We start from the raw sequence: 144,179 nt of genomic DNA, 5'->3' as shown, positions 1-144,179 counted from the left end.
TAAATGTCGATTTGTCCCTAAGATAGTTAGACAATCTACTCTATCTTGATTGATTGCCTGAAATGGCTTAGTAGCTAGTCATGAAGTCGTGAGATTGGGAACCTATCTAGCTGGCTAGCTAAAGCCAAATTCATAAAATGTCTGGGTGGCTAGAATTACAGAGAAACAACAATAAGAAAGAATCAATAGGCTACATAGCTTGATCAAATTCATTTACAAACATACCTCCTGCGAGTCCTGGCCATTACCGGCAGCATGTATTCATGTATGCCAAGCGAAGCCAGGCTTCCCTCAAAAATGTATCAATAAAAAAATATATATAATAATAATTTATCTTTTGTCTCTCTGTGTTTCATAATTTCCCTTCAATTTGCAAGAGGCTGAATGTATCTCTCTGGAGAAAGCATCCGAGCGTGCAAAACAGCGCCACCCTGTCTCTGTATGTGTAGGCCATCTATCTGATGCTGTCTGATCCAAAAGAGATATTCTTGCCGCCAGTAGCATTGAATGCAAGGAAAGCCAGCAAGCATTTGGCCTCCCTTGATAAAAACAATATAAAATAATAGCCAATCAGCATTGAGCGAGACTGAGTGAGCTCAATTGTGAATGGTCCTGACGCACAAAAAAAAAGTGTCAAGGGAAACCAGTTTGGATTTGGCATCACTCATATCAAATCACATTGAGAGCATACGTCATTGACAGAAAGAACTTGAATTGTTACATCTTGTTACGTTGTTGTCCTCCAGTGGCTAGCCAGCTAAAATGGTCCCTTTCCCATATTAGCCATGGATGGAGATTTGGACTTGGGGTTTTACTTAATTGTCTGTACTGGCCAATGATTATAACGGCAATCCTGATCCAATCATTACTGATCCATTCACACATTGTGCCCCTGGCCTGAAAGGATGGAAGTTCAATACATAGCTAGACGTAGAAGGCTAATTAATGTTAACTAGCTAACATTGCCCATGAAAAAGGCAAGCACTTTAGCCAGGTAGCATAAGACAACAACAAAAATAAAAGCATGTAGAGTATAACTGTTTCGTTAACATGAAAGAGAGGAGGATGGCATTGGCTTGAGTCAACATGTTTTTTCTACTTGCACGAACGCACACGCAAACACGCACACAAAGCATATTGCATGAGTTACTACTCGCCGTGGTTCTAAATCAATAGTTGTTTAGTGGTCCGAAAATGTCGTAAACATGAACTTGTTTGACCATGCTGTAGGTCATATAACTGTTACATGCAATATGCTTAGTGGACTTCACAGGACAGAAGTTGCTCTCCGGTTAGGGTTAGGGTACTCTTATCCAGAGTGCACACATTTTCATACTTTATTTCGTACTGGTCCCCTGCGGGAACCGCATCCACACCCCTGGCGTTGCAAGCACCATGCTCTACCAACTGAGCTAAACGGGACCACATGTAATTCACTGTTCACTTGCTGTTTTCACAGCTTGTCAGGCAAGACCTCAGAATAAAAGTGCATCATGCGACACACATACCCTTGTGACACCTCCTCAGTTGTTGCCAGAATCTCCATTGACTCCTAGCAAAAGGATACGTCATCATGAGGCCTCTCATAGTGACCCGAGTTACTGCCCTAATGACACAGACGTCTTCATAGAAAACGGTAATGTGGGTTATGTGAAAAGTTGTACAAAAAAGTTTGCCAGTTTGATGAACTAGTAGGTTAGCCTGATTGCTGTGTTTATCATTCTATTTCACTTCACATATCATGATATTTAAAGTGAAATAGAAAGGTGAATGCAGCCATCAGGTTGGAGCAGGGAACTCCTGTTGTAGACGGGACACCACGCTGGAAGTGTCACGCCCTGATCTGTTTCACCTGTGGTTGTCTCCACCCCCCTCCAGGTGTCGCCCATCTTCCTCACTTATCCCCTGGGTATTTATACCTGTGTTTTCTGTCTGTGCCACTTTGTCTTGTTTGTTCAAGCCTACCAGTGGTTTGTGTCTCAGTGCCTGCTTTTTCCATTCTCTCTTTTATTGCCCTCCTGGTTTTGACCCTTGCACGTCCTGACTCCGAGCCTGCCTGTCTGACCACTCTGCCTGCCTGCCGTCCTGTACCTTTGCCCAACTACTCTGGATTATCAACCCCTGCCTGCCTTGACCTGTCGTTTGCCTGCCCCTGTTGTTACAATAAATATTGTTACTTCTACACAGTCTGCACTTGGGTCTTACCTGAACCCTGATAGGAAGGAATGACCACTTTGACATGTTTGCCTAAGTAACCCCATTACCACCAGACAAATTGTCGATAGGCAGAGTATCTGTATCAACTGGAGATGAAAGGTGCACATTGTTATATTAGCAGAACAATGCTTCTGTGGTATTATGTAAAAAAAAAAATATTCTACTTAGACCTGTTACTACACTGAACAAAAATATGAACACAACATGCAACAAGATTTCACTGAGTTACAATTCATATAAGGAAATCTGTCAATTACAATAAATTAATTAGGCCCATATCTATATATTTTACATGGACGTGGATCAGAAAACCAGTCAGTATCTGGTGTGACCACCATTTGATTCATGCAGCACGACACATCTCCTTCACATAGAGTTGATCAGGCTGTTGATTGTGGCCTGTGGAATGTCCCACTCCTCTTCAATGGCTATGCTTAGTTGCTGGATATTGGCGGGAATTGGAACACGCTGTCGTGCACGGCAATCCAGAGCATCCCAAACATGCTCAATGGGTGACATGTCTGAGTATGCATTGTCCGAAGTTTCTGCCTGCCCATACCATAACCATGGGGCACTCTGTTCACAATGTTGACGTCAGCGAACTGCTTGCCCATACAACACTGTCTGACATCTGCCCGGTACAGTTGAAACCAGGATTAATCTGTGAAGAGCACACTTCTCCAGTGTGCCAATGGCCATCGAAGGTGAGCACTTGCCCACTGAAGCTGGTTATGATGAGAAACTGCAGTCAGGTCAAGAACCTGGGTGAGGACGACGAGCATGCAGATGAGCTTTCCTGAGACGAAATATGACGCAATTGCTGAATTTATGTAGATTTTCTAAACTAAGTGTTTAGATAACTTTAAAATGTACACTGAACAAAAATATTTACGCAACATGTAAGGTGTTGGTCCCATGTTTCATGAGCTGAAATAAAAGAGCCCAGGAATTTTCCATACGCACAAAAAGCTTATTTCTCAAAAAATTAATTGCATACATTTGTTTACATCCCTGTTAGTGAGCATTTCTCCTCGGCAAGATAATCCATCCACCAGACAGTGTGGCATATCAAGAACATGATTAAACAGCATGATCATTACACAGGTGCATCTTGTGCTGGCGGACAATAAAAGGACACTCTAAAATGTGCCTTTTTGTCACACAGCACAATGCCACAGATGTCTCAAGTTTTGAGGAAGTGTGCAATTGGCATGTTGACTGCAGGAATGTCCACCAGAGCTGTTGCCAGAGAATTTAATGTTAATTTCTTTACCATATCCGCCTCCTTTTAGGTGGATGGATTATCTTGGCAAAGGAGAAATGCTCAATAACAGGGATGTAAACAAATTTGTGCACAAAATTACAGAGAAATAAGCTTTTTGTGATTCTTGTTAATATTTTATTTTAGCTCATGAAACAAGGGACCAACACTTTACATGTTGCGTTCATATTTTTGTTCAGTATATGTAGATATCTTTGTTAGAATGAAAATTATTCTTCTCTTGACGGAATTATGCTGAATGTAAATGTCTCAATTTACTCCACTCCCCTACAGGTTAACTTTTGAATTCCCCCAACTGTACGTTAGGACTACAAAAGAAGAAAGCCTGGCAATGTAATGCGTATAAAGGATTACATCTGTTATGCTATTTGAGAAAATGCAATAACATCAGTAACATTTCTTGCTGGGTATAGATAGTCTTTCCTGTTACAAAATCATTCCAAAAAGTACATCTATCTGAAACTAGTTTTGTTAATTAATAGCATAGCTAATCCACATCTCCATTTTGCACTTGTCCTTAGATATATGCAAACATCTCATTAAGATATTGAGATTATTAAAACAAAGGGGTTATTCATAACACCTGGGCTGTGTTCATTTGGCCCCAACTGGAAGAAAACTGACTGAAACAAGGAGGAACTTTCTGGACTTGTCCAATAAGAAACACTTGTTTTTGTGTTCCCGTTGCAAAACATTTTTTGCTCCTTGTGTGCCCTAATGAATAAGACCTGTTGTGTTCAATTAAAAAAAAAATCTGTTGCGTGCTGTAATGATCACAACCCTTGACTGCCATGGTCAATTTGTCATTTGCATTTCTGCACCCAATTCTGAATAAGAAGCATCTATTTACTCCCCTGTATGAATTGTGGATTATCCCGTAAACATTCTGAAGGTGATATGCCAAATTAACTTTACATTTGAGAAACAATTTTCATTAACATACATTTTTTTTTTTATGATGTTTATTGTCAGATACACCAGAATGATGATGATAGTACATACATTTATGGTGGCGGTTATATTATGACTCATATTCTTGGTGTCCTCCACATTATTCACGTCCTTTATAACAAATTATTATTTACACTGACTTGCCAAAGCTTAGCATTTGTTCCTCCCACTAAGTACTTTCAATACAAATGTATACATTTCTACTGTGCCAATTATGGCCAGATAGTTATATTGTTAATACCTCAAAATGAAAAAAAGAATGCGTCATCATTTTTCTGATTGCGAAAGCATACCCGATACTTACTGCGACTTCTTATTTAAGTATAGTTGGATATTTGGTGGACCGTTTTGTTTACACAGTACACAAATTACATAATCTAAATGAATGACTAGAACTGAAAATACCAAAACTTAACATTGATCTAAACTGTACATCTCTTGTACCTGCTCTCTTCCCATTTACAATCCGCCAAGTCATTTGAGCCTGAGTAAAAAATAAAATAAAATAAAAAATGAAATATTCTATGGTATCCAGGATGCCAATTTCCATTGTCAGTAGTAACGATCTCATTCGGAAAAATGTAACATTTCTGCAACCCGTTCTTAACCTCCTCGGATGATCGTTCTTTGGCTGCTATGGGGCATAAGGTCCCAGAACTCGTGACAGAGGCACTGGCAGAAGCCGTAAACCATGATCATGACGAGGCTTGCCGGGACCAGGCTTACCAGAAGGACCCCCAGGGTGGTCTTCTGCATGATGAGCAGGTAGACCCCCATGGGCAAGGAGCTGAAGTAGAGGAGCCCCAACACCCACACCAATGCCCGGGCAGCACAGTTCCACACCGCCCACCTCTGGGTGATGGAGGCCATGGAGTCCAGACTGGAGGAGTGGTAATCCCTACCCTGGATGGTGGCCACTCCAGGGGGGTGGGAGTGAAGTTGGTAGGGGTGGTGGTCCTGAGGGGATGGAGGCGGTTCCATGATGGTGATGACCATGTAGTTGGGTGAGCCGCGGATGGAGGAGTAGGTGGTGGTGGTGGTAGTAGTGGTAGTGGAGGAGGATGGGGAGCCGCTGGGAGGGTTGCCCATGAGCGAGCTTAGGTGCCTGGGGCTGAGCAGTAGCTCGGTGGGGCCCTCAGTGTGGTAGTGCAAGTTCCTCTGGTTCCGGGTCTGGAGGGCCAGCGCTGCCACCAAGTTGCAGTCATCTGGCAGGTTGCCCACCGCCTCGCCCGGGAAACTAGTGACGAACCGGCAAAACGGACACACCACAGCATTGGGTGGCGACTCGCCCAGGTCTAAGATCTTGGCCAGGCACTTGGCACACAGGCGGTGACAGCACTCGAGGACCTTAGGGCGCCGGCTGCCCAGGCTATATGGGCAGTAACAGATCATGCACTCCAGCTCCTCCGTGCTGAAGCCCTCCACTATCCCCTCTTCCTCCATATTCCGTAACTTCCCCATCATCCTAATTTCTTTTTCTTTCTTTCTTTTCTTTCTTTCTTTCTTTCTTTCTTTCTTTCTTTCTTTCTTTCTTTCTTTCTTTCTTTCTTTCTTTCTTTCTTTCTTTCTCAACTCTGTCTGTCTCAGCTCCCCACAGGATCAACGGAGGAAGATGACAGTCCAAAGCTTTTGGTGAAATTCAGCGTTGGAAGACATGGCGAGAGGCAGCAGCAGCCTTCCTATGGCGACGACAGTAGCAACGCTCCGCTCCGGAGGAGATTTCAGGGTCATCCTGGTTGTCTGTGCAGCTCCTGGGGTGTGTGTATGTGTGGGTGTGGGTGTGTGTATGGGAAGCCTAGCGCGTTCTAGCCTCCGTGGTACTCGCCTCGGTGCAGTTTGGGGTAGGCCTAACTACGCGTCATGCAGGGCCAAAAGCCTTTCATGCACCACAGAGAGAGAGAAAGAGAGCGAGAGAGAGATGGAGGGGAGAGGCCATCATTGAAAAAAAAAGATTTGTGTTAACACAGCATTAGAACAGAAAAAACAGGGGCAATGAACAACAAAGCAGGGCCTGTACAAACCAGGGCTGGAATTTTCGAGGCCAGCCTTTTGTTGCCAGTTTAAATTCAATCCAATTAGTGGTGGGTTCCCTTTCGTTTTCTGGTACTCTGTCTGTTAATGGTGTCTGTGTGTGTGTGTGTGTGTGTGTGTGTGTGTGTGTGTGTGTGTGTGTGTGTGTGTGTGTGTGTGTGTGTGCATGAAGAATCTTCCAAAGAGTTTTCGGTCTGAAGGAGATGACAGGATGTACTGATCAACTCAATGTTGATGATAATTTTTCTGGAAGTGAAGATAACATGGAGGAGGTGAAGACTTATGGGCCAGTAAAGACTTCTGTGATTGGGAGTGAAAATGGAGCATGTCATTGTTGGGGATAGTGATTTGGCAGTAAACTGTGCTCTATTTGAAAGAACTTCTATGCCTAATCACAACGATGTTGGTCTGGATGCTGAAAGGGGAAACTTGCTGAATGATAAGAGAAAAGATAGTCAAAGAATTTCTTTTAGGTTATTTACAGAAAAATAAGTCCTGGATGCTTTTCTAGCAGTAGACAACAAGACATCCACAGGGGCTGACCAATTGGATCCCAGTATGCTTAAGTGTGCAACACCTAGCATTGTTGGCTCAATAACCCACATTTTTTATCTAACATTGTTATCAGGAAATATTCTACAAATATGGAAATCAGCTCTTGTGCTGCCACTCCATAAGAGCAGGGATAGTAGGGATCTTAGTAAGTATTGCCCCCTTTCAAGGCTTTTTTTGTCTATCTCAGAGTTTTGAATCCTTGGTAAATGTACAACTTTTTTATCTGAGAAATGCATTTTGAATGTAAACCCATTAGGGTTTAGACCTGGGCATAGTACTATTACTGTCACGTCCTGGCCAATAATAGGGGTTATTTGTTATTGTAGTTTGGTCAGGACGTGGCAGGGGGTATTTGTTTTATGTGGTTCGGGCTGGTGGTGTTAGTTGTAGGGTGTTTCATTTAGTATTCCGGGTTTTGGGCACTGTTCTATGTTTATGTATTTCTATGTTCAGTCTAGTTATTTGTATTTCTATGTTTAGGTAATTGGGGGTTGAACCCTCAATTGGAGTCAGGTGTTTTCTAGTTGCTTCTGAATGAGAGTCCTATATATAGGTATGTGTTTGTTTTAGTTTTTTTGTGGGAGATTGTGCTGTGTATAGCTTTGTGCCTTACCGGCCTGTTATTAGTCGTTGTGTTTTTTTTGTGTACGTGTTGTTTTGGTTCACCTTCTTGTCCATTTAATAAAAAGATGAGTGCACATTTCCCCGCTGCGTATTGGTCCGACAATGATTTCTCGTTATCAGACGAAGAAGAATGTGACAATTACAGCAACCACTTTAGTTGTTAATGATCTTGTCAATGCTTTAGGTTTGTGAACCTGTCAAAAGCTTTTGATACTGTTGATCATGCTATTGTATTGGGTGTTGCTATGGTGACATAGCAACACCCACCCGTAGCACACGCTCCAGCAGGTATATCTCACTGGTCATCCCTAAAGCCAACACCTCTTGGCCGCCTTTCCTTCCAGTTCTCTGCTGCCAATGACTGGAACGAATTGCAAAAATCACTGAAGTTGTATATCTTATATCTCCCTCACTAACTTCAAGCATCAGCTGTCAGAGCAGCTTACCGATCGCTGCAGCTGTACACAGCCCGTCTGTAAATACCCCATCCAACTACCTACCTCATCCCCATTTTTGTTTTTTCTGCTCTTTTACACACCAGTATTTCTACTTGCACATCCTCATCTGCACATCTATCACTCCAGCGTCAATTGCTAAATTGTAATTACTTCGCCACTATGGCCTATTTATTGCTTTACCTCCGTACTTCATTTGCACACACTGTATACAGACTTTCTATTGTGTTATTGACTGTATGTTTGTTTATCCCATGTGTAACTCTGTGTTTTTGTCGCACTGCTTTGCTTTATCTTGGCCAGGTCGCAGTTGTAAATGAGAACTGGTTCTCAACTGGCCTACCTGGTTAAATAAAGGTGAAATAAAAAAATATATTTTTTGAATAAGTTGTCCTTGATAGGTGTGAGCTCTGACGCCTGTTCATGGTTATCTTAGTGACAGAACTCAGGCCATAGTGATTGATGGGGTTAAGTCCGCATTTCTTGAAGTACATAAAGGTGTTCTGCAGGGGTCGATACTCGGACATGTTCTTTTCAATATGTATACATTTACATTTTTACATTTTAGTCATTTAGCAGACGCTCTTATCCAGAGCGACTTACAGTAGTGAATGCATACATTTCATTAAAAAAAATTCTCCGTACTGGTCCCCCGTGGGAATCGAACCCATAACCCTGGCGTTGCAAACACCGTGCTCTACCAAGTGCAGACTGTTGAAGTAGCAATGTGTATTGCAACATCTGGGGCAGGCAAACGACAGGTCAAGGCAGGCAGGGGTCGATAATCCAGAGTAGTGGGACCAAGGTACAGGACATCAGGCAGGCCCAGGGTCAGGCAGAGGTCGGTAATTCAGAGTAGAGGCAAAGGCACAGGACGGCAGGCAGGCTCAGGGTCAAGACAGACAAGGGTCAAAACCAAGAGGACGAGAAAAAGAGACTGGAGAAAAGCAGGAGCTGAGACAAAACGCTGGTTGACTTGAACAAACAAGACGAACTGGCAATACATTTACATTTAAGTCATTTAGCAGACGCTCTTATCCAGAGCGACTTACAAATTGGTGCATTCACCTTATGATATCCAGTGGAACAACCACTTTACAATAGTGCATCTAAATCTTTTAAGGGGGGGTTAGAAGGATTACTTTATCCTATCCTAGGTATTCCTTAAAGAGGTGGGGTTTCAGGTGTCTCCGGAAGGTGGTGATTGACTCCGCTGTCCTGGCGTCGTGAGGGAGCTTGTTCCACCATTGGGGTGCCAGAGCAGCGAACAGTTTTGACTGGGCTGAGCGGGAACTGTGCTTCCTCAGAGGTAGGGGGGCCAGCAGGCCAGAGGTGGATGAACGCAGTGCCCTTGTTTGGGTGTGGGGCCTGATCAGAGCCTGAAGGTATGGAGGTGCCGTTCCCTTCACAGCTCCGTAGGCAATCACCATGGTCTTGTAGCGCATGCGAGCTTCAACTGGAAGCCAGTGAAGAGAGCGGAGGAGCGGGGTGACGTGAGAGAACTTGGGAAGGTTGAACACCAGACGGGCTGCGGCGTTCTGGATGAGTTGTAGGGGTTTAATGGCACAGGCAGGGAGCCCAGCCAACAGCGAGTTGCAGTAATCCAGACGGGATTGACACCAGTGGTGAGAGCGCATGGTGCAGAGACAGATTCTCGCCACGCCACCTGGTAGGAGCGACCTGTCAGGTAGGATGCAATCCAAGCGTGGGCCGCGCCGGAGATGCCCAACTCGGAGAGGGTGGAGAGGAGGATCTGATGGTTCACAGTATCAAAGGCAGCAGATAGGTCTAGAAGGATGAGAGCAGAGGAGAGAGAGTTAGCTTTAGCACTGCGGAGAGCCTCCGTGACACAGAGAAGAGCAGTCTCAGTTGAATGCCCAGTCTTGAAACCTGACTGATTAGGATCAAGAAGGTCATTCTGAGAGAGATAGCAGGAGAGCTGGCCAAGGACGGCACGTTCAAGAGTTTTGGAGAGAAAAGAAAGAAGGGATACTGGTCTGTAGTTGTTGACATCGGAGGGATCGAGTGTAGGTTTTTTCAGAAGGGGTGCAACTCTCGCTCTCTTGAAGACGGAAGGGACGTAGCCAGCGGTCAAGGATGAGTTAATGAGCGAGGTGAGGTAGGGGAGAAGGTCTACGGAAATGGTCTGGAGAAGAGAGGAGGGGATAGGGTCAAGTGGGCAGGTTGTTGGGCGGCCGGCCGTCACAAGACGCGAGATTTCATCTGGAGAGAGAGGGGAGAAAGAGGTCAAAGCACAGGGTAGGGCATTGTGAGCAGGACCAGCGGTGTCGTTTGACTTAGCAAACGAGGATCGGATATCGTCAACCTTCTTTTCAAAATGGTTGACGAAGTCATCCGCAGAGAGGGAGGGGGGAGGGGGAGGAGGATTCAGGAGGGAGGAGAAGGTAGCAAAGAGCTTCCTAGGGTTAGAGGCAGATGCTTGGAATTTAGAGTGGTAGAAAGTGGCTTTAGCAGCAGAGACAGAAGAGGAGAATGTAGAGAGGAGGGAGTGAAAGGATGCCAGGTCCGCAGGGAGGCGAGTTTTCCTCCATTTCCGCTCGGCTGCCCGGAGCCCTGTTCTGTGAGCTCGTAGTGTGTCGTCGAGCCACGGAGCAGGAGGGGAGGACCGAGCCGGCCTGGAGGATAGGGGACAGAGAAAATCAAAGGATGCAGAAAGGGAGGAGAGGAGGATTGAGGAGGCAGAATCAGGAGATAGGTTGGAGAAGGTTTGAGCAGAGGGAAGAGATGATAGGATGGAAGAGGAGAGAGTAGCGGGAGAGAGAGAGCGAAGGTTGGGACGGCGCAATACCATCCGAGTAGGGGCAGAGTGATAAGTGTTGGATGAGAGCAAGAGGGAAAAGGATACAAGGTAGTGGTCGGAGATTTGGAGGGGAGTTGCAATGAGATTAGTGGAAGAACAGCATCTAGTAAAGATGAGGTCAAGCGTATTGCCTGCCTTGTGAGTAGGGGGGGAAGGTGAGAGGGTGAGGTCAAAAGAGGAGAGGAGTGGAAAGAAGGAGGCAGAGAGGAATGAGTCAAAGGTAGACGTGGGGAGGTTAAAGTCACCCAGAACTGTGAGAGGTGAGCCATCATGCAATAGACAGAGAACACAGGTATAAGTACCCAGGGGATAATGGGGAAGATGGGCGACACCTGGAGGGGGTGGAGACAAGCACAAGGACAGAGTGTGACAATATAAATGCTATAGGTCAATCTGTTCATATGTTTACATTTCATCTATATGTGGATGATACTATTATGCACGCAATTGCCCCCACCGCTGACCCTGGCTGTGACAAGGCTACATTCCGATTTTGCAGTTGTGCCGGAAGCCCTTACTGATTTAAAACTCATACTTAATATGGGAAAAATACATGTTGTATTCAAGTTCTCGTAAGATTGTCTCAGATGGATTACATCTTACCTTATTGGATGGTTCTTGCATAAAAATGCCTAGGTATTTGGATTGACAATGATTTTTTGTTTAAAAAACATATGACTGAGCTTTTACTTTTTACGAAAACATATCTTGTCTCTCTCTAGTCAGCAGGAAGCAAATTGTGCAGTCAACCTTTCTACCTGTTCTTGATTATGGTGATACAATTTTTCAAAGTGCAGCTGTCTCTACTCTTAAACCCTTAGATGCTGTTTCTCATAGCGCCCTTCGGTTTATCACAGAGACAGTTTTATTACTCGTCACTGATTGGTTGGACCTCTTTGAAGTCAAGTAGATCACATCATGTCAAGTAAATCCTGCTCCGCAAACTCCTGACTTACTGACTACACTGTTAAGATTTTAAATAAAAAGTTATCAAACCCCTAATCAGCCTGTATTGTCCTTGCACCTTTAACAGTGGAATGATCTACAACACACTTTAAAATTGGAGGAAGTGGTGCCTCTAAGCGATTTCAGGCGGTTGTTAGGGGACCTTTTTACTGGAGAATTGTCTGTTTTTTATGATTGTGTTTTGCTTTTTGTGTCTTGTAGTGCACAATAATGTGTATTTTAATGTGTATATGAATGTGCAGTTGAATGTGTTTGTTGTATTTTGATTTTGTATTGTGGTGCTATACAGGTCTCATCTGGAAAAGAGACCTTTGTCTCAGCATTTGCTCCCTGTCAAAAAAAAAGGTTAAATAAAATGTAAAAAATACAAATCAAATCAAATTGTATTTGTCACATGCGCCGAATACAACAGGTGTAGACCTTACCATGAAATGCTTACTTACAAGCCCTTAACCAACAATGCAGTTCAAGAAATAGAGTTAAGAAAATATTTAATAAATAAACTAAAGTAAAAAATTAAATTAAAAGTAACACAACTTATTGTGGGAAGGTTGTGGAAGGCTACCCGAAACGTTTGACCCAAGTTAAACAATTTAAAGGCAATGCTACCAAATACTAATTGAGTGTTTGTAAACTTCTGACCCACTGGGAATGTGATGAAAGAAATAAAAGCTGAAATAAATCACTCTCTACTATTATTCAGACATTTCACATTCTTAAAATAAAGTGGTGATCCTAACTGTCCTATATCAGGGAATTTTTACTTGGATTAAATGTCAGGAATTGTGAAAAACTGAGTTTATATGTATTTGGCTAAGGTGTATGTAAACTTCCGACTTCAACTGTATATATTTACACATATATACACATTACCATTCAAAAGTTTGGGGTCACTTAGAAATGTCCTTGTTTTTTAAAGAAAAGCACAATTTTTGTCCATCAAATAACATCAAATTGATCAGAAATACAGTATAGACATTGTTAATGTTGTAAATGACTATTGTAGCTGGAAATGGCTGATTTTGTATGGAATGTCTACATAGGTGTACAGAGGCCCATTATCAGCAACTATCACTCCTGTGTTCCAATGCCACGTTGGGTTAGCTAATCCAAGTTTATCATTTCAAAGGCTAATTGATCATTAGAAAACCCTTTTGCAAATATGTTAGCACAGCTGAAAACTGTTGTAAAACAACCTGTGACACTTGGTTAACACGCTATGAACAGTACCAATAGCCCAGCCCCAGACAATTGTCACAGTTCATAGTGTTAGTCTCTGTGGCCCCCTATTACTCAATATTTGCTGCAATGGTGTCGGAATTTAGATACTGTGCATTACCATGAGTGAGACATAACCAGAGGTGCAGATTGAGGTGCAATCGTGTTTGTTAGAAGTTGAGAAACAGGACTCACTTTCCCTGTTCACCCCTCCCTTTTGGAACAAATTCACTGCATTATCCTCACTCTAGAAGTACATCCTTGTACTTCTACTTTCTTTCAAGCTCCTCCACTCATCCACCAACGCAAAATAGTGACATAACACTTCTAATACCAATGCAGCAAATTTGGGGTGATACGGGGCCACAAAATCTTGAACCGCTTTAAAAAATGTATTTTGTCCCAAATAACGGATGATCTTCTAAAAGACTTTCAAATACATTAAATACTGCCTATCTCTGCACACACACACACACGTCCATGGCATGATTTCTAATGTATCGCAACCGGCGACAGGTGTACATAAATATTGACTAATTTAAGTAGGTTTTAATAATGTACATAAATTGCTTAAAATAGGTCTGTTTGCTTAGGACTCACAACACTGTTAAGAACAAGAGTTGTCTAACACCAAATTTACCCATAGTCCCTCCCTAGACCCTACCAACACGTCCCATGTGTAATGTTAGATTTTTTAAAAATTGGATAGGTATAAGCAATATGTCTGGGAAATGTGGAGCTAATACAATATTGCTTCTTCCTATCAAATACTTTTCAATCTAAAAGAAGTGCTGTGGAGTAGGGGCTGATTTGTCTGATTTTAGAATTGGACAAAATAAAAGGATTGGGGCTTCAATACTGTAGTGAGAAAGTCATATTGTGCAGCTTCAGCGCCACCCTGTGGTAAGTCTTCACCCTGTCCCAGTAAAATATTAAATGACCCACCACAGTTTGACGACTGGTCTCTTTTCGTGTACTTAATCTTTCATTTCATCAACAATGAATTGTGAATAATCTCTTCTTATCAAAACATACTCTTTTCAAATAGAGTTCTAGATATTGCCATCAGAACTGAGACACAGGGGTCTACCCGTACAGATCCTATTAAATTACTATTATTCTAATTCCTAGATCTACAGGTCTACCTCGCAAGATCAAGAGAGCCTTTTTTTTACCGGCATCAGTACCGATTTAAATCAAACGGGAATCTTGTGACTTTGTGTTTATTGTGTATAATGTATTGTAAAGCCTACAACCTTATTTTGGACAAAATGACCTGGAAGGATTACTACTACAAAGGATTCCTTTTTCCAAATCAAATCAAAGTTTATTTGTCACGTGCGCCGAATACAACAACCTTACTGTGAAATGCTTACTTACAGGCTCTAACCAATAGTGTAAAAAAGGTATTAGGTGAACAATAGGTAGGTAAAGAAATAAAACAACAGCAAAAAAACAGGCTATATACAGTAGCGAGGCTATAAAAGTAGCGAGGCTACATACAGACACCGGTTAGTCAGGCTGATTGAGGTAGTATGTACATGTAGATATGGTTAAAGTGACTATGCATATATGATGAACAGAGAGTAGCAGTAGCGTAAAAGAGGGGTTGGGGGTGATGGGTGGGACACAATGCAGATAGCCCGGTTAGCCAATGTGCGGGAGCACTGGTTGGTCGGCCCAATTGAGGTAGTATGTACATAGATGTATAGTTAAAGTGACTATGCATATATGATAAACAGAGAGTAGCAGCAGCGCAAAAAGAGGGGTTGGGGGGGGGGGGCACACCATGCAAATAGTCCGGGTAGCCATTTTATTACCTGTTCAGGAATCTTATGGCTTGGGGGTAAAAACGGTTGAGAAGCGTTTTTGTCATAGACTTGGCACTCCGGCACCGCTTGCTGTAGTAGAGAGAACAGTCTATGACAGGGGTGGCTGGGGTCTTTGACAATTTCTTAGGGCCTTCCTCTGACACCGCCTGGTGTAGAGGTCCTGGATGGCAGGCAGCTTAGCCCCAGTGATGTACTGGGCTGTACGCACTACCCTCTGTAGTGCCTTGCGGTCAGAGGCCGAGAAATTGCAGTACCAGGCAGTGATGCAACCAGTCAGGATGCTCTCGATGTTGCAGCTGTAGAACCTTTTGAGGATCTCAGGACCCATGCTAAATCTTTTTAGTTTCCTGAGGGGGAATAGGCTTTGTCATGCCCTCTTCACGACTGTCTTGGTGTGTTTGGACCATTCTAGTTTGTTGTTGATGTGGACACCAAGGAACTTGAAGCTCTCAACCTACTCCACTACAGCCCCGTCAATGAGAATGGGGGCATGCTCGGTCCTCCTTTTCCTGTAGTCCACAATCATCTCCTTAGTCTTGGTTACGTTGAGGGATAGGTTGTTATTCTGGCACCACCCGGCCAGGTCTCTGACTTCCTCCCTCTAGGCTGTCTTGTCTGCAAACTTAATGATGGTGTTGGAGTCGTTCCTGGCCATGCAGTCGTGGGTGAACAGGGAGTACAGGAGGGGACTGAGCACGCACCCCTGGGGCGCTCCAGTGTTGAGGATCAGCGTGGCAGATGTGTTGCTACCTACCCTCACCACCTGGGGGCGGCAGGAAGTCCAGGATCCAGTTGCAGAGGGAGGTGTTTAGTCCCAGGATCCTTAGCTTAGTGATGAGCTTTGAGGGTACTATGGTGTTGAACGCTGAGCTGTAGTCAATGAATAGCATTCTCACATAAGTGTTCCTTTTGTCCAGGTGGGAAAGGGCAGTGTGGAGTGCAATAGAGATTGCATCATCTGTGGATCTGTTCGGGCGGTATGCAAATTGGAGTGGGTCTAGCATTTCTGGGATAATGGTGTTGATGTGAGCCATTACCAAACTTTCAAAGCACTTCATGGCTATGGACGTGAGTGCTACGGGTCTGTAGTCATTTAGGCAGGTTGCCTTTGTGTTCTTGGGCACAGGGACTATGGTGGTCTGCTTGAAACATGTTGGTATTACAGACTTGGTCAGGGACATGTTGAAAATGTCAGTAAAGACACCTGCCAGTTGGTCAGCACATGCCCGGAGCACACGTGCTAGTAATCCGTTTGGCCCAGCAACCTTGTGTATGTTGACCTGTTTAAAGGTCTTACTCACTTCAGCTACGGAGAGCGTGATCACACAGTTGTCCGGAACAGCTCTCTCATGCATGCCTCAGTGTTGCTTGCCTCGAAGCGAGCATAGAAGTGATTTAGCTCGTCTGGTAGGCTCATGTCATTGGGCAGCTCGCGGCTGTGCTTCCCTTTGTAGTCTGTAATAGTTTGCAAGCCATGCCACATAAGACGAGCGTCAGAGCCGGTGTAGTATGATTCAATCTTAGCCCTATATTGACGCTTTTCCTGTTTGATGGTTCATCGGAGGGCATAGCAGGATTTCTTGTAAGCTTCCGGGTTAGAGTCCTGCACCTTGAAAGCAGCAGCTCTACCCTTTAGATCAGTGCGAATGTTGCTTGTAATCCATGGCTTCTGGTTGGGGTATGTACGTACAGTCACTGTGGGGGCGACGTCCTCGATGCACTTATTGATAAAGCCAGTGACTGATGTGGTGTACTCCTCAATGCCATCGGAAGAATCCCGGAACATGTTCCAGTCTGTGATAGCAAAACAGTCCTGTTGTTTAGCATCTGCTTCATCTGATCACTTTTTTATAGACCGAGTCACTGGTGCTTCCTGCTTTAATTTTTGCTTGTAAGCAGGAATCAGGAGGATAGAGTTGTGGTCGGATTTAGCAAATGGAGGGCGAGGGAAAGCTTTGTATGCGTCTCTGTGTGTGGAGTACAGGTGATCTAGAATTTTTTTCCCTCTGGTTGCACATTTAACATGTTGATGGAAATTTGGTAGAACTGATTTAAGTTTCCCTGCATTAAAGTCTCTGGCCACTAGGAGCGCGACCTCTGGGTGAGTGGTTTCCTGTTTGCTTATATCCTTATACAGCTGACTGAGTGAGGTCTTAGTGCCAGCATCTGTCTGTGGTGGTAAATAAACAGCCACAAAAAGTATAGCTGAAAACTCTCTAGGCAATTACTGTAGCCTGCAATTTATCACAATATACTCTACTTCAGGCAAGCAAAATCAGGTTACCTTAGATTTCGTGCATCAGCTGTTGTTTACAAATATGCACAGACCGCCCCCCCTCGTCTTACCGGAGTGTGCTGTTCTATCTTGCCGGTGCAGCGTGTATTCCGCTAGCTGAATATCCATGTCGTCATTCAGCCATGATTCCGTGAAACATAGGATATTAGAGTTTTTGATGTCCCGTTGGTCGGATATTCGTGATCGTACCTCGTCTAGTTTATTGTCTAATGATTGCACGTTGGTGAGTAGTATTGACGGTAAAGGTAGCTTTCCCACTCGCCTTTTCAGGGTCCTGACCAGGCATCCGGCTCTTTGTCCTCTGTACCTGCTTCGCTTCATCTTGCAAATAACAGGGATGTTGGCCCTGTTGGGTGTTTGGAGAATGTCTTGTGTGTCTTGCTTGTTGAAGAAAAAACCTTTGTCTAATCCGAGGGGAGTGATCGCTGTCCTGATATCCAGAAGCTCTTTTTTGCCGTAAGATACGGTTGCAGAAACATTATGTACAAAATAAGTAAAAATAACGCGAAAAAAACACATAATAGCACAATTGTTTGGGCGCCCGTAAAACTGCTGCCATTTCTTCCGGCGCCATTTTGTAAGATCATCCACAAGCTATACAGAGCTATACAGAGCGTGCCAAACAAACAGCAGAGACCTGAGGACACCGTCCAACCTGGAACTGAGACAGACCAGATACAACTTCAATTAGTACGGAGGTGTGAAGTGAAAGGTGTCGAAGCCTTTGAGCCCAACAAATGGCAAGAGTCTCTCACAGTCTACCCCAACCAAATCCAGAGGCCTTTGAAGCCCTCTCCCGCTGTTCAAAGATCATCCACTGGCATTTTTTACAATAAATCTGCCTCCAGAAATAAACGCTTCTCCCAAGTGGGTGTGACACCTACTCCCGATGCCTGCTGCACTGCTGCTTGGATTCCACCTGGCGATCTGTTCACCATCTGCCCTGGTCTGTCTCCCCCTGTCTGGTACAGGTACCCCCTCCACACTCCCCCCTTTCTCCCAAGCTTTCGCTCGCCTCCAGCACACACGCATTGTTGGGGCGAGTGACTCTGAACTTACAATGGCTAGCCGCAAGTCGTTATATATTTTTTGTTGTGCATTTTGCTATTTGTGATCGACCGGCTCAAATCGGTCTTATGTAGCAAAATTTGAAAATGTGTTTTTTACATTGGATAAAAGTAAAGACTCAGAGCTACAAAATTGTCTATCATACTCTGCATTTTTGAGGAACAATGGGAAAGTAACTCTGCTTTGAAAGTTGATATGCTTGTAAACTCACTTTTGAGAAAGGGCCTTGTTTTGGCCACTGCAGTTATCACAATTCAGGCCCACACGTGTTTCCCCAACTCCGTAGTTGGTAAAGAAATGGTGCATGTAGTTGATGACTGTGCTGCTGCCTTTGCTGGATGACATGCCTTCATCAATCAAGTAGACTTGTTGTGGTATTCCTTAACAGCAGACACCAAACAAGCCACACTTGCGAGGAGTTAAAAAGTAGATGAGACATTGCTGCATAGGGTCAGAAGGATAGTGCACCTGCAAACAACAAAAGAACATTAAGATAAATTACAATTAACTGTCTCACCGCTGTCAGTCTTTACACAGCTCAGTGAAAGGTATTTACCTGCCTTCCATATAAACTCAGCAAAAAAAGAAACGTCCCTTTTTCAGGACCCTGTCTTTCAAAGATCATTCGTAAAAATACAAATAACTTCACAGATCTTCATTGTAAAGGGTTTAAACACTGTTTCCCATGCTTGTTCAATGAACCATAAACAATTAATGAACATGCGTGTCACGGTCGTCGTTGGTTAAGGAGGACCAAAATGCCGCAGGTATATGTATGCTAATCTTGACTTTTAATAAATTCCAAAATGAACACCAAAAATAACAAAAAAAGAGAACGAACGATCAACAAACAGTCTGGCAAGGCACAAGGCTAAAGCACACAGACAAACACACCCAACTCATATAGGACTTCCAATCAAAGGCAACACCACATAGCTGCCTTCAATTGGAAGTCCACCCCAATTAACTCAACATAGAAACAGACTACCTAGACTAAACATAGAATGCATGAATCTCAAACAGTGCCCAAAAAACCCCGGAATACTAAATCAAATGCCCTTACTACAAAAACACCACCCTGAACCACATAAAACAAATACCCTCTGCCACGTCCTGACCAAACTACAATAACAATTAACCCTTATACTGGCCAGGACGTGACAGTACCCCCCCCTAAAGGTGCTAACCCCGGAAGCACCTCAAAAATAACAAAAACCCCAAACAACAACAAAAAATCCCCCTAACTAAAGGGAGGGAAGGGAGGGTGGCTGCCGTCAACTGTGCTACACCCCCCCTCCCCAACCCACCTATATCTGGAGGTGGCTCTGGTTCTGGCAGTTCCGGGCAGACGACCCACCCCGGCAGCTCCGGGTAGACGGGCCACTCGGGCTGGGCCGGAGGACAGTCGGGCCACTCCGGCAGACCCGGAAGGCAGTCGGGCCACTCCGGCAGACCCGGAAGGCAGTCGGGCCACTCCGGCAGACCCGGAAGGCAGTCTGGCCACTCCGGCATCTCCGGGCAGTCTGGCCACTCCGGCATCTCCTGACTAGTGGGTGGCTCTGGCGGCTCCTGACTGACGGGCGGCTCTGGCGACTCCTGACTGACGGGCAGCTCTGGCGACTCCTGACTGACGGGCAGCTCTGGCGACTCCTGACTGACGGGCAGCTCTGGCGACTCCTGACTGACGGGCAGCTCTGGCGACTCCTGACTGACGGGCAGCTCTGGCGACTCCTGACTGACGGGCAGCTCTGGCGACTCCTGACTGACGGGCAGCTCTGGCGACTCCTGACTGACGGGCAGCTCTGGCGACTCCTGACTGACGGGCAGCTCTGGCGACTCCTGACTGACGGGCAGCTCTGGCGACTCCTGACTGACGGGCAGCTCTGGCGACTCCTGACTGACGGGCAGCTCTGGCGACTCCTGACTGACGGGCAGCTCTGGCGACTCCTGACTGACGGGCAGCTCTGGCGACTCCTGACTGACGGGCAGCTCTGGCGACTCCTGACTGACGGGCAGCTCTGGCGACTCCTGACTGACGGGCAGCTCTGGCGACTCCTGACTGACGGGCAGCTCTGGCGACGTCGGACTGGGATGACGCACTTGAAGCCTGGTGCGTGGTGCTGGTACTGGACGTACCAGACTGGGAACACGTACCTCCAGGCTAGTGCGGGGAGCTGGCCTGGGGCTCCATTCTTGCCCCGCAAAACTGCCCTTGTGCCCCCCCCAAAAAAATTATTGGGGCTGCCTCTCGAATTTCCTAAACTCTTCCATCGCCCTGGAAACGCTCCTTCTTAACTCGGCCCATGTCCATCCTTCCTCCTCGTTCCTCTGCTGCTTGGTCCTGGTTTGGTGGGAGATTTTGTCACGGTCGTCGTTGGTTAAGGAGGACCAAAATGCCGCAGGTATATGTATGCTCATCTTGACTTTTAATAAATTCCAAAATGAACACCAAAAATAACAAAAAAAGAGAACGAACGATCAACAAACAGTCTGGCAAGGCACAAGGCTAAACTCAGAACAATCTCCCACAAACACACAGACAAACACACCCAACTAATATAGGACTTCCAATCAAAGGCAACACCACACAGCTGCCTTCAATTGGAACTCCACCCCAATTAACTCAACATAGAAACAGACTACCTAGACTAAACATAGAATGCATGAATCTCAAACAGTGCCCTCTGCCACGTCCGGCCAAACTACAATAACAATTAACCCTTATACTGGCCAGGACGTGACAATGCGCCTGTGGAACGATCGTTAAGACACTAACAGCTTACAGGCGGTAAGCAATTAAGGTCACAGTAATGAAAACTTAGGACACTAAAAAGGCCTTTCTACTGACAATGAAAAACGTCAAAAGAAAGACACCCATGGTCCCTGCTCATCTGCGTGAATGTGCCTTAGGCACGCTGCAAGGAGGCATGAGGACTGCAGATGTGGCCAGGGCAATAAATTGCAATGGCCGTACTGTGAGATGCCTAAGACAGCACTACAGGGAGACAGTACGGACAGCTGATTGTCCTCGCAGTGGCAGACCACGTGTAACAACGCCTGCACAGGATTGGTACATCCGAACATCACACTTTCGGGACAGGTACAGGATGGCAACAACAACTGCCCGAGTTACACCAGGAACGCACAATCCCTCCATCAGTGATCAGACTGTCCTCAATAGGCTGAGAGATGCTGGACTGAGGGCTTGTAGGCCTGTTGTAAGGCAGGTCCTCACCAGACATCACTGGCAACAAGTCGCCTATGGGCACAATCCCACCGTTGCTGGATCAGACAGGACTGTCAAAAAGTGATCTTCACTGACGAGTCGCGGTTTTGTCTCACCAGGGATGATGGTTGGATTTGTGTTTATCGTTGAAGGAATGAGCGCTACACCATGGCCTGTACTCTGGAGTGGGATCGATTTGGAGGTGGAGGGTCCGTCATGGTCTGGGGCGGTGTGTCATAGCATCATCGGACTGAGCTTGTTGTCATTGCTGGCATTCTCAATGCTGTGCGTTACAGGAAGACATCCTCCTCCCACATGTGGTACCCTTCCTGTAGGCTTATCCTGACATGACCTTCCAGCATGACAATGCCACCAGCTATACTGCTTGTTCTGTGCGCAATTTCCTGCAAGACAGGAATGTCAGTGTCCTGCCATAGCAAGTGAAGAGCCCAGATCTCAATCCCATTGAGCACATCTGGGACCTGTTGGATCGGAGGGTGAGGGCAAGGGCCATTCCCCCCAGAAATGTCCAGGAACTTGCAGGTGCCTTTGTGGAAGAGTGGGGTAACATCTCACAGCAATAACTGGATAATTTGGTGCAGTCCATGAGGAGGAGATGCACTGCAGTACTTAATGCAGCTGGTGGCCACACCAGATACTGACTGTTACTTTTGATTTTGACCCCCCATTTGTTCAGGGACACATTATTCAATTTCTGTTAGTCACATGTCTGTGGAACTTGTTCAGTTTATGTCTCAGTTGTTGAATCTTGTTATGTTCATATAAATATTTACCCATGTTCAGTTTGCTGAAAATAAACGCAGTTAACAATGAAAGGACATTTCTTTTTTTGCTGAGTTATATATATATATATATATATATTTATATTTGAGTGTATATCTATCTATCCATCTATGTCCTTAATCAGTGTAAAGGAGGAAATGTTGCTTACTTGTTGAGCAAAATCAAAGCTGTAATGCATCCTGATGTCTTTGCTTGCTGGTTCAGTAGGGGCCCCCAGAGACAACTGCAGGTCTTGACAGGTGGTCTTGCAGTCAGCAACCATCTTCTGGTAGACAGACAGCTCACTCTGAACACGCAGGAGATTCTGTTCTTGCTTCTTCAACTTGGCTGATTTAACAACTTCTGTCAGATTGGCAGATCTGAAGACCTGATAGTTGTTCCTCTGGCACTGCCAGCACAGGTCTGTCCTGAGCTTAGTGCTTGAGATGTGGGGCAGCAATTTTCTCTACAAATTCCTGAAGGAAGACAGCCCGACTACACATACCTCTGGAAAATACAGAAAAATGTGAGATCAACAAAAGTAGTGCCAATCATGTTAGAGGTCAATTAAATAATCAAAACATATTAATGCTTTACATACCAAGTGTTGTCATCGATTCCTTGTAGAAACACCTCACTGCTGCTTTTGTCACATGGGATGGCAGCAGCTTTCCACTAAAGTGTTTTTTTTCCTGGGTGGCATCCTGGTAATACTATTGCATTATCCTCTGCGTAGTTATTGATGAAGTTCACCACTCGCTGCAAGTCCTCATGCTTCAGGTGTAACCTGTGCTTGCTTGGGCCACCTCTCTTTTTGATGGGAGGCATTAGACCATTCTCTTTGTATGACTGGTGGAGGAGAGTCAGGTGTGCTGTACTGATGCTGAAAGACAAATTCCAAATACACATGTTTTAGCATTATTATACAATAAATGCGAAATGGCATTCTGAGATAACATCACTACACACAGTTCATACAAGTAATGTTAGCTAGCTAGCCAGCCATCTAATGTCAGCTAACATTAGCTAGCTAACAGCAAGCTTTAACTTGGGGTCTTTTGTTTAGACATGTAGCTAGCTAGCTAACCAGCTAAACCATGAATTATAATCCCAATCCATAGATTACTAGCAATACAAAGCGATTGTCATAGCTAGCTAAAGTTAACCAAATAGGTTTAATGTTAGCTAGTTAGCTAGCCAACATTAGGCTATAACTAGCAAGGTGAAATGGCATTCTGAGAAAACATCACTAACATTACACACTGTTCATACATGTAAATTAGTGTTAGCTAGCAAGCCAGCAATCTAGCCTCAGCTAACGGTAGCTAGCTAACAGCAAGCTTTAACCTGGGGTCTTTTGTTTGGACATGTAACGTTAACGTTAGCTGGCTAGCTAAACCATGAATTATAATCCCAATCCATAGACTACTAGCAAGACATACCGATTGTCATAGCTAGCTAAAGTTAACCAAATAGGTTCAATGTTAGCAAGCAAGCCAGCCATGTCATAAGAATCATCACATCTTTCTCCCTCTCTGTCACGGATGCCATGGTTGCCCTTAGTTTGAAGATGTAATCCGGAGATGTGTTTTATGCAACAGCCTTCTGTGTTCTCTTTTCGACTCCATATGCATTTACAATCATACGCCAGAATTCTATTCATCTCCTTATCATACTCTGCTTCTACCAGACATTCCACTGATTTCAAAATGTAGTCAACTTCTTCCGTGACAGCAACACTGTTGATCACAGTTTCTTCCCCATCACTGTCATCACAAGACTCTACAATGTCTTCTTCAATGAAGAAGTCAGGGATTTCCTCATAGTCTGATTCATTTTCAGAGTCAGAGTCAGCATGCCATGATCGTCCTCTAGAAAGTAGTCCATCACAACTTTTTCCCACTGACCTTTATCGATAGCGCCTGATAAATTCATGGCAGCAATGTTATTGAGAGCAGTCGCAACATATTTGCAGTTCTCCATGACTAATGTTATATCTTTCGAACAAACTGCAGTAGAAAGGATTATCAACACATAACGAGCAGCTCACTTTATAGACAAAAGATGCAACATGGCAGACCAATCTGAAACTCATCTCTCGGCATGTCCAGACCACTCATTATCTCAGCCAATCATGGCTAGCGGGAAGGTTCCTGACTTTTTCCTTGGCTAAACCAACTAAGCTGGTAATTTAACAACTTTATTCATATTTACAGATGGCATAAAAGTTTGTTATTAAAGCACCTGAAAGTTCACATCTCCGAGAAGGCATTTCTGCCAAAAAACGCATTTTGATTTAAAAAAAAGTTTTACGTTCAAATGGCTCTCCTGTGAAGTCGTGACTTGCAACATATGCCTAGTTACCTGAAACAGGTCACATTTGGCTATTTGCCTCATGACTCCTGCATGCTTTGTGGACTATGAACTTTCTTGTTTACCCAACCGTGGGACAGACCATGTAAGTCCCCACACTCGGGACTCTGACTCTCTATTGGTTACTCGGACTCTTGGCCTCCCATCCAATTCTAACCACCTCTCGCCGGCTTTGTATTCATGTTAGCTGATGAAATTGCTGTACAATATGATCTTGTTGCCATCTAATGCACATTCAAATGTCATAAATCAACACTGCAGAGCTTTCCCTTTCCTCTGCCTTACCTTGATTGTATTACTGCTGATGATATCTAGTAATGTGCATGTACACCCTGGCCCATCTACTGTTACTAGCCCCAATTCTGACTTGTGCTTTTATATCTGCTTCACTGATTTCTGCTCTTGTAAAAGCCTGGGTTTTCTGCCCGTTAACACTAGAAGCTGATTACCTAAAATGGATCAATTGAAAGTGTGGGTTCACAGCTCCAATTCAGATGTGTTGGTCATTACTGAGATGTGGTTAAGGAAGAGTGTTTTGAATAATGATGTTAACCTTTCTGGTTATAAACTTTTTCGGCAAGACAGATCTTCCAAAGGTTGGAGAGTGGCAATCTTTACCAAGGATCACCTTCAGTGCTCCTTCAGTGCTCCACCAAGTCTGTCCCCAAGCAATTTGATTTGCTGGTTTTAAGCATGAAACGTTCAAATAGCTCTTTGTTGACTGTTGCTGGGTGTTATCGTCCTCCATCAGCACCGGCCTGTACCCTACCTGCCCTAAGCTCTCTCCTGGCCCCTTACACTACGTCTGAATTTGTCCTGCTAGGTGACCTAAACTGGGACAAGTCCTAAGCAATGGGACTCCCTAAATCGTTCTTAGAATATTACCAAGGTATGACTCCAAACACCGAGAAAAGGCTACTCTCCTCGATGTTATCCTCACAAATAATCCTGATAGGTATCAGTCTGGTGTTTTCTGTAATGACCTTAGTGATCACTGTTTTACAGCCTGTAATAACCAGATTAAATCGGGTACGTTTTTTATCTGGCCGTGAAAATACTGCCCCCTATCCTAAACAGGTTAAAGGTCCTCAGTGATGTCACCATTGCCCTTGATTCTTTGACTAGGCCAAAGCTTTTGATACGGTAGACCATTCCATTCTTGTGGGCCAGCTAAGGAGTATTGGTGTCTCTGAGGGGTCTTTGGCCTGGTTTGCTAACTACCTCTCTCAAAGAGTGCAGTGTATAAAGTCAGAACATCTGCTGTCTCAGCCTCTGCCTGTCACCAAGGGTGTACCCCAAGGCTCGATCCTAAGCCCCACACTCTTCTCAATTTACATCAACAACATAGCTCAGGTAGTAGGAAGCTCTCTCATTCATTTATATGCAGATGATACAGTCTTATACTCAACTGGCCTGTCCCCAGATTTTGTGTTAAACGCTCTACAACAAAGCTTTCTTAGTGTCCAACAAGCTTTCTCTGTCCTTAACCTTGTTCTGAACACCAAAACAAAGGTAATGTGGTTTGGTAAGAAGAATGCCCCTCTCCCCACAGGTGTGATTACTACTTCTGAGGGTTTAGAGCTTGAGGTAGTCACCTCATACAAGTACTTGGGAGTATGGCTAGACGGTACACTGTCCTTCTCTCAGCACATATCAAAGCTGCAGGCTAAAGTTACATCTAGACTTGGTTTCCTCTATCGCAACCGCTCCTCTTTCACCCCAGCTGCCAAACTAACCCTGATTCAGATGACCATCCTACCCATGCTAGATTACAGAGACAGAATTTATAGATCGGCAGGTAAGGGTGCTGTCATGACGTTGCCCTCTTTGGGTACAGCGAGCACCATCCCCCTGTCCCTCTCTATACTCCTTACACCAGGCTCTGTAAGAGAGGTCGTAAATTCCTGGAGGAGACCCTCTCCTCATGGCCAGAGTATAAGAGAGAGTGAGTTTTCATAGAGAGAACAAAGGAATTTCTTCCACCTCACAGAACTTGACAACCAAACAATATTCAGGTTCTGGAGAAGGTATAAAAGATCGGTGAAGAATCCAGCTACGAACTGGTCCATTTGGTAAAAAAAATTGAAACTCATGAGAGACAATACCGCCACATTACCATAACCATGTTAATAGAAGAGTCTCAGTTATGAGGCTTACATCTAATGGTTGTATAAAATGAATGAATAAGGATGAAGATATTTGTGAGATGATGGGATGCTATGTAATGATGTTAATGTGAGAGAGTTGTATTTCTGTTTAAAGTTTCACTAAGTCATTGGCACGCCCCCAGGGGCACAGACAGGACCTGGCGTCATGAGACAGCCTTTTTCTATGTCCCGAATAAAACCCCCACCTAGGTTTTCTATCACCAGACCAGCTTACCTCGATAACGAGAGGGCCAAGGTTTGAGAGGAGACCGAGCATACCTCAATTACGAGATGGCTAAAGGTTGCAGACCAGTTTACCACGAGAGGGCCAAGGTTTGAGTAGAGACCATAAACCTGACTATAAGCTAACGTCTCTAGGCTAGGCGGGACGAATTCGTCCCACCTACGTAACAGCCACTGCCAGCCTGTGGCGCGATTTTCAAAACCTTAAAAATCCTATTACTTCAATTTCTCAAACATATGACTATTTTACAGCCATTTAAAGACAAGACTCTCGTTAATCTAACCACACTGTCCGATTTCAAAAAGGCTTTACAACGAAAGCAAAACATTAGATTATGTCAGCAGAGTACCAAGCCAGAAATAATCAGACACCCATTTTTCAAGCCAGCATATAATGTCACCAAAACCCAGAAGACAGCTAAATGCAGCACTCACCTTTGATGATCTTCATCAGATGACAACCCTAGGACATTATGTTATACAATACATGCATATTTTGTTCAATCAAGTTCATATTTATATCAAAAACCAGCTTTTTACATTAGCATGTGACGTTCAGAACTAGCATACGCCCCGCAAACTTCCGGGGAATTCGCTAACATTTTACTAAATTACTCACAATAAACGTTCACAAAAAGCATAACAATTATTTTAAGAATTATAGATACAGACCTCCTCTATGCACTCGATATGTCCGATTTTAAAATAGCTTTTTGGTGAAAGCACATTTTGCAATATTCTAAGTACATAGCCCAGGCATCACGGGCTCGCTATTTAGACACCCGGCAAGTTTAGCACTCACCATAATCATATTTACTATTATAAAAGTTTGATTACCTTTTGTTGTCTTCGTCAGAATGCACACCCAGGACTGCTACTTCAATAACAAATGTTGGTTTGGTCCAAAATAATCCATCGTTATATCCGAATAGCGGCGTTTTGTTCGTGCGTTCCAGACACTATCCGAAATAGTAAAGAAGTGTCACGCGCATGGCGCAATTCGTGACAATAAAATTCTAAGTATTCCATTACCGTACTTCGAAGCATGTCAACCGCTGTTTAAAATCAATTTTTATGACATTTTTCTCGTAGAAAAGCGATAATATTCCGACAGGGAATCTCCTTTTCGGCAAACAGAGGAAAAAATCCCAAAGACGGGGGCGGTCGGGGTCACGCGCATAAGCCCAGTGTCCCTTGATCGGCCACTTGAGAAAGGCGATAATGTGTTTCAGCCTGGGGCTGGAATGACGACATTCTGTTTTTTCCCGGGCTCTGAGCGCCTATGGACGACGTGGGAAGTGTCACGTTAGAGCAGAGATCCTTAGTAAATGATAGAGATGGAAAAGAAGTTCAAGAAATGGTCAGACAGGCCACTTCCTGTAAAGGAATCTCTCAGGTTTTGACCTGCCATTTGAGTTCTGTTATACTCACAGACACCATTCAAACAGTTTTAGAAAATTTAGGGTGTTTTCTATCCATATGTAATAAGTATATGCATATTCTAGTTACTGGGTAGGAGTGGTAACCAGATTAAATCGGGTATGTTTTTTATCCAGCCGTGTCAATACTGCCCCCTATCCTAAACAGGCTAAGGTTTGAGTAGATGGCTGAATCTTTTAACCATACCACGTGGTTAAACTCTTAGACTATTGATACCGACAGAATAAGAACAAGTCTTTGATATTAATTACTAGTCTGCAGCTAGGAATTCGGTATCATTGAACGCGAAGTCCGACAACCGCCGAAACATCTATTCTATAACGACATCAATGAATGTCACTCTGAACTATCCATCTAACTATGACAGAGAGAGAGCGCGGACAAACTCTCCAACAGAAATTAACTTTTCAACAGAGATCCCCACGACACACTGAGCGTAAATATATATATTGATTGCAATTATTCCCGAATGAGTGAGCGGTCATGTGCAAAGGATTAGCATTTCAATTGTTATAATTATCAACTCTGTAGTGCCTTCTCAGCTGACCCCACTCCCCTTTTGTCTAACAAGCCGCCATATCGGTTTAGCCCACTAGAGCACATTCTCCTATCATTTCCTTGTAACCATATCTACTGTTTGTTATGCATTTCTGTGAATTACCTAGTTAGTAAATAAATGATTTTAAGACAATTGATGTATGGATGACTCATAGTGAAGACTGGGTTCGTGCAGATAACCAACAATTTACGACGTTTGGAATGAGACTAACGTGAGGTAAATAATAATTCATTAATTCGAAGACTAATTGATCAGATATTAAAATATCTGAAAGTTATATTAGGAAAATTATAACTTTAATCTGAATATTTTCCTTGTTTCCCCCGACTTCCTAGTTAATTACAGTTACATGATTAATCAGTTTAATCGCGTAATAATAATTACAGAGTTATTTGATAAATAAGTCTTCAGTTTTAATGATGCCAAAGACACGACAGTGCTCTCGAGCGGCTAGATGTTCTTTACCATTCGGCCATCAGATTTGCCACCAATGCTCCTTATAGGACACATCAATGCACTCTATACTCCTCTGTAAACTGGCCATCTTTGTATACCCATTGCAAGACCCACTGGTTGATGCTTATTTAAAAAACCGCGCCCCCTCAAGCCAATGTCTCCACACCTTCAGGGTTCTGACCACAGCCAACAACTCCCTGTCCCCCACATCATAGTTACGCTCCGCCGGACTCAACTTCCTAGAGAAGAAGGCGCAGGGGCGGAGCTTGGGGGGGGCGCCCGAGCGATGGGACAGCACGGCTCCTACCCCAGCCTCGGACGCGTCCACCTCCACTATGAAGGGCAAAGAGGGGTCCGGGTGCGCCAGCACCGGAGCGTCGGTGAACAAAACCTTCAGACGACTAAAGGCCCTGTCCGCCTCCGCGGACCACCACAACCGCACCGGGCCCCCCTTCATCAGTGAGGTAATGGGAGCCGCTACCTGCCCAAAGCCCCGGATAAACCTCCGGTAGTAATGGGCAAATCCCAAAAACCGCTGCACCTTCTTCACCGTGGTGGGAGTCGGCCAATTACGCACGGCTGAGATGCGGTCACATTCCATCACTACCCCTGATGTGGAAATGCGATACCCCAACAAAGAGACGGCTGGTTTGGAAAACTCACATTTCTCAGCCTTGACGTATAGGTCATGCTCCACCAGTCGCCCAAGCACTTTACGCACCAGAGACACATGCTCGGCGCGTGTAGCGGAGTAGACCAGAATATCATCGATGTACACCACTACACCCTGACCGAGCAGGTCCCGGAGAATCTCGTCCACAAAGGATTGGAAGACTGCGGGAGCATTCTTTAACCCATACGGCATGACGAGGTACTCATAATGGCCAGATGTGGTACTAAATGCAGTTTTCCACTCGTCCCCTCCTCGGATACGCACCAGATTATATGCACTCCTGAGATCCAATTTCGTGAAGAAGCGCGCCCCGTGAAATGACTCTATCGCCGAGGCGATGAGAGGTAGTGGGTAACTGAAACCCACTGTGATGGCATTTAGACCTCTATAGTCAATGCACGGGCGCAGACCTCCCTCCTTCTTCTTCACAAAAAAGAAGCTCGAGGAGACGGGTGAGTTAGATGGCCGAATGTATCCCTGCCTCAAAGACTCAGTGACGTATGTTTCCATAGCCGCTGTTTCCTCCTGAGACAGGGGATAAACGTGACTACGAGGAAGTGCAGCGCCCACCTGGAGGTTTATCGCACAGTCTCCTCGTCGATGAGGTGGTAATTGGGTCGCCTTCGTTTTACTGAAGGCGATAGCCAAATCGGCATACTCTGAGGGAATGTGCACGGTGGAGACTTGGTCTGGACTCTCCACCGTAGTCGCACCGATGGAAACTCCTATGCACCTTCCCGAGCACTCATTTGACCACCCCTTAAGAGCCCTCTGTACCCACGAAATCTTAGGGTTGTGAGTGGCTAGCCAGGGAATCCTAGAACCACTGGAAACGCTGGGGAATCAATGAGGAAAAGACTAATCCGCTCCTCATGACCCCCCCGCATTACCATGACCAGTGGCACAGTGAACTCCCTGACCAGCCCTGACCCTAGTGGTCGACTGTCTAGGGCGTGCACGGGGAAGGGTTGGTCCAACTGGACCAGGGGAATCCCTAACTTAGCCGCGACCCCACGGTCCATAAAACTCCCCGCCGCGCCTGAATCGACTAGCGCCTTAAACCGGGAGTGAGGGGAGAAACAAGGAAAAGACACTGACACATACATGTGACGGACAGGGGGCTCTGGGTGAGGCTGGTGCCGACTCACCTGATGTGTCAAAGGAGCGCTCTGCCTGCCTTCTGGACTCCCAGGTGAGTCTCTCCAGCACCGGTCCACAGTGTGCCCTCTGCGACCACATGAGGTGCAGGAGCGAACTCCCCCTCCAGTCTTCCTGGCTGCTGCCCCCCCTATCTCCATAGGCGTGGGAGCAGGAGGGCTGGAGGGTGGAATGAGCAGGCACGGGTCGGACGTCCGCGGGCGGCCAGCAGATTGTCCAGTCGGATGGAGAGATCCACCAGTTGGTCCAGGGTGATGGTCGTGTCCCGACAGGCTAATTCCCGGCGGACGTCCTCCCTCAAACTACAATGGTAGTGATCTATAAGGGCCCTCTCATTCCACCCTGCTCCCGCGGCCAGGGTCCGGAACTCGAGAGCAAAATCCTGCGCGCTCCTCGTCTCCTGCCTCAGGTGAAACAGCCGCTCACCCGCCGCTCTCCCCTCCGGGGGATGATCGAATACTGCCCGAAAGCGGCGGGTGAACTCTGGGTAGTTGTCCCTGGCTGAGTCCGGACTGTCCCACACGGCGTTTGCCCATTCCAGGGCCTTACCCGTGAGACAGGAGACGAGGACGCTGACGCTCTCCTCCCCCGAGGGAGAGGGACGAACGGTCGCCAGGTATAACTCCAACTGGAGTAAGAAGCCCTTACACCCAGCGGCCGTCCCATTGTACTCCCTGGGGGGAGCGAGTTTCACCCCACTGGTACTGGGTGCTGTGGGTGCTGGTGGGGGCGCAGGCTGTTGACCTGCCGCGTTCAGGGGGCCGAGAGCGCTTCGGTCCCAGCTCTCCATGCGCGCCAACACCTGATCCATGGCGTTCCCCAGACGGTGGAGCAGGGTGGAGTGTTGGTCAACTCTTTCCTCCATGGACAGGGTTGGCGCTGAAGCTCCTGCTGACTCCATCAAGTTTGGTGCATGATTTCTGTCACGATCTGGCTCAAAAAGCAGGAGAGGTAGAGTCAGGCGCAGGAGACAGAGAATTCTTGACCACACTTCTTTATTCAAGAAAAATGGATGTGGTCGCCAAAAATATAGGGATGCAGCCCTTAAATGCTTCTGCGGTGGTGTACACAACGAAACCAACCACAGGCAGAGGAAAACCAGCACACGTTCCTCAAGCACATAAACCGGACAAGAAACACAATCACGCACAAACACAGACATCCTACGCTAAACTAAATAACCCCCCCCCCCCTACTAATGACTAACCCAAAACAGGTGCGTGCCTACCTAGACCTAACCAACAGAAAGTGAAACAAAAAAGGATCGATGGCAGCTAGTAGGCCGGCGACGACGACCGCCGAGCTCCGCCCGGCCGAGGAGGGGCGCTACCATCCGTCGGTGTCGTGACAGGCATAAGGTTTCACACGTTTGTTAAAATCCATTCAATCAGTTTTATTTAGAAATTCTTTAGTAAGTAATACTTAAAAGCTAAATCTAGTTGTCTTATTTTAATAAAATATGGGTAATAATGGTATTGCACATGTCACCATTAATATCTGCACTATGAGGAGATTTGATGTTAACTCCCTCTTTTTAAATCATCTGCACATTAATTTTCTTTTTTGTTCCTTTTTCATTATGTACAACTGCACTAAATATTATTTGAATAATGCAAGATTTTAAATTCCAGCAGTCTTTAAATGACATTCAGGAGCAAAAGGTTTTCATTAGTTGTTTTTAATTCATTAAAAAATATATTCATTAGAATATAATATAACTAATAACATTGGAATATAACATTTAATAACAATAACTTAACTAACTAGCTCAGTGTAACATTGATGTGGCAACTCTCTTATGCTCTGCCATTACACAATTCTAATTTGAAGATAGGCCACAAATAAAGCTATCCCCAGTAAAATTGGAGGACAAATCATGAGCCCACCTCCAGCACTGCTCATACCTAATCCAGTCCCCACCTGTGACTGAAAACAGGGGGAGAGATGCCAATTGAAAAGCTCCCTCTTACAAACGTAGCTAGCTATCCAGCAGTATGACATAAAATGCTATGTAAAATATCTAAAATGCTATATAGTAACAGTAACTGTAAAGCTATCAGTCAATAGTTGAAACATTTACAACTGCAATTAACTTACATTATCTTTTTAATGTATTTTACCTCAGACGATCTGGTAGTAAGGTTGCTAGCAGCTTATGCTAACTAGCTACTTATTGTCTTAATGACAGGTAGAAACACATTCATAACCATACCAACACACTCCAACATATTACTACTTTACTAAAACAATTATCGACATTTTTCTCTCTAAACAAGTGGATTATTTACCTACTTGTATATTTAAAAAAAACTTCATTGGAATATATCTACAACTTTTTAAAAAGTTCCAAAAATGTAATAGACTTACCACAAAATCGTTTTGTTGAAATATATTCAAACATTGTGATGACACAGAACATTGTTTGTTGAGCAAGAGCTGTGACGTGTGTAATAGTGCCGGATACCAATGGTCGCATAACGCTTGGACTGGAAACGGAGAAGAGAGTGGGTATGAGGTTATGTGCAGGGAGGAGGCAAGGGCCTGGTCAATAAAATCCCCCATGACACTGGAATTCACTAGAGCTGTAGAAACAATAGACGAGGGACAGCCAGCTTGTGAAATCGTTACTAAATAAGGTTTGGCGGAAAGTGATGATGGATTACTCACGCCTAACCCAAGAGGCGGGTGATCACAGGGCCGTTACTCTGCTCTCTTAGATTTCGGGTTGGGACGTACCGAACACCGTTGAAGCTAGTGCACCTCCTGGCCACAAAAGGGACAGAGCTCCAATTGTCTCCAACGGCGTTGCTCAGCCCTGGGGAGGTGTGTGGCCCCTAACTCCATGGGTTCAGGCTCTGACTCAGGAGGGAGAGAGGCGATGGGGCTGCCGACGCTCCCAAGGAAGGTTATCCAGACGGATGGCAATCGCAATTAGTGTGTCCAAGGTTAGATTGTCGTCTCAGCACGCCAACTCCATCTGGACCTCTTCGCAAAATCCTCTTCTGAATAGGATGCAGAGCACCGGCTCATTCCATCCGCTGGATGCTGCTACTGTCCGAAAGGTGAGGGGATACGCCGCAGTGGTCTGGCCATCCTGCCGTAGTTGGAGGAGGCGCTCATCCCCCTCTCTCCCCTCCGGTGGATGGTCAACGGCCCCCCTGAACAGAGCCATGAACCCCTCATAGGAACCCAGCTCCTCCTCTCCTGTCTCCCAGGCAGCCGTAGCCCACTCCAACGCCCGTCTGGCCAGCAGGGAAATAACCGTGGCAACCTTTGGACCTCTTGGTGGTGGAGGCTCCCATCTGATGAGTAAAATAGAGGGGGCACTGGAGTAGGAAGTCATGGCATTTGGATGGAGACCTGCCATATTTGTCCGGGAGGGACAAACGGGCATCGCTGACCTGGGCGGACTATTGGGGGATGGGCTGGAGTGCTGACTCGACTTGTGGTAGAGAATCCTCCACTTGTTGGAGGGGACACCAAACTGGGAATGTCGAGACGTTGAAGAACACGGAGGCTTTCATCAATAGCCATCCCCAGTTGTGCCAGCTGGTCGTGGTGTTGGCGAAGTAGGTGTCTCTGTTCGCTGACCATCTGGGAGATGTCCTATTAACTGCTGCTTCCATTTGTTGAGGTAGAATTCTGTAACATCAATACAGGGAGTCAGGAAGCAGGTTCATTAGTGAGTTTAATAATAGACACAGAACGATACAATACAAGAGAAACATCAGACAAGGAAACATAACCAATACTACCTGATAACTGAAAACAAAAGAGGGCTAAATAAAGGGTAAGTAATCAGGGAGTAATGAAGTCCAGGTGTGACTGATGAGACGCAGGTATGCATAAAGATGGGTTGCCAGGACCAGTTTTAGTAGACCGCCAACGTTGAGTGCCGGAGAGGGGGAGCGGGAGTAGACATGACAGCCCTGTGTTGTTGTGTTGTCGACTTGTGGTGCAAACTCTCCCCATTTAGCAGTGTAGACTATATCACAGTTCCATTACATTACACATAAGAGTCACTGGACAAAGGCATCTCCTTTACAGAAGACAGACGGAAGACATATGGCCCACCTGTGCCAATTAGCTATCTAGCATGCTCCGAACACCTGTGTGTGTGATGTAAGAAGGCCTCCAGAAACCTGTTGTCACTAAAAAATACTGTCGGCTGCAACTGTGATAAAGCTATGTATTCATGGATGGCTTCCCCAAAATAATTGACTAAGAAAAAAAGTAAAAACAAAAAAAAATATTTATCTTTGTCTCTGTGTTTAAACATTGTGACAACAATTTTGGACCCCCTTGTGGCCCCCCTAAATGTGGAGTTTGAAATAATTTTTACATAATTCATTTTTGCTATCGTTCTTTTTTTTTACATCCGTTATTAGACAGTGGCAATGATGATGATTATAAACATGGTGTTTTGCCTGCTAATGCCTGCAATGCAGTGAAGAAAACGATATGACAACAATAACGTCTAATGTAACTGGCCCCTCTAACAGTACAACTGGCCCCAGCTTGGCCCCCCCAGTTGAAATGGTCTAGAACCGCCACTGCGTTGCTCTAGGGTGAGTCAGCATGTTTTTTTTCTATTTGCAACACACACGCACACACACACACACACACACACACACACAAATCAGTACCATGGACAGCCACATCATATTTAGCTTACGTTGACTGGACTAAATTGTTTTGGTTTCTTTTAGTTGTCACTGTATTAGACTAAGCATAGGTAAATTGAAATGACGCTGGAATGGTGGAGGCAGCTCCTGTTTTCTTTGCGACTTGCGCTAACCCCGTGGTTCTAAATCAATAGTTATTTAGTAGTCCGAAAATGTTGAAAACATGAACTTGCTTGACCATGCTGTAGGTCATGTAACTGTTTGTTACACACAAAATGCTTTGTGGACTCCACCAAACAGATGTTGCTCTCCTGTTTTTTTATGAAACAAAGGCGTGGTTGAATTTATTCTGCCACTGTGTCTTCTTATTGTCTCTGCCTTAGTCCTACATGTCAAGGTGGCAAGGCATATGCACTAACAGGATTTATAGAGCAAACAACACAATTATTATAACACATACAGTAGCTTGTAATTTGGCTATTTTTTTCTGGTTTGTCTTCCCCAGTGATTTTACCCACGCACTCCTAATGGGGAAAGTAAGTGTATATTTTGCATATGTGAAATTATTTTGATGTGATTTAGCAATTAAGAATCGATTAAGGTAAAAATTGAGTATTTGGCTGTTTTGGCTGCCAGATCAATCTACCTCTGGAAATAACATGTAAGGTCCTTGGACCTTAGGGAGTAACGTTAGGCTCCTTGTCAGTACATCTTGGGCTAGGTGACATTCAGATGGTTTCTACCAATATTAGAAGTTATGTATCATGTAGGCTACTATCCTACTGGAAATAAAAACCACGTCAGATGGTACAAATTTGAGATGGTGACCAAATCTAATACAGTTACTTCCATCCAAATGAACATCACTTTATTTTAAGTAGCACTGTGCTGATGTTGTTGTCAGCTAACCAGCATAAACTATATGGGAAGGGTTTATCAGAACGACTTGACTGAACCGAATACATTAGTCTCCACACTCGACTCAGATGCGCGACATACGTCATCCCTTTGGGCACCAGGCGTGTCCATGTAGCCTCTCCCACGTCAGAATCGACACGGATTCGAGGATGCTGCCATAGTGGCGGGGCCGGAGGCTGCAGCGGTGAGTCTGGCCAGGGCTAGACACTCAGGTGGGACGATGGCGGCGGCTGGGCACGAGGAAGAGCAGGCTGCTATAGTGGACTGTCGCATTTCAAACGTGATCAACTGGAATAAACCTTTTAGGACCACGACACTCTTTGCTGCCACCACTGCTGTGTACTGGTAAGCATGACGTAGTGGAAATGATGTGTCCTTCGTTGAAAACAACCTATTGAAACCATTGAGTGCTTTTACAATTGTTCTCCTCTATTATTATAGCATATCTATAAAATTCGAATTGTGGTGAAATGTTGTGTATATTATAGCCTACGGTATCATGATTTACAAATAAGATATTTGATTTGGAGTGAGTGCATATTGAATGCAATTGCAATATGATGCAATATCATGACTCTCGAGTGGCGCAGCGGTATAAGGCATTGCATCTCAGTGCTAGACGCGTCACTACAGACCCTGGTTCAATTCCAGGCTGTATCACAACCGGCCGTGATTGGGAGTCGTCCCATTGGGCGTCGCACAATTGGCCCAGCGTCGTCAGGGTTTGGCCGTCGGTAGGACGTCAGTGTAAATAAGATTTTGTTCTTAACTGACTTGAGTAGTTAAATAAAAGGTTAAATAAAAATGTCCTGGCTGTGTATAATGACAAATTCATCATTTGTGTTGGATAGGGAGTGGGAACAACAACAGGATCCACTCTGTGTGTGTGCGCGTGCACGTGCGTGCCTATAGTTAAGAATTTAATAAGCAACTGTCCTTTCCCACTTATAAATTATTCTGACATTAATTATGTCTGCAGGACATTTTATGCAATAATGCAAATGCTCAAGTCCTGTTTTGTTTTCTTCCTCACAGTAGGCTGTTGCCTGGATTATGAACGTGTAAAGATTATAGCTGTGCTATTACCTTGGCCAAGCAAGTTTAACTCAATGTCAACAACACAACAACAAGGCATGTTATGACTAGAAAATGGGAACAGAAGAGAGAAAGTAAAAGAGAGGTTTCCATAGTCATGGTTTTACAGTGAAGGACATTGAGTGGTATTGAATGCATATTGCCCTTACAAAAAAAGATTGCAGTTTTGAAACTGCTGTAAAAGTGAAATAACTGCAGTCAACTGTGGTATTTTGGATGCAGTAATTGCAGTTACATTCCAAAATTACTGCAGTAAAAAAAACGGTGTTATTTTGGACGCAGTATTTTCCACATAGTGCAGTTATTCTGCCATTTAACTACAGTTATACTGCAGTGTACTGCAGTTATGCTGCACTCTGACTGCAATCTTTTTTCGTAAGGGTGATGATAATGTGTAATGCATTTCTCTCGCTCAGTCCAACATCAGGTTTAGACAATGAATCACTTCTCAATATGTTTGTCTGTTTAATTTTGTGACTTGGTTATTTAGTTAGTTAGCTGCAATCCTTACTGATTTGTTTAATTCTTCTCCATGTACAGTGCAAGCTCACAACATGGCATCAGGATGAGAGATAAAAGACAGATAATGACCCATGATGACATTGTTTATTTCTGATCCTCTAGGTTTGTGGCCCTCAGTTCCTATAGAGCGTACTGTCTTCTTGCCCTTTCCTTGGTTCTGATGGTGACAGTGCTGCTTGTTAAAGATGTGGCTCTCTCCAGATGTGTCTCTTTCTCTAAAGGTATGTAGTGCATCACTCAATATATAAGGGATAAACGCCGATGTTCTGTACATTACCTTGGAAATAATGGACAACGCAGCGCAGAATCCGTTTGCAGAGTTCATTTTTCCAAGGTAATGTACAGAACATCGGCGTTTGTTTGTTTAAATGTTTAGTCATTTATCCAGAGCGACTTACAGGAGAAATTAGGGTTAAGTGCCTTGTTCACGGGCACATTGATAGATTTTTCACCTAGTCGGCTTGGATTCAAACCAGCAACCTTTCAGTTACTGGTCCAATGCTATTAACTGCTAGGTTACCTGCTGGTAATATACAGAATGGAGGCGTTTATCCCGCTTATACCACAGCTGCCCCCAAAAATATATGAAGCACACATTTAGCGATATAAATATTTTTTTTTGGTTTATATTTTCTTTTTTATAAGCAAATTCATGGTTTCCATTCTTTTGGTTGCTAGAGACACGACCCAGTTGTTCGTTCAATTAGTTCGATATTTATGGATGCGACCCAGTCGTTCATCCCTTGCTTGCTAGCTAGCCAGCTAGCTACGGCTAACACAGTCACGACCTCTGCAGCCAAAATAAAAGCAAGTAGCTGTTTTCTATTTACATTTACTTGGATACATCCATAACAATGAGCTGATAATGCCCAATTTTGCCTGGCATAGCTAGAAAAGTTTGCCTTTTCATCAGGACACTCGACACTGTTCATTACGAGGAAATCGCGTTGCATATCAAACACTAGACTAGAAGCTAGGTAAATATTTTTTTGCTAGAAAACCTGCCAATATGACAAGCTAATTAAAAAATATCAGTTGCTGAAAACAGCTGGTCAAACTAGAAACGTGGGAGTATTTGACAGCATAGCGCAACTTGCGTCAGATCCACGCTTCAAGATTGTTTTGATCACGCGGACTAAGATATGTTCCGGGTAGCGTTGACGAATTAACATTGACGAATTCACTGATATGGTGACTGAGTTTATCAGGATGTACCCACTGTGACTATTAAAACCTACCCTAACCAGAAACCGTGGATAGATGGCAGCATTCGCGCAAAACTGAGCGCGAACCACCGCATTTAATCATGGTAAGGTGACTGGGAATATGGCCAAATACAAACAGTGTAGTTATTCCCTCCATAAGGCAATCAAACAGGCAAAATGTCAGTATAGAGACAAAGTGGAGTCGCAATTCAATGGCTCAGACACGAGACGTATGTGGCAGGGTCTACAGACAATCACGGACTACAAAGGGAAAACCAGCCAGGTCGCGGACACCGAGGTCTTGCTGCCAGACAAGCTAAACACCTTCTTTGCCCGCTTTGAGGATAACACAGCTACTAAGGACTGTGGGTTCTCCTTCTCCATGGCTGACGTGAGTAAGACATTAAAGCGTGTTAACCTTCGCTAGCTGCATCCTCAGAGCATGCGTCCTCAGACCAGCTGGCTGGAGTGTTTACAGACATATTCAATCTCTCCCTATCCCCGTCTGCTGTCCCCACATGCTTCAAGATGGCCACCATTGTTCCTGTACCCAAGAAAGCATTGGTAACTGAACTAATTGACTGTCGCCCCATAGCACTCACTTCTGTCATCATGAAGTGCTTTGAGAGACTAGTCAAGGATCATATCACCTCTACCTTACCCGACACCCTAGACCCACTTCAATTTGCTTACCACAGGCGATAAATCCACAGACGATGCAATAGCCATCGCACTGCACACTGCCCTATTCCATCTGGACAAGAGGAATACCTATGTAAGAATGCTGTTCATTGACTATAGCTCAGCACTCAACACCATAGTACCCTCCAAGCTCATCATTAAGCTCGAGGCCATGGGTCTGAACCCTGCCCTGTGCAATTGGGTACTGGACTTCCGGACGGGCCGCCCCCAGGTGGCGAAGGTAGAAAACAACACCTCCACTTCACTGATCCTCAACACTGGGGCCCCCACATTGGTGTGTACTCAGCCCCCTCCTGTACAGACGACACAACAGTAGTAGGCTTGATTACAAACAAGGATGAGACAGCCTACAGGGAGGAGGTGAGGGCTCTGTGAGTGTGGTGCCAGGAAAACAATCTCTCACTCAATGTCAACAAAACAAAGGAGCTGATCGTGGACTTCAGGAAACAGCAGAGGGAGCACCCCCCTATCCACATCGACGGGACCGCAGTGGAGAAAGTGGAAAGCTTCAAGTTCCTCGGCGTACACATCACTGACAAACTGAAATGGTCCACCCACACAAACAGTGTGGTGAAGAAGGCACAACAGCGCCTCTTCAGCCTCAAGAGGCTAAAGAAATTTGGCTTGGCACCTAAAACCCTCACAAACTTTTACAGATGCACAATTGAGAGCATCCTGTCGGGCTGTATCACTGCCTGGTACGGCAACAGCGCCGCCCGCAACCGCAGGGTCTCCAGAGGGTGGTGTGGTCTGCCTAACGCATCACCGGGGGCAAACTACCTGCCCTACAGGACACCTACAGTACCCAATGTCACAGGAAGGCCAAGAAGATAATCAAGGACAACAGACAACAACCACCTGAGCCACTGCCTGTTCACCCCGTTATCATCCAGAAAGCAAGGTCAGTACAGATGCATCAAAGCTGGGACCGAGAGAATGAAAAACAGCTTCTATCTCAATGCCATCACACTGTTAAATAGCCATCACTAGCACATTAGAGGCTGCTGCCTATATACATAAACTTGAAATCACTGCCCACTTTAATAATGGAACACTAGTCACTTTAATAATGTTTACATATTTTGCATTACTCATCTCATATGTATATAGTGTATTATATTCTATTCTACGCTGCTCTGACATTGCTCGTCCATATTTATATATTCTTAATTCCATTCCTTTACTTATATTTGTGTGTATTGTTGTAGAATTGTTAGATATTGTTAGATATTACTGCACTGTTGGTGCTAGAAACACAAGCATTTCGCTACACCGGCAATAACATCTGCTAAACACGTGTATGTGACCAATACAATTTGATTTGATTTGACTGTAGGGACCAGAGAAATTCATGTTCGTCACTCATAACGTTAAGTCATCAGAACCCAAAAAATATCACTGCAAAAACAAATCAATGCTAGCTAGCTAGCTACGTTTCTTCCTCATTGGACCTGCGTTTTCAATGTATCCAATTTCGGTATGCCCCATGGCTTGGTTTTTGCTCTGACATGCACTGTCAACTGTGGGACCTTAAATAGACAGGTGTGTGCCTTTCCAAATCATGTCCAATCAATTGAATTTACCACAAGTGGACTCCAATCAAGTAAAAATATCTCAAGGATGATCAATGGAAACAGGATGCACCTGAGCTCAATTTCGAGTCTCATAGCAAAGGGTCTGAATACTTAAAAAAAATGTAATCCATTTTAGAATAAGGTTGTAACGTACCAAAATGTGGAAAAAGTCAAGGGGTCCGAATACTTTCCTAAGGCATTGTATATACAGTACCAGTCAAAAGTTTGGACACACTCTGTAACGTCTGCTTCTAACTCACACCCTCAAACACGTAGATCTGCCTGATCGCAGTTCACTTTCCAGATCCCTATCACCTGTTCACACACCTGTATGTCATTATCACACACTATTTAGTTCAGTTCTTTGCACCCCATCACTGCGAGGTATTGTTTGTTTTGTGACACGTCTTTCGGAACTCTGTTTTTCCCGTGATTTTCTCCTCCCGTGTATGATAGCTTTTGCCTGCCTCACTAACCACGCCTTTTGCCTATTCCATGCCTGTACTTTAGCCTATCTATTGCCTGATCTCCCGGACTACCTTACTAGCCTTTTTCCTGCCTGTACTGTTTCCCTTTTGGACCCCCTGTGTATGACCTTCTGCCTGCCCATGCACCCAGCTACCTGCCTCCTCCTGTGGTCCTTTTCAATAAACACCTGCTGCACCCTGCGCTTGAAACCAGCACTCTGTCTCCCCTCGTGTTCATTACACAATCAAGGTATTTTTTATTTTATTTTCTACATTGTAGAATAATAGTGAAGACATCAACACTATGAAATATCACATATGGAATCATGTAATAAGCAAAAAAGTTTTAAACAAATCAAAATGTATTTTATATTCTTCAAAGTAGTCATCCTTTGCCTTGACAGCTTTGCACATGCTTGGCATTCTCTCAACCAGCTTCACCTGGAATGCTTTTCAACGGTCTTGAAGGAGTTCCCACACATGCTGAGCACTTGTTGGGTGTTTTTCCTTCACTCTGCGGTCCGACTCATCCCAAACCATCTCAATTGGGTTGAGGTCGGGTTATTTGATGCAGCTCCATCACTCTCCTTGGTCAAATAGCCCTTACACAGCCTGGAGGTGTGTTTTGGGTCAATGTCCTGTTGAAAAACAAATGATAGTCCCACTAAGCGCAAACTAGATGGGATGGCTTATCCCTGCAGAATGCTGTGGTTGCCACATGAAGACATGAAGGCATGATTCACACAGTCTCCTCTGAACAGTTGATGTTGAGATGAGTCTGTTACTTGAACTCTGTAGCATTTATTTGAGCTGCAATCTGAGGTGCAGTTAACTCTAATGAACGTAGCTTCTGCAGCAGACGTAACTCTGGGTCTTACTTTTCATGAGAGGCATTTTCATCATGGCACTTGATGGTTTTTGCGACTGTACTTGAAGAAACTTTCAAAGTTATTGAAATGTTCCGGATTGACTGACCTTCATGTGTAACGGCTGTTGAATGGAGTAGACCAAGGCGCAGTGTGGTTAGTGCTCATCTTTGTAATTTAATGGAAAAAGAAAACACTTTACAAATAAACAAAAGACAACAGCCAAACAGTTCTGTCAGGTAACAAATGACTAAACAGAAAATAACCACCCACACAACCCAAAGGAAAACAGGCTGCCTAAGTATGGCTCCGAATCGGCAACAACGATATACAGCTGTCCCTGATTGAGAGCCATACCCAGTACGGAAAAAAAAAATGTATGAAATGAATTGAAATGTATGCATTCACTACTGTAAGTCGCTCTGGATAAGAGCATCAGCTAAATGACTAAAATGTAAAAATGTAATACCCGGCTGAAACAAAGAAATACCAAACATAGAAAAAAGGACATAGAATGCCCACCCCAACTCACGTGCTGACCAACCAAAATAGAGACATAAAAGGATCTCTAAGGTCAGGGCGTGACATCATGTCTTAATGTGATGACGGACTGTCGTTTCTCTTTGCTTATTTGAGCTGTTCTTGCCATAATGTGGACTTGGTCTTTTACCAAATAGCCCTATCATCTGTCACAACACAACTGATTGGCTCAAAAGCATTAAGAAGGAAAGACATTTTTTTAAATCACTTAAGAAAGCACACATGTTAATTTAAATGTATTCCAAGTGACTATATCATGAAGCTGATTGAGAGAATGCCAAGAGTGTGCAAAGCTGTCATCAAGGCAAAGGGTGGCTACTTTGAAGAATCTCAAATATACAATATACAGTTGAAGTCGTAAGTTTACATACACCTTAGCCAAATACATTTAAACTCAGTTTTCCCTAATTCCTGACATTTAAACCTAGTAAAAATTCCCAGTCTTAGGTCAGTTAGGATCAAAACTTTATTTTAAGAATGTGAAATGTCAGAATAATAGTAGAGAGAATAATTGATTTCTTTCATCACATTCAGAGTTTGGCAGAAGTTTACATATACACTTAATTAGTATTTGGTAGCATTGCCTTTAAATTGTTTAACTTGGGTCAAATGTTTCGGGTAGCCTTCCCACAATAAGTTGGGTGAATTTTGGCCCATTCCTCCTGACAGAGCTGGTGTAACTGAGTCAGGTTTTCTAGGCCTCCTTGCTCGCACACAATTTTTCAATTCTGCCCACAAATGTTCTATAGGATTGAGGTCAGGGCTTTGTGATGGCCACTCCAATACCTTGACTTTGTTGTCCTTAAGCCATTTTGCCACAACATTGGAAGTATGCTTGGGGTCATTGTTTATTTGGAAGACCCATTTGTGACCAAGCTTTAACTTCCCGACTGATGTCTTGATGTTGCTTCAGTATATCCACATAATTTTCCTTCCTCGTGAAGCCATCTATTTTGTGAAGTGCACCAGTCTCTCCTGCAGCAAAGCACCCCCACAACATGATGCTGCCACCCCCGTGCTTCACGGTTGGGATGATGTTCTTCGGCTTGCAAGCTTAACCCTTTTTCCTCCAAACTTAGCGATGGTCATTATGGCTAAACAGTTCTATTTTTGTTTCATCAGACCAGAGGACATTTCTCCAAAAAGTACGATCTTTGTCCCCATGTGCAGTTGCAAACCGTAGTCTTTCTTTTTTTTAATGGCGGTTTTGGAGCAGTGGCTTCTTCCTTGCTGAGTGGCCTTTCAGGTTATGTCGATATAGGACTCGTTTTACTGTGGATATAGATACTTTTGTACCTGTTTCCTCCAGTATCTTCACAAGATCCTTTGCTGTTCTGGGATTGATTTGCACTTTTTGCACCAAAGTATGCTCATCTCTCGGAGACAGAACGCGTCTCCTTCCTGAGCGGTAGGACGGCTGCGTGGTCCCATGGTGTTTATACTTGCGTACAATTGTTTGTACAGATGAATGTGGTACCTTCAGGCGTTTGGAAATTGCTCCCAAGGATGAGGTCTTGGCTGATTTCTTTTGATTTTCCCATGATGTCAAGCAAAGAGGCACTGAGTTTGAAGGTAGGCCTTGAAATACATCCACAGGTACACCTCCAATTGACAAAAAATATGTCAATTAGCCTATCAGAAGCTTCCAAAGCCATGACATTATTTTCTGGAATATTCCAAGCTGTTTAAAGGCACAGTCAACTTCGTGTATGTAAACTTCTGACCCACTGGAATTGTGATACAGTGAATCATAAGTGAAATAATCTGTCTATAAACAACTGTTGGAAAAATTACTTGTGTCATGCACAAAGTAGATGTCCTAACCAACTTGCCAAAACTATAGTTTGTTAACAAGAAATGTGTGGAGTCGTTGAAAATTGAGTATTAATGACTCCAACCTAAGTGTATGTAAACTTCTGACTTCAACTGTATTTTAACCCTTATTTTGTCACTACATGATTCCATATGTGTTATTTCATAGTTTTTATGTCTTCACTATTATTCTACAACGTAGAAAATAGTAAAAATAAAGAAAAACCCTGGAATGAGTAGGTGTGTCTAAACTTTTGACTGTTACTGTATGTATATCAATCCAAATCCAAGTAATGAAATGGTAGTTCTGGGCTATGTTCATTGGTGGAAACCAAAATGTTTTTTTTTGTTGTCCAGGTAGTCTCTGTTTCAGCCAGTTTTTTGCTGTTTGGGTGCATAATGAACATCACCGTGCCTTGTTTCAAGCTGCCTGTTTTTTTAAGTTGCAAAACCCCAGTTCCTGCTGGGAATAATAACAAAAGCAATAAGCTCCTGCTCCGGGGTGAAGTTTCCCCAAGGTACAGATCTAGGATTAGTTTCCTCTACCCCAATCCTAACCTTAATCATTAGTTGGAAAAATGCTAAACTGGCAGAAGATCAGCATCTAGGGGCAACTTCACCCTACACTGTAAGCCCCTTGTCCAAAACAAGCCCCTTGTTACACCATGTGACGTTCTTGAATTATATTTCCCTATTGACTACCTATAAGCCCGGTACAATACATGGTTATAACATCTACAGAAATGACAGAAATGCCCATGGGGGCGGTGTAGCGGTCTATATTCAGAGACACATTCCTGTAAAGCTTAGAGCGGATCTCATTTTAAATACATTTTAAATAGAAATATGGTTGCAGGTTCACCTGCCTCACCTAAAGCCCATTCTTGTGGGAAGCTGCTATAGACCACCAAGTGCTAACAGTCAGTATCTGGATAATATGTGTGAAATGCTTGGTAATGTATGTGATATATTTTCTGGGTGGCCTTAAAATTGACTGGCTTTCATCAAGCTGCCCACTAAAGAGAAAGCTTCAAACAACCAGTGCCTGCAACCTGGTTCATGTTATCAGTCAACCTACCAGGGTATTTACAAACAGTACAGGAATGAAGTCATCAAATTTTTTTGAATGTTTTATTTAACTAGGCAAGTCAGTTAAGAACAAATTCTTATTTGCAATGACAGCCTACTCCTGCCAAACCCTAACCTGGACGACGCTGGGCCAATTGTGCGCCGCCCTATGGGACTCCCAATCACGGCCGGTTGTGATACAGCCTGTAATTGAACCAGGGCCTGTAGTGACGCCTCTATCACTGAGATGTAGTGCCTTAGACCGCTGCGCCACTCATGAATTGATAACATCTTTTCTAATGCTGCAGAAATCTGCTTTAATGCAGTGTCTAAATCCATTGGCTGTAGTCACAATAAAGTAGCTATATCTAGGAAAACCAAAGTTCCAAAAGCTGGGCCTAATATAGTGTATAAGAGGTCATACAATACATTTTGTTGTGATTTCTATGTTGATAATGTAAAGAATATTTGCTTGTCTGTGGTGTGTAATGAGGAGCAACCAGATGCTGCACTTGACACATTTATGAAATTGCTTGTTCCAGTTACTAATAAGCATGCACCCATTAAGGAAATTACTGTAAAAACTGTTAAATCCCTGTGGATTGATGAGGTACTAAAAAACGGTATGGTTTAGAGGGATGAGGCAAAAGGAATGGCAAATATGTCTGGCTGCACAACCTATTGGCAGACGTACTGCAAATTGAGAAATCATGTGACTAAACTGAATAAAAAGAAGAAACTATACTATGAAACAAAGAAATTATATAAAGAATGATAGTAAAAAGCTTTGGAGCACCTTAAATGACATTTTGGGCAAAAAGGCAAACTCCGCTCTATAATTCATTGAATCAGATGGCTCATTTATCACAACCCCCACTGATATTGCCAACTATTTTAATATATTTTTAAATCTGCAAGATTAGCAAATTTAGGCATGACATGCCAGCAACAAATGCCGACACTACACATCCAAGTATAACTGACCAACTTATGAAAGACAAGCATTATAATTTTGAATTCCTGGCTGTAATCCTGAATTCCTTTACTGGCTCAAATAGCTGACCAATCAGCCTATTACCAACCCTTAGTAAACATTTCCAAAAAATGGTGTTTGACCAGATACAATGCTATTTTACAGTAAACAAATTGACAACAGACTTTCAGCACGCTTATAGGGAAGGACATTCAACATGCACGGCACTTACACAAATGACTGATTGACTGAGAGCAATGTATGCTAAAAATATTGTGGGAGCTGTTTTATTGGACTTCATTGTGGCTTTTGACATTATCGATCATAGTCTGCTGCTGGAAAAACATATGTGTTATGGCTTTACACCCCTGCTATATTGTGGATAAAGAGTTACCTGTCTAACAGAACACAGAGGATGTTCTTTAATGGAAGCCTCTCCAACATAATCCAGGTAGAATCAGGAATTCCCCAGGGCAGCTGTCTAGGCCCCTTACTTTGTTCCATTTTTACTAATGACATGCCACTGGCTTTGAGTAAAGTGTCTATGTATGCGGGTGACTCAACACTTTACACGTCAGCTTCTAAAGCCAGTGAAATTACTGCAACACTTAACATGAGCTGCAGTCAGTCTCAGAATGGGTGGAAATAAATAAGTTAGTCCTAAATATTTATACAACTGAAAGCATTGTATTTGCGACAAATCATTCACTAATCCCCAAACCTCAACTTAATATTGTAATGAATAATATGGAAATTGAGCAAGTTGAGGTGACTAATCTGCTTGGAGTAACCCTGGATTGTAAACGGTCATGGTCAAAACATGTTGATGTAACTACTAGCTAAGATGTGGAAAGTCTGTCCATAATAAAGCGTTACTCTGCCTTAACAACACTATCAACAAGGCAGGTCCTAAAGGCTCTAGTTTTGTCGCACTACTGTCCAGTCGTGTGGTCAGGTGCACAAAGAGGGACTTAGGAAAATTACATTTGGCTCAGAACAGGGCAGCACGGGTGGCCCTTAAATGTACACGAAGAGCTAACATTAATAATATGCATGTCAATCTCTCATGGCACAAAGGAGAAGAGAGATTGACTTCATCACTACTTGTTTTTGTAAGAAGTGTTGACATGCTGAATGCACCGAGGTGTCTGTTTTTAAACTACTAGCACACAGCTCGGACACCCATTCCCCACAAAACATGCCACCAGAGGTCTCTTCACAATCCCCAAATCCAGAGCAGAGAATGGGAGGCGCACAGTACTACATAGAGCCATGACTACATGGAGCTCTATTAAACATCAGGTAACTGATGCAAGCAGTAAAATCTGATTTAAAAATATACCTTATGGAAATGCGGGGACTGTGATGAGACACACACACACACAGGCACACATACACATGATAAGACACGCACTCTACACACACATTCACATGGATTTTGTATTGTAGATATGTGGGAGTAGAGTGTTGGCCTGAGGGAACACACTTAATGTGTTGTGAAAAGTGTTATGAAATGTAATGTCATGTAATATTTTAAATGGTATATACCTACCTTAATGTTGCTGGACCCCAGGAAGAGTAGCTGCTGCCTTGGCAGCAGCTGATGGGGATCCTTAATAAATACATATACTGCCACCAAGAAATGGAAGTGACTGTGTCTCACTCTGGGCTGCTTTGCAATCTGAATCCCAAATGGACCCCTTAACCATACTCCCTAGCCAATCCTGTAGTTCTGAAAAGGTCAGGAAAGATAGAAGCAATATGGGTATTAAACCTTTTTCACAGCTGAGCGTTCTACTGTAGGACGGCTCGAACGGGTAGATGATAAACAGTTGTGTCAGCACTAGTAATGTTCTTTTGAGTATCATAAACTAATTACATTATTTTATTCAACTGTGTTTTATCTACAGATCACACTTAAGGATGGTTTTTGTATTGGTTTAAATGGAGCAGTTCACTCCCTACCCTGTTTGAACAGTAAAACATTTACGTTGGTCAGTGAACAATGGCCTTCATTGTGAATAAGATGAATTGTGCTGTAAGGGGTATGGTCTGGGGGTTGATTTTTGATTCAACATGAGCAATCTCTCCCTTGTTGCATCTGCCTTTGTTCTCAAGCTCAACTTTCAACCTCGAGGTCTGAATGGATTGGGTAGGTTATGTTTGTTCGGTTGGTTTTATGAAGCATGTCAGGAGAACATTGGCAGCCTATTGGACAGAAAATGTTGAACAATAAAATGTCTGTTCTCTCACTTATAGGGGCCCACTTATGGCGCAGTATGACTGGAAGGTAGGAGCTCCGTTGTATTATCAACACATTGTTTTTGTGTAATATGTGTATGCGCTTGTATGTGTGTGTGTGAGAGAGAGAGAGCTCACAATATGGCTTGTATTGAATACTCCCCTTAAAGGGATACTTGCTCTACTTCCCCGGAGTCAGATGAACTCATGGATACCATTTTTATGTCTCTGCATGCGGTTTGAAGGAAATTGCTAACCAGCGCTAGCGCAATTGCTGACTAGCGTTAGTGCAATGACTGGAAGTCTATGGGCTTCCATTAAATGTGCTAACGCTAGTTAGCATTGGCTCACAAAACTACTTCCTTCATACTGGACACAGAGACATAAACATGGTATCCACAAGTTCGTTTGACTCTGGGGAAGTAGATGAAGGGCCTCATTGCCAAAATCCTGAAGTATTCCTTTTAATGTTACCTGTGTGTGTCCGCATCCCACTATATTTGCTCAGCTGTGAGACAAAGCACCTGACAGTGTTGCGTTTGAGACCACCTAAAGCTAGTCCAATTCTAGACCATGATTGTAATTGTTTCAAATTGCCACCATAATAAGAGTTCAAAATTCCCAGTATTTCTGTATTCATATTTCAGAAGAACATATAGATTCTTTAGACGTTCAGAATGCAGAAAACGTTATTACTAACCCAAACTGGTCTCTAAATAATAGATAAAAATACAAAATATGTAACAACTACCTCGGTCTATCCTTACTAATTGTGAGCACACAACTTTCCCCACTTTCCTACTAGCTGCATGGAGCAGGTTGACATTTATTGGGATGAAGCTTGTCCTGGAGGCAGAGCTGAGCGATTTCCACTAGATGGGCCAGCGGCAAAGTCAAAATTGGTTATATAGTAAAAATGTATGAAAACAAACATTTGCTTGGTCTTAATTTAAGGTTAGGGTGAGGCATAAGGTTAGCAGTGTGGTCAAGGTTAGGGTTAAGGTCAGGGTTAAGTTTAACATTTTGACTGTGTAGCTGTACCAGCTAGTGAGTACCCTGCAGAGCTGCCTCTTGTACATGAGTCATCCCAATAAATGCCAACCTGCACTAGCTGAGCAAGGAAATTCAGACGAGCGAAACAAGTTTTTTTTGGCTATTTTTAAACTAAAGTAAAGTACAGTAATGTTATGAGTAAAGTAGGAAGCTCAGCTTTTAATAGGCAATAAGATGGTAATGTATCATGAAAGGAGTGTGCATATTTTTCCTGGCAAAGCATTTTTATGCGCTGACAGAATGGGAGCTGATAATTATGAGGCTTCCATGTCTAGCCAAGATTCTCGAATCTTTGGTAAATAAGCAACTTTTCTCTTTTTTTTTTATCTGAGCATGGTATTTTGAATATAAATAAATCTGGGTTTAGGCCAGGGCACAACACTATTACAGCAACCACATTAGTTGTTTATGATATTGTCAATGCTTTAGCATAATTGTGCTACCTTGTTTGTGGACCTGTCAAAAGCATTTGATACTGCTGATCATGCTATTTGGCAGTTGTTGTGTGCAGAGGGTCCCTGGTTTGAGCCCACGTAGGGGCAAGGAGAGGGACAGAAGCTAAACTGTTAATGCTTCGTGGGAGGCAGTTAGTTAGGACCTCTTCTTTTCACTATTTATATAAATGCTATTGGTCAAGCTGTTAAACATTTTAAATGTGACCCGTTTCAGGAAACTAGGCGTATGTCGCAAATCACTACTTCACAGCAGAGCCATTTTAACGTTTATTTGTAATTTTGATAAAATTGCATTTTTTTTGGGCAGAAATGCCTTCTGGAACTTGTGAACTTTCATGTGCCTTAATAACAAACTTGTTTGCCATCTGTAGATATTATTACAATTGTTAAATTACGAGCCTTGTTGGTTAAGCCACAGAAAAAGGCAGCAACCTTCCACTAGCCATGATTGGCTGAGATAATGAGTGGGCTAGACATGCCGAGAGAAGAGTTCGGATTGGTCTGCCATATAGAAGGCTTCTGTCTATTTGAGCTGGTCAGTCTGTGTTGGTAATCCTGTCGAACGTCGCTTTAAAAAAAAATGTATAGTGTAGTGGAGCTGCATAAGTGTTGCTCTCTGCTTTCTGGAGGATCGAGTTATGAAATCAGTGGAATTAGAGTATGATAGCTAAAGAGATGGAGAAAACACCTGTCTCCGGATTACATCTTCAAACTAAGGGAAACTGTGGCATGGCATCCGTGACAGGGAGACGCGTCCATCCTGCATGATGTATACTTGTAAGATAGCTAGCTACATTTTCAGATATTACATGTTTATTATTTTGATTATTATTTATTATTTTAATTTCAAGCTAAAGTGTACTGTTAGCTAGCTAGCTATCAAACGTTAGCTGGCTGGCTCCCTAGCAAACGTTAAGTGTATGACGTTATTTTTCATATCCCAGAACCGTTTACTTTGCTAGTTACAGCCTAATGTTAGCAAGCTAACATTGAACCTGGTTGGTTAGCTCCCAGCAGATTCATGCAGGGTAGTCACAACATGATTTGGCACTATGTTCATTGTTGTTTAACTAGGTAAAGTTAGCTGGCTGGCTCGTTAGCTAACATTACGTGACATGTGTGATCTTACACATTGTTTACCTAGCTAGGTTCATTGTTTACCTAGTTAGCTAGCTACATGTCTTACTCTAAAGTGTACTGTCACTAAACGTTGTCAAAAAAGCGTAATGAAATTGTTGCCAGCAGAGCTGGTTAAGCTGTTTTCATGTTATCCAGAAGTAAACAAATCATTGGTCAAGTGTGCGCTTTGAACGCTCCGAGAGCGAAACAAGATGGGTGGGGCTAAAGCTTAAGAGGGTGTGAACGATGCTGATTGGGTGTAGACAAAGAATAGCTCTTCACTAGATACCAAAACATTCAAAGGCCATTTTCTAAAAAGTGAGTTCACAAGTTTATCAACTTTCAAAGCAGAATTACTTTCCCATTGTCCTTCAAAAATACAGTGTATGATTTACCATTTTGTAGCTCTGAGTCTCTACTTTTATCCACTTCACATTTTGCTACATAAGACCGAATCCAGGTTGTGAGTCCCAAATGTAATCTATACTGATGAAAAATATAAACGCAACATGTAAAGTGTTGGTCCCATGTTTCATGAGCTGAAATAAAAGATCCCAGAAATCTTCCATATGCACAAAAAGCTTATTTCTCTCACATTTTGTGCACACATTTGTTTACATCCCTGTTAGTGAGCATTTCTCCTTTGCCAAGATAATTCCATCCACCTAACATGTGTGGTATATCAAGAAGCCAGTCTCACAATTTGCTTGAGGAACAGGAGGAGCAACTTGGAGATTGAGGTTCTCTGTACTTTTACTCATTTTTGTCTCTCTGAGCTGGTTAGTTGTTACTAACAGTTTTCTCTGTATTAGATTCCTGGCATCCATCATGTGATATCACTATAACATGAAGTTTACTGTCAGCTAATCTGATCAGAGGACTAATATCCAATCACCAGGCCTTGGACATGACATCCAATGCCAATCCAGATATTTGTTTTTTGTCCATTAAAATAACATCAAATTGATCAGAAATACAGTGTAGACATTGTTAATGTTGTAAATGACTATTGTAGCTGGAAACGTCTGATTTTGAATGGAATATTTACATAGGAGTACAGAGGACCATTATGAGCAACCATCACTCCTGTGTTCCAATGGCACATTGTGTTAGCTAATCCAAGTTTATCAGTTTAAAAGGCTAATTGATCATTAGAAAACACTTTTAGAATTGTTAGCACAGCTGAAAACTGTTGTATTGATTAAAGCATCGATAAAACTGGCCTTCTTTAGACTAGTTGTGGTATCTGGAGCATCAACATTTGTGGGTTCGATTACAGGCTCAAAATGGCCAGAAGATCTGGTACAACGCTGTGTACTACTCCCTTCACAGAACAGCGCAAACTGGCTCTAACCAGAATAAAACGACAACAACTGAGCAAGAGGGCAAGTATATTCGAGTGTCTAGTTTGAGAAACAGACGCCTCACAAGTCCTCAACTGGCAGCTTCATTAAATGGTACCCACAAAACACCAGTCTCAGCGTCAACAGTGAAGAGGCAACTCCGGGATGCTGGTCTTCTAGGCAGAGTTCCTCTGTCCAGTGGCTATGTTCTTTTGCCCATCTTAATCTTTTCTTTTTATTGGCCAGTCTGAGATATGGCTTTTTCTTTGCAACAGACAATAAGTCTGGCAACACAGCAGATTGGCAAACAAAATCACATAACTAAAATAAGAAACTATACTATGGAACAAAGATAAATTATATACAGAATGATGGTAAAAAGCTCTGGAGTATCTTAAATTAGCTAATTCAGCTCCATCCTTCATTGAGGCTGATGGCTCATTCAAAACAAACCACTTTGATATTGCCAACCACTTTAAAAACGTTTTTTGTTGACAAGATTAGCAAATTTAGGCATGACATGCAAACAACAAATGCTGAGCCTTCGTATTCATGCATAATGGACCAAATAATGAAAGACAAGCACTGTAGATTTGAATTCTGCAAAGTTAGTTTGGAGAGGTGAAAAATGATTGATATCTATGAATGAGGACAAATCACCCGGAACCGACAACCTGGATGGTAAATTACTGAGGTTGGTAACGGAATACATTGCGACTCCTATTTGCCACATCTTCAATCTAAGCCTAGACGACGGAGTGTGCCCTGAGGCCTGGTGGGAGGCAAAGGTCATTCTGCTGCTCAATAATAGCAAAGCACATTTTAATAATTCAAACAGCAGACCAATCAGCCTGTTAGCAAACTTTTGGAAATTATCACATTAGACCAAATACAAAGTTATTTTACATAAAACAAATTAACATGAGCATGCTTATAGGGAAGGGCATGCAACATGCTCAGACTGATGATTGGCTGAAAGAAATTGATAATAAGAAGTTACGAGCTGTTTTGTTAGACTTCAGTGCAGCCTTTGATATCATTGATCATAACATAAGGCTGAAATTGGGGATCCTTAATAAATACAAATGAATGGACAGTTTTGTCACGCCCTGATCTTTCACCTGTCGTTGTAATTGTCTCCACCTCCCTCTAGGTGTCGCCCATTTTCCACATTATCCCCTGTGGATTTATACTTGTGTTTGTCTGTTGCCAGTTGGTTTTGTTTTGTCAAGCCTTACCAGCATTTTTCCATCTGTTCCTGTCTATTGATTCTTCCTGTTTTGACCTTTTCTACCCACCCTGAGCCTGCCTGACCTTTGCCCCATTACTCTGGATTATCAACCCCTGCCTGCCTTGACCTGTCGTTTGCCTGCCCCTGTTGCAATAAACATTGTTACTTCAACACAGTCTGCATTTGGGTCTTACCTGAAATGTGATATACAGTGGCTTGTGAAAGTATTCACCCCCGTGGCATTTTTCCTATTTTGTTGCCTTACAACCTGGAATTAAAATAGATTTTTGGGGGGTTTGAATCATTTGATTTACACAACATGCCTACCACTCTGAAGATGCAACATATGTTTTACTGTGAAACAAACAAAGTCAATACTTTGTAGAACCACCTTTTGCAGCAATTACAGCTGCAAGTCTCTTGGGGTATGTCTCTATAAGCTTGGCACATCTAGCCACTGGGATTTTTGCCCATTCTTCAAGGCAAACTGCTCCAGCTCCTTCAAATTGGATGGGTTCCGCTGGTGTACAGCAATCTTTAAGTCATACCACAGATTCTCAATTGGATTGAGGTCTGGGCTTTGACTAGGCCATTCCAAGACATTTAAATGTTTCCCCTTAAACCACTTGAGTGTTGCTTTAGCAGTATGCTTAGGGTCATTGTCCTGCTGGAAGGTGAACCTCTGTCCCAGTCTCAAATCTCTGGAGGACTGAAACAGGTTTCCCTCAAGAATTTCCCTGTATTTAGCACCATCCATCATCCCTTCAATTCTGGCCAGTTTCCAAGTCCCTACCGATGAAAAATATTCCCACAGCATGATGCTGCCACCACCATGCTTCACTGTGGGGATGGTGTTCTCGGGGTGATGAGAGGTGTTGGGTTTGCGCCAGACATAGCGTTTTCCTTGATAGCCAAAAAGCTACATTTTAGTCTCATCTGACCAGAGTACCTTCTTCCATATGTTTGGGGAGTCTCCCACATGCCTTTTGGCGAAGACCAAACGTGTTTGCTTATTTTTTTCTTTAAGCAATGGCTTTTTTTCTGGCCACTCTTCCGTAAAGCCCAGCTCTGTGGAGTGTACGGCTTAAAGTGGTCCTATGGACACATTCTCCAATCTCCGCTGTGGAGCAATCTGATATATGCCCTCCTTGCCTGGTCTGTGAGTTTTGGGGTTTCTTTAATGGAAGCCGCAGTAATGCAAATTCAGTTGAGTGTAGTTGGACCATTATTGTTTTCTGTGTTTACTATTGACTGTCCAATGACCTTGACTAAAGCCTGTGTGTGCATGTACTCTGACAACTCAACAGTATACACATTGGCTGCAGCAGTAAATAAATAACTGACACCATTAACATAGAGCTCTAGGTAGTTTTAGAACGGGTAACTAGCAATAGGCTGGTGCTAAATATCGCAAACTAAAAGCATAATTTTTGGGACAAATAACAAGTTGAAGAGACTGAACTGCTGGGTATCACCATAGATGGCAAGCTATCATAGTCAAAACTTATAGACTCAATGGTTACTAAAATGGGAAGAGGTCTGTCCATGATCTCTGCTTTCTTTCTTGATATCTCAGTCAACCATATAGGTCATACAGGATAGAAAGATATACAGTACCAGTCCAAAGTTTGGACACACCTACTCATTCCAGGGTTTTTCTTTATTTTTACTATTTTCTACATTGTAGAATAGTTGTGAAGACATCAACACTATGACATAACACACATGGAATCATGTAGTAACCAAAAATGTGTTAAACAAATAAAAATATATTTTCTATTTGAGATTCTTCAAACTTCCGACTTCAACTGTATATTTGAGATTCTTCAAGGTAGCCACCCTTTGCCTTGATGACAGCTTTGCACACTCTTGGCATTCTCTCAATCAGCTTCATGAGGTAGTCACTTGGATTGCATTTCAACTAACAGGTGTGCCTTGGTTAAAAGTTCATTTGTGGAATTTCTTTCATTAATGCGTTTGAGCCAATCAGTTGTGTTGTGACAAGGTAGGGGTGGTATACAGAATATAGCCCTATTTGGCAAAAGACCAAGTCCATATGGCAAGAACAGCTCAAATAAATAAAGAGAAATGACAATCCATCATTACTTTAAGACATGAAGGTCAGTCAATATGGAAAATGTAAGAACTCTGAAAGTTTCTTCAAGTGCAATCGCAAAAACCATCAAGCGCTATGATGAAACTGGCTCTCATGAGGACTGCCACAGGAAAGACCCAGATTTACCTCTGCTGCAGAGGATAAGTTCATTAGAGTTACCAGCCTCAGAAATTGCAGCCCAAATAATTGCTTCACAGAGTTCAAGTAACAGACACATCTCAACATCAACTGTTCAGAGGAGGCTGCGTGCACCCTGCTATAGGTAGTCTCATATCTTAGTCTTCCCAACCTTGGCAACCCTGTAGGTTGCAGCTTATCAAAAATTCCAACGGTTGGATATCCCCACTCTTGGCTCATCGCGCTCTAGCGACTTCTTGTGGCGGGCCGGGCAATGCAGGATGACTTCGGTGGTCAGTTGAATGGTGTTTCCTCCGACACGTTGGTGCAGCTGGCTTCCGGGTTAAGCGAGCGGGTGTTAAGAAGCATAGTTTGGCGGGTCATGTTTCGAAGGATGCATGACTCGATCTTCACCTCTCCCGAGCCCGTTGGGGAGTTGCAGCAATGAGACAAGATCGTAATCATGAAATTGTGGAGAAAAAAGGGGGTAAAAATACATTTTACATAAAAAAATTGGTTTCCCTAACCGCAAAACTAGACGGTTGTTCATTGACTATGTAAATAAATGGGACAACTTGGCCTGCAGCATCACGTAAATTTGCACAAAGATGCATTTAGAGACCGAAGCCCTCAATTGCAGTGAATGGGACAAGCCAGATATCATAATAGATACCTATGATGCTTTGCCTTGTTGGTATTCCAGAATCGCCTCATAATGGTGGGCTGCTGGGCCGCCAAGCCTCTATCTCCTGTCTGACATTTAGCTGTTGAGATGATTGTGTTGGTGTCATCTGCCGCTGTCCGTCAGACAAAGTTGCGTTGTGGGTAATTGTAAAGCGGGCTCCGGGTCTGGCGGGGCTTAGTTGGAGATTAGCCGGGTCAGAATGGCCGCTGACAGCTGGGGGCTGGGATGGAGAGGAGTAGGAGAAGGAAAATAATATTGTTGTCTGTGTGATCAACCTGGTCTCAAGGCAATTCGTAGGATTTGGTTCCTCAATCTGCTCCCTTCATTTAGTATGATATACACTGAGGGGCGGTTTCACAGACACAGATTAAGCCTAATCATATTCTTAATTGCATTATTAAACTTGACTAACTGAAATGGCATTTCTCAGACATGGTTTAAAATAGTCTCAGATTTGCTCTAGTCTAGATTTAAAAAGTCTGATTTCCAGAATGACCGTTAGAGTTTTTTAAACTTTATTTTAGATTTTCAGATAGTACAACCCCAACCCCTCATTTTCCCACCCACCGATACATCCATCCATCCCCTCTCCCTCCCTCCCCTACGAAAGAAACAAATAGAAACAAACAGTCATAGAAACAAAAACAATGGGAAAAAAAGTTCAATAAAAATGCTTTCGCATTTGCCTGATGCGTGGTAGCATTCTGGTCTAGGGGAAGTACCCCAAAAATGACAGTGACCGGGTTGGGGCTAACAGTTGTATTACACATATGTGAGAATGCCTCAAAAATGGGGTCCCAGAGGCCACTCAAAGATTGGCATGACCAAAACATGTGTCCCACAGTTTCTGGACTCTGGTGGCATCTCAAACACTTGGGGTCAACATTTGGGTATATTTTTGCCAATCTGTCATTTGAGTAATGGGGATGGTGCAAAAACTTAAACTGAATACATTTACATTTTACATTTAAGTCATTTAGCAGACGCTCTTATCCAGAGCGACTTACAAATTGGTGGATTCACCTTATGATATCCAGTGGAACAACCACTTTACAATAGTGCATCTAAATCTTTTAGGGGGGGGGGGGGGGGGTAGAAGGATTACTTTATCCTATCCTAGGTATTCCTTAAAGAGGTGGGGTTTCAGGTGTCTCCGGAAGGTGGTGATTGACTCCGCTGTCCTGGCGTCGTGAGGGAGCTTGTTCCACCATTGGGGTGCCAGAGCAGCGAACAGTTTTGACTGGGCTGAGCGGGAACTGTGCTTCCTCAGAGGTAGGGAGGCGAGCAGGCCAGAGGTGGATGAACGCAGTGCCCTTGTTTGGGTGTAGGGCCTGATCAGAGCCTGAAGGTACGGAGGTGCCGTTCCCCTCACAGCTCCGTATGCAAGCACCATGGTCTTGTAGCGGATGCGAGCTTCAACAGGAAGCCAGTGGAGAGAGCGGAGGAGCGGGGTGACGTGAGAGAACTTGGGAAGGTTGAACACCAGATGGGCTGCGGCGTTCTGGATGAGTTGTAGGGGTTTAATGGCACAGGCAGGGAGCCCAGCCAACAGCGAGTTGCAGTAATCCAGACAGGAGATGACAAGTGCCTGGATTAGGACCTGCGCCGCTTCCTGTGTGAAGCAGGGTCGTACTCTGCGAATGTTGTAGAGCATGAACCTACAGGATCGGGTCACCGCCTTGATGTTAGTAGAGAACGACAGGGTGTTGTCCAGGGTCACGCCAAGGTTCTTAGCACTCTGGGAGGAGGACACAATGGAGTGTAAACCCATACCTTATGCAAAATGATGATGTGTGGTGTTAAACGGAACCCAAACCGGCTGCGCGCGTGCGCCATCGTGTGCCATTGTGCATACATTTATTTTGTCCCCCCTCACCAAACACGATCACGACACGCAGGTTAAAATATCAAAACAAACTGAACCAATTATATACTGCTCAAAAAATAAAGGTAACACTTAAACAACACATCCTAGATCTGAATGAAAGAAATAATCTTATTAAAAACTTTTTTCTTTACATAGTTGAATGTGCGGACAACAAAAATCACACAAAAATAATCAATGGAAATCCAATTTATCAACCCATGGAGGTCTGGATTTGGAGTCACACTCAAAATGAAAGTGGAAAACCACACTACAGGCTGATCCAACTTTGATGTAATGTCCTTAAAACAAGTCAAAATGAGGCTCAGTAGTGTGTGTGGCCTCCACGTGCCTGTATGACCTCCCTACAACGCCTGGGCATGCTCCTGATGAGGTGGCGGATGGTCTCCTGAGGGATCTCCTCCCAGACCTGGACTAAAGCATCCGCCAACTCCTGGACAGTCTGTGGTGCAACGTGGCGTTGGTGGATGGAGCGAGACATGATGTCCCAGATGTGCTCAATTGGATTCAGGTCTGGGGAACGGGCGGGCCAGTCCATAGCATCAATGCCTTCCTCTTGCAGAAACTGCTGACACACTCCAGCCACATGAGGTCTAGCATTGTCTTGCATTAGGAGGAACCCAGGGCCAACCGCACCAGCATATGGTCTCACAAGGGGTCTGAGGATCTCATCTCGGTACCTAATGGCAGTCAGGCTACCTCTGGCAAGCACATGGAGGGCTGTGCGGCCCCCCAAAGAAATGCCACCCCACACCATGACTGACCCACCGCCAAACCGGTCATGCTGGAGGATGTTGCAGGCAGCAAAACGTTCTCCACGGCGTCTCCAGACTCTGTCACGTCTGTCACGTGCTCAGTGTGAACCTGCTTTCATCTGTGAAGAGCACAGGGTGCCAGTGGCGAATTTGCCAATCTTGGTGTTCTCTGGCAAATGCCAAACGTCCTGCACGGTGTTCGGCTGTAAGCACAACCCCCACCTGTGGATGTCGGGCCCTCATACCACCCTCATGGAGTCTGTTTCTGACCGTTTGAGCAGACACATGCACATTTGTGGCCTGCTGGAGGTCATTTTGCAGGGCTCTGGCAGTGCTTCTCCTGCTCCTCCTTGCACAAAGGCGGAGGTAGCGGTCCTGCTGCTGGGTTGTTGCCCTCCTACGGCCTCCTCCACATCTCCTGATGTACTGGCCTGTCTCCTGGTAGCGCCTCCATGCTCTGGACACTACGCTGACAGACACAGCAAACCTTCTTGCTACAGCTCGCATTGATGTGCCATCCTGGATGAGCTGCACTACCTGAGCCACTTGTGTGGGTTGTAGACTCCGTCTCATGCTACCACTAGAGTGAAATCACCACCAGCATTCAAAAGTGACCAAAACATCAGCCACGAAGCATAGGAACTGAGAAGTGGTCTGTGGTCCCCACCTGTAGAACCACTCCTTTATTGGGGGTGTCTTGCTAATTGCCTATAATTTCCACCTGTTTTTATTCCATTTGCACAACAGCATGTGAAATTTATTGTCAATCAGTGTTGCTTCCTAAGTGGACAGTTTGATTTCACAGAAGTGTGATTGACTTGGAGTTACATTGTGTTGTTTAAGTGTTCCCTTTATTTTTTTGAGCAGTGTATTAATTTGGGGACAGGTCGAAAAGCATTGAACATTTGTGGCAATTTTGCTTGTTAGCTTGCACTTGCTAGCATCAGAAAATATAACTATTTTCTATTTTAGCCCTTGGCAACGCAGACGCTCGTTGGTGCACACGAGAAGTGTGGGTGCAATAATTGAATAACATAGATTTCTAAAATGATTTTGCACGCGACGCGAGCGGCGTGGTCAGCCTATTAGGTTCTAATGTTGAGTAAATAACTCACGGACACTAGAGAAGCTGAACCAAGTTTAATTCTTTCCAAAGGGTCGATACAGCTGTAATTCAGACACAGACATGGCTTCCCCCGTGGTGGTATTCATACCCCACATTGGGTGGAGTCTCCTCCTTATCGCTAAACATCGCATCATTCTTGCTAAGCAGGGAACTAAGTGATATGAGCCTTCAATGGTTTCTCCCCTTCACCCAAGCTCCATTATGGCACCCCTCATGTCTCTTTTGTAACCAATGTTCCTATACTTCTGAGTATAACAATGTTTGAAGTTTAACCCCGAATCCAACAGTGGATACGCAAAATGCTTTGTTGCCATATATCATCGGGTAGCTCAACACCCATGGCTGGCTCCTATGCAGATTTTGTATTTGCTAAGGAAGGCGGATTAATGTTCTGTATTATGTCGTATAATCTGGAGATTGTGCCCTTCAGATAAGGGTTAAGATCTAAGCACCTCTCGACTGGACACTTAGTAGGCTCGAGTGGAAACGTGAAGGAGGACACTTTTTGTTAGGTTTAACTTATAACCAGAGAATGTCCCAAAACCTTGTAGCATGTCCAAGAGATAGGGTATAGACTCCACAGGGTTAGGGATGCATAAAATAAGATTATCTGCATATAAGGACACCTTGTGAGTTATGTTGCCCTTTAATATTCCATTAATCCTCTCCTCCGCTCGCTGTGCGATAGCAAGAGGCTCAATAGCCATATCAAATAGGAAAGGGGATAAACAGCAACCCTGCCTGGCCCCCCTGTGGAGAGGAAAGTAGCTGGAGGTAATGTTGTTGGTGCGAACAGAAGCCACTGGGGACGAGTACAAAATCGTAATCCAGGAAGGAATGACTAAACCCAAATCTCTCTAGTTCTGTAAATAGATATTCCCACTCAACCCGGTCAAAAGCCTTTTCAGCATCAAGAGAGATGCTCCATTTGTTCGGTGGAAAGATTGTCAAATTCCGATTGGTGTAGCAGTCTCTCTAGAGTTCAGGAGTCGAAGAAGAGGCATATCTGTTGTCCACATCTAGAATGAGTTGAGATAGCTTGTTTGTTGTCATACGCTGTGTATGAAATAATTTGGCACCTTAGATATGCTTTTAACGACTCCCACACAGTGGAGTGAGACACGTCAGGGGTGCAGTTGATCTGTAAAAAGACATCAATGTGAGTTGATATGTATTTTTTAAAGGCACTACAGGATAGTAGTAGTGGGTCAAGTCACCACGGTAGAGCTCTATCCAGGGCTCTACTGAGAAACAGATGCCTCACATGTCCTCAACATGGCAGCTTCATTATAGAGTACCCGCAAAACACCAGTCTCAACGTCAACAGAGAAGAGGTGACTCCGGGATGCTGGCCTTCTATGCAGAGTTGCAAAGAAAAAGCCATATCTCAGACTGGCCAATAAAAAGAAAAGATTGAGATGGGCAAAAGAACACAGACACAGGACAGAGGAACTCTGCCTAGAAGGCCAGTATCCGGAGTCGCCTCTTCACTGTTGACGTTGAGACTGGTGTTTTGCAGGTACTATTTAATGAAGCTGCCAGTTGAGGACTTGTGAGGCATCTGTTTCACAAACTAGACACTCTAATGTACTTGTCCTCTTGCTCAGTTGTGCACCGGGGCCTCCTACTCCTCTTTCTATTCTGGTTAGAGCCAGTTTGCGCTGTTCTGTGAAGGGAGTAGGCCATTTTGAGCCTGTAATCGAACCCACAAATGTTGATGCCCCCAGATACTCAACTAGTCTAAAGGTGGCCAGTTTTATTGCTTCTTTAATAAGGGACAACAGTTTTCAACTGTGCTAAAATAATTGCAAAAGGGTTTTCTAATGATCAATTAGCCATTTAAAATGACAAACTAGGATTAGCTAACACAATGTGCCATTGGAACACAGAGGTGAGGGTTGCTGATATTGGGCCTCTGTACGCCTATGTAGATATTCCATTAAAAAAAAATAAAAAAATCATAATAAAATCAGCCGTTTGCAGCTACAATAGTCATTTACAACATTAACAGTGTCTACACTGTATTTCTGATCAATGTGATGTTATTTGAATGGACAAAAAAATGTGCTTTTCTTTCTAAGTGACCCCAAACGTTTGAACGGTAGTGTACATATACATTCTCACACACACACACACACACACACACACACACACACACACACACACACACACACACACACACACACACACACCACACACACACATATATATATATTGTGGCAAACCTCTTCAAAGTTAGGAGCGTTTGTCACAAATTAAGTGGGAAACTGTCACCAAAGTCAGCCCAGAATGAAAGTTCTTTCGAACATGACAGTACCTGTGTGTTTGTTTCGCTGTCCTGGTCCACCCAGGCCGCAGGTAAGGTCAAGGATAGCAGGGTTCGGTACACAAATCTGGTTCTCGGTAGGTCCAGGTCTAAACGCCAACAGGTAAGTCCAAAACAGTCCAGCTCGTACACGGTAAATCCAGCCAATGTAGATTGTCTCTTTCTCTATGGTTCATAGATCCTTCCCGCCCTCTCTCTCTCTTCCTGGTTTTTCTTGACCTTTTATCTGTGGGTCGGCTCCACCTTCTGAGGGTTCCCCTTGCTTCTGGGAATTGTAGTTTTGGCAAGTCGGCCATTTTGTGATCTGTAGTTCTGATCGGGGTGGCCATTTTAGTGATCGGGCAGAGCCCGTTTATTAGTTCTGCCCTCACATATCTGCCATTTATCAATCGACCCCCTTCTTTGCTACACAATATATATATATATATATATATACTGCTCAAAAAAATAAAGGGAACACTTAAACAACACAATGTAACTCCAAGTCAATCACACTTCTGTGAAATCAAACTGTCCACTTAGGAAGCAACACTGATTGACAATACATTTCACATGCTGTTGTGCAAATGGAATAGACAACAGGTGGAAATTATTGGCAATAAGCAAGACACCCCCAATAAAGGAGTGGTTCTGCAGGTGGATACCACAGACCGCTTCTCAGTTCCTATGCTTCCTGGCTGATGTTTTGGTCACTTTTGAATGCTGGCGGTGCTTTCACTCTAGTGGTAGCATGAGACGGAGTCTACAACCCACACAAGTGGCTCAGGTAGTGCAGCTCATCCAGGATGGCACATCAATGCGAGCTGTGGCAAGAAGGTTTGCTGTGTCTGTCAGCGTAGTGTCCAGAGCATGGAGGCGCTACCAGGAGACAGGCCAGTACATCAGGAGACGTGGAGGAGGCCGTAGGAGGGCAACAACCCAGCAGCAGGACTGCTACCTCCACCTTTGTGCAAGGAGGAGCAGGAGGAGCACTGCCAGAGCCCTGCAAAATGACCTCCAGCTGGCCACAAATGTGCATGTGTCTGCTCAAACGGACTCCATGAGGGTGGTATGAGGGCCCGACGTCCACAGGTGGGGTTGTGCTTACAGCCCAACACCGTGCAGGACGTTTGGCATTTGCCAGAGAACACCAAGATTGGTAAATTCGCCACTGGCGCCCTGTGCTCTTCACAGATGAAAGCAGGTTCACACTGAGCATGTGACAGACGTGACAGAGTCTGGAGACGCCGTGGAGAACGTTCTGCTGCCTGCAACATCCTCCAGCATGACCGGTTTGGCGGTGGGTCAGTCATGGTGTGGGGTGTCATTTCTTTGGGGGGCCGCACAGCCCTCCATGTGCTCGCCAGAGGTAGCCTGACTGCCATTGGGTACCGAGATGAGATCCTCAGACCCCTTGTGAGACCATATGCTGGTGCGGTTGGTCCTGGATTCCTCCTAATGCAAGACAATGCTAGACCTCATTTGGCTGGAGTGTGTCAGCAGTTCCTGCAAGAGGAAGGCATTGATGCTATGGACTGGCCCGACCGTTCCCCAGACCTGAATCCAATTGAGCACATCTGGGACATCATGTCTCGCTCCATCCACCAACGCCACGTTGCACCACAGATTGTCCAGGAGTTGGCGGATGCTTTAGTCCAGGTCTGGGAGGAGATCCCTCAGGAGACCATCCGCCACCTCATCAGGAGCATGCCCAGGCGTTGTAGGGAGGTCATACAGGCACGTGGAGGCCACACACACTACTGAGCCTCATTTTGACTTGTTTTAAGGACATTACATCAAAGTTGGATCAGGCTGTAGTGTGGTTTTCCACTTTAACCTCTATGGGCTAGGTGGGACGCTAGCGTCCCCCCCGTGGTGCACTCCATCAACAGCAGGTGCATTTCAAGAGCGGCAAATTTGAAACCAAATAAATGTCAAAATTCAAATTTTTCAAACATACAACTATCTTACACCCTTTGAAAGATAAACATCTCCTTAATCTAACCACGTCGTCCGATTTCAAAAAGGTTTTACGGCGAAAGCATAAAGTTAGATTATGTTAGGAGAGTACATTGACAATAGCTGTGTGTAATGTTTTGTCAATTCAAAGACAGGGACACCAAAACCATAAAACCAGCTAAAATGATGCACTAACCTTTTACAATCTCCATCAGATGACACTCCTAGGACATTATGTTAGACAATGCATGCATTTTTAGTTCTATCAAGTTCATATTTATATCCAAAAACAGCGTTTTACTATGGCATTGATGTTGAGGAAATCGTTTCCCTCCAATAACCGGCAGTCAAGTCAGCACCACAAATTAAATAATTAAAATTAGAAAACATTGGTAAAATATTATATTGTCATTTAAAGAATTATAGATTTACATCTCTTGAACGCAATCAACTTGCCAGATTTAAAAATAACCTTACTGGGAAATCACACTTTGCAATAATCTGAGCACTGCGCCCAGAAAAATACGCGTTGCGATACAGACTAGCCGCCATGTTGGGGAGATCTAAAATCGAAAATACTATGTAAATAATCCATTACCTTTGATTCTCTTCATCAGATGTCACTTCCAGGTATCACAGGTCCATAACGAATGTAGTTTTGTTCAAAAAAGCTCATCATTTATGTCCAAAAATCTCCGTCTTGTTAGCACATGATCTAAGCCCGCCGGACTTCACTTCATGAACGAGGGGAAAAAATATATCTTACGTTCGTTCAAACATGTCAAACGTTGTATAGCATAAATCATTAGGGCCTTTTTTAACCAGAACATGAATAATATTCAAGGTGGACGAATGCATTCTCTTTTATAACGTATTGGAACGAGGGTACCCAACATGAACTCGCGCGCCAGAGTCTAATCGGCCATCACCGTTCCATGGCTCTTGTTCGGTCAGATCTCACAGTAAAAGACTCAAAACACTTTGTAAAGGCTGGTGACATCTAGTGGAAGCAATAGGAAGTGCCAAAACATTAATCAACCCCTGTGTGTTTCAATGGCATAGGCTTAAAGGTAATTCAACACATCAGGTATCCACTTCCTGTCAGAAAATGTCTCAGGGTTTTGCCTGCCAAATGAGTTCTGTTATACTCACAGACACCATTCAAACAGTTTTAGAAACTTTAGGGTGTTTTCTATCCATATATAATAAGTATATGCATATTCTAGTTACTGGGTAGGATTAGTAACCAGATTAAATCGGGTACGTTTTTTTTCCAGCCGTGAAAATACTGCCCCCTAGCCCCAACAGGTTAATTTTGAGTGTGACTCCAAATCCAGACCTCCATGGGTTGATAAATTGGATTTCCATAGATTATTTTTGTGTGATTTTGTTGTCAGCACATTCAACTATGTAAAGAAAAAAGTATTTAATAAGATTATTTCTTACATTCAGATCTAGGATGTGTTGTTTAGGTGTTCCCTTTATTTTTTGGAGCAGTGTATATATATATATACACATATATACATATATACATACAGACACACACACACACACGTACTCTAAAAACATTTAATTAAATAAGTAAATAGGAAAACAAAATGTGTATAAATGTAACCCCCTGCTGAACATCCTAACAAGCCAGAACACCGAAAAATGACTGACTGTAGTTAATACACGTCCTGCAGTGTTCGCTCGGCTATACAACCTGCAAACCCATGCCAGCCGCCACCAGGGCGGTGTGCCCTGACCAACCAGTCAAATAGTAAATAATAATACACATGGTCCTTTGGGAGGTTAAACTTGTATGTATTAAGCATGCTCACAGTATGTTAGTAGGGTATCTTATTAAGGCATGGAAAAAGAGTCGCTACCTAAGGCTAGCGACTAGGCTAATTATTACCACGCCACCTAGCACCGTAGCTGTACAGCCGCAGCTAGTTGGCAAAAACTAATTGTGCCATGTACTGTAAATAAAATATTATTCAAACTATATTGTCCTTGTGAGAACATGTCACCCTATACATACCGTTGTCTCTGATTGGAAGCCATACTTAGGCAGCCTGTTTTCCTTTGGGGGTTGTGGGTAGTTGTTTTCCGTTATAGTCTTTGTACCTGACGGGACTGTGTTGGTCGGTTTTGTTATTTTGTCAAGTGTCATCATTAAAACATTGAAAATGATCACTATCCACGCTGCGTCTTGGTCTCCCTTTTACGACCCCTGTGACAGAACTACCCACCACCAACGGATCAAGCAGCGTGCATTCTCGAGGAGGAAGAGCAGGACCCAGCAGTATGGTTCAGAGGAGTGGACCTGGGAGGAGATCTTAGATGGGCCAGGACCCTGGACAAGCCCTGGGGAGTATCGCCGTCCGCAGTGGAAGATAGAGGCAGCGAAGGCGGAATGACGATACTGGGAGGAGCGGCTAGGCAGGCAAGAAGAGGCCGAGAGGCAGCGCCCCAAAATGTATTGGGGGGGGGGCACTAGGAGAGATTGGCGAAGGCGAGGTTAAGACCTGAGCCAACTCCCCGTGCTTACCGTGGGGAGCGAGTGACGGTAGAAGCACCGTGTTATGTGGAGGTGCACACGGTGTCACCCATGCGCACTCACAGCCCGGTGCGCTCGGTGTAAACTTCCTCACCGTTGCCGTGCTAGAGTTGGCCGGCAGCCAGGGAGAAGTGCACCGGTTCAACGTGTCTGGTCTCCGGTGCGTCTCCTCGGCCCAGGTTATCCTGCGCCAGCTCTACGCACTGTAACCTCAGTTCACCAGCTCAACCCAGTGCGGCCTATTCCAGCTTCCCGCCCTTGCTGGGCTATGGTTAAGATTGAGCCAGGACGGGTTGTGCCAGCCCTAAGCGCCAGACCTCCAGTGCGCCTCCAAGGCCCAGTGTACCCTGTGCCTGCTCCGCGCACTCTCCCTACAGTGCGCCACCATAGCCCAGTACGTCCTGTGCCTGCTCCTCGCACTCTTCCTCCAGTATGCCTCAATAGCCCAGTACGGCCGGTGCCTGCTTTGAGCACGCAGTCCTCAGTGCGTCTCCCCAGTCTGGTGAGACCGGTTCCAGCTCCCCGTAGGAAGCCTCCAGTGATGATCAATGGTCCGAAGCCTCCAACGATAATCCATGGCATGAAGCCTCCAGTGATGATCCTTGGCCCGGAGCCTGTAGGGTTAATCCATGGCACAAAGCCTCCAGTGATGATCCATGGCCCGGAGCCTGTAGGGATGATCCATGGCACAAAGCCTCCAGTGATGATCCATGGCCCGGAGCCTGTAGGGATGATCCATGGCACAAAGCCTCCAGTGGTGATCCATGGCGCGGAACCAGTAGTGATGATCCATGGCACGGGCCTGCAGCGAAGGTCCCCGGTCCGGAACCTACAGAGACGCTCTCCAGTCCGGAGCCTCCAGCGACGGCCTGCAGCCCAGATCCTCCAGCGGTGGTCTACAGTACAGAGCTTCCGGTAAGGATCTACAGTCCGATTCCTCCGATAATGATCCACAGGCCAGGGTTACAGAAGCGGAGGGATCTGCGGGCGGAACGGGGGTTACGCCATGATCCGGAGCCACCTCCGTTGCTGGAGGATCGGAGGCAGAGGAGGGGTCTGGGTGTAGCGCATGAGCCACCATAGACGTTTGTCACCTCCCCTTCCCTCCCTTTGTGTTTGAGGTTGTTTTTGTTGGGTTTTTGTTTGGGTACAGTCAGGGTCTGCACCTTCGAGGGGGGGGGGGGGGGGGTACTGTCACGTCCTGACCAGTGAAAGAGGTAATTTGCCATAGAAGTATGGTCAGGGCGTGGCAGGGGGTTTGTTTTGGATGTATTTTGGGTTTTCTGTTTCTATGTGGGTTTTTCTAGTATTCTATTTCTATGTTTTGTTTTCCATGTTTTGGCCGGGTATGGTTTCCAATCAGAGGCAGGTGTCTTTCGTTGTCTCTGATTGGAAGCCATACTTAGGCAGCCTGTTTTCCTTTGGGGGTTGTGGGTAGTTGTTTTCCGTTATAGTCTTTGTACCTGACGGGACTGTGTTGGTCGGTTTTGTTATTTTGTCAAGTGTCATCATTAAAACATTGAAAATGAGCACTATCCACGCTGCGTCTTGGTCTCCCTTTTACGACCCCTGTGACAATAACTGGTGACTGGATGAATAATTGTCATTATTTTTGCAGCAGGGTGGAGGCACGTTTCTAATCAAGATATGAATTCACTAGTTGGTCCCTGGTCGTGTTAGCACGTCTAGTGCAGGGTCAGAGTATGTGCCCACAATGGCTAGTTAGTATTATGTCGCCTGTCCTGTGGATGTAGGTGCACGACAATGTATTCTTTGGCCTTTTTTGGGTCTAAGAATGTCTTCTGCTCGCCGGAGGGAGTAGTGATCTTCAGTACAGCTGGGTAAAGAATGCCGAACTTGGTGTCCAGACAGCGGTGTAGGGGTCTATGTCCTCATGGTTTTACGTGTTTAAACTCTCTTGGGTAGGAGGCAGTAAACCCAATGTAAACTGCCTGTTACTCAGGCCCTAGGATATGCATATAATTGGTGGTATTGGGCAGAAAACACTCTAAAGTTTACAAAACTGTTAAAATAATGTCTGTGAGTATATTTTTGATGTGGGTACTTTTCTATTGAATGCCTTTACAGTATGTAAATGCTTAGGACCCAGATTGCAGTTCCTATGGCTTCCACTAGATGTCAACAGTCTTTAGACATTGTTTCAGGCTTGTATTCTGAAAAATCAGGAAGAATGAGACCATTCCTTCAGTGGACTATAGAATGAACCAGAGCTGTTTGGCGTGTGTGACCGATTGCGCACCGTTCGTTGTTTTTCCTTTCTATTGACGACGCTATTGTCCGGTTTAAATATTATTGATTATTTAGACAATAGACAACCTGAGGATTAATTATAAACATTGTTTGACATGTTTTGACGAACTTTACCGGTTATTAGGATGTATTCGTCTGTATGTCGTGACCACCTTTGAGCCAGTGGATTACCGAACAAAATGCGCCAACAAAACTGAGTTTTTGGGTCATAGAGGGACTTTATCAAACAAAACGAACATTTATTGTGTAACAGGGACTCTTGTGACTGCAACCATATGAAGATCATCAAAGCTAAGTGATTCATTTTATCACTATTTCTGACTTTTGTAATTCCTTTACTTGGTTGTAAAATGTTTGGATGCTTTTGTAAGCGGGGCGCCGTCTTCAGATAATCGCATGGTATGCATTCGCCGTAAAGTATTTTTTAAATCTGACACAGCGGCTGGATTAACAAGAAGTTAATCTTTAATCCGATATATAACACTTGTATTTTTATGAATGTTTAATTTGTCTATTTCTGTATTTTGAATTTGGCGCTCTGCAATTTCACCGGATGTTGGCCAGGTGGAACGCTAGCCTCCCACCTGCCCATAAGAAGTTTTAATACGTTTTACGTACACACTTTATTCAAATATTTATAAAATGCATATTGTTATATTTGGTAGCACTTATTTGTTTTTTCTTCACCTCCAACCTCTTTCGATGCGTGGAACGGATGTGGGTGAGGCTAGGTCTACTTAAGGGTGCTAATTAAAAAAAAACTCACAAAAGCACTGACGAAGGCCGTGAGGCCGATACGTAAAGCTTATTAAAGATCAGTGATACTATCAAGAGCAGTGTGCGGGTTCCTTTTTCCTTCTACTTTGAAGAATCTAAAATATAACATATATTTTGATTTGTTTAACACTTTTTTGGTTACTACATAATTCCATGTGTTATTTCCTAGTTTTGAAATGTTCACAAATACAAATAATAATCAAAATAAAGGAAAACCCTTGAATGAGTAGGTGTGTCCAAACTTTTGACAGGTACTGTGTATATTGTAGCCTAGTGGCGGATTTAGGTATAGGCGACATGGGCAGTCGCCCAGGGCGACTAGGGGCGAAATCGGAATGGTGACATTTTCGCGATCGGTTTTCTATCGCTCCTTTGTATGTCACGTCAATGATATCATGTCACCGTGTGGGACTGTGGGTCAATTAACCTTGTCGGAGTGGGCGCCCTGATTCTAGTTTATGAGCTAGGCAGGCGCTGAAGGGGGGGTTCGTCCAGGGAGCCATACAAGCTAGAACCGCCATTGTTGGAGCCAAGCACATTATTATATCCTTTGGACTCAGCTAACCAAAAGCTTGATGATTAGTTGAATCAGGAGCATTACTGCAGGGCTGCAACAAAAACATGCACATCCTTTAGATCCCCATGTAGGAAGAGGATTAGGAAACACTGCTCTATATGGTGACCTTAATCTCAGCACCCTTCCACCTCCTCTTGCCCCTGTAGCTGATCTGAAATGGCTAGCTAGTTAGGGGTGTGCTAGTTGCGTAGAAGAAAAGGACAAATGTTACCCCTTGAATCTTGGGGGTAACATTTGCAGGATTCATACGCAAACACAGGATCATCAGGCTCGGGCGAGTGCCCCATTTATTGTCTGGTAATGAAGCAAATAATGTAGCTGGGTGATCAAGTTAGGCTCAGTTGATAAGAATTGGCATTTCAGTGACGTCACGTGCTCTGAGACCTTGAAGTAGTTGTTTCCCTTGCTGTGCAAAGGTTGCAGCTTTTGTGACGTGACTGCTAATGCTTATTCATAGGTGACATGTGTTAATGTGTTCAGAGTGTCCCTGGTTCAAGACCAGGGATGGAAGCAATACTGTTTACACCCCTATGACTAAATCTCTGTTGGTCAATTTCTTCAACAGATGATTAGGTCTATATAATTATCAAACATACATTAGTAATGGAAAGGAAACACAGACTCTTTAAGTATTAAAATACTCCTTTAGTAATACAATTGTAGGCAGAAGTTATATAATAGCTCTCCCCAGGTTCTGCAAAATGTCTAAGACATCCTGTAACTCATATAGCCTCTCCCAGTCCTCCTCGCGTGAGTTTCCCTGGCAACAACATTTTAATAAATCTAACCTCCCCCTGACAGCAGCAACCATCTTATCAGCAATTAAAAGCTCAGAAGTGGGTTTGACCGAAATTTGACCTTTCATCAGTATAGAGTCATAACAAGGTGAACGAGTCCAAGCATCTTCTGACAGGTGGTTGTTTTCTTCAGGCCTGCGGTAGCCTTGAGTTGTCAGAAAACCAATCGTATTCGCAGAACCTCAGATAGCCAGGTGGGGCCCAGACAGGAGGAGTATGAACGTACTGTAGATGGTTTCCGTCTTCTGATAGTATCTGAAGGGCACAACACTCAAAACAGGTTTTAACACACACACAGAGGTCTCTTGAAGAGGACACCTTACAGTTTATCAAAACACAATTTATTAACCCTTTAAGAGGTATGAGGCCTTGGTTTAACCCTCTTCATCTCCTAATTTACTACTTCTACTAAAGTGGTCCAAGTAGTCTCTAAGGTTTTCTCTAGAATCAGCTGTACCTAACATCAACCATTAGGACACAGAACACAATACTGGTTCTGGGGCAGCTCTTACTGCACGTTTTTACACCACCAAATTACTTTGTAGCAAGGTGCTGTTTATCAGTAGCCCTGCTTACTTCCCTCCTCCATCCAAATAGTTGCTGCCAATCAGCTTTGCCTGTATTGATCACAAGACTCTATGCTCAAGGACTTCCAGGTACTAAGATATTGGAGACTTGAGGGAGCATGTAAAAAAGCCACTAAAATAGCCCACTCCTTGCAGAGTAGTACTTCATAGAATGATAGGAACCTGATAATGTTTTTTCTTTATGTCTCATCCAAATGGGCTCACTAAAATACAATAGTAATTCTATGTTCAGTGAACAAAAATCTAAACGCAACATGTAAAAATGTCAAATATTTTACTGAGTTACTGTTCATATAAGGAAATCAGTCAATTGAAATAAATTCATTAGGCCCTAATTTATGGATTTCCCATGACAGGGAATATACATATGCATCTGTTGGTCACAGATAAAAAATAAAAAAAAATAATAAATGTTTTAAAGGTAGGGGCGTGGATTAGAAAACCAGTCAGTATCTGGTGTGACCACCATTTGCCTCATGCAGTGCGACACATCTCCTTTGGAGAGAGTTGATCAGGCTGTTGATTGTGGCCTGTGGAATGTTATCCCACTCCTCAATGGCTGTGCGAAGTTGCTGGATATTGGTGGGAACTGGAACACGCTGTCATACTCGTCGATCCAGAGCATACCAAATATGATCAATGGATGACGTGTCTGAGTATGCAGGCCATGGAAGAACTGGGACATTTTCACCTTCCAGAATTGTGTACAGACCCTTACGACATGGGGCCATGCATTATCATGCTGAAACATAAGGTGATGGCGGTGGATGAATGGCACGACAATGGGTCTTAGGATCTCGTCACAGTTTCTCTGTGCATTCAAATTGCCATCGATAAAATGCAATTGTGTTCGTGTCCATAGCTTATGCCTGCCAATACGATAATCCCACCGCCACCATGGGGCACTCTGTTCACAACGTTGACATCAGCAAACCGCTCGCCCATACACGCTGTTGGCCATCTGCCCAGTACCGTTGAAACCGGGATTAATCTGTGAAGAACACACTTCTCCAGCGTGCCAATAGCCATTGAAGGTGATCATTTTCCCACTGAAGTCGGTTACAACGCCGAACTGCAGTCAGGTCAAGATCCTGGTGAGGACGACGAGCATGCAGATGAGCTTCCCTGACACGGTTTCTGACAGTTTGTGTATAAATTATTTGGTTGTGCAAACCCACAGTTTCATCAGCTGTCCGGGTGGCTCATCTCAGCAGGTGAAGAAGCCGGATGTGGAGGTACTGGACTGGCATGATTACACGTGGTCTGCGCTTCTGAGGCCTATTGGACTTACTGCCAAATTCTCTAAAATGCTGTTGGCTTATGGTAGAGAAATTAACATTAAATTCTTTGGCAACAGCTCTGGTGGACATTCCTGCAGTCAACATGCCAATTGCTTGCGCCCTCAAAACTTGAGACATCTGTGGCATTGTGTAGTGTGTTAGAATTGCACATTTTAGAGTGGCCTTTTATTGTCCCCAGCACAAGGTGCACCTGTATAATGATCATGCTGTTTAATAAGCTTCTTGACATGCCACACCTGCCAGGTAAATGGATTATCTTGGCAAATGAGAAATGCTCACTAACAGGGATGTAACAAATTTGTGCACAACATTTGCGAGAAATAATATTTTATGTGCATATGGAACATTTCTGGGACCTTTTATTTCAGCTCATGAAACAGGGGACCAACACTTTACATGTTGCGTAAATATTTTTGTTCAATTTCTGTGAACTTTTATTTCAGCTCATGAAACAGGTGACCAACAATTTACATGTTTCGTAAATATTTTTGTTCAGTATAGTGTAAGTAGTTTTGAATACATAGGAAAAAGCATACAACACACACACGCACGCACACACATACCCCTCTTAATTTTCCATGTTCAGACCATGACATTTATGAGGTCAATTCCACAAATTGTCACGAATCCCACCGAGGTGGCTCCCCTGCCTGTTCGGGCGGCGCTCGGCGGTCGTCGTCGCCGGTCTACTAGCCGCCGCTGATCCCTTTTTCCTTTTCTGCTTGTTCGGTCTTATTGGTTGCACCTGTTCCCTGTTTTGTTTCTTGATTTGTGTTTATTTAAGCCTGTTAGGTCCGCCCAGGTTTGTGCGGGATTATTTCTCTGTTTGTTGTTGGATGTGCTGGCTGGCGCCTTATTTCTCTCCGGACTGTTTTGACCTGTGTTTTTGGGCTGGTCTACTTTGTGACGCGCCCTCTGTTTTTGGCGTGACCGTTTTGTGCCGGAGAAATAAAGACGTTATACTTACCCTCTGCTCTCTGCGCCTGACTCCAACCACCACTCCTAGGAATCCCTGACACAAATAAAATTCCTATCCATGTAAATTCCATCAATTCAATTCAAATTCCATGTCAATGATGTAATTCAGAGTTAATTAAATTCTTCTCAATTCCTATGTTAGTTCAATTTAAAAAAAGAATGTGGATAATTCAATATTATCCCTAACAATTCCACAAATTCCAATTCCCATTCAATTCGTTATGGCTATCGGGCTGATCATGTGAGTGTTCAGACAGCCCAGCTATACAACAAATCCTGAAATGTATTTTGATACTAAACCCATTATGATATGAATTATGATATGAATTGAATTCCAAATATATATATATTTTTTTACAATTCCAATATTTATTCCAGTTCAATAACTAGAAGATTGTTGCAAATCGAATTGAATTCCACGTAAGATATCCACTTCATAAGTGAATTCAAGAATTTTATTTGAATTTAGGGTTGTGGACAAGTGTGGCTCAATTGGTAGAGAACGGTGCTTAGGGTTGTCGATTCAATTCCCATGGGGGACCAATATGAAAACATATGCACTCACTACTGTATGTCCCTCTGGATAATAGTGTCTGCAAAATGATTGGAATTGATTCCAACCCTGATTGTCATACAACAATTTTTATTTTTTATTTATTTTACTTTCATTTAACTAGGCAAGTCAGTTAAGAACAAATTCTGATTTACAATGACGGCCTACCAAGAAGCAAAAGGCCTACTGCTGGGTGGACGGGGGCTGGAATAAAACGTTTAAATGTAGGACAAAACGCACATTAATTAACATTCTATGAGTATTATGTAACTTTGATAGATATCAGTTGAAAAAATTCTAAATATTACTGTTTTGGGTTCATGGCTGCTGGCATGCTGGTGTGTTGAGGAATGCTATCGTTCTGAAGTCAGAGCAGCTGTCGAAATGACGACACAGGCCAGAGATTACGTAACCCTGATCCATGGGCTGCACGTGCCGAGGAAAGAGACAAAAATACCTCCACTCCCAGAAACACCCACGCTTTCACAGCTTTACCTTAGACAAACACAAACAAGCATGCATTTCTTTGTTAGTCTACACCTGTTTTTTACGAAGCATGTGACAAATAACATTTGATATGATGTTTCTTAATGGTCCTATTTACATCCTTTTCTCTGCACACACACGTATTTGAAATCACCCATTGAATAGTGTTTACGCAATATTTCTCAACACCTATTTTTGTCAGTCTTTGTGTGTATACACAACATTTCAAATCACCCATTTACGTCAACAATTTAAATCTTCAATTCAAATCAACATGTAAAACTGGATCTGAGTCATAACGAAAAGTTATCTATAGCGAGCTATTGCTGTCAAGGAATATGACTTGGATGTGTTATATTATGTGATTGAATCATAACACCTGTTACGCTTCGTGCTTCGACCATAAATCTGCTTTGAGATTGGACACACGTGTTGTTTGTTCCCACGACAACTGTGATGTTTGTGGGGTTGTGAAATCTGATATGGCATGCAGTGTGTGTGTGTGTGTGTGTGTGTGTGTGTGTGTGTGTGTGTGTGTGTGTGTGTGACAGAGAGAAACAGAGAGAGTTTGTTTGATTCTGTGTTACAGGAACTGATCCTAAGACAGCAGTTACTTTGAACCCTACAAGCAGCCAGTCAGGTCAGAAGACTAGCAGGGCGTGTGCTTCTGAAGGAAACCTGTCATTGGACCAAAAATACTAGTCATGAGTGTTTCGTCACAGTCAAATGATTTGCATAAGTCATTTGGATAAAGAAATCTATAATAAATGGTTGATGTTATAAAAGTGGATGAAACTATACATTTTTTCTGTTACCATGTTTGTCTAATATGTTTTATTTCGTAGTTAAAACATGGTGAAATGTAGCATAAATTGTGGCATAAATACAATACAACACAATCAGGGTTGGGTAGGTTACTATACTGCTCAAAAAAATAAAGGGAACACTTAAACAACACATCCTAGATCTTTATGAAAGAAATAATCCTATTAAATACTTTTTTCTTTACATAGTTGAATGTGCTGACAACAAAATCACACAAAAAGAATCAATGGAAATCCAATTTATCAACCCATGGAGGTCTGGATTTGGAGTCACACTCAAAATGAAAGTGGAAAACCACACTACAGGCTGATCCAACTTTGATGTAATGTCCTTAAAACAAGTCAAAATGAGGCTCAGTAGTGTGTGTGGCCTCCACGTGCCTGTATGACCTCCCTACAACGCCTGGGCATGCTCCTGATGAGGTGGCGGATGGTCTCCTGAGGGATCTCCTCCCAGACCTGGGCTAAAGCATCCGCCAACTCCTGGACAGTCTGTGGTGCAACGTGGCGTTGGTGGATGGAGCGAGACATCATGTCCCAGATGTGCTCAATTGGATTCAGGTCTGGGGAACGGGTGGGCCAGTCCATAGCATCAATGCCTTCCTCTTGCAGGAACTGCTGACACACTCCAGCCACATGAGGTCTAGCATTGTCTTGCATTAGGAGGAACCCAGGGCCAACCGCACCAGCATATGGTCTCACAAGGGGTCTGAGGATCTCATCTCGGTACCTAATGGCAGTCAGGCTACCTCTGGCGAGCACATGGAGGGCTGTGCGGCCCCCCAAAGAAATGCCACCACACACCATGACTGACCCACCGCCAAACCAGTCATGCTGGAGGATGTTGCAGGCAGCAGAACGTTCTCCACGGCGTCTCCAGACTCTGTCACGTCTGTCACGTGCTCAGTGTGAACCTGCTTTCATCTGTGAAGAGCACAGGGTGCCAGTGGTGAATTTGCCAATCTTGGTGTTCTCTGGCAAATGCCAAACGTCCTGCACGGTGTTGGGCTGTAAGCACAACCCCCACCTGTGGATGTCGGGCCCTCATACCACCCTCATGGAGTCTGTTTCTGACCGTTTGAGCAGACACATGCACATTTGTGGCCTGCTGGAGGTCATTTTGCAGGTCTCTGGCAGTGCTTCTCCTGCTCCTCCTTGCACAAAGGTGGAGGTAGCGGTCCTGCTGCTGGGTTGTTGCCCTCCTACGGCCTCCTCCACGTCTCCTGATGTACTGGCCTGTCTCCTGGTAGCGCCTCCATGCTCTGGACACTACGCTGACAGACACAGCAAACCTTCTTGCCACAGCTCGCATTGATGTGCCATCCTGGATGAGCTGCACTACCTGAGCCACTTGTGTGGGTTGTAGACTCCGTCTCATGCTACCACTAGAGTGAAAGCACCGCCAGCATTCAAAAGTGACCAAAACATCAGCTAGGAAGCATAGGAACTGAGAAGTGGTCTGTGGTCCCCACCTGCAGAACCACTCCTTTATTGGGGGTGTCTTGCTAATAGCCTATAATTTCCACCTGTTGTCTATTCCATTTGCACAACAGCATGCGAAATGTATTGTCAATCAGTGTTGCTTCCTAAGTGGACAGTTTGATTTCACAGAGGTGTGATTGACTTGGAGTTACATTGTGTTGTTTAAGTGTTCCCTTTATTTTTTTGAGCAGTGTATATAAATGTAATCCATTAACAGTTACTAGTTACCTGTCCAAAATTGTAATCAGTAATGTAACTTTTGAATTACCCAAACTCAGTAACGTAGTCTGATTACGTTCAGTTACTTTTAGATTACTTTCACCTTAAGCGGCATTAGAAGACAAACATTTATATGACCAATAGAATTACATCTATTGTAGGCGCAAAGAGCAGCAGTGTGATTCACCTCAATGCACTATGTAGATATCAATAATAAATTAGATCCCCACCCGTAGGCTACACCACTATAAAAAACTGTTTTAATATATATTAATTGATTTATTTATATTAATAATTAAATGTTTTATATCAATAATTACATTTTCGTTATCAATCATTCACATTTTAAATCCCAAAATTATTTATCGATATTACAAATTATATGAAAATATGTTATCCACTATGGAAACGGCTTTCCATCGTGGATATTTTGATATTTGATAATTGCATTTTTATATCAATAATTCCCCATAGAATTAAATGGAGAAACACATTTTTTATAATTATTATTATAATTCAATGTATTATATAAAAAATTTGAACTGTTGTTATCGCTATGCAGATATCAAAGTGTGGATATCAAATATCAATTCTTCAAATTTTGATATCAAGGACTCTGTTTATATCAAATATTAGAATTATTGATGTCAATAATTCATTTTTTATATAACGCAATTCATTATCGATATGAATAATCAAATTTTTAGATAAAAAAATATTATTGTTATCAATAATTCAAATATCAAAAGTAGTCCTTGATATCAACATTTGAATAATTGATATAGATAAATACATTTTCACTAATTCAATTTCTATATCATGAATTAGAATTTTTGATATTGATAATGTACTTTTTTATATCAATAATTGGCTAATTCTGGATATATTAGCATATATTTATCATTATTAACACTGAAAACCTATCAGCTTCAAGTGCCTTGAATGTCAAAGAAGTATCACGTCTTCCTGTCAGTGGGAGCAGAACACACACCTTGCACAGTCTTCACATTTTGCTGCCATAAAATTAAATCTAAAAAGGGATTACATTGCGTTTCTTCCCTACCGATCTACACAACCTACTCCACTCCACTCAACTTCTGGCAGCCATTACAGCTGTGAATCATTTTGAATAAGATTCTACCGATATTGCACAAGTCGTAGGGAAACATACAGTGCATTCGGAAAGTATTCAGACCCCATGACTTTTTACACATTTTGTTACATTACAGCCTTATTCTAAAATGGAATAAATAAATGTTTTTCCTGACTCCATAATGACAAAGCGAAAACAGGTTTTTAGAAATGTTTTCAAATCTAAAAATAAAATGTTTACATAAGTATTCAGACCCTTTGCTATGAAACTCAAAATTGAGCTCAGGTGCATCCTGCTTGGTCATCCTTGAGATGTTTCTACAACTTGATTGGAGTCCACTTGTGGTAAATTCAGTTGATTGGACATGATTTGGAAAGGCACACACCTGTCTATATAAGGTCCCTCTGTTGACAGTGTATGTCAGAGCAAAAACCAATCCATGAGGTCGAGAGGAAGACAGGATTGTGTCAAGGCACAGATCTGGGGAAGGGTACCAAAACATTTCTGCAGCATTGAAAGTTCCCAAGAACACAGTGGCCCCATCATTCTTAAATGGTTTGGAACCAACAAGACTCTTCCTAGAACTGTCCGCCCGGCCAAACTGAGCAATCGGGGGAGAAAGGTCTCGGTCAGGGAGGTGCACTTATTGATATAAAAAATTAAATAAATATATGTTAAAACGTCTTTCCATTTTAGCGTTTATTCAAGTTGGATAATCTTTTGATGCCGACAGCAGTCGCACCATTGGAATACATTGCTTGGACTGTGGCCTACAAAAGCCACTTCATGCTCTTTTCCCTTTTTACGTGATCCATCAAACGCACTTGGGTGTGTCATAAAAGTGGTCTCTGAAAAAAGTGGTCTCTAGCTCAGGCAGAACAAACTTAAACCTTTTTTCAATGCTGATTTGAATGTCATTGGGAAAACAGAAAGGTGTCAACGATTTTTTCGCAAACATCCTTTCTGAATTTAAAAGTAATCCTAGAAGTAATCTAGTTGTTCAAAAGTATCTGTAATCTGATTACAAAAATGTAGCTGCTAACGTAACTGATTACAGTTAGTCACAGAACTTAGCCCCATCAATGCTCCTCAACTTAAAATATCCTTAACATTATAAAAAAAGGCCAAAACTACCTAAACATTCATTATCATGTTTGCATAACTTTGCAACATTATGTTTACTCTGCTACGGCTAAATAAAGACTGTAACTGAACTGTTGTTAGCAGGGGAGAGCTAGCATTTGCGCAACTTCTGAGTAGTTTACACCGGATATGGCGTCAACATTTGACAAAGACAACAATGACATGTGCTTGCTTTCTACTTCTGAAACAGATACACCCCCCTCCCACATACACACACACTCACACAAAAAAACCACACACACTCAAAGATATCTGATAAACAGATTGTGCCCCCCCAACTTTACAGAGGGGGGCAGTGACACTGACATAGGGGGGCAGCTCCCACTCTGTCACTGGTGTATTCATACCCCACCCCCCACCCACCACCCTGCCCCAACCTCTCTGTCCTCTTGATAGTTGCCTGATGGAATGCTGTGTGACTTGTGTTATTTTTAGATGGGCCTGGTTGAAATAGTCAAGCTCAGGCTTCATTGAAGATAAACACTAGCTGGTCTCGCGCCGTGTGGCACGTCAACTGTGTCTTGACTTGACCTGAACAATTTGTAGAGCTTTGCTGTGACAGACAAGTACTTATATCCAAAACCACATCTTCTCCGGACTACCTTAATATCGTAACAGAACCAAACTAGGGCTCCTAAGATGTCTCCTGAAGATCGTGGGGCAGGAATGAGGTACATGAGTATGTCTGTTTGTTTTGACATCTTTTGAGTGTGTAATAAGAGAAAGTGAGAGACACTGACAGTCTAACAAACGGTTAAAAGAAGTTTTGAATACGGTTACAGCTTTCTGTTCATGGTGCCTTAAGAAAGTATTCACACCACTTGACTTATTCCATATATTGTTGTGCTATTACTACTTTCTGAAGGCACTGTATGTCAGTGATTTAAAAAAAACAGTCTTCTAGATAAGGTGCTACACTCCTCATGTTACATAGTTGGTTGTGATTATATTGGGTGGCATGCCTTAAGTTTTCCCTCAAGTATAAGCGACAGGATTATGGTATCCATATTGCTAAGAGTTATAGGTATACAATTCACTCTAGTTTTCTCAACTTAAAACCCAACATGGCTAGGCCAATAAACTTGGATTCAAATACACTTAAGCTCTGTAACAGAAAGAAAACAGCTTGTGTTCACTTGGAAAGGTGTCAACATTGTTGCATAAAATGTCACGATATCAGTGATATCAACAGAGCCACATGGGTGCTGTGTGGCTCAGTTGGTAGAGCGTGGCGCATGCAGCGCCAGGGTTGTTGGTTTGATTCCCACGGGGGACCAGTATTAAATATGACAAAAATGTATGCACTCACTACTCTAAGTCGCTCTGGATAAGAGTGTCTGCTATAAGACTCAAATAGTAATTTGGGCTCTATCTGGTTTAGACGTGCATGATGACTCTTTTGAAATGGAGGTTTAAGTGAACTGGTCAAGACTTTGCCTTGGGGTTTTGAATAGCAGCCAATATAATTTATCAGATTGACAACAAACCCCCAAAAAGTTCTTGCGGAGGGCCTTTGGCATAAAGATATAAGTTGCATCTGGAGTGTTGCGTCTGGAGTGTTCTCTTGTACACACACACAGACTGGTAAACATTTTGACTCCCTCTGTATATCCCTCGGAAATATGTGGATGCTCTGGATTTTTTGGCCGCCATTCCTCACATTGTTTGGATGTTTGTTAAATATAATTTTTAAGGCGCCGTCACTGGACTCATTAGAGGCTCAGACATGTAGCTCCCTATGTTGTTTTAGAGATTACCAATAGGTTGAAATGACGTGTCTGCCTAACAACTGCTTTGGGTGCCCCTCTGGTCTCTCCATAGGATTGTTGTCATGGAATGATCCCCATGGTTTTCCCAGATGAGTTGGGAATAACAGAGCAATGTGTCTACTGTTAGGTTTGGATGCCGTTAAAGAGAGGAAAGGACTCATTTTACAGAAGCCTGAGTGAAGTACAAAAGGTATTTCATATCAGGAGTATGTATGGCATAATGTCAATTAACTCAAGAAATACTGTGGTTACATTCAAGATTAAGGTTGCAGTAATCACGTAGAATCATGAAGTATTAGCATAGTCAGGGTTATAATCTTCCAGTCATCATTCACTGGGTTGGATACCAAAGTGTAGGATACCAAAGGCAGACAAAGGTAGATAGATCAAATGTAATTTAGTAGCAGTGGATGAAAGATACTGAGGTACAAGGACATGACATTAAGAGCTTTTATAGGCTCTGAGAGATCACACTGGCTCAACCCTGTGTGATCTGAAGTCTTTTAAATGTTGCGCTCCATGTTGAATGGAGTGCCAGGATTTTCTAGGACTTTCCCCTGAAGGGGTTTACCCATGACAGTCAATAGCACTGTCCCACAGAAGTTTAGTTTGGTCTGTCCCTTTTGGTCTACCAAGGAAGATACAATGCCCCTATCACTGCATTACAGTACAAAAGCTGGATACTGTTATACAGAGGGTATTGCCTAGTGAGCGGCGCATTGTACCCTTCGAGTTTACCAATGTTTTGACAATGTCTTCTGGGTGTTAGCTTGGAACCAGTCTTTCTCCCTTGGGTTTCCCTTAGGAGTGTTTTCCCAAAAGGAATTTGCCCAGTACCAGAACGCTTGACAAAAGTATTTACCAGTAGACCACATCCCATACCAGGGCATTGTACTTAAGCAGTTCTAAGGAGCAGGGCAGTTTTACAGGAAATTGTGAAATCTTTTTCAGGATTCATTGCCTCACAGACAGGCGTTCAGTCATGCTGTCACATGTGCGCCCGTCACGGTTTCCCTGGAAACCTGTCTCCCTGGGAAGCACGTGCCTGGAATGTGAGAGGCGAATAGCAATCTGACCTTTCTTGACAGAGGTATATGTCAGACATGGGCGTAAATTTGGTGGGGGGCTGGAGTTCAGGAGATACCCTACCCTGGCCTGTTGCTCTTTTCCAGGCTCAGTTTGTAGAGCATGGTGTGTGCAACACCAGGGTTGTGGGTTCGATTCCCATGGGGGGCCAGTACAAAAAAAATAGGGAAAAAAATGCATGAAATGTATGTATTCACTACTGTAAGTCGCTCTGGATAAGAGCGTCTGCTAAATGACTAAAATATAAATGATGAGTGAGAGGGGTCTGGAGTAAGGCTGGGCGATATGGCCAAAATATAATATCACTATACTTTTTCAAAATTTCTGTATTTCCTCCACTCATTTGAGGTCATTTCCACACTGCCACATAGGGCTGCATGATATGGGCAAGGCCTTATTTTTTTACCAAATGTTGCAATTGCGATTTAGATCAAAACACTTGGGTGAACTGTTGGAATCATGGAAATAGAATGGAAATAGATATAATAAATATTTATAATAGTGGGCACTTTGAATACAGTGCTGTTTGCCATGACAATGAAGGAAAATGCCAGAAGTTATTGTGACAGGGTAAGAACCAAAGTGTTAAGCGTTTCCTAGTGGACCCTATATTCTTTATCTTAGCTTCTTCATGTAGCTAACACAATGATGCTTCGCGTATTCCTCTTTGATTTAGAAGATACTGTTGTACAAACAACATACTGATTTATATCTACACCATCACTGGTATTATCAGGCTGGATAGCTAGCTACGTTTGCTCTGACTCAGTACATTTATTAGCTAGCTAGCTAACCAGCGATTAGCATTAGCGGCTAACACGATTTAGGCCCAACTGACTAAAAGACAAACTAGCCGTTTTTCAGATGTAAGAAACACAAACTAATAGTGTAATTATAGACCGCTAGAACGTTAGTGGTTTTATATTAAGAAGCAAAGTGAAAACACCATCGTTGTCATCAACATTGTTGCATGTGCTGCATTGACCATGCAGACTGAATGCAAGTGTCTCTTGGTTGAGCAACAACTAATGCGCTCCTTGAGTGACAGGGGGTGGGACTAGGTCTGTGTGGAAAGCGGCGTGGAGAGAGAGAGAGAGAGAGCAGAGAGGGATGACTCAAGTTGCGATGTAAACTATAAAACTATTACACACGGCGTATAAAATGTAACAATTCAAACATTCAAATACCGTTATAGAAGGTAATGTAAAAACTCAAACCAGTCCGTGCATCAATAGTGGTATATTGTAAAATATAGTATACCACCCAGCCCTAGAATGGAGCTTAAGGGGGAAGCAGGCAAAGGGGTGCATTAAGGTGGATATTTGAAAAATCTCAGCAACCAAAACAAATGGGAAAGGGACAGCTGTGTGGGGGTGGAAGGTGGGTTTGTGAGAGAGGGTAACGAGCTGGGAAAGGGCACCGCTCAAATGAACTTCAGTTAATAGATGTCCGCAGCCTGCCAAGGAATCCTGTGTTGCGCTGGCTTTGAAAGCCAAGCCTTTTCCTTGAGAGCTGAGGTCCAGCGATGCCAATTCTCCATCATCTGACAAACGCTCCCACGACAAACAAAGAGAGATTTTCTGAAAGGCATGCTGGGTAATGTAGTTTCATCTCACATTTTTCACCTGCTCTATGCCTTGGAATTGCCTTGAAGCTAATAAATTGTGATACAGTTGTCAGGCTTTCCAGGGTCACATGGGGTATTTCATTACGAGCGGCTCGTAAAGCTCGACCTACTTTCCTGTCATTAGAAAATGTCAGATTAAAGTGGTGGAGATTTGTAAAGAGTTAGGAAGTGTTCAGTAACTGCATCTGTCAACGCAATTAGTGTTTAAGGGCACGGTGTTAGGGTTCTTGGGGTCATAGCACTTTAGTACCTATTGCCTATCCACTATCCTACTCCTTGAGCAAGGACACCTTGAGAGATGGAGAGACCATTCATGAGAGTACGCCATGCAAATCCTGGTAAACCCAAACAGATATACAGTGCCTTCAGAAAGTATTCACACCCTTTGACTTTTTCAAAATGTGGTTGTGTTACAAAGTGGGACTAAAAAGGATTTAATTGTAATTTTTTTTGTCAACGATCTACACAAAATACTATGTAATTGTAACAGTATAGCTTCCGTCCCTCTCCTCGCCCCAACCTGGGCTTGAACCAGGGACTCTCTGCGCACATCAACAACTGACACCCCACGAAGCATCGTTACCCATCGCGCCACAAAAGCCACGGCCCTTTCAGAGCAAGGGGAACAACTACTTCAGGTCTCAGAGCGAGTGACGTCACCCGATTGAAACGCTATTAGTGCACACCTCCGCTAGCCATTTCACATCGGTTACATAATGTCAAAGTGGAAGAGAAATACAAAGTTTGTCACATGCGCCGAATACAACACCTTACAGTGAAATGCTTACTTACACGCCCTTAAACAACAATGCAGTTTTAAGAAAAATAAGTGTTAAGTAAAAAATAGATAAGTAAAAAATAATAATTAAAGTGCAGCAGTAAAATAACAGTAGCGAGGCTATATACAGGGGGTACCGGTACAGAGTCAATGTGCGGGGGCACAGGTTAGTCGAGGTAATTGAGGTAATATATACATGTAGGTAGAGTTAAAGTAACAATGCATGGATAATATACAGAGAGTAGCAGCAGCATAAACAAAGGGGGGTGCAAATAGTCTGGGTAGCCATTTGATTAGATGTTCAGGAGTCTTATGGCTTGGGGGTAGAAGCTGTTAAGAAGCCTTTTTAACCTAGACTTGGCGCTCCGGTACAGCTTGCCGTGCGGTAGCAGAGAGAACAGTCTATGACTAGGGTGGCTGGAGTCTTTGACAATTTTAGGGCCTTCCTCTGACACAGCCTGATATAGAGGTCCTGGATGGCAGGAAGCTTGGCCCCAGTGATGTATTCGGCCTTACACGCTACCCTCTGTAGTGCCTTGCGGTCGAAGGCTGAGAAGTTGCCATAGCAGGCAGTGATGCAACCAGTCAGGATGCTCTCGAGGTTGTTATCCTGGCACCACATGGATAACTAATTAAAACGGATTTAATTTTCCCTGCATTAAAGTCCCCGACTACTAGGAGCGCCACCTCTGGGTGAGCGTTGTATGCTGTAATGTTAAGATTTCCCTTCACTGGAACTAAGGGGCCTAGCCCGAGCCATGAAAAACAGCCCCAGACCATTATTCCTCCTCCACCAAACTTTACAGTTGACACTATGCATTGGGACAGGTAGCGTTCTCCTGGCATCCACCAAACCCAGATTCGTCCCTCGGACTGTCAGACGGTGAAGTTTATCACTCAGGGGAATGCGTTTCCACTGCTCCAGAGTCCAATGGTGGCGAACTTTACACCACTCCAGCCGATTCTTGGCATTGTTCATGGGGATCTTAGGCTTGTTTGCGACTGCTCAGCCTTGGAAACCCATTTCCTGAAGCTTCCATCAGACAGTTATTGTGCTGACGTTGCTTCCAGAGGCAGTTTGGAACTCGGTAGTGAGTGTTGGAACCGAGAGACAGACAATTTTTATGCATTACACGCTTCAGCACTCGGTGGTCCCGTTCTGTGAGCTTATGTGGCCTACCTCTAGATGTTTCCACTTCACAATAACAGCACTTACAGTTGACCGGGGAAGCTCTAGCAGGGCAGAAATGTAAAGAACTGACTTGTTAGAAAGGTGGCATTCAATGACGGTGCCACATTGAAAGTTACTCTGCTCTTCAGTTAGGCCATTCTACTGCCAATGTTTGTTTATGGAGATTGCATGACTGTGTGATAAATGTTATACAACTGTCAGCAATGGGTGTGGCTGAAATAGCTGAATCCACTCATTTGAAGGGGTGTCCACATACACCAAAGTATCTTCATTACATAACTATTCAACCCCCTGAGTCAATACGTAATAGAATCACCTTTGGCAGCGATTACAGCTGTGAATTTTGTCACTAAGAGCTTTCCACCACTGGATTGTGCAACATTTGCTCATTATTCTTTTGAAAATTCTTCAAGCTGATGATAATTGCTAGACAACCATTTCCAGGTCTTGCCATAGATTTTCAAGTACAGTGCATTCTGGAAGAATTCAGACCCCTTCCCTTTTTCCACATTTCTTAAGTTACAGCCTCATTGTAAAATTGATTAAATACATTTTATTCCTAATCAATCTTCACACAATACCCCATGAAGACAAGGCGAAAACACATTTTTTATATTTTTGCAATAAAAAACTAAACAGAAATACATTATTTTGATAAGTATTCAGTCCTTTTGCTATGAGACTCAAAATTGAGCTCAGGTGCATCCTGTTTCTATTGATCATCCTTGAGATGTTTCTACAACTTGATTGGAGTCCACCTGTGGTAAATTCAATTGATTGGACATGATTTGGAAAGGCACACACCTCTCTATATAAGGTCCCACAGTTGACAGTGCTTGTCAGAGCAAAAACCAAGCCATGAGGTCGAAATAATTGTCGGTAGAGCGCTGAGACAGGATTGTGTCGAGTCACAGATCTGGGGAAGGGTACTAAAATATTTCTGCAGCAGTGGAGGTCCCCAAGAACACAGTGGCCTCCACCATTCTTAAATGGAAGATGTATGGAACCACCAAGACTCTTCCTGGAGCTGGCCAAACTGAGCAATCGGGGGAGAAGGGTCTTGGTCAAGGAGGTGACCTGGTTACTCTGAGCTCCGGAGTTCCTCTGTGGAGATGGGAGAACCTTCCAGAAGGACAACCAACTCTGCAGCACACCACCAATCAGGCCTTTATGGTAAAGTGGCCAGACGGAAGCCACTCCTCAGCCCGCTTGGAGTTTGTCAAAAGGCACCTGAAGAACTCTCAGTCCATGAGAAACAAGATTCTCTGGTCTGATGAAACCAAGTTTGAACTATTTGGCCTGAATGCCAAACGTCACGTCTGGAGGAAACCTGGCACCATCTCTACGGTGAAGCATGGTGTTGGCAGCATCATACCCAAGAAGATTTGAAGCTGTAATCGCTGCCAAAGGTGCTTCAACAAATTACTGAGTAAATGGTCTGAATACTTATGTAAATGTAATATTTCCTTTTTGTTAATAAATTTGCAACCATTTCTAAACCTGTTTTTTGCTTGGTCATTATGGGTTATTGATGAGGAAAAAAATAACAATTTAATCAATTTTAGAATACTGCTTTAGTAACAATGTGTAAAAAGTCAAGGGGGTCTGAATACTTTCCAAATGCACTGTAGATTTAAGTCCAAACTGTTACTCGGCCACTCGGGAACATTCATTGTCTTCTTGGTAAGCAACTCCAGGGGTAGATTTGGCCCTGTGTTTTGGGTTATTGTCCTGCTGAAAGGTGAATTCATCTCCCAGTGTTGGGTGGAAAGCAAACTAAACCAGGTTTTCCGCTAGGATTTTGCCTGTGCTTAGCTCTGTTTCTTTATCCTTTAAAACTCCCCAGTCCTTAACGATTATCAGCATGCCCATAACATAATGCAGCCACCACTATGCTTGAAAATATGTAGTGGTACTCAGTTATTGTATTTGCTGCAAACATGACACTATGCAGGACAAAAACTGAATTGCTTTGACACATTATTTTTGCAGTATTACTTTACAAGCTTCTTTTCTGTCATTTAGGTTAGTATTGTGGAGTAACTACAATGTAGTTGATCCATCCTCAGTTTACTATGACAGCTAGAGGTATATACAAAAGTATATGGACATACCTTCAAATTAGTGGATTTGGCTATTTCAGCCACACCTTTTGCAGACAAGTGTATAAAATCACGCACACAGCCATGTAATCTCCATACACAAACACTGGCTTTACTGAAGAGCTCATTGACTTTCAACATGGCACCATCATATGATGCCACCTTTCCAACAAGTCAGTTTGTAAAACTTTCTGCCTTGCTAGAGCTGCTCCGGTCAACTGTAAGTGCTGTTTTTCTGAAGCGGAAATGTATAGGAGCAACAACGGCTCAGCCGGGAAGTGATAGGCCACACAAGTTCACAGAACGGGACTGCCGAGTGCTGAAGCGCCTAACGCGTACAAATTGTCTGTCCTCAGTTGCAACACTCGGTACCGAGTTCCAAACTGCCTCTGGAAGCAACGTCAGCACAAGAACTGTTCGTCGGGAGCTTCATGAAATGGGTTTCCATGGTGGAGTAGCCGCACAAAAGCCTAAGATCACCAGGTGCAATGCCAAGTGTTGGCTGTAGTGGTGTAGAGCTCACCCCCATTGGACTCTGGAGCAGTGGAAACGCATTCGCTGGAGTGATGAATCACACTACAAAAATCGAATCTAATTTTATTGGTCACATACACATGGTTAGCAGATGTTAATGCAAGTGCAGCGAAATGCTTCTGCTTCTAGTTCCGACAGTGCAGTAATATGTCCTGGAGAGCAGGTAGTTTGCCCCCGGTGATGCGTTGTGCAGACCGCACCACCCCCTGGAGAGCCTTGCGGTTGAGGGCAGTGCAGTTGCCGTACCAGGCGGTGATACAGCCCGACAGGATGCTCTCAATTGTGGATCTGTAAAAGTTTGTGAGGGTTTTAGGTGACAAGCCAAATTTATTCAGCCTCCTGTGTGGGTGGACCATTTCAGTTTGTCCGTGATGTGTACGCCGAGCAACTTAAAACTTTCCACCTTCTCCACTACTTTCCCGTGATGTGGATTGGGGGGTACTCCCTCTGCTGTTTCCTGAAGTCCACGATCATCTCCTTTGTTGACGTTGAGTGAGAGGTTGTTTTCCTGACACCACACTCGGAGTGCCCTCACCTCCTCCCTGTCTCGTCGTTGTTGGTAATCAAGCCCGCTACTGTTGTGACGTCTGCAAACTTGATGATTGAGTTGGAGGCGTGCATGGCCGTGCCATCAGGGGTGAACAGGGAGTACAGGAGGGGGCTGAGGACGCACCCTTATGGGGCCCCAGTGTTGAGGATCAGCGAAGGGGAGATTTTGTTTCCTACCTTCACCACCTGGGGGCGGCCCGTCAGAAAGTCCAGGACCAAATTGCACAGGGCGGGGTTGGGACCCAGGGCCTCAAGCTTAATGATGAGCTTGGAGGTTACTATGGTGTTAAATGCTGACCTGTAGTCAATGAACAGCATACTTACAAAGGTATTCCTCTTGTCCAGATGGGATAGGGCAGTGTGCAGCGTGATGGCGATTGCATCGTCTGTGGACCTGTTGTGGCGGTATGCAAACTGAAGTGGGTCTAGAGTGGCAGGTATCGTGGAGGTGATATGATCCTTGACTAGTCTCTCAAAGCACTTTATGATGACAGAAGTGAGTGCTACGGGGCGATAGTCATTTTGTTCAGTTATCTTTGCCTTCTTGAGCACAGGAACAATGGTGGACATCTTGAAGCACGTAGGGACAGCAGACTGGGATAGGGAGCGATTGAATATGTCTGTAAACACACCAGCCAGCTGGTCTGTGCATGTTCTGAAGACGCGGCTAGGGATGCCGTCTGGGCCAGCAGCCCTGCGAGGCTTAACACATTTAAATGTCTTACTCACATCGGCCACAGAGAAGGACAGGGGGAGCACGCAGTCCTTGGTAGCGGGCCGCGTCGGTGGCACTGTATTATCCTCAAAGTGGGCAAAGAATGTGTTTTAGTTTGTCTGGAAGCAAGACGGTGTCCGTGACGTGGCTGGTTTTTCTTTTGTAGTCCGTAATTGCCTGTAGACCCTGCCACATATGTCTCGTGTCTGAGCCATAGAATTGCGACTCCACTTTGTCCCTATACCAACATTTCGCTTGTTTGATTGACTTGGGAGGGAATAACTATGCTGTTTATATTCCTAGTCATCTTTCCATGGTTGAATGCGGTGCTTCGCGTTTTCAGTTTTGCGCGAATGCCGCCATCTATCCACGGTTTCTGGTTAGGGTAGGTTATAATGGTTACAGTGGGTACAACATCTCCAATGCACTTCCTTATAACTCACCGAGTTAGCATATAATTCAATGTTATTCTCTGAGGCTTCCCGGAACATTTCCCAGTCTGCGTGATCAAAACAATCTTGAAGTGTAGATTCCGATTGGTCAGACCAGTGTTGAATTGTTCTAGTCACGGGTACATCCTGTTTGAGTTTTCTGTAGGACCGTAGGAGCAAAATGGAGTCGTGATCGGATTTGCCGAAGGGAGGGCGGGGGAGGGCCTTGTATGCATCGCGGAAGTTAGAGTAGCAGTGGTCCAGTGTATTGCCCGCGCTCGTGCTACAGTCAATGTGCTGAATGAATTTAGGTAGCCTTGTTCTCAAATTAGCTTTGTTAAAATCCCCAGCTACAATAAATGCAGCCTTAGGATATATGGTTTCCAGTTTACATAGAGTGAAGTTCCTTGAGGGCCATCGTGGTATCTGCTTGGGGGGGATATACTCGAAGAGAATTCTCTTGGGAGATAATGTGCATTTCATTGTAAGGAATTCTAGGTCAGGTGAACAAAAGGACTTGAGTTCCTGTATGTTGTTATGATTACACCATGAGTCGTTAATCGTGAAGCATACACCCCCGCCCTTCTTCTTCCCAGAGAGATGTTTAATTTTGTCGGTGCGACGCATGAAGAAACTCGGTGGCTGTACCGACTCTGACAACATATACCGAGAGAGCCATGTTTCCGTGAAGCAGAGAATGTTACAATCTCTGATGTCTCTCTGGAAGGCAACCCTTGCCCTAATTTCATCCATCTTGTTGTCTAGAGACTGGACATTGGCGAGTAATATACTCAGAAGTGGTGGGTATAGTCCGAAGTCTTCCCAGGAGGCCGCTCCCTCTACCCCTTCTGCGGCGACGTTGTTTTGGGTCAGCCTCTGGGATTAGATCCAATATCCTGGGTGATGGTCTCAACAAAGGATCCGCTTCGGGAAAGTCGTATTCCTGGTTGTAATGTAAGTTGACGTCACTCTTATATCCAATAGTTCTTCCCGGCTGTACGTAATAACACTTAAGATTTTCTTGGCTAACAAAGAAATAATACATAAAAAAAACAAAATACTGCATAATTTCCTAAGGACTCGAAGCGAGGCGACCATCTCTGTTGGCGCCATCTTGCTAATTGACACCATCTGGCTAATCTGGGTTTGGCGGATGCCAGGAGAACACTGCCTGCCCCAATGCATAGTGCCAACTGTAAAGTTTGGTGGAGGAGGAATATTGGTCTGGGGCTGTTTTTCATGGTTCGGGTTAGGCCCCTTAGTTCCAGTGAAGGGAAATCTTAACTTTACAGCATACAATCACATTCTAGACCAGTGTTTCCCAACCGGGGGTACGGGTACCCCTAGGGGTACGTGGGCAGTCCCCAGGTGGGAAGATTTTCAAAAATGTGAAGGGAAAAAAAAGGGAAGAGTATTACCCCACAAAAAATATATTTAATTAAATTTGAATAGGCAGAAAAACATTTACTGAGGTCACTGGTGAGAAATCTCTAGTTATTTCATATTTTATAGGCCTAGTTTTTTACTTTAGTTTTGGGGTGTGAGCAATGCTCTGTCTACCTGGCCTCTTGGCTCAATGTTTGATCCTCTGCTCGTGCCAAGTGCACGTGATCCTTTGCTCCACGCGCTAGACTGCCTGCTGCTGTTATCCTCACAGAAGCTATGATGCTGATGAGCTGAAGGCTGTACCATTGTCAAATAACATGGTGTGCCGTAGTGTCGATGACATGGGCGTTGATATTATTTATCAATTGGTGAAAAAACTATAATAATTCCGGTCCATTTTCTCTGCAGTTGGACGAATCAACTGATGTCAGTGGGGAAGCCCAGTTGATTGCGTTTGTGCAATACAAAGACATTTCGTAAATTAATGAGCACATTCTGTTCTGCAAGAAGCTAACGGGGAGAACTTCAGGTGAGAATGTGTTTCACGTTATTGACAGCTTTTTCTCAGAGCACAATCTGGATTGGAAATCCTGTATTCATGGATCGTGCTGCATCAATGTCTGGGAGAGTGAAATTATGAATTACCCAAATAAAGATAAATCCCACTGTATCATTCACAGAGAGGCATTGGCTAGCAAGAGAATGAGTACTGAGTTACATGATGTTTTGAATGACGCAGTGAAAGTGATTCACGTTATCAAGTCCAGGCTTCTGAATCACCGATTGTTTGAAAGGCTCTGTAATGACAGTGGGACTGAGCACAAGCAGCTACGGCTTCACACCGATGTCCGTTGGCTATCCAGAGGGAAATGCTAGAGGCTTTTTGAGCTGTGTGCCGAACTAAGTGATTTTCTGTCTGAGCATTACACACCCCCTTGTGGATGTGTTTGAGGACACAGACTGGAGAGCCTGCCTTGCCAATCTTGCTGATGTGTTGAGCAAACTGAACAACCTGAATCGAACTCTGCAAGGTAGACACACACATCCTAAAGATGTATGACAAAGTGTGTGGATTCATGAAGAAGATCTAACTCTGGGAGAGGAAATGTGAAGATGGGGAAGTAAGTTGTTTTCAGCAGCTTGACACCTCTTTTAACAGGTGATGTTGACAATAGTGCAAATAGTAAGCTCACATTTATCCAAACTCAACAGTGAGTTCAACTCCTACTTCCCTGACACTGAAAACAAGTCTGCCAAACTTGACTGGGTGTGTAAACCACCTTTTTGTCAAATTTACAGCAAATCTAGGAATCACACCGGTCGGAAATGCATGAGGGGGTACTTCAGGCAGGTCAAAGTGTTTTAGTAGTACAGAACCCAAAAAAGGTTGGGAACCACTGTTCTAGACGATTCTGTGCTTCCAACTTTGTGGCAACAGTTTGAGGAAGGCTGTTTCCTGTTTCTGCATGACAAAACTCCAGTGGAAAAAAATGAGGTCCATACAGAAATGGTTTGTCGAGATCGGTGTGGAAGAACTTGACTGGCCTGCACAGAGCCTTGACCTCAACCCCAGCGAACACCTTTGGAATGAATTGGAATGCCTACTGCGAGCCAGGCCTAATCGCCCAACATCAGTGCCTGACCATACTAATGCTCTTGCGGCTGAACGGAAGCAAGTCCCAGCAGCAATGTTCCAACATCTAGTGGAAAGCCTTCCCAGAAGAGTGGAGGTGGTTGTAGCAGCAAAGGGGGAACCAACTTCATATTAATGCCCATGATTTTGGAATGAGATGTTCGACGAGCAGGTGTCCACATACTTTAATACTTATTGAATGAAGACATTTCAGATTTTCCTTTTAATACATTTATAAACATTTCGAAAAAAATAATTCCACTTTGACATCATTGGGTATTGTGTGTAGGCCAGTCAATATCAATTTAATCCATTTGAAATTCAGGCTGTAACACAACAAAATGTGCAAAAAGTCAAGGGGTGTGAATACTTTCTGATACGGATCATAACACATTTATTCATGTGACTTACAGTTTATAAAATGTGTCTAATTAAAGTTTCCCTTTAAGTCATCTGCATTTGATGCTTTTCGCCACTATTGCCTCTTTGCTATGTTTATGGCCCTTTCTGGTTTAAGACTACCCACTTTAAATTAAGGCGGGAGCCTCAAAGCAGTGTTAAGTGGCGAGAATGATTTATTTTTAACAAATCACCTTTTATTTATACACGTAAGTGCATTAAGAACAAATTCTTATTTACAATGACGACCTGTCAAAAGAGAATGTGCCTGTTCTGGGACGCAACCAGATCTTGATGGTGACTGTAAGTGATTTCACACCACCAGTGTCCAGGACAGCTGCTTTCACAAGACATGTGGCCTCCGCCAACACTTTAACATTTTGCCATTGTTATTTAATCCGATAAGCCCCCTTCTGACACCCCCCGATTCTAGCTGTCCAACACTGACCCTGTTGAAAGTTGACCCACAGATATAGTCCCTTTGTCACTGTCCTTATGCACCAGTAGATTATTGTGGTATCACTAGAGAGTACCTTCAGTGTGTATGCTGACTATGTACAGTGCAGGATCAGTGGTGCATGCCAATACCAGTGTCATGCCAAAATTGACTGTATCCCACAAGTTAGCTAAAGGGTAGGTGTGCTGAAGACTTACTTCTAGGGCTGTGGCGGTCACAAAATTTCATCAGCCGGTCATTGTCAAGCAAAGAACTGTCGGTCTCACAGTAATTGACCATTAATTAACATAAACACATTTAGCATCTCCTGGCTTCTACACATAGCCTACAAGCCATTTTAAAAAGTCTTGTAAGTCCATGTAATATAGCCTACACCTTCACAATAAATCCATTATTTATTTTAGACAGGTTTAAAGAAGCATGATATGAAGAAAATGTAGTCTATTTCAGAAGAAAATAATAGCATACTCTGAGTTGTCCTGATGTGGCTATGCCAAATGGCTGTGGGCTACAGTAGTTAATTTAGCAGACAATATTTTCTTATAATTCCGTGGCATTATTTTATAGTATGAAAAATACAATTGGACAAAGCTGAATAAAATATAAATATGTTCTCCAAACGATTTGAGGGAGTGCACACATGCGGCTATTCTGTGTTGAGTGGTTAACAAATAAATAGGTACTCCTATATCCTTAATTTAGAGTTATTAATGTAACTTTTCGTTGTTCTACAAACGTTGGGCTATATGTTTTGATTTTTAATACATTGTAAGGTTGCATGATGTGACTCTAATGATGATTTGAAAAAAGTCACTTGAAAGGCATGAGCTCTGCTTAGTTTTTTTGCGCAGGCTGTACACACTCCAATAGCCTCTCATTCACAATTTGACAAGCACTTGATAATGCCTCGAATTTCACGGCGGCATCCCCTTTGTGGCCGTAATGCACCCTAAAAGAATTCCTGCCTTTTGAGGCCTGGAGTGCTGCGTTGTGCCCTTCTCCCTGAGTGTGCTCTGCAATCCGAAGCATTTCTCACTCACATGGCTCTCCATCATGTAAATCGGGTATTTCTTGCAGGCTACAAGTGAAGACAGACACATCGGGGACGCAATTTGCGCGCGTCCTTATCCAATTCCGAGGTGCATATTGAAGATATTGGAAGAACGTTCCACATTCCACATTGTCAACCAACATGATGAGTAGGCCTAACGAACAACGAAACCACTAGCCTATGTCAATCTACAATTCCCCATAGTACAAAAGTCGACCCATTCTATTCTGTGCGAGAAATAAATATTCCAAACATAGTCTGGGACAGTTGTGGGATGCGATAGATCCCAAATTAATACAACCACTAGCATCAAAACCCTTTTTTTATGCAATGTGGCTGACACAGCAGATCAGAACGTTTAGCTTAAAATGTTGATGACCTATTAGGCAATTTCTACACATTATAAGTGCAGCAATGCACACATGGTAATATTGTCATGTCCTGACCATAGAAAGATGTTATTTTCTATGGTAGAGTAGGTCTGGGCATGACAGGGGTTTTTTCTAGTTTAAATTTTCTGTTGTTATGTTCTAGTTTTTGTATTTCTATGTTGTCGTTTTTTGGGATGATCTCCAATTAGAGGCAGCTGCTCATCGTTGTCTCTAATTGGAGATCATACTTAAGTATTTGTTTTTCCCACCTGGTTTTGTGGAAGATTGTTTTTGAGTTAGTGTATGTTGCACCTCTTCGTCACGGTTTGTTGTTTTAGTTTTTTAGTTGATTTGTATATCTTGCATAGTTTCACAGTGAAAATAAAATGTGGAACGATACACACGCTGCGCTTTGATCCCATTCTTCAGACAGCTGTGACAAATATGCTATAAGCGCGAATGTTCCATTAGCAGAAAACACCATTATCAAAAGTGACCGCAAATGCAATCATGCATGTAATACTTTTATTATGAAGGTGCATTTTTATGGTGAAAACCTTATAAGCAGTGTGTGAGTTTATATGCCAGGGCTCTATACCCCTTGTAAAGCGGATGAATTTGCTTAATTTTAAGAAGATATTTGGCCACTTTATTAAAACATATAGGCCTATGGGCTAGGCTACATGAGGTGTGCTATGATTAGAAAAAGTCTCAAAAAAAGGCATTGTTTCTTACGCTGGGCATCATTCACAAGTGATAATATATAATTCACAAGTGATAAGCTAATATCGTCACCCATCAGACGATTATTTATTTATCTTGTCTTTACATATACTAAATAATATATGTGTGAAATTTGTTTTGATTTAGAATGGACCATTATCATGCACCTGTATCGAAACGGGCAATGGGAAAAAAAGACATGTCATCTATGCACTTAAATAGCTAATGGAGGATGCTTTTCATGCTAGTCAGGTAGGCTACCCTAGTTACTGTCTCTTGTTGTAAAGATAAGCAATGTGTTTAATATTAGGAAAGTTGAGAAATAAATATAGTAGGCCTAGCCTATAGAAAGCTGATGGGATCCTCGTTTTCTCCCACAATTGTAACTCCTGTAGAATTGTTGCGCAACATGAGTTCATGGACTCTCATGAAGTGTTTGATTAGATTTAGCAAATTTTGTAGGCTACTAATGACCATCAGCAGCATCAGAGCTTGGAGAAGTCTAATTATCGTGGAATTTGACTGCCTTCATGACTCGTGACTGCCGGTGTGGCAGTAATACTGTCACCACAACAGCCCTACTTACTTCCCTATGTTTTTATGCGAAATAAACTAACAGATAAGTTTGCTCTACTGCTCATCCCCTTCTCCAACTCTCTCTACTCAAACATTATTCATTTTGTTACACATCAAAGCAAAACTCACCTTTACCTTCACTGATGTATTCAATCCTCTAGGCACTGAACCAAACTAATTTACAGAGCAGCTAGAATGTTAACGGCTCATTTCCGGTAACAACTACAGCAATTTGTGTATATTCTTCAGCAATGTGTGTTATAAGGTGGCGATTATTTGACTAAAGTTAAAGGGGTAATCAGCCCATTTTTGGACTTAAAAATGTATGATATGTACCCATTGATTCTTGAAGAATATAACATATAAATGCCTCATGAGCTTAGTTCAACTGTCGTACCCCATCAGAACATTGTTTTAGCTTGTTTTACTCTGTTTGTTAACAAAATAAATGTAAACAAACACTATATAGCTTCAAAACATGATTAAAACTGTACATTTTATATGGATGGTTAGTCATTGCATCCATAGCTCTGTCTATGAATTTGAGAGTGGTTACATTTCTCAAGCTCCATCCCTCAGCTTTTTACCGAAACAGGAGTGGGGAAAACACTGTATTATTGTTTCAACTGTTGATTGCCACTAAGTAAACTGAGCAATGCATTACTAGTCACACATTGTTGAAGAAAAGTTACAAATTAAATCACAATCACAAATTTTAGTGAGATTGATTGTATTTTTGAACAGACAGAGAGTCAGAAAAACAAACATGAACTATGGCTTCAGCTCGAACTAGGGTTACAAGGGTTACAGCTCAGCAACATAAATAGCAGCAAAGGCCGATTTAGACTACATCTCATGGTGATTTACCCTGAAACGTATTCCAAATTGGCCTGCTAGCCTGCTATTTATGTTGAGTTGAGCTGGAACCATTGGGGGTTACCCTAGTTACTGTCTGTTTCTGCGAGGCAACGCTGTCCACCAGTTATATTCTGACAGATCCCAAGGCCCCCAGCTCTATATCCTGGCATGTCGTAGCAGTAAAGCATGTGACTGTAGGGCCTATAAAGTCACCTCTGATGACATGTACATTTTAGTCATTTAGCAGACGCTCTTATCCAAAGTGACTTACAGTAGCAATTAGGGTTAAGTGCCTTGCTCAAGGGCACATCAACTGTTTTTTTCCCCCACGTCGTCAGCTCGGGGATTCAAACCAGTGACCTTTTTGTTACTGGCGCAACGCTCTTAACAGCTAAGTTACTTGCCGCCCATACCTTATAGTATATACCAGAGCATGTGATGATCTACAGATAGCCCAAATGGAGTAGGATACAGTTCTCATGTTGGGGTGCTTACCTTCCCTTTACAACTTGTTTCTAGAAGGGGTGCTCATATGACCCACATACTACTGATTCAACTTCTGTGATGTTGGTTTGATGCATTTCTATGACTGTGCCAACAACAGATATAATATATGGTATTGACATGCTACAAAACTCCTGATACCAGATTTGGCTTTTTTTATGTTATTTTACTCATCCTTTTTTTAACCAGGGAAGTCACAGGATGGTTTTACAACCTTGTTAGCAGGAGGAAAGGGGCTGTGCTTGTGGTCACCAGTGATGGATAATTCTAATTCTCTCTGACTCTAGCTGGGAGATCATTGATGCGGACCAGGACAGCAGATCTGGAGCTGGGCTACAGGTCACAGACTCCTGGACAAGCTTCAAGCTCTTTCTGCAGGAGACCTCCTCCTTCAAGCAGCAGAATCCAGGCAAGGTGAGGCAAATGTGGTTTGTAATGCCTGATGCATTATTTTATATCACTGGATATTCAGTATTTGCCTTTAATCCAAATTGAAAAGTATGATTGATACACTCAGTTGACTTTAATTATTTTAGATGCAGCACGACTCCTGCATTGTATGTGAAGTTCTAAATCAATTATATAACTTGAGTCCCTTCTCTCCTCATCCTTGCAGCAATGTTTTTATCTTGTTGTATCAGTCACTGACAGTCACTCAATTAGCCATGTCAGCTAACAATTTTTAGCGAGCTATCTAAACTTGTAGTAATCATGGCCAAACACTGACCTGGCAGGCAGGGCACGTGCCCAAGGGCCCCAACCTCCAGGGGACCCACATTGATTTTGTTAGTCATTCTTACTCAGATATCATATTAACACGGCATAAGTCATTTCAAAATGTGTAGAATTGCAGGAAATTAGCTGTAAAAGTGTACATTTGTTATCTTTGCCCCATGACAAAATTTGTAGAATAACTTTTAACTTTAAAACTGTATCATGTTCTCTACGCCCCATGGCAAAATGTGTAGAATTGCAGGAAATTAACTTTAACACATACGTTTTTCTCTCCACCGTGAAGATCGGGCCACTAAAATGTTTTGCCATGAGGTGGGGGGGGGGGGGGGGGACCAAATCTTGCTTAGGGCCCCCAAAAAGCTAGAGCCGGCCCTGGTTTCAACCTAATAAATGTTGCTCTCTTTCCTTCTTCCCCATCTTAGTTTTGCTTGCTGGTCTGCAGTTTGTGCACCTTTTTGGCTGTCTTAGGACGCTACATTCCAGGTGTTCTCATCTTATATGTTTTAGGTAAGTTGTTGGGATCATCCTACCGTATCTTTGGACAACTAGCCAATATGCAAGGCACAAAATAATCTGGAGAATGTGTTGATTCAAACTGATGTATCATTGCTTTAGTTGAGATTATGAAATGTCTTTATAGCGGAATGTTACAACTGGTGAACCCAGCTTTAGGAAGAAGTTGACATCCAATACATTGTCCTCCTCCAATTCTAACCTGAACTATGGTGGTTAACATTTGACATGCAGTATCTTTGCTTCATCAAATTATATTGATTAACTATTTTAATGACCAAAGGATGAATTTATTACTGCTGATCATCATTCACTTGAAGTATGCAAGTGAAGTGCTTTGTCCAAGGCCTTACTAATGACTAAAACGAAATATTCAGCTCTCTAAATACCTCGGAGGATACACACTAGTGTGGTGGAATAATCTAATCAGGTAAGAGAGACTTTGTCCTTTCTTCAAACAATCATCTTTTTTCAATATTGATGAATTATTGCAATAATGAGGCTGGTCGACCCAACACCTTTGAGTATTGGACCGAGAGTCTAACTTTACAGACAAGGCTGTTTCTTATATACACTAAGAATGCTTAGTCATGGCTGGTTCCACCTCTCCCATGCAGATTGGGGGGCACCATAAGCCACATTTTGATTTATCCTGTGGTCATCTGTACCCGGTGCCGTTTCCCAGATGCAAGGATGATTAGACACAATATCAATTATGTTCTACTTCCCCAGGCTATCCCTATCTCGGTTACACCCACCACATGTTATCTATGGAATGCCAGCTGTAGGTTTTTAAGATCCTCTCAGTTCACACAAACATTTGATGAGAAATTACTCATCAAAGCTATTCAATGCATAAACAGTATAACATAATCTTGTAGTTTTGCTCTCACACTAGCCTCTTTCGAAGAATTGAATGGTACAAATTGCCTTGGCAAAGGGTTGTGTAAGGATGTTCCTGTTCTAGTTTCCCCTACAGTATCAGAATTTTCCAGGATTGACATGGTATTGTGGATCCCCGGAAATGCAGTCCTTCCGCCAGTCTCACGCCACCTCCAATTGCGCCAGTTTAATTTCCCACCATCAGCAGTTCCACACACTTGTTACATGTGACATATATGCATGTAAATGGCTCCTCCTAGGGCTGTGGCGGTCATGAAATTTCGTCAGCCAGTGATTGTCAAGCAAATAACTGTCGGTCTCACGGTAATTGACCGTTAATTAACATAAACACATTTACCATTTCCTGTCTTCCACGCATAGCCCACAAGCCACTGATGCAGACCATTGGAACATTTACATTTTAAAAGGTCTAATAAATCCATGTAATATAGCCTACACCATCACAATAAATCCATAATTTATTTTAGACAGGTCTAAAGAAGCATGAAATGAAGAAAATGTAGTCTATTTCAGAAGAACAGAATATCATACTCTGAGTTGTCTTTATGTTAGGTCCTGATCTGGCAATTTTTTTTACCTTTTATTTAGCTAGGCAAATTCTTATTTTCAATGACAGCCTAGGAACAGTGGGTTAATTGCCTGTTCAAAGGCAGAATGACAGATTTGTACCTTGTTAGCTTGGGGATTTGAACTTGCAACATTTCGGTTACTAGTCTAACGCTCTAACCACTAGGCTACCCTGCCGCCCCTATGCTGTGTGGCTGTGGGCTACACTAGTTCATTTAGCAGACAAGAATTCCATGGCATTATTTTATTTTATTTTATAGTATGAATAATCTAATTGAACAAAGCTGAATAAAATAGAAAGGATATTTTCTCCAAACGATTTGAGGGAGTGCACACATGCGGCTATTCTGTGGTGAGAAGTTAACAAAGACAACAGCTACTCCTATATGCTTAATTTAGAGTTATTTATGTAACTTTAGTTGTGATACAAACATTGGGCTACAGTTGAAGTCAGAAGTTTACATACACCTTAGCCAAATACATTTAAACTCAGTTTTTCAAAATAAAAATAAATCACTGTTTTAGGTCAGTTAGGATCACCACTTTATTTTAAGAATGTGAAATGTCCGAATAATAGTAGAGAGAATGATTTATTTCAGCTTTTATTTCTTTCATCGCATTCCCTGTTGGTCAGAAGTTTACATACACTCAATTCATATTTGGTAGCATTGCCTTTAAATTGTTTAACTTGGGTCAAACGTTTCGGGTAGCCTTCCACAAGCTTCCCACAATAAGTTAGGTGAATTTTGGCCGATTCCTCCTGACAGAGCTGGTGTAACTGAGTCAGGTTTGTCGGCCTCCTTGCTCGCACATGCTTTTTCAGTTCTGCCCACAAATGTTCTATAGGGTTGAGGTTAGGACTTTGTGATGGACACTCCAATACCTTGACTTTGTTGTCCTTAAGCCATTTTGCCAACACTTTGGAAGTATGCTTGGGGTCATTGTCCATTTGGAAGACCCATTTGCGACCAAGCCTTAACTTCCTGACTGATGTCTTGAGATGTTGCTTCAATATATCCACATAATTTTCCTCCCTCATGATGCCATCTATTTTGTGAAGTGCACCAGTCTCTCCTACAGCAAAGCACCCCCGCAACATGATGCTGCCACCCCCGTGCTTCACGGTTGGGATGGTGTTCTTCGGCTTGCAAGGCTCCCCCTTTTTCCTCCAAACATAACAATGGTCATTATGGCCAAACAGTTCTATTTTTATTTCATCAGACCAGAGGACATTTCTCCAAAATGTACGATCTTTGTCCCACTGTGCAGTTGCAAACCATAGTCTGGCTTTTCTATGCCGGTTCTGGAGCAGTGGCTTCTTCCTTGCTGAGCGGCCTTTCAGGTTATGTCGATATAGGACTCGTTTTACTGTGGATATAGATACTTTTGCACCTGTTTCCTCCAGCATTTTCATAAGGTCCTTTGCTGTTGTTCTGGGATTGATTTGCACTTTTCGCACCAAAGTACGTTCATCTTTAGGAGACAGAACGCGTCTCGTTCCTGAGCGGTATGACGGCTGCGTGGTCCCATGGTGTTTATACTTGCGAACTATTGTTTGTACAGATGAACGTGGTACCTTCAGGCATTTGGAAATTTCTCCCAAGGATGAACCAGACTTGTGGTCAACAATTTTTTCTGAGGTCTTGGCTGATTTCTTTTGATTTTCCCATGATGTCAAGCAACGAGGCACTGAGTTTGAAGGTATGCCTTGAAATCGATCCACAGGTACACCTCCAATTGACTCAGATTATGTCAAATAGCATATCAGAACCTTCTTTGTCAATTGAAAAATGTAGTTATTTAATACTGTTGGAGCAAATACATGTACGCTTCCTGACTGTTTGGGTTGTGAATTGTATTGGTCCACCTGCTGCTCTCAAGTTGACATCATTTTCTGGAATTTTCCGAGCTGTTTAAAGGCACAGTCAACTGTAAACTTCTGACCCACTGAAATTGTGATACAGTGAATTATAAGTGAAATAATATGTCTGTAAACAATTGTTGTAAAAATGACTTGTGTCATGCACAAAGTAGATGTCCTAACCGACTTGCCAAATCTATAGTTTGTTAACAACAAATGTGTGGAGTGGTTGAAAAATGAGTTTTAATGACTCCAATCTAAGTGTATGTAAACTTCCGACTTAGACTGTTTTTGTTTTGATTTTTAATACATTCTAAGGCTGCATGATGCGACTCTAATGGTGATTTGGAAAAAGTTGCATGAAAGGCTTGAGCTCTGCTTTATTTCTTGCGAAGGCTGTATACACCTAATTAGTCTCTCATTCACAATTTGACAAGCACTTGATAATGCCTGGAATTTCCCGGCGGCATCCCCTTTGTGTGGCCGTTGTGCTGAATATAATAATTATAATTCCCTTCTCCAGGCTGCATGCTTCAAAACATCTCTCACTCAAATGGCTCTCAGTCACGTGATCGGGCCTTTCTCACAGGTGCATGTCCTTATCCAATTCCGAGGCACATATGGAAGATATTGGAAGAACTGTCCACATTTTCTTTTCGTCAGCCAACAAGATGAGTAGGCCTAACGAACATAAATCTACTATCCCCCATAGTACAAAAGTTGACCTATTCTGTGCAAGAAGTATATATTCCAAACCTGGTCTGGGACAGTTGTGGGACGGGATAGATCCCAATGTCACGTCCTCCCTCGCTGCTTCCACCTGTTCCCATGGGAGGCGATCCCATCTGGCCTGGATCTCCTCCCACGTCCAGGATCCTTTGCCGTCCAGGATGTCCTCCCATGTCCACTCCTGGGCACACTGCTTGGTCCTTTGGTGGTGGGAGATTCTGTCACGTTTGTGTGTAGGAACGGACTGAGGCACAGCGTGAGTATCGTTCCACATCTTTTATTTGAATGTGAAACTTCGCAAGACAAACAATAAACTAATAACAAACAACAAACCGTGACGACAGAGGTGCAACATGCACTAACTCAAAATAATCTCCCACAAACACAGGTGGGAAAAACTACTTAAATATGATCCCCAATTAGAGACAACAATGACCAGCTGCCTCTAATTGGGAATCATACAAAAACCCCAACATAGAAAAAAGAAACTAGAAACCAACATAGAAAAATTAAACTAGAATAAACCCCCCAGTCACGCCCTGACCTACTCTACCATAGAAAATAAGAGCACTCAATGGTCAGGACGTGACACCCAAAGTAATACAACTAGCATCAAAAAAAGTTTTTAAGCAATGAGGCTGACACGACAGATCAGATCGTTTAGCTTTAAATGTAAATAAACTATTAGGTTATTTCTTAACATTATAAGCGCAACAATGAGCACATGGCAGTAGGCTATAAGCACGAAGTTCCATTAGCGGGAAAACACCATTCTCAAAAGTGACCGCAAATGCATTTATGCATGGAATGTTTATATTTTAAAGGTGGATTTTATGGTGAAAACTATCTTCCCCCAACTTGAAACTCACATGCTGCTTATATATGCCAGTTAGGCTCTAAACCTGGTGTAAAGCTGATTAATGTGCTTAATTTTAAGAAGTTATTTGGCCACTGTAGTTGTGAAACAAACCTTATCAAAACATATAGACCTGTGGAACAGGCGACATGAAAAAATAATTTAAAAAGGGATATGTTTTTTTGCCTTACTGCACACAAGCTGGGCATCATTCACAAGTGATAATACATAATTCACAAGTGAAAGGCTAATATTGTCACCCATCAGACTATCCTTGATTTAATCTTGTCTTTACATATACTAAATAAAATGTGTGTGAAATTAGTTTTGATTTAGAATGGACCATTATCATGCACTTAAATAGTGAATGAAGGACACTTTTCCATGGTTCATTTTCATGCCAGCCAGGTAGGCTATACTCCTGTTGTAAAGACAAGCAATGTGCTTAATATTAGGAAAGGTGAGAAATAAATAAAGTTGGCCTAGCCTATAAATAGCTGATGGGATACTCCTCTTTTTAATAGAGGCCATCACTCTGTTTTCTCACGCAATTGCATAGCCTACAGGAATCTTGCGCAGCATGAGCTCATGGGCTCTCATGAAGTGTTTGTCATGATTTTCGATCCATTTGCATTGATGTCAAAGTGATTAGAGGGACAATAGAGTGTTGAGTACCAAGCAGTGAGCAAGTTTTTGTAGGCTACTAATGACCATCAGAGCTGGTAGAAGCCTAATAACAGTGATAAAGCGGTCACGTGGAATTTGATTGCCATCATGACTCGTGACCGCCAGTGTGGCGGTAATCTGATCTCCGTAACAGCCCTAGCTCCCCCATCTGTTAACTATGTCGCCCCCATATTCTTCCAACCCCCCCCCCGTCTCCCTCTATTATTAGTGCTGGGCATTTTCCTGTGGCCACTGATGTCAGCGCATGACTTTGGGTTGTGGATGAAGCCAGTTCTGCATAAGCTGGACTTCGGACTGGAAAGATTCCTTCAGAAAATCAGAGAGAATCATGGTAACTAACGACTCCAAGATCGCTCACACACACACACACACACGCACAATAATAACAGATCCACAGATGTTTTATTCTGTGTTTTGTGTTTCAGAAAAGAGACTCCTTCTGGCACAAGCTGACCGGGAGAGTATTGAAGCCGATCTGTCCTCCCTTTTCCCCAAGGTTGGTTCATCCTTTGCTGTAATCTAATTAGACATTTGTTGACAATCATTGAAATTCAATGCTCATGATCCATATCTGGGTTTCGCAATAGTGGGGTTAGTTGTAAAGGGAGGAAGAAGGAAGGAACCATTTTGGAAATGGGAAGGTTCAACCGGATCATGTCCAATAAGAACACAGATGTCAAAACAAATCAAATCATTCTAAATAAATCATTCTAAATAACAAACTGGCTTTGTTTACAAATTAGTAACAATGTCTCACCCCATGTTCAAGAATGGTCTTTTTCTCACTCATTTTACATTATTTGAAAATGAGATAATCTCCAAAATATTGTTCTTTTTTAAACAAAGCTATTATTATTATTATTAATTTAGAATTATATATTATATAATTATAATTATATATAAGCCCCTTGGATATTCTCACATATATATATATATATAATGACCATCAGCAGCATATATATATTATTCATTATTATATTATTAACCCTGTTATTAGCAGGACAATATATATTGTTCATCTTGGTCATGGCTCCCGAGTAGCATACAATGGGATTGCCTTGCAGTTCTCCAGCTGTATTCACTGAAAGCGCGAGGTTCAAGGCACAAGGGCAGGGGGCGCGGGATGGGGCATTGCACTAATAATGGCGCAGACTAGGGAAATGTTCCCGCTGTTCTTAGTCCCAGTTTGCACGTTCAAACGAAAACAATGTAACTAATAATGGCATCTTTATGCTTTCGTTAATAAAATAATGATAAAAATACTCTTTCAAAAGGCCAATGTTTATTTAGCTATGGATCAATAACGAATTACTATAGGAATGAATATCACTGAATTACAGAAATATTGGAACAAAGTTGTCTAATGAAGATGCACAAATTGTTTCTTACTGGAAAACACTCTTTCAAACACACACAGTCACGTTGTACAGCACCATTATGGCTATTAGCAGCTAGCTGGACAATAGACTTGCCTAGGAGGGTAGGGGAGAATTCTATCGTTAAATTTATTTCTGAGTTAGGTTGGCTTTGTCACAACCGGCCGTGATTGGTTGCAATTTCAGTTTAATCCACCAGAAAAGACTAAACAAATAATACAACAAAAAGTATTATTATTATTATGTATTAAATCCGACCGTGATTGGGAGTCCCATAGGGCGGTGCACAGTTAGCCCAGCGTTTTGGCCTTTATTCAGATTAAAATTGCTCACTTTAATTTTTTTGATAACGAAATAACCTCAAATATCGTTGAATATTATCAAGTTGATGGCACGGTTATATAGCGGCACCTACATAAAGCTGAGTGACTCACTCATTCATGGCTTTGGATCAAAATAAATAAGTACCAACATTCTTTCTGATAGTCTTTAATAAAGAAATGTTTTGGTTAACCTGACCTGGACACATTGTACAGTATTATAATAGCCCATAATGGGCTATTAGCAAGACAATATACCTTTACCAACACCTCTCTCTATTTTGATACTTTGTGGATGGGGCCTCCCCAGTGGCGCAGCTGTCTAAGTCACCACATCGCAATGCAAAATGCGTTTCTACAGATACCCATGCCAGCCGCCATTAGGAGACCCATGAGTCGGCTTTCGGTTTTAATTTAGAATCCTCCAATCCCCTATATGTAATTATTGGTGGAGAGTCACATCATATTTTTCGATATACTGTAGGCCTACCGTAGGCAACATGAGTCTCACTAGTGTTGAGTAATGTGCTGATAAAAGTGGTGTAGGTCTTATTTATTTAAAAAGCATATTGAAGTTAGAAGCAATAGGATTTGAAGCTGCTCTGAGGCAATTATGGGGACTGGTCTTGATAAATCAATGAGATTTTTATTTTGACTGGATCTCCATTTGGGTATTGGTTAGACTACAATTATGGTGTTGAAATGTTATGCTCTTAGTGTAACCTTTATTTAACTAGGCAAGTCAGTTAAGAACTAATTCTTATTTACAAGGACAGCCTACTCCTTCCTCCCCATCGGAGAATTGAAACCCGGTCTCCCACACGACACAGGGATTCTTTAGCTAAATAGCCAAGTACTGTAGAGGACTCCCGACCAATACGTTCTACAGCGCCAAATTTTCTGTTTCATCCTAACAGAAACCCAGAGGTTTTTTTTGTTTTTATTGGAATAGAAACAATATAATATTAAGCAAATTAATTAAGCAAAATTTCTTAAAATCAGTCCTATATACTATGTCCTTACAAAAAAAGTTTTAAATTCTCTAGTACAGCCACTATTGAAGGCTATCAAATGCTTCTCAAAGATGCCCTCTGGTGGTCAAACTAGCACTAACTAGCATTAATGGTACCAGTGGTTGGCACTAAAATAACATGCCATAGAATTCTGCGGCACCGCGCAAGCTGTGCTGCAGTACGCTGCAACTTTTAAAGGACGAACCACTGTACTGTATGTATTCTTATTTGACTGTTCAGGAAGTAACTTTCTGTTTCAAAAAACAATTGTTCTACCGAACATTACCCAGAAAAAAGTAGAGTCCTAATAATGTTACTGTTACTTGCAACAGTTGGACTCCACAGTTTGTAAGGAGATGTCTATATCGGATACAGAGGCCTCTGATGTGACGTGGACAGACAACGGAACATTTAACCTGTCTGAGGGACATACGCCCCAGACTGAGAACTCAGATGGTGAGTGTTACTGTGTGTGTGTGTATTCCAGTGTGAGTACATATGCAATATTCCAAACATTTACAATCAAGTGCCGTGACAAGTATTTCAATTGTGTGATCGTTTTTGTCAACTCAAAATGTCACCCTATAATACAAAGTAACTGTAATTCACATGATGGGTTGTTTTTATTTTCCTGCAGACCTAGACAGAGAAGAACTATTCATAGGGGGCCTCCCGGAATTCCCCTCCTTGGACAACGGCACCAATGGGGACGACGATGACGACCTGAGCATCGGCCTACCCACCCCGCCTCCCCAACCCCAGCACAGCAGAGCCAAAGGGGGGTCCGAGCCCCCCCTCCAGGGGGACCCTTCCACCCAGGCCATGGAGTTTGTCCACAAGATGGCAGGCGATGTCATTGCAGCCGCCGCCACCGCTGTCATTCAGGAGAGGCTGGAGGCCGCCATCGGTACCATCATACCCACAGACCCCCACCCCAGGTCCCTGCTGTTCCCCAACCCCATGACACTGCTGCCCCTGGACCTGGCAGAGGAGTCGTCATCGGACAGCGATGTGGAGGAATTTGAGCTGCTGGACCAGTCCGAGCTGGAGCAGCTGGAAGGGGAACTGGGCCTTGGGGCGAGCGCGGCAGTGGCGGCCAAAGAGCCCAAAAAATCCTTGTCTTCTTCCAGTGGCTTCTTTTCAAAACTCCTGGGCCGCCATTGATTAGAGCAGGGGGGTCAGGAGGATGTGGTGCAGGTCTAGTAGGGGGTTAGAGGGTAGAGGGCACAGAGAGACAGAGAGGGGCCCTGTTTGGGGGGTGGTGGGCGGGGAGGTTAGGGGTGCAGAGACTGTGGGGGTTTGGTGAAACAATATGGTGTTGCATTCTTTTTCCAGTTAATAATGAATACTCCTGCATTATATGATCGATATGTTCAAGAGCGAGAGAAAGAGCACGTTCAGCAAGCATGATGCTATATGGAGATTGGAGATGTGGAGCTGTCAGGGGGCTGTGTCAGTGTGGTGAGATTGTGACTTTTATTTAACAATTTTCACATCATCAACCTGTGGTAAAGTTATGGGTAGGAATGGAATGTGGTGGTGTTTCTGATTTGCTGCCAAAATGACTACATTTGTGTTTTGTTGGTCAATTTCTTCAACAGATGAGCAGGTCTATATAATTATCAAACGTATATATTGGTAGTAGAAAGGAAACAGACTCTTTGTTTAAGTATTATGATTCTCCTTTAGTAATACAGTTGTAGGCAGAAGTTGGTACAGAGTACAGTATATGATAGTTCTCCCCAGGTTCTGCAAGGTGTCTAAGACATCCTGCAGCTTATATAGCCTCCCCATTCCCCCTTACATAACTTTCCCTGGCAACAACGTTTTAATAAATCTAACACCCCCCCGACAGCAGGAACCATCTTATCAGCAAGTAAAAACTCAGAAGTGGGTTTGACCGAAACTTGACCTTTCATCATAAGTATAGGGTCATGACAAGGTGAACGAGTGTAAGCATCTTCTGACAGGGGGCTGGTTTCATCAGGTCTGTGGCAGCCTTGTGTTCTCAGAAAACCAGATAACCAAGGTGGGATCCAGACAGGTGGAGTCAATGTATGCATCTTCTGATAGTGTCTGAAGGTTACAACACTCAAAACAGGTTAACACACACACACACACACACACACACACACAGAGGTCCCCTGAGGAGACCTTACAGTTGATCATAACATCATTTATTAACCCTTTAAAAGGTACGAGGCCTTGGTTTAACCTTCAGTTTCAAGATTCATACACCGGCCGATTGGGCCCATTCAACTCCATCACCCATTAATCTACAGTACAGCTTAATTCGACCAGACCTACGACAACGATGACAATCATCTGTGCTAAAAATGGAACCAATTGTTGAAACCCATACTGTTTGTGCGTATTGGTTCTTACTGAAGCACAAATAAGGTAACAAATCCTGTAGTTAACTGGAACATGCAACGATGGGGTGATAGTATACATATTTTGTATAATTTTTTTCATTTTTCTAATTTTGTATATTGTTCATGAAGCCATAATATAGGTGAGGGACTCACATTTTCCGACATGCAATAGATCTCACGATAATATGCATGATAATCTTTTGACTTTTAACGGATGTTCAGTAACACTTTTCTTAAAGGGATATTCCTCTCAAATCTAACATACAACCTTATATTTTGAGTGGAACATCCCTTTAAAGTTCATTGTCTGGGATGTTGACATATGACTGACACAAGAATGTTGTAATTTCTCTTTCTCTGTAATTTTGTGACAAACCATTTATAAGTTCATTGGGCCCTGACTTTTTTCTTGTCAATGTTTCCATGTCTGGTGACTTGGTCAGGACAAAGTAATTGAATTGAAATAGCACTTGATTCATTCTGCTTGTGAATGTTTCATCAGTTGTCACAAACTATGATGTCAGTGTCATGACAGAATCCATGTCAGTCAGGTGGCAGTATTAGAAAGGAGTTATAGCTCTCTACACTTCAAACAAAGTGTTGCTCCACATTTTATTTGTACCTTATTATTTGACAATGCAACTAGGCACTTGGGACATAATCACATAGTGACAGTTTTAAACTTCATGCAAACAGAATGTAAGATCTCTTTCATTGGACATGAAAGAGTCACCATAACAGCTTGCATGGTACATTGAGGTTGTCTGTCGATCGCAAAGAGAAGGGGTAATTTAGAAAATTCACCCCAAAATGTTTAGGTGGGGATATGCAGCTGCAAGTTGCCATAGTTACTGTGTAATTTGTTTGAAGTTAGTGTTCGCCTTCTTGAGTAAAGTTCAAGGGCTAACAGCTCAATACGTCATAAGGAATTGACCACACCCACAAATTGGGGAAAACAAACATTATTTCCTATTGACCCCCAATGTAAAGATCCAACTTCGTCAGATGTTTTGTTATTCCGAAAAACTGTAACCAGGTCAAAAATCCCGACCTACGGTTCACAATGCTCCCATGTAGGAAAATAGAGCCTGCGAGAAGAGCCCTTTGACTTCAGGCTATTCGGCGTGGGAGAGTGGGAAATTGTGGGGACCCGGTGTCAAAGTAGGCTACACGTAGCTATGTGTGTGGAAAACATATAATGACAGATAAAACATTTAACTTGATTAGTATAGTACGTTTGTAACTCTCCAAACTACTTGTAGCTGTATTGTCCATTTGTTTGCGTTTTTGGCTAGCTTGACAAGGGTAGGAGGTACATCTTGGGGGAAAATATATTTCATATTGCGCAACACTTAATTGATTATGCCAATAATAAACCCCTGTGCTAAAAACAAGATTGACAACGTGTAATAACCATTAAAAACTAACCGGAGAGATTCTCCATCATATAGCCTGCCTTTTTCTAAATATATGCTATGACTGTCAAGACAAATATATGCATTTTACACCACGTAGTATGAACATATAGCATATAAATCAGGAGTTTAAACAAGCCATTTATTGATTAACAATAGCCATGAGTTATTATGCGTTCTGTTCGCTATCATGTCAAATCATCGCAGTGTGATTGCCTTACAGTGACAAATCCACTGAACTGTGTCTTCTTTAAACTACTGAATAGTTTCTTCACATTAGAAAGATCATCTTACACACTTGTGTGAGTTGTTAGTTACTTGTCTGATGTGTTAGTCATTTGTCTGAAGTGAAGCATAAGCAAAATGTAGTTATATGTAAATGATCAAGAATATTATTAATAAAGTGTGAAAATGTAACACCTTGTGATTTCTCTGTGTGTGTGAATTCTCAGAACAAGCCACACATTTCTATAAACTTATATTTGTGTTTTGTCAAATGCACAAGTACAGTGAAATGCTTAACATATACATACACAGTACCAGTCAAAAGTTTGGACATACCTACTCATTCCAGGGTTTTTTTATTTGTACTATTTTCTACATTGTAGAATAATAGTGAAGACATCAAAACTATGAAATAACACATATGGAATCATGTAGTAACCAAACAAGTGTTATACAAATCTAAATGTATTTTATATTTAAGATTCTTCAAAGTAGCCACCCTTTGCCTTGACAGCTTTGCACACTCTTGGCATTCTCTCAACTAGCTTCATGAGGTAGTCACCTGGAATGTATTTCAATTAACAGGTGTGCCTTGTTATTTTGTGGAATTTCTTTCTATCTTTATGTGTTTGAGCCAATCAGTTGTGTTGTGACATGGTAGGGGTGCTATACAGAATATAGCCCTATTTGGTAAAATATGAAGTCCATATTATGTCAAGAACAGCTCAAATAAGCAAAGCGAAACGACAGTCCATTATTACTTTAAGACATGAAGGTCAGTCAATCTGGAAAATGTTAAGAACTTTGCAAGTTTCTTCAAGTGCAGTCGCAAAAACGATCAACCACTATGATGAAACTGGTTCTCATGAGGACCACCACAGGAAAGGAAGACCCAAAGTTACCTCTGCTACAGAGGATAAGTTCATTAAAGTTAACTGCACCTCAGATTGCAGCCCAAATAAATGCTTCACAGAGTTCAAGTAACAGACACATCTCAACATCAACTGTTCAGATGAGACTGCGTGAATCAGGCCTTCATGGTCAAAGTGCTGCAAAGTAACCACTACTAAAGGACAACATTAAGAAGAGACAAGCTTGGGCCAAGAAACACGTGCAATGGACTGGACATTAGACTGGTGGAAATCTGTCCTTTGGTCTGATGCGCCAAATTTTAGATTTTTGGTTCCAACCGCCGTGTCTTTGAGACGCAGAGTAGGTGAACGGATGATCTCTGCATGTGTGGTTCCCACCGTTACACGGTGCCTAGTGCAAGTCCCTCCCCCCATAGTCCACATTTTGATGCCTTAAAATGAAATCTAAAAAGGGATTTAATTTGATGTTCCCCCACAGATCTACACAACCTAGTTCACATTTTCAAAGTGAAAGAAAATGTATAGAACATTTTCTGAATTAGTAACAATTTCAAAAAACAAAATGTCTTGACACCCCTGAGTTAATACTTGGTGGAAGCACCTTTGGCAGTCATTACAGCTGTGAATCGTTTTGAATACTATTCTAACAACTTTAAAAATAACTCTTAGTGCAACATATATCCATTGCTCAAATTGCTCAGTAAAAATGGTTGGGAATCATTGAAGGACAGCAATTTTCAAGCAAAGGTCAGGACTGAAACTGGACCACTCAGGAACACTCAACTCCTCTTGGAAAGCCATTCTGTTGTGTCTTTGACATTAACATTTGCGTAATTGTACCGCTGAAATATAAAACTATATCACAGGGTTAGGTTTTCAGAAGACTGACGCGGGCTGTCTAACTTTTTACCTGGGCTTTGCGCCTTTCATATTTTTTTTTGTTATCCTGACAAACCCCCTGCCAGTAACAAGCATACCCATAACATGATGCTGCCACCACAATGCTTGAAAATACAGAAGGGTTCACTCTGTGTTGGGTTGCATTGGATTGACCCAAACCTGTAATTTTTAATTAAGTAATTGCTGTGTTGTCTTGCTTAACAGATTGTTTGCAAATAGAAAGGATGATTTTAACACAGGCTTCTTTTCACTTTGTCATACATGCCCAACCAATATCCCGACTAAACCACTTGGTGGCAGTGTAGTTTTGACTTTAGCAAAGGAGCTTTAAAATGTCATGAAGTAGCAGAGTTTGAAGTTCATGAAGAAAACACTATGCACGTGATTAGGGTCATGGAAAGCAACACTAGCCTGGCTCCTATCCACATGAAGACCTCTGGTTTTTGGATTTTGCCTTCAAAATAAAAGTCAGCATGTAAAACGCTGAATGTATGATATGAAAACAGTATTTTCTTGTAGCTTTGCATAATGTTACAATTATGTAACAAATTAAAATTATAACTACATGGGGGGAAAATCTGAAAGAAAGACTATACTTTATATAAGATAAAATATTCTTTAAAATGGAGCACATTGAGAAATGGTTGGAGCTGAAGTAATTGAATGTCAAGAACATAATAGCCTATTGGTAAAAATCTATATACATATATAATTCAAATAAATTAAAATATATATATTTTGATTGTATGATACTTGTTCATTTACTGGTGCTATTGTTCAAGGACGCAATTTTGAAATGTAATGTTTAAGGAAAGTCTTACTGTATTTTTGTTGTAATGCACAAACAAATTGCACTGAACAGGAAAAACTATTGATTGTGTGTCGATAAAGCCAGGATCCAGTCTAGTCACTAGAGTCCCTAGAATACAAAACAGATGCGTTTGAACAAAAAGCTAGATCATAGGAAGTGTTGCTGGACTTTTACTGTGGTGTCTTGACACTATGTGGTACAAATATAGCACTGTATAGGACAAATTATAATTTGTGCCGATATGGGGTGGGAAGTACTCACTAGGGTCTGTAGAATCCATGTATAGTGTCATTTCATCGGGCTCTGAATAATACGGAGTGTTGCTGGACTTTTTCTCCACCCATGAAATTGGCCACAATGCAAATCACTGTATATACATTACATATGGGCCACAGTAAAAGTATTGTAGGGAATATTCAGTAGGGTCTGTAGAATCCATTTATGGTGGGGATGCGGAGGGCATGTACGTACCGATAGAACACATGGTGTGTGAGTAGCTTCGTTTTGTTCTGAGAAAACTGTGGTTATATGTAAAAAAACAGATAAAAGTTTAAATCGAGCCTCTAAAATCAATAAATCAACATGTCCCCAAGCAACTGGGAGAGTGTGAGGAATCAGTTATGTACAACAGCGAATATATCAGTTAGTAAAGCGGCACGGTGACAAATCCAACAAGCCATTGCTTCCCCCAAAGGAAAAGACAAGGAGCAACTTGGAGACACAAAGAGGAGTAAGAGTTAAAACATAGCTAAAATGCTCTCAATGCACACCAAAAACAAACAAACTGCTACAATCTGTTATTACAAAAGTAGATCAGCTCGAAAATATAGTCAAGGCTATTGTGTCAGACACGCACAAATCAGGTGTGCGCATGAATAAATAAGACAACAAAATGTGCCTTTTGGAAACAAAGCTGCAAACTTTAGAAGATTAATTGGACCAGTAAGAAAACAGAATGAGACGAAACATGAGAATATTGTCCTTACTGGAAGATGAGGAAACAGGAAACCTTTCCAGCTACATGGCCAAACTAATAGAGGAACTTGACATGAACATCTGGAACGATGCCATAGAATCGGCTTGAAACAGAAGAACGCTAAATACTGTACCCACGCATGGTAATCTTCAAACTGGAATTATCAGCCAAAAAAAAAACATTGAGGGCACGGGGGAAAGGAGATCAAAATACAGAGCTGATCCATTTGAGTCGTACAGGACCTGTCTGCTAGGCTAAGAGAGACACAAGGAATGCATTCCATTCAGACAGTCACTGGAGGAAAGGGGGATCAAGTCAGCTCCGCTTCCAGGCAGTGCTGTGGGTATGGAAGGGAATGCAATGCATAGAATTCACAAGCACTGATGAAGACGTAATCAAGCTACACAAACCTTTACAGTTGAAGGATACTTTGAGAAAAACGATGAGCGCAGTAGGCTATATACAACACAGGGATGCCTGAGACAATATCCTTTCCCCCTTCCCCAAATACAATCTATACTCTACTTTCCCCAAGTAACTGTTCATCTCTATGAAGTAACAGTAGAAGTAGCCGATGCCAATGGGCTACATAGACACTAAAAAGACAATTCAAAGGGGGAAATATAGCATGTATGTCAATAACTGTTCTATGGATGTGTGTGTTTGTGGGCATGTAGGTGTGTGTGGTTTTGAATGGGAGTGTCAGGGAAGAGTGAGGGATGGTGAATATGAATATGTGTGGGAGGGTGGGAGAGAATGGGTGTGTGGATGCATAGCGTATATGTTGGGTGAGAATGAATGAGAATGGATGAGTAAGTCGATGGAGGGATCGAGAGGTAGGAAGGGTGGGAAAAGATGGGAGGTTGGGACAAGCTTGGGTAGGTAAGGATGAGAGGTTGGGAAAAGCTAGGCTTAGGTGGGGTAAAGGGGGGAGAAACCTGAGGAGGAGGAGGAGAGGAATGCGTTTGGCTTGGGCAAACCTTCTGTAAGATGAATAAGAGTTCTGGACAGATTAGGAGAGGATGTCGAGTCATTATTATTCCTTTGTCATTACAACTAAGATTCAATGATGGTTATTGGTGAGAGTGGCTCTGAGGGATTGGGACGGGATGACTGGGAGGGCATCAGAGACGTCTTTAAAGTATGTGTGGGGTCATAGCCGTGGGATGTATGGGTGCAGAGGGTGCTGTAGCACATCCTGAAAAATCAGAATCCAAAAATACATATTAATAAAACAAAACAAAATAAAGCACAAAAATATTGCACTGGGCCTTTATTAGCAGACCAATGAATATATCCATCTGCAGCACGAGCGTGGGCAAAAATATTTGTCTAGCCCCGCACCTGTGGACAAAAATTGTACAGCACCCCTCCCCCGCGGTTATGTCATGGAATGTGCACAGGCTCCACGATGGGGGAAAAAAGCATTTGGTTCATAAACACTTCAAGAGATTGACAGCAAATGTGGTTTTCCTGCAAGAGTTACATAACAAAAAAGTAGAAATGTAATATTTAAAGAGGAGCTTCTGGGTTGGAGAGGCCTATGCTTCCACCTACGGACCAAGAAGGCCATTTGCTAATGTTGATTTGAACCCTACATGATGAAAAATACACATTGCTTTCATTGTATATCCTACCAGGGGCAAATCTGGTGTTTTAGATAGAATTCAAGCTATAGTAGATCAAATCCAGACAGGAACTATTATTTTAGTAGGCAACCTAAATCAAACATTCGATAAGATTGACAGACGTAGCAAAAAAAGGACAAATTTAAGGAGCCTCCAAAGAGGCTGAAAAATGTAATCCCTACAAATAATTTGCAGGACACCTGGAGAGGTGGGGCGGCAGCGTAGCCTAGTGGTTAGAGCGTTGGACTAGTAACCGAAAGATTGCAAGATTGAATCCCCAGCTGACAGGTACAAATCTGTCGTTCCACCCCTGAACAAGGCAGTTAACCCACTGTTCCTAGGCCGTCATTGAAAATAAGAATTTGTTCTTAACTGACTTGCCTAGTTAAATAAAGGTACAATTAAAAAAAGATTACGATTCAACTACAAAAGACTACTCCTTTTTTTCTCAAAGTAAGAAACCCTATTCAAGGACTGACTACATTTTTATTTAAAAAAAGACACAACAATTTACTAGGTTAAGAAACTCCATGACATAGTGATATTGGATTATTATTAATTACACCAACAGAAAATTCACTTAGCGCAGAATATGGAGAATGAACAGAGTGCATCAAGACCCGAAATGTATTAACTATACAGTTGAAGTCGGAAGTTTACATACACTTAGGTTGGACAGATTGTTTCACTAATGAGTCACTGTATCACAATTCCAGTGGGTCTGTCACGTCCTGACCAGTATAAGGCGTTATTTGTTATTGCAGTTTGGTCAGGACGTGGCAGGGGGTGTTTGTTTTATGTGGTTCGGGGTTTGTTGGGCTATGTTCTTGTTAGTTTATTTCTATGTTAGTTCTAGTCTTTCTATTTCTATGTTTAGTTAATGGGGTTGACCTTCAATTGGAAGCAGCTGCTCTTCGTTGCTTCTAATTGAAGGTCTTATTTAAGAGGGGTGTTTTTTTCTATGGGATTTGTGGGTAGTTGTTCTTTGTATAGCCTAGTTGCCTTACAGGACTGTTTCGTCGTTGTTTTTGTATACGTGTTTGTTTTGGTTTTTCCTTCTTTCTGCCTAATAAAAAGAAGATGAGTATACACACACCCGCTGCATTTTGGTCTAATCCGTACGACAACCGTGACAGGGTCAGAAGTTAACATACACTAAGTTGACTGTGCCTTTAAACAGATTGGAAAATTATGTCACGGCTTTAGAAGCTTCTAAAGGCTAATTGACTTCATTTGAGTCAATTGGAGGTGTACCTGTGGATGTATTTCAAGGCCTACCTTCAAACGCAGTGCCTCTTTGCTTGACATCATGGGAAAATCAAAAGAAATTAGCCAAGACCTCAGAAAAGAAATTGTTGACCTTCACAAGTCTGGTTCATCCTCGGGAGCAATTTCCAAATGCCTGAAGGTACCACATTCATCTGTACAAACAATAGTACCCAAGTATAAACACCATGGGACCACGCAGCCGTCATACCGCTCAGGAAGGAGACGCGTTCTGTCCCCTAGAGATGAACGTACTTTGCTGTGAAAAGTGCAAATCAATCCCAGAACAACAGCAAAGGACCTTGTGAAGATGCTGGAGGAAACAGGTACAAAAGTATCTATATCCACAGTAAAACGAGTCCTATATCGACATAACCTGAAAAGCCGCTCAGCAAGGAAGAAGCCACTGCTATCAAGGCACAAGGCGAGACCCAGATGCAGACACAGGAGGCAGATGACTGGAGTCTTAATCCAAAGGAGTAGGCAAGAGAATGGTCGTGGACAGGCAAAAAGGTCAAAACCAGATCAGAGTCCAGGAGGTACAGAGTGGCAGACAGGCTCGTAGTCAAGGCAGGCTGAATGGTCAGGCAGGTGGGTACAAAGTCCAGAAACAGGTAAGGATCAAAACCGAAGGACTAGAAAAAGGAGAATGCAAAAAGCAGGAGAATGGGAAAACTGCTGGTTGACTTGGAAACATACAAGATGAACTGGCACAGAGAGACAGGAAAAACAGGGGTAAATACACTGTGGAAAACAAGCGACAGCTGGCGGGGGTGGAGACAATAACGAGGACAGGTGAAACAGATGAGGTTGTGACAACTGCTCCGAAACCGCCATAAAAACGCCAGACTATGGTTTGCAACTGTACATGGGGACAAAGATCGTACTTTTTGGAGAAATGTCCTCTGGTCTGATGAAACAAAAATAGAACTGTTTGACCATAATGACCATCGTTATGTTTGGAGGAAAAAGGGGGAGGCATGCAAGCCAAAGAACACCATCCCAACCGTGAAGCACGGGGGTGGCAGCATCATGTTGTGGGGTGTTTCGCTTCAGGAGGGACTGGTGCACTTCACAAAATAGATGGCATCATGAGGCACGAAAATTAGGTGGCTATATTGAAGCAACATCTCAAGACATCAGTCAGGAAGTTAAAGCTTGGTCGCAAATGGGTCTTCCAAATGGACAATGAATCCAAGCATACTTCCAAAGTTGTGGCAAAATGGCTTAAGGACAACAAAGTTGTCACGTCCTGACCAGTATAAGGGGTTATTGGTTATTGTAGTTTGGTCAGGACGTGGCAAGGGGTATTTGTTTTATGTGGTATGTATTTATGTAAGAGGGGTGTTTGATTTATGTGTTTCGGGGTTTTTGGGTAATGTTCTTGTTTTGTATTTCTATGGTTTTCTATGTTGTGTATTTCTTTGTGTTGGCCTGGTATGGCTCTCAATCAGGAACATCGTTGTCGTACATCGTTGTTGCTGATTGAGAGTCATACTTAGGTAGGCTGTTTCCCCTGTCCCTTTGTGGGAAGTTGTTGTTTGCATAGCTGTGTGTGTAGCCTGCAATCCTGTTCATTTGATCGTTTTCTTGTTTTGTTTAATTTTGTGTTCAATAAAAGTCACTATGAGCACTCGACCCGCTGCGCCTTGGTCCACTACGTACGACGACCGTTACAAAAGTCAAGGTATTGGAGTCTCCATCACAAAGCCCTGACCTCAAACCTATAGAAAATTTGTGGGCAGAACTGACCCAAGTTTAACAATTTTAAGGCAATGCTACCAAATACTAATTGAGAGTATGTTATCTTCTGACCCACTGGGAAATAAATAATTTTCTCTACTATTCTGACATTTCACATTCTTAAAATAAAGTGGTGATCCTAACTGACCTAAAACAGGGAATTTTTACTAGGATTAAATGTCAGGAATTGTGAAAAACTTAATTTAAATGTAGTTGGCTAAGGTGTATGTAAACTTCCAACCTCAACTGTTTAAACAGAAAAATAAAAACCATTACAGATGTAGACAGACTGAGGAGAAAAGCTGACCCCAGATATAATTTGGAATGCTTTTAAGGCATACATTAGGGGAATGATAATCTCATACTCGGCAAAAGTTAACTCTCAGAAATGTAAGTTAAAGAAAAATAAATCACAATCTTAGAAAAAGTCCATAAAAATCTTTACAAGGTACAGAAAATAATAAAATGTCAGAACTTAAGTAGGAATATGATATTTTACTTTTGAAGAGAGGCAACAACTAGGTTAAACTCAAATAAAGCATACTACTTAATGGCAAATAAACCTGGTAAACATCTCACAGACCTCACAAAACTAATACATGTCAAACCACTTATATTTTTAAAAGATAAAGATACAAATGCCTTAATTAGAAATAATGTGATTACTTACAATTTTAAAAGGTTCTATAAAAATCTATATGAATCAGAGTTAATTAAAACTCAGAAAATAAAACTTCCATAATGCCATGTGTGTATACCCCTTTAAATAACAGTTGGACTGATCCTACAGCCTTCTGAGACTCAACAACCCTGAAGCAATAATCAGCAGTCCCCTGCTGATTACAGACCCATAAGTTTAATAAATTGTGACAATAAAATGATAGCAAAGTTCATAAGCAATAGAATGGCAAAAGGCTTACCAGACTTGATTCATATCAAACAAGGTTTATAAAAAATAGACACTTACAAATACAAGAACATGTTTGTTTAATATGCTAAAAAACAAGATATAGATTCATCAATAATGGCTGTTGATGCCGAAAAGGCTTTTAAAAGGTCTTGAATGGCCTTTTCTATTCAAAACTTTGGAAGCTTTCAACTTTCCAGCTGAAATAATACATTGAAATAACATATTATTTAAAGCAAAAATATACACAAATAATACATCTGATTACTTTAGAAAGGTGTACAAGACAGGGATGTCCTCTCTCCCCCCTCCTTTTTTCAGTGGCAATTGAACCGCTTGCAGAAAGAATTAGACAGGACTCAAATGTAACAGGTATTAGTATAGGTAAACATGCACATAAACTAAACTTACTTGCAGATGATCTCCTGATATACCTGACCAATATTGAAAACTCAATGTCCCTCTTGCTAAAAATATTTTAAGAATACTCGTGGAAATTAACGTGGAAAAAAACGAAATAATGCCAATAGGAAAAATAAAAATAATAACTCATGGTCTACAGCAATCCTTTAAGTCGACCACAAAAAATATAAAATACTTAGGATGCTTAATAAGTGACAATAAACAACTTTATAAAGATAACTATCCTATTACGCAACAACATGAAAGCATACTGTTACGCTCGTCGTTTGAATGAGACCAAGGTGCAGCGTGGTAGGCATACATCATTTCCGTTAATAACAAGAACATGCAAAACCGAACTTAACGTTCTGCAGGCTACACAGCACCTATGCAAAAACAAGATCCCACAATCTCAGGTGGGAAAAAGGGTTGTCTAAGTATGATCCCCAGTCAGAGACAACGATAAACAGCTGCCTCTGATTGGGAACCATACTAGGCCAACAAAGAAATATAAACATAGATTTGCCCACCCAAGTCACACCCTGACCTAACCAAAAGGAGAATAAAACAGACTTTCTAAGGTCAGGGCGTGACACATACATTTTATAGGTAGAATAAACTTCAGAATGGCAAGGTTCCCAAAGTTTTTATATTTACTCTCGGTAATACCGAAGACAATCTTTAAAAAAGTGTACTCAGTCATAACAGACTTTATATAGAGCCAGCGGGGTGGTGGCACTGGAATCCTCATCTCTCCCAAGTGGACATTCTCTCTTTCTCCCCTGACCCATCTGTCTATCTCCTCATTTGAATTCCATGCTGTCACAGTTACCAGCCCTTTCAAGCTTAACATCCTTATCATTTATCGCCCTCCAGGTTCCCTTGGAGAGTTCATCAATGAGCTTGACGCCTTGATAAGTTCCTTTCCTGAGGATGGCTCACCTCTCACAGTTCTGGGTGACTTTAACCTCCCCACGTCTACCTTTGACTCATTCCTCTCTGCCTCCTTCTTTCCACTCCTCTCCTCTTTTGACCTCACCCTCTCACCTTCCCCCCCTACTCACAAGGCAGGCAATACGCTTGACCTCATCTTTACTAGATGCTGTTCTTCCACTAATCTCATTGCAACTCCCCTCCAAATCTCCGACCACTACCTTGTATCCTTTTCCCTCTTGCTCTCATCCAACACTTCTCACTCTGCCCCTACTCGGATGGTATTGCGCCGCCCCAACCTTCGCTCTCTCTCTCCCGCTACTCTCTCCTCTTCCATCCTATCATCTCTTCCCTCTGCTCAAACCTTCTCCAACCTATCTCCTGATTCTGCCTCCTCAACCCTCCTCTCCTCCCTTTCTGCATCCTTTGATTTTCTCTGTCCCCTATCCTCCAGGCCGGCTCGGTCCTCTCCTCCTGCTCCGTGGCTCGACGACTCACTACGAGCTCACAGAACAGGGCTCTGGGCAGCCGAGCGGAAATGGAGGAAAACTCACCTCCCTGCGGACCTGGCATCCTTTCATTCCCTCCTCTCTACATTCTCCTCTTCTGTCTCTGCTGCTAAAGCCACTTTCTACCACTCTAAATTCCAAGCATCTGCCTCTAACCCTAGGAAGCTCTTTGCTACCTTCTCCTCCCTCCTGAATCCTCCTCCCCCTCCCCCCCCCTCCTCCCTCTCTGCGGATGACTTCGTCAACCATTTTGAAAAGAAGGTTGACGATATCCGATCCTCGTTTGCTAAGTCAAACGACACCGCTGGTCCTGCTCACACTGCCCTACCCTGTGCTTTGACCTCTTTCTCCCCTCTCTCTCCAGATGAAATCTCGCGTCTTGTGACGGCCGGCCGCCCAACAACCTGCCCACTTGACCCTATCCCCTCCTCTCTTCTCCAGACCATTTCCGGAGACCTTCTCACCTCGCTCATCAACTCATCCTTGACCGCTGGCTACGTCCCTTCCGTCTTCAAGAGAGCGAGAGTTGCACCCCTTCTGAAAAAACCTACACTCGATTCCTCCGATGTCAACAACTACAGACCAGTATCCCTTCTTTCTTTTCTCTCCAAAACTCTTGAACGTGCCGTCCTTGGCCAGCTCTCCTGCTATCTCTCTCAGAATGACCTTCTTGATCCTAATCAGTCAGGTTTCAAGACTGGGCATTCAACTGAGACTGCTCTTCTCTGTGTCACGGAGGCTCTCCGCAGTGCTAAAGCTAACTCTCTCTCCTCTGCTCTCATCCTTCTAGACCTATCTGCTGCCTTTGATACTGTGAACCATCAGATCCTCCTCTCCACCCTCTCCGAGTTGGGCATCTCCGGCGCGGCCCACGCTTGGATTGCGTCCTACCTGACAGGTCGCTCCTACCAGGTGGCGTGGCGAGAATCTGTCTCCGCACCATGCGCTCTCACCACTGGTGTCCCCCAGGGCTCTGTTCTAGGCCCTCTCCTATTCTCGCTATACACCAAGTCACTTGGCTCTGTCATATCCTCACATGGTCTCTCCTATCATTGCTATGCAGACGACACACAATTCATCTTCTCCTTTCCCCCTTCTGATAACCAGGCGGCGAATCGCATCTCTGCATGTCTGTCAGACATATCAGTGTGGATGACGGATCACCAGCTCAAGCTGAACCTCGGCAAGACGGAGCTGCTCTTCCTCCCAGGGAAGGACTGCCCGTTCCATGATCTCACCATCACGGTTGACAACTCCCTTGTGTCCTCCTCCCAGAGTGCTAAGAACCTTGGCGTGATCCTGGACAACACCCTGTCGTTCTCCACTAACATCAAGGCGGTGACCCGATCCTGTAGGTTCATGCTCTACAACATTCGCAGAGTACGACCCTGCCTCACACAGGAAGCGGCGCAGGTCCTAATCCAGGCACTTGTCATCTCCCGTCTGGATTACTGCAACTCGCTGTTGGCTGGGCTCCCTGCCTGTGCCATTAAACCCCTACAACTCATCCAGAACGCCGCAGCCCGTCTGGTGTTCAACCTTCCCAAGTTCTCTCACGTCACCCCGCTCCTCCGCTCTCTCCACTGGCTTCCAGTTGAAGCTCGCATCCGCTACAAGACCATGGTGATTGCCTACGGAGCTGTGAAGGGAACGGCACCTCCATACCTTCAGGCTCTGATCAGGCCCTACACCCAAACAAGGGCACTGCGTTCATCCACCTCTGGCCTGCTGGCCCCCCTACCTCTGAGGAAGCACAGTTCCCGCTCAGTCCAGTCAAAACTGTTCGCTGCTCTGGCACCCCAATGGTGGAACAAGCTCCCTCACGACGCCAGGACAGCGGAGTCAATCACCACCTTCCGGAGACACCTGAAACCCCACCTCTTTAAGGAATACCTAGGATAGGATAAAGTAATCCTTCTACCCCCCCCCCCCCCCCCCTTAAAAGATTTAGATGCACTATTGTAAAGTGGTTGTTCCACTGGATATCATAAGGTGAATGCACCAATTTGTAAGTCGCTCTGGATAAGAGCGTCTGCTAAATGACTTAAATGTAAATGTATATGGTCTAGTAAAATTCATAGAATAAAAAGGAACGTTTTACATCTTCCTAAGTCTGAGGGTGGTTTTAATCTTCCAGACTTGGAATTGTATCAACTTGCTTTTACTTGCGACATCTAATTAAATGCACTAAAGAGGAACAATGGTACATTTTGAAGATGTGCATGCGCATCCCCAGAATATTTTCATCTGTCTATTTTCAAAGGATAAAGCTAAGAACATTGACAACTTCATAGTTAAGAACACTATAACAATATGGAAGAAAATATAATATATTCTACAAGAACCAATAAATTGGTCTACATGGAAAACTAAAAGCATAGAAACCGTAAATGACAATGTAATAGGAAATATATTTATTTCCATGACAGAATTAAAAAGAAATTTTGGACTGTCCAATGTAGATATTTTCAAATACATGCAACTTAAAAGTTTAATATCACGAAATGTCTTGGACGATCTTGAGGGAATTCTATTTGGAGTCAGAAAAGGATATTCACATGATAAGTAAGATATAGAAAACCTTGTAGATAGCACATCCAACTGAAAATCTCTTAGAAAAAAATATAAACTATTGCAACCAAGACTTTAAAAAATAACTGATATTGGGAATGTTGAAACATAACTAAGTTAGCAAAAATGTACACTTCATTCAGTATAAACTCATTTATTGAATTTATTATACAAGAGACAAAATTCACTAATTCCACAGCACAACAAAAATGCGTTGGCCCAAATGCATATTAATGTAATTTCATATTTTAGTCATTGCAAGTCCACACTCATAAATAGAAAACGTTACTACCAGCCTCAAATAAACTGGGGTTGAAAATACTCAGTTGGGGTTCTACTAACCAAATATGTTCAGTTTTTCAGGGGAGCTGTGTCGAACAGCTTGCTGGTTATTACTCTGTCTATATTGTGATGCCTACATTTATTCCTGCATGTTATATTAATCCCCAAAAAATAAATGAATTGACGAGTTTTGTATTGAATTTCAGCTGGAGAAACAAAACACCTTAACACATTTTTTTGCTTACCCTAGTGTGAAATAAAACCCCATTCCATACATGACTTTGAAATCGTAAGCTCTATGAAAACTGAATCTGATGAGCAGAATGTAAGTGGAGAGGTTTTACGTCAAAATAAGCTAGGATACACTAAATTGTGTTTTGTCAGATGAGGCCAATTTTGGAGGGTTCAGGCACACCAACTGACAACAGACTTGCAGCACGCTTATAGGGAAAGACATTCAACAAGCACAGCACATACACAAATGGCTGAGAGAAATTGATGATAAAAAGATTGTGGGAGCTGTTTTGTTAGACTTCAGTGCAGCTTTTGACATTATTGCTCATAGTCTGCTGCTGGAAAAACATATGTGTAATGGCTTGATACCCCTGCTATATTGTGGATAAAGAGTTACATGTCTAAGAGAAAACAGAGGGTGTTCTTTAATGGAAGCCTCTCCAACATAATTCAGGTAGAATCAGGAATTCCCTAGGGCATCTGTCTAGGCCCTTTCATTTTTTTCAATCTTTAATAATGATATGCCACTGGCTTGGAGTAACCCTGGATTTTACTGTCATGGTCAAAACATATTGATACAACAGTAGTTACGATGGGGAGAAGTCTGTCCATAATAAAGCACTGCTATGCCTTCATAACAGCACTATCAACAAGGCAGGTCCTACAGGCCCTAGTTTTGTCGCACCTGGACTACTGTTCAGTCTTGTGGTCAGGTGCCACAAAGAGGGACTTAGGAAAATTGAAATTGTCTCAGAACAGGGCAGCACGACTGGCCCTTGGATGTACACAGAGAGCAAACATTAATAATATGCATTTCCATCACTCCTGGCTCAAAGTGGAGGAGAGATTGACTTCATCACTACTTGTATTTTTGAGAGGTATTGACATGTTGAATGCACTGTCTGTCTAAACTACTGGCACACAGCTTGGACACCCATGCACCCCACAAGACATGCCGGTCTCTTCACAGTCTACAAGTCCAGAACAGACTATGGGAGGTACGCAGTAAAAGACCAGCAACACTCCGTTTAATTCAGTGCCCCATGAAATGACACCATATATGGATCCTACAGACCCTACTGAGTATTCCCTACAATACTTTTACTGTGCACTTACAATCGTTTTTGCTCTATAAGCCAATATACATTATATTCAGGGGCTCCCGAGTGGCGCAGCAGTCTAAGGCACTGCATCTCAGTCCTAGAGGCTTCACTACAGACGCCAATTCCAGGCTGTATCACAACCGGCTGTGATTGGAAGTCCCATAGGGCGGTGCATAATTGGCCCAGTGTCATCCGGGTTAGGGTTTGGCTGGGGTAGGCTGTCATTATAAAGAAGAATTTGTTCTTAACTGACTTGCCTAATTAAATAAAGGTTAATAAATAAAAATATATTTCATATATAGGGATTTGCATTGGGGGCATTTATTTGACCTGAGAACATGTTGTAAAACCCAAATGTAATGCAAATGTCACTTAAATATGAATCATTGTTAATGTTTAGACATTATGTTTAATTTATCATGAATAAATACAGGGTATTGAAACTTTTCTACTGTTTCGTGGATTACTTTTATTTTGAAAATGTCCGAAATTCCATGACCTGGAAATACTTTTTTAGTGTCGGTGACGAGGCGCTGAAACCCACGTGTGGAGGAAGACAAGTTTGCAGTCATTGGCATAAACACATAGTTACGTTCCACATTTTCTTCAAGGAGGGCTTTGAATTGGTAAGAAAACTGTGATTTCATTTGTCAAGTGTGTACATTGTTTGTTTGTGATATCCTTTCTAGCTGGAAGTTAACTGAAGTTTCAGACATCTAGTTAATTAGTGGCCAAATAGCTAGCTACCGATTAGCCTAGCATTAGCACGTCATTGCTCACGTATATTTCGCTAATTCTACCAAGCCAGTGCCTTGCTGGCTGCGCTTGCCTAGTCAAAATATGTTTCATGACGGGATCAAAATATTGTCACCTGTAGCAAATCACATTTTAATTGTCACATGCTTCGTAAACAGGTGTGGAATAACAGTGAAATTCGTACGGGCCCTTCTCTACCAGTAACGTTAACTAGCTAGTCAGCTAGAAAGGTGTAATTTAAACGTTACAGCGATTTTGTTTTTCATGGGAGATATATCTGGTTGAGAAAGTCCTGTTCATCCTACCAATAATAATTAAAACAACTTTTTCATTCAGTGATAGCCGTTTGTACTCATGAAGCATAACTAGTAAGCTACCACTGCATGTAGCCAGGTCTGTAGCTAACGTTAAACCTTTAATGTGAAAGTGGTTACATTTGGGACTAACTACATACTTTTTTTGTGCTCAGGTTGACTTTAGAATGAATATTCCCATTAACTACGACGACGAACCTGCCCCCACAAAAGTTCATGGTAAGTGGAAATATAGAGGTAACGTTAGCCTCGTATAGTCCAAAAGATGAATATATATCCTTCAATGGTACACATCTGCAATAGTTACTGTTGGTCAATGGTCATTTCAATAAATTATATAAAGCCATTGATTCTTGAAGAATAGTAACTATAGGGGAGCCACTGTCGGCTAATCTTCTTGTTTATCTTTCTAGCCACAACCATGTCCTCGTACACCTGCATCAGCTGTCGTGTGGCCTTCGCAGATGGTGAGGTCCAGCGTGCCCACTACAAAACCGACTGGCACCGTTACAACCTGAAACGCAAAGTTGCCGACATGCCCCCTGTGACTGCAGAGAACTTCCAGGAGCGTGTGCTGGCGCAACGGGCCGCCACCGAACAACAGGTGACTGGTGCCACTGTCAGCGAGGGCTGTGCCACGTGCAACAAGAAGTTCTCCAGCTCCAATGCCTACCAGAACCACCTGCAGTCCCACAAGCACCAGCAGGCAGAGAAGCAGGCCTTGCTGGCAGCCCAGAAGAAAGTGGAGATGATGAATGAAAAAAACCTGGAGAAGGGCCTCGGGGACGACGGCAAGGTGGACCACAATGCCAAGAACGAAGCGCTGCAGCAGGCCCTAAAGCCGCCACAACGGCCCAATCCGGAAAAGGCCCAGGCCTCAGGAATGGAGGTGCCAGCAGCGGATAAGGCCAAGCCGGAGAAACCGCCCAGGCTGCAATGGTTTGAGGGGCAAGCGAAGAAGATGGAGGGAGAGGAATTGGCCACAGCAGAGGAAGGTATGATGTCTAACTCAAGTAGGCCTGAATTAACTTGTGTAGGATCTGTCTGGATTGCCTGAAGAGGTGGCCAAGAATGTGTTGACTTCTGTGAAGATGATTGTAATATCAAAACGCCATTCCTTTTTGTCAGCATTTCTGTGGTTGTCTTGGGTCTTCTCTGTCTGTCTCCATTGTCAGTTTCTTTATTTCAGAAGAGTGGGAGGACGTGGATGGCGACAATGAAATGGATGATGATGACTTCGAGGAAGATGCTGATGAAACCATGGAGCACGAGGAAGGGGATGGTGCTGCTTCGGCCTCCCCCCACCCCGCCGTTCTACCAGGGGCCATCCCCCCCACGGACTGTTTGTTCTGCCCCCACCACTCTCACTCACTGCTCAAAAACCTGGCTCACATGACAAAAGTGCACAGCTTCTTCCTGCCCGACCTGGAATTTCTAATCAACCTCAAGGGACTAATTTGCTACCTGGGTGAGTGGAAGTCCATAAGTGTCATCAAGTCCTCCATTGTTCTACCAAGAGTGGCTGAATATCTTTACACCGTTAGCTTGCTCGATGGTTTATGCACCTTGGTTGGAAAGCATGTCTTTTTCTATAATCATGTCTTGCCTAGGGAAAATAACCTGTAGCTAGGGTCTAGAGTTTTACCTCGTCAGGTTTTCAGACGTAAAACTGAATGTTTTTCTGACCACGTATTCTTTGTCTTCAAAGAGCACCTTGGTTGAACCCCCTAGCAACAAAAAAATGAACACCTGTTGTCTTTATTGACTGTATTTTTTTCATTTATTCTTTTAGCCAGGGAGTCATGCTGAGACCACTTGACTCTTTTGCGAATCAGTCCTGCATGAACACATCAATAAACAGCAATTACACTATACATGCTGTATCATGTCCGGCTGTGATTGGGAGTCCCATAGGGCGGCGCACAATTGGCCCAGCATCGCCCGGGTTTGGCCAGGGTAGGCTGTCATTGTAAATAAAATCTTATTCTTAACTGACTTGCCTAGTTAAATAAAATAAAAATGTCTATATACACATAAATTACACAATGCATGAAAAGCAAACACAATTGTATGAAACAAATGCTTTCTTCAGTAAAAAGGCCCTCTAACATCTCCCTGAATTGCCCTAGAGGCATCAACTACACAAACTAAGGCGTTTGAGATCATTTCATATGACGTCCAAAAAAACTAAAAGCAGATACCTAACTCTGTGGTGATTGAAGGGATCTCCAGAGTTGGCCATCTCTGGGTCTGGTAACTTATACGTCTGAAGGTAAACAATGAGGTAAGGTATGGCGGGTGTTTATGCCATACCTTACCTCATTGTTAAGCTTCAGGCGTGATTGTTTTATCTACCATAGTTGAATGCACTGAGTGTAAGTTGCTCTGGATAAGAATGTCTGCCAAATGTTTTTCATTTACATTTAGGTCAATCTAAACCTGAATCGGAGGAGTCTGTCTTGCATCATTTCTCTGCTATTGAAATCTCACTCATAAATCTTAAACATACTCATGTTCTTTCTTTGTGTTGCAGGAGAGAAAGTGGGCGCTGGTAAGGTGTGTCTGTGGTGTAACGAGAAAGGCCGCTCCTTTTACTCCACTGAGGCAGTACAGGGCCACATGACTGACAAAAGCCACTGCAAGCTCTTCACCGACGGAGACGCATCGCTGGAGTTTGCCGACTTCTACGACTTCAGGTAGATGTCAAATACCAGGGCTCCTATAGTCTAACCTTTTTCACACTACTGAGCAGAACCAAGTGCTTGCCTGGTTACAGCACTGTAGTTGCTGGAAAGGACAATATGAAGAAGAAAAATCAGAGCCAGCACACAATTCGAGTATGCATCGTAGTAGGAAAGGGGGTCTTCTGCCCATCACATTTTATCTTGATTGTAATTATATATTAGCAATTTCTCAAGCGGTCATTTTGTGAAATGTTGTTTGCAGGACAAGTTATCCTGACCAGAAAGAGGGAGATGATGCTGAGATGGAGGATGAAGAGTTGCCTGACGGGAAGAACATGGACTACGATGATGATACGCTGGAGCTCACCCTTCCCTCAGGTGAAATCAAATTATTTTCACATGCTTCGTAAACATCAGGTGTGGACGAACAGTGACATGCTTACTGACGGGCCCTTCCCATCAATGCAGAATAAAAAAATGAACACAAGGATTAAATGGGCATTGATAGCTTGGCTATATACAGTGCATTAGGTCAAGGGGTCTGAATACTTTCCTTTCTCCACATTTTGTCACATTAAGGCCTTATTCTAAAATGGTTTAAATCCTCTTTTTCCTTCAATCTACAAAAACTACCCCATGACAAAACAAAGTTTTTTAATAAAATATCACATGTATTCAGACCCTTTACTCAGTACTTTGTTGAAGCACCTTTGGCAGCAATTACAGCCTTGAGTCTTCTTGGGTAACGCGCTACAAGCACACCTGTATTTGTGGAGTGTGCCCCCCCCCCCCCCATTTCTTCTCAAGCTTGGTCAGACTGGATAGGGAGGTCTCTCCAGAGGACCTTATATAGACAGGTGTGTGCCTTTCCAAATCATGTCCAATCAATTGAATATACCACAGGTGGACTCCAATCAAGTTGTAGAAACATCTCAAGGTCTATCAATGGAGTTCAATTGAGTCTTATAGCAACAGGTCTGAATGCTTATTTAAATAAGGTATTTCAGATTTAAAATTTTCTAAATGTATTTTTTCCATTATGAGATGTTTCATTTAATCCATTTTAGAATAAGGCTGTAATGTAACAAAATGTGGAAAAAGTTAAGGGGTCTGTATACTTTCTGAATGCACTGTGTGGGTATATAATATTATACACACACAGTTCAGTCAAAGGTTTGGACACCTACTCATTTAACCTCTAGGGTAGGGTGCAGTATTTTCATGGCCGGATGAAAAACGTACCCAAATTAAACGGCCTACTACTCGGGCCCAGGAACTGGAATATGCATATTATTAGTAGATTTGGATAGAAAACACTGATGTCTAAAACTGTTTGAATGATGTCTGTGAGTATAACAGAACTCGTATGGCAGGCAAAAACCTGAAGAATCTAACCAGGAAGTGAGAATTCTGGTGCTTGTAGTCCTTTCAAGTCATTGCCAATAGAACACACAGTGAGTTAGGGTTCATTTTGCAGTTCCTAAGGCTTCCACTAGATGTCAACAGTCTTTAGAAAGTTGTTTGAGGCGTCTATGATGAACAGAGACCGAACAAGAAGGCTGGGAAGTTGTAGACCCATCAGTTCATTGGCGTGCGTTCATGTGAGAAGGGACCTGTGTTCCAAAATGTTTTTCAAGACACAGGAACCGTCCGGTTGGAATATTACTGAAGTTTCACGTTCTAAAGGCCCTAAAGATTGATGCTTTACAACGTTTGACATGTTTGAACGAACGTAAATAGATTATTTTTTAAACTTTTATTTTCGGTGCACTTCCTACATTTGGAGTAGCTGAACTGAACGCGCAAACAACGAGATATTTGGACATTAATTATGGAGTTTATCGAACAAAACAACATTTATTGTGGACCTGGGATTCCTGGAAGTGCCTTCTGATGATTATTAAAGGTAAGTGAATATTTATAATGCTATTTAATATTTTAGATGACTCAAATGCAGCTATCTGTATTGCCTAGTGTATTTTTCTGAGCGCAGTACTCAGATATTGCAGTGTTCTTTCCCAGTAAAGTTATTTTGAAATCTTTCACAGCGTTAGCATAAAGATGTTCATCTCTAATTCTTTGAATGACAGTTTAATATTTTATCAACGTTTATGATGAGTATTTTTTTTAAGTAGTCACCCTTTGCCTTTATGACAGCTTTGTATGCTCTTGGCATTCTTTCAACCAGCTTCACCTGGAATACTTTTCCAACAGTATTGAAGGAGTTCCCACATGCTGAGCACTTGTTGGCTGCTTTTCCTTCACTCTGCGGTCCAGCTCATCCCAAACCATCTCAATTGGGTTGAGGTCGGGTTATTTGATGTAGCACTCCATTGCTCTCCTTTTTGGTCAAAAAGCCCTTACACAGCCTGGAGGTGTGTTTTGGGTCATTGTCCTGTTGAAAAACAAATGATAGTCCCACTAAGTGCAAACCAGATGGGATGGCGTATCGCCTCAAAATGCTGTGGTAGCCATGCTGGTTAAGTGTGCCTTGACTTCTAAAATCACAGACAGGTCCATAGAGCTCTGAGACAGGATTGTGTCGAGGCACAGATCTGGGGAAGGGTACCAAAAAATGTCTGCAGCATTGAAGGACCCCAAGAACATAGTGGCATCCATCATTCTTATATAGATGTTTGGAACCACCAAAACCCTTCCTAGAGCTGGCCACCTGGCCAAACTGAGCAATTGGGGAAGAAGGGCATTGGTCAGGGAGGTGACTAAGAACCCGATGGTCACTCTGAAAGAGCTCCAGAGTTTCTCTGTGGAGGTGGGAGTACCTTCCAGAAGGACACCCATCTCTGCAGCACTCCACCAATCAAGCCTTTATGGTGATGTGGCCAGACAGAAGCCACTCCTCAGTAAAAGGCACATGACAGCTTGCTTGGAGTTTGCCAAGACACCTAAAGTCTCTGGCAATAAAAAAACAAGATTCTCTGGTCTGATGAAACCAAGATTGAACTCTTTGCCCTGAATGCCAAGCATCACGTCTGAATGAAACCTGGCATATCTCTACGGTGGAGCATGGCGGTGGCAGCATCATGCTGTGGCAATGTATTTTTTTCATCGTTATTCACTGGGAAACTAGTCAGAATTGTGGGAAAGATTAACGGAGCAAAGGACAGAGATCTTTGATAACCTGCTCAGGACCCCAGACTGGGACGTAGGTTCACCTGTCAACAGGACAACGACCCTAAGCACACAGCCAAGACAACGCAGGAGTGGCTTCAGGACAAGTCTCAATGTCCTTGAGTGGCCCAGCCAGAGCCCGGACTTGAACCCAATCGAACATCTCTGAAAACCTGAAAATAGCTGTGCAATGACGCTCCTAATCCAACCCGACAGAGTTTGAGAGGATTTGCAGAGAAGGGGATTACAAGTGTGCCAAGCTTGTAGCATCATACCCAAGAACACTCAAGGCTGTAAGCGCTGCCAAAGGTGCTTCAACAAAGTACTGAGTAAAGGGGCTGAATACTTTATGTAAATGTGATATTTCAGTAAAAAAAAATGTATGTTTAAACATTTCTAAACATGTTTTTGCTTCATTATGGGTTATTGTGTGTAGCTTGAGGGGGATTTTATTCATTTTAGAATAAGGCTGTAACAATGTGGAAAAAGTCAAGGGGTCTGAATGCATTGTGTGTATGAGATGCTGAATGCCATTTGTTGAGTTTGGAAATTTACCGCCGAATGTTTACGAGAGACTTGCAAATGAACAGTTTTCATGCATGCTTGTCTGAAGGAAAAATGGTACTGGCTCTGGAGCAGCATGTGTTGAGTCTGGAGTCGCTAGGGCAACTGTGCTTCTCGGTAAAGATGGGGGAAGAGCAGACGGGCTGAGAACAGAGGAGATAACATTTTTTTTAAAACACCAAGATTGCAGCTATACAGAACTCAACCAAAGGACTTTGACTTCTCAAACACAGCAGAAAGGTAACACTGATGCCCCGTCAATTTATTAATTAAGCCACTTAACTTAGACGGCAAGTTAAATTTAGCAGTCGCGTTAACACAGAATTAACGCATTAACAAATATCTTGCTGTGTTTGTAAATGCAGATCTAAAATGCTTATTGTAATTTCTCCTCGGCATCAGGCTAATTTTGTGCTTCAGTTGCACATCTAAGCTGGGATGAGAATTCACGAACGGGCATTCTATCAGCAGACAGCGATGACTTATGTGTAGTTACTTTTCTACGGTACTTTTCCAAGATTTGCCTAATGTTTTGCTCCAAGTTAATCTTTCTAAACTCAGGACCCTGTCTTTCAAAGATAATTCGTAAAAATCCAAATAACTTCACAGATCTTAATTGTGAAGGGTTTAACCTCTCTAGGGTATGTGGGACGAAATCGTCCCACCTAGTCAACAGCCAGTGGAATCGAGTGGCGCGATATTCAAATACCTTAGAAATGCTATTACTTCAATTTCTCAAACATATGACTATTTTACAGCATTTTAAAGACAAGACTCTCGTTAATCTAACCACATTGTCCGATTTCAAAAAGGCTTTACAACGAAAGCAAAACATTAGATTATGTCAGCAGAGTACCCAGCCAGAAATAATCAGACACCCATTTTTCAAGCTAGCATATAATGTCACAAAAACCAAAACCACAGCTAAATGCAGCACTAACCTTTTGATCTTCATCAGATGACACTCCTAGGACATTGTTATACAATACATGCATGTTTTGTTCAATCAAGTTCATATTTATATCAAAAACCAGCTTTTTACATTAGCATGTGACGTTCAGAACTAGCAAACATACCGAAAACTTCCGCTGAATTTACTAAATTACTCACGATAAACGTTCACAAAAAACAATTATTTTAACAATTATAGATACAGAACTCCTTTATGCAATCGCGGTGTCAGATTTTAAAATAGCTTTTCGGCAAAAGCACATTTTGCAATATTCTGAGTAGATAGCTCGCCATCACGGGCTAGCTAATTTGACACCCACCAAGTTTGGCGTTCACTAAACTCAGAATTACTATAAGAAAAATTGGATTACCTTTGCTGTTCTTCATCAGAATGCACTCCCAGAACTTCTTCATCCACAATGTTGTTTTGGTTCAAAATAATCCATAGTTATGTTCAAATATCCTCTGTTTTGTTCTTGCGTTCAAGACACTATCCGAAGGGTGACGCGCGGACGCATGTCGTGACAAAAAATTCAAAATATTCCATTACCGTACTTCGAAGCATGTCAAACGCTGTTTAAAATAAATTTTTATGCGATTTTTCTCGTAAAATAGCGATAATATTCCGACCGGGAGACGTCTTTTTCGTTCAAAGACTGAAAATGTAAAATGGACTCTTCACGTGCACGCGTGCGCCCGTCTCATTGTTCTCAGATCGACCACTATCCAAATGCGCTACTGTTTTTCAGCCAGAGACTGCAAAGTCATCATTCAAGGTTCTGGTGCCTTCTGAGAGCCTATGGGAGCCTTAAAGTGTCACGTTACAGCAACGTTACCCTCTGTTTTCGAGGGTATAGAAGGCCAAGAAATGGTCAGAGAGGGCACTTCCTGTACAGAATCTTCTTAGGTTTTGGCCTGCCATATGAGTTCTGTTATACTCAGACACCATTCAAACAGTTTTTTAGAAACTTTAGGGTGTTTTCTATCCAAATCAAACAATTATATGCATATTCTAGTTTCTGGGCAGTAGTAATAACCAGATTAAATCGGGTACGTTTTTTTTATCCGGCCGTGAAAATACTGCCCCCTACCCTAGAGGTTAAACACTGTTTCCCATGCTTGTTCAATGAACAATTAATGCACATGTGGAACGGTCGTTAAGACACTAACAGCTTACAGACGGTAGGCAATTAAGGTCTCAGTTATGATAACTTAGGACACTAAAGAGGCCTTTCTACTGACTCTGAAAAACACCAAAAGAAAGATGCCCAGGGTCCCTGCTCATCTGCGTGAACGTGCCTTAGGCATGCTGCAAGGAGGCATGAGGACTGCAGATGTGCAGATAACCTATGGTGGTCTGCTTGAAACGTAGGTATTACAGACTGGGTCGGGGAGAGGTTGGAAATGTCTCTGAAGACACTTGCCAGCTGGTCAGAGCATGCTCCAGTACGCAGCCTGGTAATCCGTCTGGCCCTGCGGCTCCCTTGTGAATGTTAACCTGTTTAGATTTCTTACTCACCGGCTACGGAGACCGTGTTCACACAGTCATCCGGAACAACTGGTGCTCTTATGCATGGTTCAGTGTTGCTTGCCTTTAGCTCGTCTGGTAGGCTCGCGTCACTGGGCAGCTCTCAGCTGGGTTTCCCTTTGAAATCCGTGATTAGTTTCCTGCATTAAAATCACCGGCAACTAGGAGTGCCACCTCCTTGATGAGCATTTTCTTGTTTTGCTTATGGCCCTACCCACTCGTTGAGTGCAGTCTTAGTGCCAGCATCGGTTTGTGGTAAATGGACAACTACGAAAAATATAGATCAATTCTCTTGCTAAATAGTACGGTGTACAGATTGTCATGAATTATTCAAACTCAGGAAACACTGTATAATGAATGTCTTGTAAATTTTGATTTCTGATATTTGACCAAATGTACGCAATTATGAACTGCCATTTGTCTTGGACACCTTAACATCTCTTTAGAATTAGCCATGATGGGCTGTCCTCAACTCCCTTTAGACTAGAGGTTTGCAATCTTATGCGCAAAGGGCCAGTGTATGTGCAGGCCAAAGCAGTAACGCGCCATATTAAACTAATCATCGCTTCCAACTAATACATATTTTCATACCTCGCTGTTTTTCCTCAGGTGCTAAGATCGGCCACCGCTCTCTGATGCGATACTACAAGCAGCGTTTCGGCGCACCCAGGACTGTGGCGTTGGCCCACAACAGGAACGCAGTAGGTCGGGTACTCAGGCAGTACAAGGCCCTGGGCTGGGGCGGAGACATGGGTAAGGGTCAACACTACACATCAACCATGATCCATGCAGGGTTGCACCTACACATTCACTACTGAGCTCTATACTTGAGTGAACCCATACGTTACTTAACACGTGCATATAGAAATTAATAAGCCACTCAATACATTAATTGAGTTTAATTTAGGGATAATCCTGAGTTCACTAAATTTGATTTAGAGATGAACCAATAGTCTTTATTTAAACTCTCATTCAAACCTTCAGTGTATACCTTTTTGTTCTACCCTTATGGAAAACCAATGTGGTTTTGAGACCTCAATTTTGAAAAAGAAAAAAAAACTGGAAGATATTTTTAATCTCCCACGTGACTATTTTGAAGGTGTTTGACCAAGGACGGTATGGAGCATGTGACCACAGCAGTAACATGCAAAGAGCTTAATACAATTAATTGGTGAACGGGTTTGGTCATTCATTCATTGCTTGCTTTCTGTCTAGGTAAAAACTCTTTCCATCAGAACCAGAAGGACATGAAGTTTGTCCAGAAGATGAAGTCAAGGTGGATGCTGAAGATAGGCATGGGCAACAACTCTAACAAACAGACCCACTTCAGGCTCCAAGTCATGTTCTAGTCCCTAGAGAGAGAATGCAGCGTCAGATCCCCATATACCTGACTCTCATATCAGGATAGTCCCTAAACCTTTTACGGCTAACGTCTTTTGCCCCGTTCAAAGATGTTGAAAACATTCAGCGCTCGTTATATCTGCTGCATATTGCAAAGGACTTCACCATGACATAATTATTTTCAGAGCCGTTAATATTTACTGGATATGTCATATTCTATTCATGATCCGAGGTCATATACAAAATACTGAGTTACTGTTTTGTATTTTGACAAATGGCTGTATATTTCACATCATGAAATTCTGACTTGGATAATTTTCTGTCTAATTCATGCTGTAATTCCAGCAAGTAATTGTTTATAAAATACAATTGAGGTTGAGTAATAAACATTAAGGAATTGTTATCTTTCTCTACTTTTTGTTTCACATCTGCCAAATTTAACTGATTCCATGGGTAAATATGACAATTTTATTCCCATTTGGATTGAGTTATTGAGGTTATGGGTATTTATTTGTGCAAACATTGACATCAGCACGTCTGCATTGTTATACTGCCAAATTCTCTAAAATGACATTGGAGGCAGCTTATGGTAGAGAAATGAACACAGAGCAAAAATAGAAATGCAATGTACAGTGTTGGTTTCATGTGCTGAAATAAAAGATCCCAGCTATGTTCCATATACAAAAATGTATTTCTTAAATTTTGTGCACAAATTTCTTTACATCCTTGTTGGTGATGAGTTGTGAGAGAATTTAATGTTCATTTCTCTACCATAAGCTGCCTCCAATGTCATTTTAGAGAATTTGGCAGTACAACAACGCAGACGTGCTGATGTCAATGTTGTGAACAGAGCCCCCCATGTTGGTGGTCAGATAATGGTATGAGCAGGCATAAGCTACAGACAGCGAACACGGTTACATTTTAGCAATGGCAATTTGAATGCAAAGATACCGTGACACGATCCTGTGCCATTCATCCTCTGCCATCACCTCATGTTTCAGCATAATGCATGGCACAATGTTGCAAGGATCTGTACACAATTCTTGGAAGCTGAAAATGTAACTCCGTGAAATTGTTTCCTGTTGCGTTTTATATTTTTGTTCAGTGTATAATGTTATTCCGATGCCCTAGAAAATAAACAAAATAGGCTAATTTTCTTGAATCATCCAACGTTACATTACCAAATACATTGTATTTTCACAACGAAATTAGCCTGTTTAGTTTTTTTGTTAAGACACTAACAGCTTAGAGACAGTAGGCAATTAAGGTCACAGTTATGAAAATTTAGGACACTAAAGAGACCTTTCTACTGACTCTGAAAAACACCAAAAGAAAGATTCCCAGGGTCCCTGCTCATCTGCGTGAACGTGCCTTAGGCATGCTGCAAGGAGGCATGAGGACTGCAGATTTTTTATTTATTTATTTCTTATTTCACCTTTATTTAACCAGGTAGGCTAGTTGAGAACAAGTTCTCATTTACAACTGCGACCTGGCCAAGGTAAAGCAAAGCAGTTTGACACATAAAACAACACAGTTACACATGGAATAAACAAACATACAGTAGAAAAAGTCTATATACAGTGTGTGCAAATGAGGTAAGGCAATAAGTAGGCCATGGTGGCGAAGTAATTACAATTTAACAGTTAAACACTGGAACGGTAGATGTGCAGAAGATGAATATGCAAGTAGAGATACTGGGGGTGCAAAGGAGCAAGACAAATAAATACAGTATGGGGATGAGGTAGTTGAATGGGCTATTTACAGATGGGCTATGTACAGGTGCAGTAATCTGTGAGCTGCTCTGACAGCTGGTGCTTAAAGCTAGTGAGGGAGATATGTCTCCTGCTTCAGTGATTTTTGCAGTTTGTTCCAGTCATTGGCAGCAGAGAACTGGAAGGAAAGGAATTGGCTTTGGGGGTGACCAGTGAAATATACCTGCTGGAGCGTGTGCTATGGCTGGGTGCTGCTATGGTGACCAGTGAGCTGAGATAAGGTGGGGCTTTACCTAGCAAAGACTTGTAGATGACCTGGAGCCAGTGGGTTTGGTGACGATATGAAGCGAGGGCCAGCTAACGAGAGCGTACAGGTCGCAGTGGTGGGTAGTATATGGGGCTTTGGTGACAAAATGGATGGCATTCTGATAGACTGCATCCAATTTGTTGAGTAGAGTGTTGGAGGCTATTTTGTAAATGACATCGTCGAGGATCGGTAGGATGGTCAGTTTTACGAGGGTATGTTTGGCAGCATGAGTGAAGGATGCTTTGTTGCGAAATAGGAAGTCGATTCTAGATTTAATTTTGGATTGGAGATGCTTAATGTGAGTCTGGAAGGAGAGTTTACAGTCTAACTAGACACCTAGGTATTTGTAGTTGTCCACATATTCTAAGTCAGAACCGTCCAGAGTATTGATGCTGGACGGGCGGGCAGGTGCGGGCAGCGATTGGTTGAAGAGCATGCATTTAGTTTAACTTGCATTTAAGAGCAGTTGGAGGCCACGGAAAGAGAGTTGTATGGCATTGAAGCTCGTCTGGAGGTTAGTTAACACAGTGTCCAAAGAAGGGACAGAAGTATACAGAATGGTGTCGTCTGCGTAGAGGTGGATCAGAGAATCACCAGCAGCAAGAGCGACATCATTGATGTATACAGAGAAGAGAGTCGGCCCGAGAATTGAACCCTATGTCAGAAAATGATCGGTCTTTGTAGTATGAGCAGTGCTACGACGTGATTGGTCAAGGACTACTGCCAATAGCCAATGAGCTCTCAGCATGTGAGACCAAAACAATTATGGTGAAGTGGAAAGCAACAACAAGCAGGTTGTCACTAGTTACCACAGCCAAAACTTTGGCTATATTGTAAAAATGTATAAAAACAAACTTTATGGGGGTTAGGGTTAGGCATAAGGTTAGCAATGTGGTTAGGTTTAAAATCAGATTTTAGGAAGATAAATTGTAGAGTAGGTGGGGCTAACTATTTAAAAATATATATATATTTAACCTTTATTTACTGGTTTAGCCATAATTATGACAGATTGGTGGAGTTGTGGAAAGAATGCAGCTGCCTTTTCAATACAAGTTTTCACCTCCAATTCCCTATGTACCATATAAATCCATATTGTCCACATCTGCCCAACTATTTGCACATCCATATTCTGCGCCACCTTGTCTTTTTCTATGCTTCTGCACATAACAGAGTTGTGAACTCGAGTCACAACTTAATTATTTGAGACTCGACTTATAAAATGACTTGGACTTGGAACCTCAAGACTCGGGACTCGACTTTGACTTGAAATTATCTGGCCAGGTTTTATGTTTTGTCACTCATTTTGTGGCACAGAGTCTACGTGGATTACTTTCTACACACAGCCAGAGTCATTAGCCGCAGCAATGCCCTTGTAAAAAAACCTGCAACAGACAGGGTTCACACATGGTGCTTAAAGTACTTGAATTTGGCACTCTGACAAGTACTGGAATACTTTGAAAATCTGACATTTTCTCAAGTTGGTACTTGAAAAGTACTTGAATTAAAATGAGGAGGCCAGAAAATTATAAAATATGTTAATATGAAAAATTAGAGAAAAATGTATTTGTCTTGTGGAAATGTAACACCAGGGACATATTTGTCTTGTGGAAATGTAACACCAGGGACACCTGAAGTGAATATTAAATGAATCACTCTTTATCAGCAAGCTGGAGCGG

The 144,179-nt window shown here is 42.8% G+C and overlaps 3 protein-coding genes across 5 annotated transcripts; 2 read left to right on the top strand and 1 right to left on the bottom strand.

Moving 5' to 3' along the window:
- Positions 1–4,240: 4,240 nt before the first annotated feature.
- Positions 4,241–6,325, bottom strand: rnf182 (ring finger protein 182). The gene has a single exon (XM_014139456.3). The coding sequence runs from the start codon at positions 5,912–5,914 to the stop codon at positions 5,054–5,056; it is 861 nt and encodes a 286-aa protein (XP_013994931.3). The 5' UTR covers positions 5,915–6,325; the 3' UTR covers positions 4,241–5,053.
- Positions 6,326–37,043: 30,718 nt separating this feature from the next.
- retreg1 (reticulophagy regulator 1) lies at positions 37,044–114,272 on the top strand. Of its 2 annotated transcripts, XM_014139110.3 has the most exons (9): positions 37,044–37,262; positions 38,637–38,755; positions 50,001–50,031; positions 100,793–100,919; positions 101,663–101,747; positions 107,565–107,687; positions 107,782–107,852; positions 110,398–110,521; positions 110,703–114,272. In XM_014139110.3, the coding sequence occupies exons 1-9, from the start codon at positions 37,138–37,140 to the stop codon at positions 111,227–111,229; spliced, it is 1,332 nt and encodes a 443-aa protein (XP_013994585.1). In that variant the 5' UTR covers positions 37,044–37,137; the 3' UTR covers positions 111,230–114,272. The 2 variants fall into 2 exon arrangements, with proteins under 2 accessions (XP_013994585.1, XP_013994587.1); XM_014139112.3 differs by lacking the exons at positions 37,044–37,262; positions 38,637–38,755; positions 50,001–50,031 and adding an exon at positions 82,178–82,435.
- Positions 114,273–129,716: 15,444 nt separating this feature from the next.
- On the top strand, positions 129,717–140,887 carry znf622 (zinc finger protein 622). Of its 2 annotated transcripts, none has more exons than XM_014139083.3 (8): positions 129,717–129,843; positions 130,443–130,506; positions 130,701–131,282; positions 131,480–131,755; positions 132,821–132,983; positions 133,234–133,349; positions 139,753–139,896; positions 140,359–140,887. In XM_014139083.3, the coding sequence occupies exons 2-8, from the start codon at positions 130,455–130,457 to the stop codon at positions 140,490–140,492; spliced, it is 1,467 nt and encodes a 488-aa protein (XP_013994558.2). In that variant the 5' UTR covers positions 129,717–129,843; positions 130,443–130,454; the 3' UTR covers positions 140,493–140,887.
- Positions 140,888–144,179: the final 3,292 nt, after the last annotated feature.

Source organism: Salmo salar, chromosome 14 (genome assembly GCF_965601325.2).
Source record: "Salmo salar chromosome 14, fSalSal1, whole genome shotgun sequence".
Classification (NCBI taxonomy): domain Eukaryota; kingdom Metazoa; phylum Chordata; class Actinopteri; order Salmoniformes; family Salmonidae; genus Salmo; species Salmo salar.
This window is presented reverse-complemented; position numbering and strand designations above follow the sequence as displayed.

Excerpts from the sequence above, each read along its gene's own strand:
- rnf182 (XM_014139456.3), bottom strand. The coding sequence starts at position 5,914 with ATGATGGGGAAGTTACGGAATATGGAGGAAGAGGGGATAGTGGAGGGC.
- retreg1 (XM_014139110.3), top strand. The coding sequence starts at position 37,138 with ATGGCGGCGGCTGGGCACGAGGAAGAGCAGGCTGCTATAGTGGACTGT. Across the intron at positions 100,920-101,662 it reads AGCAGCAGAATCCAGGCAAG|TTTTGCTTGCTGGTCTGCAG; the intron begins GTGAGGCAAATG and ends TCCCCATCTTAG. Across the intron at positions 110,522-110,702 it reads CCAGACTGAGAACTCAGATG|ACCTAGACAGAGAAGAACTA; the intron begins GTGAGTGTTACT and ends ATTTTCCTGCAG.
- znf622 (XM_014139083.3), top strand. The coding sequence starts at position 130,455 with ATGAATATTCCCATTAACTACGACGACGAACCTGCCCCCACAAAAGTT. Across the intron at positions 133,350-139,752 it reads GGAGCTCACCCTTCCCTCAG|GTGCTAAGATCGGCCACCGC; the intron begins GTGAAATCAAAT and ends GTTTTTCCTCAG. Across the intron at positions 139,897-140,358 it reads GGGCTGGGGCGGAGACATGG|GTAAAAACTCTTTCCATCAG; the intron begins GTAAGGGTCAAC and ends CTTTCTGTCTAG.